Raw genomic sequence first — 144,179 nt, 5'->3', positions numbered from 1 at the left:
GCAGCTCAAAGGAAGGCTGCACCACTGCTCAGTCTGCAGGAAGAGTTTCACAACCCTCACTAAACTTGAGAAACACCAGCGAACACACTCAGTTAGGGTGAACGAAAAGGAGAAAAAGGAGAAGTCTCGGAAAAAAACACATAAATATTCTCATTGTGGAAAAGCATTCACAACACCCTCACTAGTCGACCACTGCATGCTTACACAGACAGGAGAGGAGCCTCATAAATGTTTCCAGTGTGGAAAAGGTTTTTCACACAGGTCAAGTCTTTCACGCCACATGCTTGTACACAAAGGAGAGGAGCCTAATAAAGGAATGAAGCCACCTAGTGGAGAGAAATCTCATGAATGTACCCAGTGTGGAAAAGGTTTTAGATTGGCTGGAAACCTTAAAATTCACATGCTAGTACACACTGGAGAAAGCCATCATAATTGTTCCCAGTGTGGAAAATCATTTAGAACATCCCAAGATCTTCAACGTCACAAGTTTACACATACTGGAGAAAAGCCTCATGAATGTGTCCAGTGTGGAAAACGTTTTTCATTCAGTTCAACTCTTAAAAAACACATGCTAATACACACTGGAGAGAAGCCTCACAAATGTACCCAGTGTGGAAAAGCTTTTTCACAAATTTCAAATCTTAATATACACATGCTAATACACACTGGAGAGAAGCCTCATAAATGTCTCCATTGTGAAAGAGGTTTTGGAAAACGTTCAAATCTTAAAACCCATATGCTAACTCACACTGGAGAGAAACCTCATAAATGTGTTCAGTGTGGAAAAGCATTTCCTCACCTTGCAAATCTTAAAATCCATATTTTAACTCACACTGGAGAGAAGCCTCATGAATGTGTCCAGTGTGGGAAAATGTATTCATTAATGTCTAGTCTTAAACGCCACATGCTAATACACACTGGAGAGAAGCCTCATAAATGTCTCCAGTGTGGGAAACCGTTTTCAACAATGTGTAGTCTTAAACGCCATATGCTAGTACACACTGGAGAGAAGCCTCATAAATGTAACCAGTGTGGGAAAGTATTTAGATACCTCCAATCTCTCCAACATCATTTTCCAATACATATGGGAGAGAAGCCTCAAATGTGTTTATTGCAGAAAAGTATTCAGAACATCCAAAAACCTTAGATGCCACATACTTACACATACTGACAAGAGTCTTCTTAAATGTGTCCAGTGCGGAAAAGATTTTTTAGCAATATCTAGTCTCAAATGCCATATGCTAGCACACACTTGAAGAGATGATTGTGGAGGTGGTGAATATGTTCAAAGTCACAATGGTGAAGTAAAAATGGCTTTGAATTGAAAAATACTGGAATGAATCAATTGATTTAATTAATTTCAATAGGGTTTGGTTAAAACAACATTGATATGGTGAGAAAATGACCATTCTGAATAAATTATAATCTATAGATGATGTACAATGAGTTTCATGTCAATCAGTGGCCACTGGCTAGTTTATTTTATATTGAAAATTATTAGAAAAGTTGACCATTTTGAAGCAGAATTTGTATTTTCTTTTTTCTATTTGTCTTTGTCATGAACATTAAGACTGCACATAGGCCTATGCCTATTGATACAATATTTGATTGATACAGCTTTTTCCTTTTCTTCTTTATTATTGACACATAGGCCTGTCAGTCATGATGATTGGCACCCTTGGGTGCCCTGCTTAGGCGGGTGCTGAATGAATGGTCATGTGATATGGGCCACACTCTTCCTGTTACCCACATGCCTGACGAAGATCCAGGGTGATCGAAACGTTGCTATGTTTTTAAAGTAATAAAGTTTATATTTTTGGAGCAATTGCAGTGTGCAGACCACACTTCTTCCACATTTTAAAGCAGAAGACCAATGAGACAAAATGCAACGCGACGCAACGGATCCACAATCCAGTTCGGCAACGGATGACGTAAGCCCATGTAAAGTGAACGGGATGCGTCTCCAGCACTGCAACGCACGCAACTGTGCGTATGAGCTGTAACAGTTCTGAAACTGATAGTTCCATTCCTTGATTGTGATTGGCTGAATCACGTTCAATGTCGTTGTAAAATTCAGCACAAACATACACCTTGACTGCATTTTGTTTGATGTTACTGCGCTACCATAACTTAATACAAAAGTTAAAGTAGCTGTGTCTCAACGAATTCTTGGAAATCATTCAGATAGAGGAAATATATTACTTGGCGGACGAATGATTATCTATGAATAAATATATGAATTTCTCGTCGCTTTGCCGTTACTCTATAAAACTTTGCCAGGTATTTATAGTAACAGTTTTAGAAAAGCAATAAGCCACTCGAGTCCGTAGGTTACATTCATTTTACAACAGCTAAGGGAGCTTTTAAGCCAGGGGTCTCAAACTCCGGCCTGTGACCTATGTCAAAATAGTAATGTAATTTGGCCCTTGAGGGTATTTTTAATTGTGTCAAACAACGATATTGATTAAAACAGATGATAAATCCAAGTATGGTGACAAATCTCATTTGAACTCTCCTCCACTATTTGCTAGACATCCAGAGCTTGATTCAAACCCAAAATCCCTGCACAAAGTTTTCAGGAAATACTATTACACGCGAGAAACACAAAGACGTCCATTTGTTCGTAATGACGCGGAAGCGATGCAGGCCATAGTTTTGCACAAATTGAAGCAGAAATAGGCCTACACCAAATGTTGAAAAACGTTCATGTGTGATGAAGTCTTAGGTAGGCTATGTTATTCACCTATTCTGATTCTGAAGGAGATATTATCTGACTTTTGGAGGTTATGATCGATCGTCTATTGACAGTGATCACGGTGCGTCTGTGAATGGAGGTGCGTCTTTGCGTGTATACGACGGTGTCCACTAAGCATATCATGCTTATTTAGACCCTCTGCCCAACATAGCTTGGAGGTTGCAGTGGTAATCGTGATGATAGTGTCCGTAATGGACGTGGTAGAGACAGCAGAGGTAGTAAAAATAGGGCTCTGAAGAACTACAAAGTCACCTATAGGAAGGATAGGATAGGAACGATAGGAATTGATTTGACCAGGAGGCATTTTATTGTAGGCCTTGTGGTTATAGGCTACTAATAGTTTACTATTGTTGGTATACATCTTAGGCCTACTGTTTTCTTGTTCATTTGTTATGTAATATGACAAAAAAGAATGTAAACCTGCTCAAATATGTTTAACATCCAGTATTTACTGAAAGGTGCATAATTTGAGGTGCTTGCCATCCAGTGACAAATTAGAAGGGTAAATTTACTCCCTTCATAAACTTTTGTTTATACTCAAAAAATGTTACATTTACAGTAGGTCTTTATCTCTGACCACTTTCAAGTCATGGCCTTTTGAAATTTTGATATAAAAATCCAATGGTGTTGCTTTCTTAACCCTGAAGCCTAGTTTGCCATGTTTAAAAAAGTTATGAGGAAAATATTTTTATTTGGTGTGAAACGCACACATAGGCTTACCTGTTTTTATGTTTTTTGTTTGTTTTTATAATTTGTATAATATTTATTTTCTCATTATTTTATTCATAAGCTAAGGTTGCTAGCACAGGTGTCTAAAAATAGACAAAAAGACTTGCACTTTCAGTTTGTAGTTTTGTGTTTGAAAATACAGTATTTGAGAAAAACATTGCATTTTAGGAAATAGCCGTTTTTTTTTTTATTTTTTTTATTATTATTCTTTAACACTGACATGGCCCTCCAATCAGATGACATTGTCCAAAGTGGCCCCCAGCTCATTTGAGTTTGAGACTCCTGTCTTAGGCACTCCAACAGTGTGTCGTCCCTAACAATGACTCTATTAGTTGCTGTAAAATCAGTGTAACCAATCATGAAATCCGGATGCGCTTCCTTCAGCCAGATCTGTACAATGCTGGAAGAAGTCGAACACACCAACTGATTTGACGCTATCGAAACACAAAGTTAGGCAATGCGCTTCCTTCAGAAGCAACCCTTGTTATGGCCTTTCTGTAAACTTTCAGGGTAAATAGTCCTACCGTATGTCTGTAGGGACCCCATCTATGCTACCATCGAAGTGTAAAGCTATTTTGAGACAGTTAAATAAATCATACGTGATAAAACTTAACTAATTTACAAACATCTATCGTCATTCTAAGTCCATGTGGTTACTCTTCCAGGTGTATCTGAACACCCACATGTAACACGACTGAAGATCCATGGACAGAGTGATGAACTCACCCTGCAACTGAAAGGAGGTCTGCACCACTGCTCAGTCTGCAGGAGGAGTTTCACGACCCTCACTAAACTTGAGAAACACCAGCGAACACACTCAGTTAGGGTGAACGAAAAGGAGAAGTCTCGGAAAATGCCACATAAATATTCTCATTGTGGAAAAGCATTCACAACACCCTCACTAGTCAACCACTGCATGCTTACACAGACAGGAGAGAAGCCTCATAAATGTTCCCAGTGTGGAAAAGGTTTTTCACACAGGTCAAGTCTTTCACGCCACATGCTTGTACACAAAGGAGAGGAGCCTAATAAAGGAATGAAGCCACCTAGTGGAGAGAAATCTCATGAATGTACCCAGTGTGGAAAAGGGTTTAGATTGGCTGGAAACCTTAAAATTCACATGGTAATACACACAGGAGAAAGCCATCATAATTGTTCCCAGTGTGGAAAATCATTTAGAACATCCCAAGATCTTCAACGTCACAAGTTTACACATACTGGAGAAAAGCCTCATGAATGTGTCCAGTGTGGAAAACGTTTTTCATTAAGTTCAACTCTTAAAAAACACATGCTAATACACACTGGAGAGAAGCCTCATAAATGTATCCAGTGTGGAAAAGCTTTTTCACAAATTTCAAATCTTAACATACACATGCAAATACACACTGGAGAGAAGCCTCATAAATGTCAACATTGTGAAAGAGGTTTTGGAAAACGTTCAAATCTTAAAACCCATATGCTAACTCACACTGGAGAGAAACCTCATAAATGTGTTCAGTGTGGAAAAGCATTTCCTCACCCTGCAAATCTTAAAACCCATATGCTAACTCACACTGGAGAGAAGCTTCATGAATGTGTCCAGTGTGGGAAAATGTATTCATTAATGTTTAGTCTTAAACGCCATATGCTAATACACACTGGAGAGAAGCCTCATAAATGTGTCCAGTGTGGGGAACCGTTTTCAACAATGTGTAGTCTTAAACGCCATATGCTAGTACACACTGGAGAGAAGCCTCATGAATGTAACCAGTGTGGGAAAGTATTTAGACACCTCCAATCTCTCCAAAATCATTTGCTAATACATACAGGAGAGAAGCCTCATAAATGTGTTTATTGCAGAAAAGTATTCAGAACATCCAAAAACCTTAGATGCCACATACTTACACATACTGACAAGAGTCTTCTTAAATGTGTCTAGTGTGAAAAAAAGATTTTTTAGCAATATCTAGTCTCAAATGCCATATGCTAGCACACACTTGAAGAGATGATTATGGAGGTGGTGAATATGTTCAAAGTCAAAATGGTGAAGTAAAAATGGCTTTGAATTGAAAAATACTGGAATGAATCAATTGATTTAATTAATTTCAATAGGGTTTGGTTAAAACAACATTGATATGGTGAGAAAATGACCATTCTGAATAAATTATAATCTATAGATGATGTACAATGAGTTTCATGTCAATCAGTGGCTACTGGCTAGTTTATTTTACTTATTAGAAAAGTTGACCATTTTGAAGCAGAATTTGTATTTTCTTTTTTCTATTTGTCTTTGTCATGAACATTAAGACTGCACATAGGCCTATGCCTATTGATACAATATTTGATTGATACAGCTTTTTCCTTTTCTTCTTTATTATTGACACATAGGCCTGTCAGTCATGATGATTGGCACCCTTGGGTGCCCTGCTTAGGCGGGTGCTGAATGAATGGTCATGTGATATGGGCCACACTCTTCCTGTTACCCACATGCCTGACAAAGATCCAGGGTGATCGAAACGTTGCTATGTTTTTAAAGTAATAAAGTTGATATTTTTGGAGCAATTGCAGTGTGCAGACCACACTTCTTCCACAATTTAAAGCAGAAGATCAATGAGACAAAATGCAACGTAACGCAACGGACCCACAATCCAGTTCGGCAATGGATGACGTAAGCCCATGTAAAGTGAACGGGATGCGTCTCAAGCACTGCAACGCACGCAACTGTGCGTATGAGCTGTAAAAGTTCTAAAACTGATAGTTCCATTCCTTGATTGTGATTGGCTGAATCACGTTCAATGCCGTTGTATAATGCAGCACAAACATACACCTTGACTGCATTTTGTTTGATGTTACTGCTCTACCATAACTTGATACAAAAGTTAAAGTAGCTGCGTCTCAATGAATTCTTGGAAACCATTCAGATAGAGGCAGGGCCGTTTCAAGGAATTTGGGGGCCCCAAGCAAAATGGACAGTGCAATACTGCAGTTGCATATATATACTGTGCATTAGTTTTGAACATTTGCAAAAACACCACCACTCCAACAGTGTGTCGCCCCTAACAATGACCCTCTTAGCTGTTGTAAAATCAGTGTAACCAATCATGAAATCCGGATGCGCTTCCTTCAGCCAGATCTGTACAATGCTGGAAGAAGTCGAACACGCCAACTGATTTGACGCCATCGAAACACAAAGTTAGGCAATGCGCTTCCTTCAGAAACAACCCTTGTTATGGCCTCTCTGTAAACTTTCAGAGTAAATAGTCCTACCGTATGTCTGTAGGGACCCCATCTATGCTACCATCGAAGTGTAAAGCTATTTTGAGACCGTTAAATAAATCATACGTGATAAAACTAGTGCTGTCAAACGATTACATTTTTTAATCACGATTAATCGCTAGTTAATCATGATTAATCACATATTAAAATTCTATTATTTTGCATTTCTGAACTTTCCAGGAGTCCATATTAACAATAAAGCAATTATTGTGTATCTTGATTGGGATTCAAATGAAAGCAAAGCAAGTTACTTTATTAACTGAACTTTAAGACGTAGGTCTATTTGATTATTTCAAATCAAATTTCAAAAGATGTGCAGCAGACCTGAGGGAACACAATATATTCTTTAGAAATATAGCTAATATAAACTGAAATAAATGCTACCGCAGAAGTGCATGCACAAAATGTAGGCCTACACACATTATAAAGGGCATAACAAACAGAAAATATGAAAATAAGGAACTTTTTAACATAAGTGCATTGCCATTTTATAGGCCTACAGTCTATGTCACTTGCCACCATGGGCGGACTGGCCATCTGGCATACCGGGCATTTTCCCGGTGGGCCGATGCACCTTTTCGGCCGATAGATTAGGCTATATATATAATTTAATTATCTTGACCAACGATCGGCCCAAAGGAAGGACAATCAGCGGCCCATTGGTTACATTTCAATATTGACACTGGACTGATCCAATAACAGCTCACGTCAGGCCCCACCCCTCCCATTTTGGCTCAGAGCCAGGATTATGTGAGCGCATCAAAAGTTAATCGAAGTTGCCTACACGAAATTGCGGCGGGTGCCGGTAGTGACAATTGTGCAAAATAACACCAATTTAGAAGCTTCAAAAATACAAAAAAAGTAGGCTAGCATATGTCAGCAACATGTTATAATAATAATAATAATAATAAGCTTTATTTGTATAGAACCTTTCATACACAGAATGCAGCTCAAAGTGCTTTACATTTGAAGCATGTAACACAATAATAGTCAGTCAGTCATTATCAATCACTTTTCTTCATTGCTGGGGCTGTTTATGATCCACTCAGCAACATATCAAAAATATAGAAAAAGACTGGCAGCCTTAACCCTCTTACCCCCCCCCAACTTGTTGAAGTTTGTTGAGTTTAAACGAGGATGTAAGCAAGCATACAGAGCAAGGGACAGTGAGCAAGTGGAGAGTGCGAGCCTAGTTGAGGCTACATGATAAGAACTCAGTGCTGGAACAGGTAGGCTGTGATATGCAAGCCATGCTGACTATGATGATTATGATGACTTATTAATTGCGATAATGTAATGATATGGTAGCCTAATGATAACATAGTAAGGCCGTGCTGTGATTATAATAACAAATAGCGGAACTTACATTTTCTAAATGAATGATTTGCAAACCCGGACAGCAAAATAGTGTCAAATCAACGTTAATTGTTGGTCATATTGATCAGTTTTCGTCAGACGCCCAAAATTCAACATCAATGGCATGAGTGGTGGTTGGTCTCTCAAAGTAGAGAAGGGTTCTATCTTGGAAGGGTTATCATGGTAAAGAAGGGCTAAAAGACTGTAGACTGACGGAAATGTAGGTTACAAAACATCACGTCATGCACAAGCCAACTAAGCTACAGTATATATAACCTATACGATAGGCTATTGGAAGACACTAAAAATAATTAGTTCATGTAGCTGTACTGTTCCAAAATGTACCAGCAATGTAGGTAGGTAGTATAGCCTACAGGAATAAAATATTTCCAGCAACAGCCCTGTTTGTGTTGTTTCAGTCCTACAGTGATAACTGGTATAAATTACATTAATGTCTTCAGCCATTTTTGGTGCTGCTGTCAATTGTAGCCTATTGAATAATTTGAATGATTAAATGATACTTTGAATTCAAGCAGAAACTCTTCTTTAATAATTGCTTGTTAGCCTACTTGAATATGGAGATCATATGCTCCATGCCTACCTCTGATCAGTCAGACAGATAACCAATGAGGCCTACATCACTTTCAGTGCTCCATGACAGTTGAAAATATATGCATATTTAAGTGTAATGCAAAGATTTTGTATTTAATTAGGTGTGCCCCACCGATTTGAGGGCCACTTGGGCCAAATATGCCAGGGCCAATTTTTGGTCCCAGTCCGCCCCTGCTTGCCACACACATCAATGCCAACGTTTTTAACAGGCAAACACTGGATGAACAATGGATTTTATGGAGCAGAGTCGACCAAATATAACTGAATCGTGATTTACACGGCGGCAAAGTGCGATGCTGGTGTGCGGAGTTGTATTGAAAAGAATGGAATCTAATGTAAATGAATGTCGAAAGCAGAGTGCATCGCAAATACACGGGTTTCCCGTTTACCAACAAAACTAGATGCGCGCGCAGCCGTGAGGCAGAAGACGCTTGGTGGCCGTCCACAACGTTATAAACTTAACCTAAATAGTCGGCTGCTGTAAGCTACAATCAGATTTTTTTGTATACCCCTGTTGTCTCAATGATAATAACATCTCATTTCAGACTATATTTCAAAGTTTGATGTTCATTTGGATTATTAATATAACATCGTATTTTGTCATTTTTGGCAAAGACATGCATTTCGTTAGGGATATTGAACATATTTAACATTCTCTAACCATCGTGATTTCGAATTGGTGCCGTTTTCAGCACAAAAACTCATTTTATTCTTTTGCTCTTTTGCATTGCTCTATGCTGTTCTATGGTGCTTTCTGCCTCTTGGTTGCGCACGCATGTTTTCGTGACGTTCCATAGAAATCCATGTATAGGGAGGGAAAGTAATCTCATCGCCATCTAGTGGTTGCGTTCCTAGAGTTTAGCGGAGGGGATGGGATTTTTTTTTTAGAAAAAATATATCTCGGCGCACATTGGGATCTTAATTTAATGCCTTCCATATGTTAGGCACTGGGGTCACCTCTATTGCTTCAAGTGGTCATACCTTATTTTTAGGATCAGTTGAATTGTTTTGAGTTTTTGTCTAACATGGTGATAACAAACTACAGTTGCATGTGACGTCACAGGTTTGGGCGCTTAATCTCTAACTGATCAATACAGCAATTTGCTTAACTGGCTTACATATTTTTGTAATAACGGAAGGTGATGTAAACCGCGTGGTGATAACCTTTATGTCTGGATAACTGGTGTTGTGCTTCTACTCACATGAAGAGCTGGCAGTAAGTGTTAAGTGGCAATGCTAACCAGGCTAATAAACAAACCATGCTACCGTGAGTAACGTCGAAGGGTAAAGTCACGTGGCTTTTTTGTAGTTCGTTTATGAAACAAAAGGAGCAATTTCGATTTTTTTAAATAAGGCAAAATATGGTCTGACATTTTCACAGTTAGAAGATTATTACTGTATAGACACTGAAAAATATTTTTGGTGGATAAGATCGCTGATTTGGCTTCACAGTATTTTTAAAAAAAATAGGTCTATGGGACTTAACATTGGAGCTGCTCTTCGATAGGAACGCAACCACTTGGGGCGCTGGTTTTCACTTTCCCTCCCTATAGTAGCAGCCAAAGAAGAATGTTGATAACAGAACAAGTGACGGTGAAAAAATCTTTAGCGACACACAACTAATGCGTCAGCCTAGGCTACTACTCTTTGGCCGGCTCGTAAGCCCAACCAAGTGTGTGCAGCATGCCTTTATGTAGCCTACTAACGGCGCATCATCATAAAGATACATTTAATCTGCATCACGCCCCATTTTAGCGGACAACATGTTAACATTATATCATTGATTCCAATGGGAAAGACAGCTAGTAATCACACGTTGACATTACATCTAGTTATTAATTCACAGGACATTCAATCATTTTACTAACACGGCAGTTATGAAGAATTATGTTTATGTAACTTACTCATGTCGAAACTATGTACATTACCAACTTAATTCGTTTGCAATACCCCATGTATTGTACGCATTTTGCATGTAGCTACACTTACCATATCGATAATATCCCATGCATGCAAAACGGTTAGCTTGCTAGCTAGATAACTGTGGAACTTCAGTATAACATAGCCAATTATCTCACCTAGTTGTAGGAAATAGGCTACATTCATATTACAAGTGATAGAATGAATGTGTGACTTATGTTTAGTTGATGTTATGACATGTAAAGTTAAGCTTGCTGAACTTAATTATAGTCAGCCACGGGCAGTTTGACTGTGCCTATCGATACATTCGTGACACACCTGTTAGTAAACTGGAAAGAGCAAAACATAGGAACATGGTCACATTAATCCCATAAACACACAGATAACTCTTACACCAACCTTATTTTGTGCCTTTTATTCACGTTTGTTTCCAGATTTAGTAAGTATACTATAAGCCCTTTTCCCTCCCCACTTTGATGCAGTATAAGGTTCCATTATATCAGTCATCTTTCCCCTAAAAGGGGGCGTGTACGTGCAGCACATACAACGTTCCATTCCATTAGTCAGTATTGTTTAGTTTCCGGTCTAGCTAGATCCAGTGTGGTGTTGTAGTTGTTCTAACGTTACTAGTTGTTGCAACAGCATGTGAAAAACTACAATGTTTATTACACCAAAAAGAATGTTAATCTTGTGATTTAAAAAATTGACGCCGTTAAAATAGGTTTACGTTAACGCCGTTAATAACGCTTTTAACTGAAAGCACTAGATTAAAACTTTTAACTGAAAGCACTAGATAAAACCAATTTACAAACATCTATCGTCATTCTAAGTGCATGTGGTTACTCTTCCAGATGTATCTGAACACCCACATGTAACACAGAAGATCCATGGACTGAATGATGAACTCAACCTGCAACTCAAAGGAAGGCTGCACCACTGCACAGTCTGCAGGAGGAGTTTCACGACCCTCACTAAACTTGAGAAACACCAGCGAACACACTCAGTTAGGGTGAACGAAAAGGAGAAAAAGGAGAAGTCTCGGAAAATGCCACATAAATATTGTCATTGTGGAAAAGCATTCACAACACCCTCACTAGTCAACCACTGCATGCTTACACATACGGGAGAGAAGCCTCATAAATGTTCCCACTGTGGAAAAGGTTTTTCACACAGGTCAAGTCTTTCACGCCACATGCTTGTACACAAAGGAGAGGAGCCTAATAAAGGAATGAAGCCACCTAGTGGAGAGAAATCTCATGAATGTACCCAGTGTGGAAAAGGTTTTAGATTGGCTGGAAACCTTAAAATTCACATGCTAGTACACACAGGAGAGAGGCATCATAATTGTTCCCAGTGTGGAAAATCATTTAGAACATCCCAAGATCTTCAACGTCACAAGTTTACACATACTGGAGAAAAGCCTCATGAATGTGTCCAGTGTGGAAAATGGTTTTCATACAGTTCAACTCTTAAAACCCACATGTTCATACACACTGGAGAGAAGCCTCATAAATGTACCCAGTGTGGAAAAGCTTTTTCACAAATTTCAAATCTTAAAATCCACATGCTAACACACACTGGAGAGAAGCCTCATAAATGTCTCCATTGTGGAAAAGGTTTTAGAAAACGTTCCAATCTTAAAAGCCACGTGCTAAGACACACTGGAGAGAAGCCTCATACATGTAACCAGTGTGGAAAAGTATTTACACAAATGGAAACCCTTAAAACCCATATGATAACACACACTAGAGAGAAGCCTCATAAATGTGTTCAGTGTGGAAAAGCATTTCCTCGCCCTTCAAAGCTTAAAACTCATATGCTAACTCACACTGGAGAGAAACCTCATACATGTGTTCAGTGTGGAAAAGCTTTTCCGCACTCTACAAATCTTAAAACCCATATGCTAACTCACACTGGAGAGAAGCCTCATAAATGTGTTCAGTGTGGAAAAGCTTTTCTGCACTCTACAAATCTTAAAACCCATATGCTAACTCACACTGGAGAGAAGCCTCATGAATGTGTCCAATGTGGGAAAACGTTTTCAACAATGTCTAGTCTTAAACGCCATATGCTAGTACACACTGGAGAGAAGTCTCATAAGTGTAACCAGTGTGGGAAAGTATTTACACACCTCCAAACTCTCCAAAATCATTTTTTAATACATACGGGAGAGAAGCCTCATAAATGTGTTTATTGCGGAAAAGTATTCAGAACATCCCCAAACCTTAGATGTCACATACGTACACATATTGACAAGAGTCTTCATAAATGTGTCCAGTGTGGAAAAGATTTTTTAGCAATATCTAGTCTTAAACGCCATATGCTAGCGCACACTTGAAGAGATGATTGTGGAGGTGGTGAATATGTTCAAAGTCAAAATGGTAAAGTAAAAATGGCTTTGAATTGAAAAATACTGGAATGAATCAATTGATTTAATTAATTTAAATGGGATTTGGTTAAAACAACATTTATATGGTGAGAAAATGACCATTCTGAATAAATTATAATCTATAGATGATGTACAATGAGTTTCATGTCAATCAGTGGCCACTGGCTAGTTTATTTTATATTGAAAATTATTAGAAAAGTTGACCATTTTGAAGCAGAATTTGTATTTTCTTTTTTCTATTTGTCTTTGTCATGAACATTAAGACTGCACATAGGCCTATGCCTATTGATACAATATTTGATTGATACAGCTTTTTCCTTTTCTTCTTTATTATTGACACATAGGCCTGTCAGTCATGATGATTGGCACCCTTGGGTGCTGAATGAATGGTCATGTGATATGGGCCACACTCTTCCTGTTACCCACATGCCTGACAAAGATCCAGGGTGATCGAAACGTTGCTATGTTTTTAAAGTAATAAAGTTTATATTTTGGAGCAATTGCAGTGTGCAGACCACACTTCTTCCACATTTTAAAGCAGAAGACCAATGAGACAAAATGCAAGACGACGCAACGGACCCACAATCCAGTTCGGCAACGGATGACGTAAGCCCATGTAAAGTGAACGGGATGCGTCTCCTGCATTGCAACGCACGCAACTGTGCGTATGAGCTGTAACAGTTCTGAAACTGATAGTTCCATTCCTTGATTGTGATTGGCTGAATCACGTTCAATGTCGTTGTAAAATTCAGCACAAACATACACCTTGACTGCATTTTGTTTGATGTTACTGCGCTACCATAACTTAATACAAAAGTTAAAGTAGCTGTGTCTCAACGAATTCTTGGAAATCATTCAGATAGAGGAAATATATTACTTGGCGGACGAATGATTATCTATGAATAAATATATGAATACTCTATAAAACTTTACCAGGTATTTATAGTAACAGTTTTTGAAAAGCAATAAGCCACTCGAGTCCGTAGGTTACATTCATTTTACAACAGCTAAGGGAGGTTTTAAGCCAGGGGTCTTCAAACTCCGGCCTGTGACCTATGTCAAAATAGTAATGTAATTCGGCCCTTGAGGGTATTTTTAATTGCGTCAAACAACAATATTGATTAAAACAGATGATGAATCCAAGTATGGTGACAAATCTCATTTGAACTCTCCTCCACTATTTGCAAGACATCCAGAGCTTGATTCAAACCCAAAATCCCTGCACAAAGTTTTCAGTAAATACTATTACACGCGAGAAACACAAAGACGTGCATTTGTTCGTAATGACGCGGAAGCGATGCAGGCCATAGTTTTGCACAAATTGAAGCAGAAATAGGCCTACACCTAATGTTGAAAAACGTTCATGTGTGATGAAGTCTTGGGTAGGCTATGTTTTTCACCTATTCTGATTCTGAAGGAGATATTATCTGACTTTTGGAGGTTATGATCGATCGTCTATTGACAGTGATCACGGTGCGTCTGTGCATGGAGGTGTGTCTTTGCGTGTATACGACGGTGTCCACTAAGCATACCATGCTTATTTAGACCCTCTGCCCAACATAGCTTGGAGGTTGCAGTGGTAATCGTGATGATAGTGTCCGTAATGGACGTGGTAGAGACAGCAGAGGTAGTAAAAATAGGGCTCTGAAGAACTACAAAGTCACCTATAGGAAGGATAGGATAGGAACGATAGGAATTGATTTGATCAGGAGGCATTTTATTGTAGGCCTTGTGGTTATAGGCTACTAATAGTTTACTATTGTTGGTATACATCTTAGGCCTACTGGTTTCTTGTTCATTTGTTATGTAATATGACAAAAAAGAATGTAAACCTGCTCAAATATGTTTAACATCCAGTATTTACTGAAAGGTGCATAATTTGAGGTGCTTGCCATCCAGTGACAAATTAGAAGGGTAAATTTACTCCCTTCATAAACTTTTGTTTATACTCAAAACATTTTACATTTACAGTAGGTCTTTATCTCTGACCACTTTCAAGTCATGGTCTTTTGAAATTTTGATATAAAAATCCAATGGTGTTGCTTTCTTAACCCTGAAGCCTAGTTTGCCATGTTTAAAAAAGTTATGAGGAAAATATTTTTATTTGGTGTGAAACGCACACATAGGCTTACCTGTTTTTATGCTTTTTTGTTTGTTTTTATAATTTGTATAATATTTATTTTATCATTATTTTGTTTATAAGCTAAGTTTGCTAGCACAGGTGTCTAAAAATAGACAAAAAGACTTGCACTTTCAGTTTGTAGTTTTGTGTTTGAAAATACAGTATTTGAGAAAAACATTGCATTTTAGGAAATAGCGGTTCTTTTTTTCTATTATTATTCTTTAACACTGACATGATCAGATCACATTGGCCAAAGTACCCCCGGCTCATTTCAGTTTGAGACCCCTGTCTTAGGCACTCCAACAGTGCGTCGTCCCTAACAATGACCCTCTTAGTTGCTGTAAAATCAGTGTAACCACTCATGAAATCCGGATGCGCTTCCTTCAGCCTGATCTGTACAATGCTGGAAGAAGTCGATCACACCAACTGATTTGACGCTATCGAAACACAAAGTTAGGCAATGCGCTTCCTTCAGAAACAACCCTTGTTATGGCCTTTTTGTAAACTTTCAGAGTTGATAGTCCTACAGTATGTCTGTAGGGACCCTATCTATACTACCATCGAAGTGTAAAGCTATTTTGAGACAGTTAAATAAATCATACGTGATAAAACTTAACCAATTTACAAACATCTATTGTCATTCTAAGTGCATGTGGTTACTCTTGCAGGTGTATCTGAACACCCACATGTAACACGACAGAGGATCCATGGACTGAATGATGAACTCAACCTGCAACTCAAAGAAAGGCTGCACCACTGCACCGTCTGCAGGAAGAGTTTCACGACCCTCACTAAACTTGAGAAACACCAGCGAACACACTCAGTTAGGGTGAACGAAAAGGAGAAGTCTCGGAAAAAGCCACATAAATATTTTCATTGTGGAAAAGCATTCGCAACACCCTCACTAGTCAACCACTGCATGCTTACACATACAGGAGAGAAGCCTCATAAATGTTCCCAGTGTGGAAAAGGTTTTTCACACAGGTCAAGTCTTTCACGCCACATGCTTGTACACAAAGGAGAGGATCCTAATAAAGGAATGAAGCCACCTAGTGGAGAGAAATCTCATGAATGTACCCAGTGTGGAAAAGGGTTTAGATTGGCTGGAAACCTTAAAATTCACATGCTAGTACACACTGGAGAGAGGCATCATAATTGTTCCCAGTGTGGAAAATCATTTAGAACATCCCAAGATCTTCAACGTCACAAGATTACACATACTGGAGAAAAGCCTCATGAATGTGTCCAGTGTGGAAAACGTTTTTCATACAGTTCAACTCTTAAAACCCACATGTTCATACACACTGGAGAGAAGCCTCATAAATGTACCCAGTGTGGAAAAGCTTTTTCACAAATTTCAAATCTTAAAATACACATGCTAATACACACTGGAGAGAAGCCTCATAAATGTCTCCATTGTGGAAAAGGTTTTAGAAAACGTTCAAATCTTAAAAGCCATGTGCTAAGACACACTGGAGAGAAGCCTCATAAATGTAAGCAATGTGGAAAAGTATTTACACAAATGGAAATCCTTAAAACCCATATGGTAACACACACTAGAGAGAAGCCTCATAAATGTGTTCAGTGTGGAAAAGCATTTCCTCACCCTTCAAAGCTTAAAACCCATATGTTAACGCACACTGGAGAGAAGCCTCATAAATGTGCTCAGTGTGGAAAAGCTTTTCCGCACTCTACAAATCTTAAAACCCATATGTTAACGCACACTGGAGAGAAGCCTCATAAATGTGTTCAGTGTGGAAAAGCATTTCCTCACCTTTCAAAACTTAAAACCCATATGCTAACTCACACTGGAGAGAAGCCTCATGAATGTGTCCAGTGTGGAAAAGCATTTCCACACCCTTCAAAGCTGGAAACCCATATGCTTATACACACAGGAGAGAAACCTCATAAATGTGTCCAGTGTGGGAAAACATTTCCAACAATGTCTAGTCTTAAACGCCATATGCTAATACACACTGGAGAGAAGCCTCATAAGTGTAACAAGTGTGGGAAAGTATTTACACACCTCCAAACTCTCCAAAATCATTTTCTAATACATACGGGAGAGAAGCCTCATAAATGTGTTTATTGCGGAAAAGTATTCAGAACATCCCCAAACCTTAGATGCCACATACTTACACATACTGACAAGAGTCTTCTTAAATGTGCCCAGTGTGGAAAAGATTTTTTAGCAATATCTAGTCTCAAACGCCATATGCTAGTACACACTTGAAGAGATGACTGTGGAGATGGTGAATATGTTCAAAGTCAAAATGGTGAGGTAAAAATGGCTTTGAATTGAAAAATACTGGAATGAATCAATTGATTGAATTAATTTCAATGGGATTTGGTTAAAACAACATTGATATGGTGAGAAAATGACTATTCTGAATAAATTATAATCTATAGATGATGTACAATGAGTTTCATGTCAATCAGTTTATTTTACTTTGAAAATTATTAGAAAAGTTGACTTTTTTCTATTTGTCTTTGTCATGAACATTAAGACTGCACATAGGCCTATGCCTATTGATACAATATTTGATTGATACAGCTTTTTCCTTTTCTTCTTTATTATTGACACATAGGCCTGTCAGTCATGATGATTGGCACCCTTGGGTGCCCTGCTTAGGCGGGTGCTGAATGAATGGTCATGTGATCTAGACCACACTCTTCCTGTTACCCACATGCCTGACGAAGATCCAGGGTGATCGAAACGTTGCTATGTTTTTAAAGTAATAAAGTTTATATTTTTGGAGCAATTGCAGTGTACAGACCACACACTTCTTCCACATTTCAAAGCAGAAGATCAATGAGACAAAATGCAGATACATGTAAGGATCAGAAAAGGCAGAGAAGCTAGCTCTCACTGTTTTTCAATGTTCCATAGTGCAATATTGATTATTTTAGCGGCATCTCAGGTTTTGGTAGTAGTGAAGTACTGAATTTTCAAGTTCCGGGGCTTTAGGCTTATTCTCAATTTCACAATCTGAATTTAAGAATAAGCCTAAAATGTAGGCCTATAGGCTACTAAAGCAAGAATACGTACTTTGGCTATGTTTTCAAGGAACAGGCTCAACTGTTTGAACGTTTTTAAACAACACGCATGAGCTATGCTGCATTTCAAATAAAGCACACGCTTAAAACGTCTGTTAAACAAAGAACGAATGAGTGAGACGGTTCAAACAGGTCCAGGCAGACTAGCCTTAAAAGGTTTTTTCAGAGTCCAGACGCGATGGATGATGGTAAATCGGTAACGCCTGAAGCCTCAGATGTGTTATTTCGGGTTAGTTTGCAACAATATACAAGTTTAACCAAAGTCCATAGCTGCTACCTAGCTAGCCAACATTACTAGCCGTTCCCATTCACTTTCTGTTTACTGTGCTAACGTTAGCTAGCTAGCTAACTAGCTTGGTTAACTATTTATTCCGTGTCCAAAAGAGCGTTTCATTGGCATCGCACACAAGCAATGGCAATAAAATAGTACACAAAATTATATTATTATTTTGTTATTGCTTATTCAGAGAAAAGTGTATGTTTTGACCAGTGTTGCCACAGTTACCTTGAAAAAGTAATCTGATTACTGATTACTCCTTTAAAAAGTAACTTAGTTACTTTACTGATTACTTGATTTTAAAAGTAACTAAGTTAGATTACAAGTTACTTTATTAGTTACTTTCAGCAGCTGCCGACAACACCCCCAACGCCTCAACATAAAAATGATAACCGGTTTTGCCAATACTCACTATACTGGAAGTGCATTTTAACAGCAATGTATAGCAGACATCCCAACCTAACCTACTTAGATACTGAAATTCAGATGTTTGTTCAATAATGTCTACGTACACCAAGTAAGGAAGGCCTATTGATAGAAATTGTTATAGTAAAATATGTAGATTTTTTTTCATGTAGCCTTGGCAACTAGCCATCTTGTAGCCTATAGGCCTGAGTATTGAGTGTTAACAGTGGACTGTTAACACTCAATATGTTCTGAAGAAGTCCAGACAACGACTCTACTTCCTTCGTCAGCTAAGGAAATTCAAAGTTTCTACATCCATCATGAAGGTCTTCTACACTTCAGCGGTTGAGAGTGTTCTAACTGGTAGCATCATCACCTGGTATGGGAACTCCACAGTTAGAGATTGTAGTACTCTGCAGAGAGTAATGCGCTCAGCTGAACGTACTATAAGAACTCAACTCCCTGCTCTACAAGATATCTATTCCAGAAGAGTACTCCTAAGAGCCCAAAAGATTCTGAAGGACTCTTCTCATCCTAACAATGGATTATTCCTACCGCTGAAATCAAGAAGACGCCTATGTAGTCACAAAGCCAGAACTGAGAGACTCAGGAGAAGTTTTTATCCCCAGGCCATCCGAACTCTGAACTCACACTATACTGACTTTGCACACATTCACTCCTCAGCACTCTCAAACATTTCCCAACTCTGAACTCACACTATACTGACTTTGCACTCATTCACTCCTCAGCACTCATGACCCCCCCCCCCCCCCCCACACACACACCTACAAGACTTTTAGCACTTTTACATCCCTCTCCCTATGCTACAGACCTTTTATTTATTTTCTTATTTCATCACACGTCAAAACACACACACACACACACACACACACACACATATCTGACTTTCTCCAACTTTTGCACACTTTTTATTTATTATTTTTGATTTCTCCTCCATCTACCCATGTCCTTGATTGCCTAGCCTTTCTGCCCACCCCCATCCCCAACACACACACTTACATCATCACTGTCATCACTTCACATACATACAGCACACTGCTTGCTACAGTAAGCCTCCTCTACATACTTGCTGCACACTGCCCCCCCCCCCACATACACAGCACATTGTCTTCAGGATCTTCTCCAACACACATCCTCTACATACTTACAGCACACTGCCCCCACCTACCCACACACACACACTACACACACACACACACAGTCACTGCTCCACTCCCCTCCCGCCCACACACACATCTTCACTGTCATCACTCACATACATTACATACAGTACTCTGCTTGCAATAGTAAGTCCCTGCCCCCCCCCCCCCCACATACACAGCACATTATTTCATCAGGAAGCTTCTCCAACACACATCCCCAACATACTTACAGCACACTGCCCCCCCCCCCCCAATACACAGCACATTGTCTCATGAGGAAGCTTCTCCAACACACATATTGCACACTGCCCTCTCCCCACATACACAGCACACTATCCCATCTCCCCTGTCATCCCCCCAACACACACACCAAGACCCCTGGCAGTTGGGTTAGCCCCTTGAGCCGTGGATCTGCCCAAGGTTTCTTCCTTGGTAAGGGAGTTTTTCCTTGCCCCTGTTGCTCTTGGGTGCTCCTTGTTGGTGCCCCCCACCCAATCCCAATCCTCCCCCACCTTTTTTATGCAGCCCTTGCCACTTAATCTACCCCCAATTTCACTGCATTTCTTACTTCCAGTAACTATATGCATGTGACAATAAACTTCCTTGTATCCTTGTATCCTTGTAATATGCAAATGAAATTACACTTGTTAAACTCACCTCAACAACTCTTTTGCAATCATTTAACCCGCGGTGAGCAATGCTAAAGTTGCTGTTACAAACAGTGCAGTGTGCAAGATTATCATTATGTTTTAATCTTTTGAGACAATTGGGTACACTTTTGTGTAGTCTGATGTGAAATGGGTCTTAAATCTTCCTTTTTGACGGGCGTCAGGAAGCCGCTATCAATATGTGGGAGACTCCCAAAACTTCGGGAGACTAGGGATGTCTAGCTAGACAGCACTTTGTCGCCAGCACAGAATGTACAATGTATCTTAATGTTGTCATGTTTAGCTGACGCAAACTCAAAGTAATGACTGATGAAATGTGCATCTCTCTCTCTCCCTCCATTGTTGTTTACGTTTGTGTCGCTGCACGTGAATTGTCCTCATGCTGAAAACGTGAGCATAGCCTACATGACATTAATCCCCAAGACAAGAAGAAAGCAAAGAATATATTTTTTTATTAAGGTAAATTACATTACATTACATTACATTACATTACATTTGGCTGACACTTTTTAACCAAAGCGACTAACAACATGGTAAACAGTACGTTTTAGAACAATTCTCACAAAAGTAACAAAATTACAAAAATAGTAACACAGTAACTTAGATAAGTAACTTTAATCTGATTACTGGTTGGTAAATAGTAGCGCGTTAGATTACTCGTTACTGAAAAAAGTGGTAAAAATAAAGTTACCTAAGTAACGCGTTACTGGCATCACTGTTTTGACACGCTTAGAAGTCTGGAACTAGTGCGTTTTTGATGAGGCAGCGCTTTAGAGGAGAGATTCTTACATGGGGGGCTTTAACAACATACTTCAACATGTCGGCTCTGGCAGTATTTCAAAATTCCGGAAACTGATAACAAAATCGCTATTGGCTATAATAACAGGTTAATTGTAGTACAGAAGAGACTTTTCAATAAATAAACATTTGAGGTGCATATCGGTATATAGCATTGGCAATCAGACAAAATGAGTTTGTAAAGTCATATACCTGCATCCCAAAAGACCCAGGTTCAATTCCCACCTGACAATATCAATGCCCAAACAACCAGTGTCTCCATGGTCTAAGACTGCTTGGACCCCTTTCATTGTTGATTAAGTTATAACTCATTATTCACAGTATAAGCAGAGAAAGGATCATTTAGGGAAAGCAGCCTCATGAAAGTAAGAGAAGTAACAGAAATGGTTGGTTCAGAACTCACCTGCACTAAAAAAACGTTAACATATCACCCCAGTTCTGGCTTCACTCCACTGGCTCCCCATCCGCTACCGCATCAATTTCAAACTCCTCTTGACTGTATACAAATCTCTCCATGGTCTGGCCCCCACCTACCTGTCTGATCTTCTACACCACCATTCCCCTTCCAGAGCACTACGGTCAGCAGACCAACTGCGGCTGGAAGAACCCAGGGCCAGGCTGAAAACTAGGGGGGACAGAGCCTTTTCAGTGGCAGCCCCTAGACTCTGGAACTGCCTCCCCCTCCACATCCGTTCAGCTCAGTCTCTAAATGTTTTTAAGTCCCTTTTGAAGACCCACCTCTTTTCACTTGCCTTTGGCTAGTGTCTCCCTTTATGCCCCAGTGTTTAGTTTTAAATGTTCTTTTTCTGCTTTTCTTAATTTATTTTAACTGTAGCCCTTTTTGTTTTGTTTTTGTGCCTTCCTGTTTTTATTTATTGCACTGTATTGTGAAGCACTTTGGTGCGGCTAAGCCGTCTGTAAATGCGCTTTATAAACTAGAATGTAATGCCAGAGGAATTACAATAGTGGATGGAAAGCTGCTGGCTTAATGTTGGTGGGGAAATTCCTGAAAAAAATCCCATTATTAAATCACTTAATCTTTGAGTTCATACAAACCCTCGTACCAAAAGACCTTGTGTGTCAAGGGGTTCTTGAGATATAACACTCAAGGTGTTTTTGACCTTGACATTTGACCTTTGACTTCCAACATCAATTCACTTCATCTTTGAATCCATACAAATACTCATACCAAATTTCAGGCATGTATGTCAAGGCATTCTTGAGATATCGCACTTAGAGTGTTCATTGACTTGACCTTTGACCTCCAACATCAACTCACTTCATCTTTGAGTCCATACAAACACTTGTACCAAATTTGAAGCATATGCGTCAAACCGTTCTGGAGATATAATGCGCAAAGCATGAGATATGGCTGTGACTTTTATTGACACAAGGGAAACACTTAAACAGGATGTGTAGTTTTAGAGAGCACCAGATTGTATGCATTAGAAGCTGAGACAGTTTGATTCACAGGTGACACCTGTGCCAGTGTTCTAATTAGCCCGGGAACTACTCTGGGAGCTTAACGAGCGCAGCTGGCTTTAGGCCATTATGACATCACAGCCATTCAAGTCTATGGGGGAAAAAAAGTATAAACTTTTAAGAAAATCTGAAAAAGTTACTCTGTTGTCCAACTCCAGACCTACAAAACGGTTATTTCAACATGTCTGTACGTTAAGCGGTTAGAGTCGCATTAATTCTTGAAAAGGTCAAAAGAAAAAATGGTTATAATAATAAGAAGAAGAAGAAGCCAGGAGATTTCAAGATAGTGGATTCCATCCACTATAATAATAATAAGAAGAAGAAGCCAGGAGATTTCAAGATAGTGGATTCCATCCACTATAATAAATTTGAAATTGACATTGACATTGACATTGAAATTGAAGGCGATGATGGGGGCAAAGTGGGTAAGTGTAATAATTGATGTATAAGACGCTTTGGACAAAAGCGTCAGCCAATTAATTAAATATACACTCCTCTCTTCTTTTCCAGACACTCACACTCCTCTCGTCTCTTCTCCTCTCTTGTACACATACCATGATATGCTGAAAAAAATAGCTCTATTTAATAAATTGAATTAATTATTCATTGTTCACACCAAAAAAACAAAACATTTATTCAGTCAGAACGACTTTGTCCAGTTTGTTAAATACTATTTGTAATGCATAATGTTTCATTTATTCAGTCAGAACCACTTTGTCCAGTTTGTTAAACTATTTGTAATGCATAATGTTTCATTTATTCAGTCAGAACCACTTTGTCCAGTTTGTTAAACTATTTGTAATGCATAATGTTTCATTTATTCAGTCAGAACCACTTGTCCAGTTTGTTAAACTATTTGTAATGCATAATGTTTAATTTATTCAGTCAGAACCACTTTGTCCAGTAAGTTTGTTAAATACTATTTGTAATGCATAATGTTTCATTTATTCAGTCAAAACCACTTTGTCCAGTTTGTTAAATACTATTTGTAATGCATAATGTTTCATCTATTCAGTCAGAACCACTTTGTCCAGTTTGTTAAATACTATTTGTAATGCATAATGTTTCATTTGGCGGTATAGCTCTGTTCTGGTTCCCCTTCCACGTGTAAACATGAAAAGCCTAAGACAGAGAGAGCAGCCAGATAAACCCCCCTTGGGGTACAGAACAGACCAGGCATCAATGCAGCAACTAGACATTGATAAGGCAGATGTATGAGGAGGAGATGGGGTGGAGGTGGGTTGCAAAAAGGCTTGCAGAGAAAGCGGCAAGAGTAGGCAGGCTACGGCAGCTTAAAGCAACACCAAAGAGATTTTTGTACCTTAAAATAATGTTTCCAAAATCGTTTCAGTGGTTCATCAACTTGTAACAGGGTGAACAGCACTTTCTGCATTCGCTTCGTGGCCCTCTATTGGCTATAACCGCACTATGTAAGTTTGCCGGATCGGGTAGCGGATCTGTAGTTCGATGGAATGAGACATGAGAAACTACAAATTTGACTTGCATCTGATGTCACAATATATTTTCATAAAATCATGCAATATATTCTAACTTGTCTGTGGACATTGTTATTTGCAAAGCTGGAGCTGGATAAACAAATAGTGTGTGCGACAGAGGAAAAGTTGTTTGGTGTTGCTTTAAAAAGGGCGCCCTGAATGATGTCCACCAATAGAAGAGGAAGTAATCATCTGATCAATCAGCTGGGTTTCTGGGAAACCTGTATTTATCCAACTATACACTGTACATTATTAATCTCTATTGTATACACAACCTCTACCTGCACTAGGTATTTAATGCTTCTCTGCACTTCTGGTTGGATGTCAACTGCATTTCATTGTCTCTGTACCTGTACTCTGCTAAATGACAATGAAGTTGAATCTAATGTAATCTAATCTAATGCAGCAGTTTTGTAGTACGAATTTTTGCTATCAGCAGAGGGATAGCAACAGAAAGATGAATGTTGAATTTTTTTCCGTATTTTGGGTGAGTAACCCGGGAAATCTCCCTTATTTTCAATGCTCAGTGTTGACAGCTATGGTTAAGGTATATAAATTAATATTCAGATATACTTTACTGTCGTATATATAAATGTCATTTTTTTTTGTCATTACATTAAAAATGGCCGATAAGAACAACACTTCATTATGTTTCATTCTATGCAGGAAACCAAACATTAACCTCAACCCCTCAGTAATGTGTTACTTTATTAATACTGCTGTTTTTTTTTTTTTTTTTCAGTTTTAAGACAAATGAACAAATGTGTAATGCATACTCATTTATGTCTCCTCAGGTCTTGCACTCTCAACGCATCAATGAGACGCCAAATCTCGTAACACTGTAACAATCCCACAAGTAAGAGGGCAAAAGAGCGCGGTGCGTGTGCCAAGGGCCTGAGGGACTAGAGAATACGCGGTGCAGAATACGCGGTGCAGAATACGCGGTGCGTGTGCCAAGGGCCTGAGGGACTAGAGAATACGCGGTGCGGAATACGCGGTGCAGAATACGCGGTGCAGAATACGCGGTGCAGAATACGGGACTAGAGAATACGCGGTGCAGAATACGGGACTAGAGAATACGCGGTGCAGAATACGGGACTAGAGAATACGCGGTGCAGAATACGGGACTAGAGAATACGCGGTGCAGAATACGGGACTAGAGAATACGCGGTGCAGAATACGGGACTAGAGAATACGCGGTGCAGAATACGGGACTAGAGAATACGCGGTGCAGAATACGGGACTAGAGAATACGCGGTGCAGAATACGCGGTGCGTGTACCAAGGGCCTGAGGGACTAGAGAATACGCGGTGCAGAATACGGGACTAGAGAATACGCGGTGCAGAATACGGGACTAGAGAATACGCGGTGCAGAATACGGGACTAGAGAATACGCGGTGCAGAATACGGGACTAGAGAATACGCGGTGCAGAATACGCGGTGCGTGTACCAAGGGCCTGAGGGACTAGAGAACACGCGGTGCAGAATACGCGGTGCAGAATACGGGACTAGAGAATACGCGGTGCAGAATACGCGGTGCAGAATACGCGGTGCAGAATACGCGGTGCAGAATACGCGGTGCGTGTGCCAAGGGCCTGAGGGACTAGAGAATACGCGGTGCAGAATACGCGGTGCAGAATACGCGGTGCAGAATACGCGGTGCGTGTGCCAAGGGCCTGAGGGACTAGAGAATACGCGGTGCAGAATACGCGGTGCAGAATACGCGGTGCAGAATACGCGGTGCGTGTGCCAAGGGCCTGAGGGACTAGAGAATACGCGGTGCAGAATACGCGGTGCAGAATACGCGGTGCAGAATACGCGGTGCGTGTGCCAAGGGCCTGAGGGACTAGAGAATACGCGGTGCAGAATACGCGGTGCAGAATACGCGGTGCAGAATACGCGGTGCAGAATACGCGGTGCGTGTGCCAAGGGCCTGAGGGACTAGAGAATACGCGGTGCAGAATACGCGGTGCAGAATACGCGGTGCAGAATACGCGGTGCAGAATACGCGGTGCGTGTGCCAAGGGCCTGAGGGACTAGAGAATACGCGGTGCAGAATACGCGGTGCAGAATACGCGGTGCAGAATACGCGGTGCGTGTGCCAAGGGCCTGAGGGACTAGAGAATACGCGGTGCAGAATACGCGGTGCAGAATACGCGGTGCAGAATACGCGGTGCGTGTGCCAAGGGCCTGAGGGACTAGAGAATACGCGGTGCAGAATACGCGGTGCAGAATACGCGGTGCAGAATACGCGGTGCCAAGGGCCTGAGGGACTAGAGAATACGCGGTGCAGAATACGCGGTGCAGAATACGCGGTGCAGAATACGCGGTGCGTGTGCCAAGGGCCTGAGGGACTAGAGAATACGCGGTGCAGAATACGCGGTGCAGAATACGCGGTGCAGAATACGCGGTGCGTGTGCCAAGGGCCTGAGGGACTAGAGAATACGCGGTGCAGAATACGCGGTGCGTGTGCCAAGGGCCTGAGGGACTAGAGAATACGCGGTGCGTGTGCCAAGGGCCTGAGGGACTAGAGAATACGCGGTGCAGAATACGCGGTGCGTGTGCCAAGGGCCTGAGGGACTAGAGAATACGCGGTGCAGAATACGCGGTGCAGAATACGCGGTGCAGAATACGCGGTGCAGAATACGCGGTGCGTGTGCCAAGGGCCTGAGGGACTAGAGAATACGCGGTGCAGAATACGCGGTGCGTGTGCCAAGGGCCTGAGGGACTAGAGAATACGCGGTGCGTGTGCCAAGGGCCTGAGGGACTAGAGAATACGCGGTGCGTGTGCCAAGGGCCTGAGGGACTAGAGAATACGCGGTGCAGAATACCAAGGGCCTGAGGGACTAGAGAATACGCGGTGCAGAATACCAAGGGCCTGAGGAACTAGAGAATACGCGGTGCAGAATACGCGGTGCAGAATACGCGGTGCAGAATACGCGGTGCGTGTGCCAAGGGCCTGAGGGACTAGAGAATACGCGGTGCGTGTGCCAAGGGCCTGAGGGACTAGAGAATACGCGGTGCGTGTGCCAAGGGCCTGAGGAACTAGAGAATACGCGGTGCAGAATACGCGGTGCAGAATACGCGGTGCGTGTGCCAAGGGCCTGAGGAACTAGAGAATACGCGGTGCAGAATACGCGGTGCGTGTGCCAAGGGCCTGAGGAACTAGAGAATACGCGGTGCAGAATACGCGGTGCGTGTGCCAAGGGCCTGAGGGACTAGAGAATACGCGGTGCAGAATACGCGGTGCAGAATACGCGGTGCAGAATACGCGGTGCGTGTACCAAGGGCCTGAGGGACTAGAGAATACGCGGTGCGTGTGCCAAGGGCCTGAGGGACTAGAGAATACGCGGTGCAGAATACGCGGTGCAGAATACGCGGTGCAGAATACGCGGTGCGTGTGCCAAGGGCCTGAGGGACTAGAGAATACGCGGTGCGTGTGCCAAGGGCCTGAGGGACTAGAGAATACGCGGTGCGTGTGCCAAGGGCCTGAGGAACTAGAGAATACGCGGTGCAGAATACGCGGTGCAGAATACGCGGTGCGTGTGCCAAGGGCCTGAGGAACTAGAGAATACGCGGTGCAGAATACGCGGTGCGTGTGCCAAGGGCCTGAGGAACTAGAGAATACGCGGTGCAGAATACGCGGTGCGTGTGCCAAGGGCCTGAGGAACTAGAGAATACGCGGTGCAGAATACGCGGTGCGTGTGCCAAGGGCCTGAGGGACTAGAGAATACGCGGTGCAGAATACGCGGTGCAGAATACGCGGTGCGTGTGCCAAGGGCCTGAGGAACTAGAGAATACGCGGTGCGTGTGCCAAGGGCCTGAGGGACTAGAGAATACGCGGTGCAGAATACGCGGTGCAGAATACGCGGTGCAGAATACGCGGTGCGTGTACCAAGGGCCTGAGGGACTAGAGAATACGCGGTGCGTGTGCCAAGGGCCTGAGGGACTAGAGAATACGCGGTGCGTGTGCCAAGGGCCTGAGGGACTAGAGAATACGCGGTGCGTGTGCCAAGGGCCTGAGGGACTAGAGAATACGCGGTGCGTGTGCCAAGGGCCTGAGGAACTAGAGAATACGCGGTGCGTGTACCAAGGGCCTGAGGAACTAGAGAATACGCGGTGCGTGTACCAAGGGCCTGAGGGACTAGAGAATACGCGGTGCGTGTGCCAAGGGCCTGAGGAACTAGAGAATACGTGGTGCAACTGGCTGGGGCACCTGCACCATACACCGGTGTCCCGGGTTCGATTCCCGCCCCGTGGTCCCTTCCGGGTCCCACCCCGACTCTCTCTCCCACTCACTTTCTGACATTCTCCACTATCCTGTCATTAAAGGCATAAAAGCCCCCCCCCCCAAAAAAGAACTGTTCGACGCAGTGGTTCCACCTTTCCTGTGTTGGACTTGATGCAGCCACTGCAGCAGGTGACTCCTGGTTTTGTCGTCACCCAGCTGTCCAGACATATATAGTATATTATATATTGTATAGATACCTTTTTATCTATAGCTTGGAAAGAAATGATAAGAAACTTATATTTATTATTATTATTATTACATAAATTGTACTACCTCCATTTTTATTTGTATCCATTATTGCATGCAATATATATATCATTTGCACTACCTCCATTTTCTATGTGTCCATAGTTGTTATTTTATAGATACCTATAGATAATATAGAAATATTTTATATTGAAGGAATTTATAAAAAAATGAGTATTTATTATTGTCATATAAAAAAAAAATTGCACTCCATTTTCTGTGTCCATAGTTGATATTTTATAGATACTTTTTTATTTATAGTATTGAAAGAATTAAAAAAATAGTATTTATTGTCATATAACAATTGCACTCCATTTTCTGTGTCCATTTTTTATTTGTAACCTTTGATCTTGAAGCATTCCAACTGCACCGTTCTGTGTTCTCAGGTTGCACTATTGCAAATAAACACTGAAAAACATCTGATTGTGTGACACTTCTTGCTTTTGCACATAATACTGTTACTGCTTCTTGTTTATAGACATTTAAGTATGTTTATTGTGAAGATTGGGTATGGCAGCAAGACACTTATGGCTGTATTTAATGCACTTAAAATGTATTTAAATTTAAAATATATTTCAGCATAACATAGGGCTCATGTTTGTCAGAGCACAACAAACAGACACAATCTTATCGAGGAATGTCATGTCTTCATCCTTGCATGGCAACACCATGTGAATCGGTACTTTATCTGACAAAATGGTGTACTTGTTGCGGACGGTTCCGATCACCCTTTCCACATGAATTCGGAGGTGGGCAATTTTTCTTGTGCTCTCCACGTCTCTTGCATCCAGCTGACAGCGTCCTTTTGTGAAAGCAGGGATCTTTACCTCGGCACACATAAGCCCCACACTGTCCTCCGTGTCAAAGCCGCGGTCGGCCAACACCAAATCCCCAGGTAACAGTTTGTCCAGAATCCCACAGTTATCAGTTACGTGCTCGTCACTGACGCGTCCCCCCCATCCCTTGGAAATGAAAGAAATTGAGCCCTGTGGTGTGATACCAACAAGGTACTTCATAGTTCTGTTGTGTTTGTAGTGGGAATACGACTGAGCTTGAGCTTTAAGATTTGACGGCCTCTGTATAAATATTTCGAAACAGTCCAGGATAAGGGCAACGCGCGTCCCGAAGGCCTCCACAAACTCGTGGGGCATAGCAGCACGCCACGCGTCTCTCCCCGGCCAGGTAATCAAAGGGCTGGTGCGCGCATGCAGAACATGTATGGTGTCGCTGAACGTTTTGGAAACAGTTTTTCTGTCCACACAAAAGAGGTGGGCAATGTGTTGTATTGGTAAGTTCAGTCTAAGGCGCATGAGGGTCAGAAAAAGCATCTGAAAAGGTGACAGTGCTTTACTACTCTGTGTCATGTGCGGCCCGACGCAGGCCAGAACACCCATGACAACCTCAAGGTGTGGAAGCCCAGTGTAGTACTTCACTTTGACGTTGTCATCCTTCAGGAAATGTTCGTCCATTTTTCTCCGGCCGAGCTCACATTTCAGGGCGCAGTTCTCTTCCAGCAGCCGGTCGATTTCAGCGCGCCGACACTGACAGAGGTCACATTCTATCAACAGTGTCTGGTCAGCTCCATCCTCTGCTGGTGCTGGTGTCTCCACTGTGAATCAGATAAGGAAATATTTAGGCTAAAGATAGATAGATAGATAGATAGATAGCACTGTGAGCAATTCACAACCACACAACCTGCCGAAAATGACCACGAGCCTGCGTCAGCCATAGGAAATTCAAGAGATAACAGCAAATGCATCAATATGTCTAAAAAGGTTGGTATTTATTCAATATCCTTTGTAATGGTTGGACTTGTGGAACATTTTAATGATGGTGTTTTACCAGTCAGTTTAGTTGAACTTAAAGGATCTTTGGTTGAACTTCAATAACGTTTAGAGAGGTTATGACTGGTTCACTGGTTAGATAGATAGATAGATAGATAGATAGATAGATAGACAGATAGATAAATACTTTTTTGATCCCCAAGGGGAATTTCAAGGTCTCAGTAGCATACAGTCATCACACACAACATGCACTTACAGCAGAAAAAGTAATATACAGTACATATAAGAAAACTCCAGTGCACAATAGAGACAATAGAAGATAAACATGATACTAAAATACTAAATACTAAATATACTATAAAAACTAAATCAAATGTCAAATATCAACATAGTGTGCTTAAGGATGCTTAAGGATGATCAAGCATGACAGGGCTCTGTAGAGGGCTTACCTGGTGGAACAAGGTCATCAATAACTGTCTCATCCATCGCAGGTGTGCTGTCAGTCCTTTGCCGTTTTCTGGTTTCCCGTCTCTCGTAGCGTGCAGTCTTTGTGGCCTTCATCTCAGTGTGGCCCAGGTGTAGTGATGGGGCCCAATCCGGATGAGAGTTGTACATTTCATTTGCTGGTTTTCCTGGTAACACAATCAAAAGTATTATCCCATAGCAGACGCGTTGAAAACATATAGACCCTTTCAACAATAAAAACAAAAACAATGCTTGAACGTTCTATTTGGGCACCAATCTACTTCCTCTGCATTAAGATAACATATGGAATGTTAAAACGGAAGCCTTGTGGGGCCAACTATGATGCTGATAATGGAACTCTCTTGAAAGGGTCTATAGTATTAACGTTTTTCATGTGACGTATTCTAGGTTCTATAGCTTTGTTTACATCCAGCTGGTAGGCAAGGGACAAGTTGAACCCATTGAACATCGTTGTCTGCAGCTGCCTCTCAGTAGGCTACATCTATGTATTTCAGCAATGTCAACATTTCAGGCATCAATAAAGGTGATGATGAAACGTTATCCCACTGTTCAATATTTGATAGCCTGTCACAGGAACGTTGTTTCGCTAAAATCGCCCTGATTTGGTGCATTGATCTGTATCGATAACGTTATGGGAGAACCTGCATGTAGCCTAATGGTAGCCTAACTTTTTTTCTCTGTTTAAAACTCGGTTTACACGAAGACAATAGCCTTTCTTAGAAGCTGTGAAATTTGACCAGAAAGGAACATGACTTCCTTCTGAAAGCTGACACAAAATCAAACAATATTTGATCATTTAACTTCAACTGAACAGCGACAGGTCTTGGTAGGCAATAGACTCAGCAGACGTTAAAACGGTAGCCTACTGTTATAGCCAGAGTCAGTCAGCATCATGTAACATTAATGGCGTTAGTCATGAATCCTGTAACATATTATATCATATAACAGCGATGGCTTATTCGAAGACGATCTGCATGGATATATAACAACCCAGAAAAACTCAGAATGTGAGTGATAAAGTTCATTAATTGTATGAAACGTTTTATTAGTTATCCATTGCAGCATCGCCTATATTAGGCTGTTATGCTAGCTCAGCCTTTAAATATGTTATTTTGGTCATGTGGACTTGATTAAACAGGTAAAGATAATTCATAAACTGCTTATTTCTTACATGACTGAAGCAGTAGCCTAGGTTCAACAGTGGTGTTTGAGGTTGCTGTGTTAAGTTGTTGTGTGTGATCGCTAAACAATTAGGATCAAATCAGTTTATTTTGACATACGGGAGTTAGCCTGACCTATAACGTTAGCCTATAGCACATAAGCCTATTCTGTTTTCATTTATTAGCATTTGTTGTGATTATATAATCAAATGACACTCATGATAACTTGAAATAGAAGGACAGAAGATAGGTGATTGATGTCCACAAGCACGAATTTCACGAGACAAATTAGAACAAACTGTTCCGGTAAAAATAATCTTGCCATGTTTGAAATGCTGCACTTTTTCCCTTCATAGCCTATCTCTGGCAATTCATTTTTGGATGACTGTAGATACTAGTATTTTAGCCTACGTCTTCGTAGACAGTAGGCTACACCATTAGGCTATCTTGAGAATAAAATACTTCACAGCTGCTAAGGATCATCCTCCACAACCACGAGGATAGGTAGGCTAAACGGTCGTTCATCGCCTTTTTGCTTCTTATTGTAAAACCAACTGTTAGGGCCTACACACGTGGTCGGCATCCCGGTCAATATTTGATATTAAAATTTCAATTTTGAAGCTATTTGTAACTATGTGTAGCCTATGCAACCCGACTGTTGTAGGCTTGCTTACCACTCTCTGCAGTGCCTTGCCTACCATTCTTGCCTACCACTCTAGCTGTAAACAAACGGTCACATGACATTATGACGTAGTTGCAAAACCTTAATAGAACCGTGTTTGTGTTGTGTTTGTGTGCGCGCACGCGCCTTCATGTACGTGGTGTCGCGGTTGAAGGAAAGAAACAATGTATAAAAAGAAAATCATACACCGTCTTGAACTACCGGTGTCTCGCTATCCGGAAAAATAATCTTTGGTCACCGCTGTTTACCGATTTCCGGCTCCCATTGACTTCCATTCAACACATGTAAACTAACGCCGCTGGCTTATGCCAGCAATCATTTCACTTTGATAATAAACTACATTTTGGTGCAGCATATACAGAGCAGGAATAACAGAATTTGGCTTAAACAGTGAGGAGACATTTTATACAAAGACTGTACCCATTGCCTAAATTTGTGCTCGTTTAATATCGAATGTCAGAGTAATTACATTCCAAAACGTACCTTAATGATATTCCACAATTTATAAAGGAATGAAGAAAAACACAATATGTCAGAGGGATTACACGAATAATTGACAAGAAAGTACAAGATTATTCGACGGTCGCTTCTTTTCTAATAAATGTAATGGGCTACATTACATATTTCAGGCCACTAGATGGCGGCATTTCACTGCACTTCGGGCCTTTTTTGGCTGGAAACGCAAGCAGTGAAATGGCGTCATCTGGTGGCCGTGCAGCGCAATAGCTTACTAATTATTCGTGTAATCACTCTGATATATTGTGTTTTTCTTTTTAAACTTCATTCATTTATAAATTGTGCTCTAAGGGTATGTTTTTGAATGTAATTACTCTGATAAGTGAGGGATAACGGCCACCAGAGTAACCTGTTATACGTGACTCATGGACAATGAGAAATGCAAAGCACCCAGTCACGCAGCGTCAATTTTCTTCATCCTGAGATTTCTCCACGTTGCTTGATCTAAATTCTGTTATTTTTGCTGTATATATGTTGTACGAAAATGTAGTTTCTTATCAAAGTGGAATAGTTGCTGGCATAAGTCAGCGGCGTTAGTTAACCACAAAACTGACGTTTTGTTTACATGTGTTGAATGGAAGTCAATGGGAGCCGGAAATCGGCAAATAGCGGTGACCAAAGATTATTTCTCCGGATAGCGAGACGGCGGTTCTTTAACTTACCAGAATGAAAATGCAAGGAACACACTCTCATCGACGTCGGGATACTGTGGAAGGTTATGTTTGGTCGTCTTACAGCCGCGATCCAAGCGAGCCGACGACTCTTTGTTATCTCGGATACTTGGTCTCCCTGGTGGCGCCTCCAAGCAGGAAAGCGGTGGTAAGTTAATCCATTTTCGATCTTTTCCCCATGGCGATTATGTGTTGCGCTTTTACACCCCACAATACAGCAACGGTTTACCATGGTTGAGATAGTAACGCCAAATTAATCAAATTAAGACACTACTGAGGAGGTTATGTCTATTAACAGTGCGCAGTATTCCGAGAAGCAGTAAAGGAAGCAATCAACATGGCGGTCACGCCAAGTGATGACGTCATGACGCCCAAGCCATTCCGACTTTTATTTTGACAATATTTCGAATGACGGCCATATTGGAATTTTCATACAGAGTCCCAGGATTTCTTTTACTGTTGATCCACGCAGGTATGAGAGTTTCGTCAACGTGTTGACAAATACTTGTTTCTTGACTTATCCAAGCAAAGGACTTATAGGAGATGCCTCATGCCAGTGTGGGGAGCAGCGAATTTGACTGAGGTAAGTCTCTGTTACGTTAGGTCTGACACAATAACAGAAACACTGTTGACTATTTGATTGCACACACAGTGTAGCCTTTAAGGTCAACGTTAGGGTTAAAACTACTCAATCCTAGTCAACAACCGAAACGAAAAAAGGTAAATAGTTTTTCTTACTGCCAGTCACGGAATAATAATAGTAAAAATGATCATTATGGACTCGGGGCTTGCTCCCAGATGCATGTCCGAGTAACTAGCCTGTTTGCAGTGAAATTAAGCAAAATTGGTGCATTAAACTACCAAATCGTTTCAGAAATGTAGCAATCATGTAAACAACGGTTACTCAATTCCAAGTAACTACACACCCATGACAGATTAGCAGTTGCAGGTCTGCAGATCTTCCTCATTAGCTAAGATCTGCAGATCTTCCTCATTAGCTGAAACCTCATTATGGACATTTGGGTCGGCTGAGCTACAGCAAACTCGTATATTCTTAAGGATGACGGCCTTAGTCATGCATTCTGTAATCACACAACAGTTCCTAACAAATGTGCACAAAGTTAACTAGATTATCCTATTTCTTGAGATGACCGCCGTCATGCTATCCGGGAAATTTTTCTTTGGTCACCGCTAGTCTCCGATTTACGGCTCCTATTGACTCCCATTCATCCCAAAAGCTAATAAATTAGATAAGCTTACAGCAAGAAATCCACCGTAGCGATGTTGAGAAATTTGATAAAAAGTGACTTTGACTGTCCATGACTTTGCCCATTGCACAGATTTGTGATCAGAAAATTTGTAATGTTAGAATTTTCACTTTCAGAAACATACCTTAATGATGCACTACAATTTATGAAGAAATTACATTTAAAAAGAGAAACACATCGACTGGATGGATCAGCCGAATAATTAGTAAGGAGTTACACAAGTTTCACCCTTGCGCTTCTAGACAGACAATACGTCTACACATTAATATTTGATGGCCACCTGATGCCAGCATGGCACTGTACTTCGGGCCTTTTTTGGATGTAAAAACAAGCAGTGTATAGCGCCATGAAATATTTTATACAACAGGAAATGACGGTAGAAATCTTGTTTTTTCTTACTAATTATTTGTGTAATCCATCTAAAACATTGTATTTTTCTTTTTAAACTTAGTTAATTAACAAATTGCAATAGTTTGAGCACATTTAGGAAATATCTAGCGGTGACCAAAGACCAAAGATTTTGCCGGGTAGCATGACTGCTGTGTTCAGATGGAAATAGAAATCCTCGTAAAGCCATGGGGATGCATGCCGCAGTGGTGAGCTTTACGGCTTCTACACACGTGCGTGCGTTGCAGTGCTGGAGATGCATCCCATTCACTTTACATGGGCTCATTCGTTGCCGAACTGAATTTTGGGTCCGTTGCGTCGCGTTTCTCCCGTGGCTCGCGTTGAGAAGTTCAGCTGTTGCTGCACCGACCAATCAAGCCAATCGACGGACGGCACCAACCAATCAAATTACGGTTATACTTCAAATCATTTGCATAGCTACCGTCGGGAACACCCACTGGCATGCGTTGACGGAACGCAACTGTGTGTAGAAGCCGTTAGTGGAGTCGTGTGTGTAAAATCTCCAAAAACTGTAACGACCCCAACACTGGTCATGTAAAGTAGCCCAATCTTTTTTTCCTGAATGCTTTATATAATTTTCTAGAACATGAGAAAACAATTTGAAAACCATTCTGTTGTTTTGTGTAGCTCTGATTAGAGGCTGTTTTGGATCTTGGCATCTTTGGTCCAATAGGAACATGGATCTCGCACCACCATTGAGCTCTGGCTGTAACGTGATGGAAGCACTCCGGGTTGATCTGGGACTGCAGGTGAAAGAAGAAGACATGAAAGAGGAGGAATATGGTCACATGGTTGCATGTCCAGATGAAGAAGAAAAGCCCTTTGCAGAGCTTCACTGCAAAACGGAAACAGATGAAACACCGACAGTGGCGGAGATTGAAGTGAAGATTGAAGAAGATGATAATCAAGAGCACGATAATCTGCTGGAAAGTAAGTCCTTTCAGATCCCCCTTTTAAACACAAATACATAATCAAGTAAAAACTTTGAGACTTAACAATAAAGAATTAGATGCACTTTTGTACAGTGAGAATATTCTCAAACTTTTCAAGCTTCATTTTATTTATCCGTCGCACCCCTAAGTTAAATTTGTCCTTCAGCATCATGCATATATGCCACCTTATTCTACAATATATATTTTTTAAGGAGTCATTCTGTGTCAAATCAGACAAAATCCAGGAAAATGGTTGCAGCACCGACTCCGATTTTCCTCAGTTTAATTACACAATGTTTAGGTTCCATAACTAAAACCTGTATTCAATTTGTTCAATTCCATTGTTTTCATAGTCTTTTTGCCCTTGATTGTTTACACTCTCTGAAAGGCCTTATCTTGGAGGCCATGCTTGGACATTCATATCTTAAAAACTATTATTCTTTGCCTGACCAAACTTTGTAGAATGGAAGACAAACATGTTCTTAGTGCGATTCAAGCATTAAATGTTTGTACCACAGTCTCATTGATTTTTTAGAAGTCCCTAGTTTAAGAAAAGCAACATGCAAAAACAGTGATATTGAGTCTCAAAACGACTTTCTTTATTGTGACACACCTGATATCAATCAGTATTTTCTCTGGAAATATTTGTTTGTTAATGTTGTCCCAAAATGTGAAGTCTCCAAAACAAAAGGCCATGACAATAATAAGGATAAAACAAGGCATGTTTGTATGTTTGTGTCATTTTGCATCCAATAGCATATACTTTCTACAGATTTTTATGGTCCTACTAGCTACCCCACACACCATTTCAGTTGCTTGAAAATTACACAAAAAACAAACATGCCTTATTTTATCCTTATTATTGTCATGGTCATTTGATGATTCAAATTGTGGGAAAACATGAATATACTGATATAATTGAACAGTAAATAGTGACTGATCCCAAATAAAAAAATAAATACCCTCAATATCACACTTAATGCACATTTTTCTGATGTGCATTTTCCCTTTTGAAAGTCAGGAGACATTTAGTACAGACTTTAAAAAGAAAATTTGAGGAGACTACATATTCGTCAAGATATTTATGGCCTAACATGGCACGTATTTTTCAAGCTGTAAAAATGAATGAATTTCAAGGTCTGAAAAAGATATGAAGATGGAATATTCGCACAGAAATATTTCACAGGCCTTGGTTTTAGGACCCATTGATGATATAGACAAGGTTTGAACAAAATCTGAGACGGTCCAGCAACAACCCTATCTGATTTGACACGGAATGACTCATTTGTGAGTCAATCTAAACTTTTATATAAGGCTACATAAACTACATGGACTTGTCATACTCCTCTTACACCCATAAAAGTTGAAAGTTGAAATGTGAAATCAGCTGTGTAAGTATGGTAGAAGGTAGTAACGTTAGGATATGTATTAGTTTTGTTTAGCGTCTGTAAGATATTCCTACATAGACATACAATCGACAAAAAACGGCTGAATAAACACAAAAAGCTAGCCCAAATGCTATGCTATTGGTATCACATATTTTCTGATTATATAGGTGGAGCCTTGTCTAAAATCACTGAGACTTTTTTTTCTCTCTATTATTGTGTTAACGCTGTGCGCCGAAACATTACATCTAGACGTGAGTGACAAAATGGCCACGACAGAGGAGGATTTTGACAGCGAGGGCAGTGACATTGAGTTGGAAGACAGTGAGGAGTTTATGTTTGAGAGGGAGGAGGTGGTAGAGGATGGTTATGATGAAAACATGCTGGATGATCCTTTGGAAAGAGCACAGGAGTGGGATTTGTGGGAAACCGAAGGAGAGGAGGAGGGACTCAAGGTAGACGGGAGAACCGAGGGTTACCAGCCGCGCAAGGCGAAGCAGTTCACCCGCAAACCGGGGGTGAAACAGCCGATCCCCGCGGACGCTAGCCCCCTGGATGTCTTCTCGTGTATTTTTACCGATGAGCTTTGGGACATGTTGGTGACGGAAACTAATCGGTACGCCGAACAGATGCGCGGTCAGACCCCCGCCAACTCGAAATGGAGCCCTGTCTCCAAAACAGAGATGAAGACATTTGTCGGACTGTGTCTCGCCTTCGGTATTTTGAAGCTGCCAACACGCAAGGATTTCTGGAGGCAGACAAAATGGCTGTACCAGACCAACGTCCCCAAGGCCATGGCAAGGGACCGCTTCAACATGATCTGGAGGTAAAGATTTTTTATTTTGTTTTTTTATAGTATATATTTTGTGGCTTTGTGCCTTTTTCCAATAGGACAGTGAAGATAGATAGGAAGTGAGTGGGAGAGAGAAATGGGGTGGGATCGGGACATGACCGCAGGTCGGATTCGAACCTGGGTCCCTGTGGGCACTGGAGGTAAAGATTTGTGTTTGGTTTTCTTGCGCTCTCTTCTGAGTTTCGTTCTCTTCTCTTAAGGTGATATACATGGGGCAACTTCTTGAGCAATGTTGCTGGGCAACCACATAAACAGTTCCATTTAACTCATTGAGTGCCAAAAACGTAATATTATGTTTTTCCTTCCCATGCGTTGAGTGCCAAAAACGTAATATTACGTTTTTGGCTTTTTTTTTTTTTTTTTTTTTTTATTACGAAACTAGACACTCTAACACACCTTATATGTGATTTTGGGAACTCTGTGATGAATGGAAATGAAATATATGACGATCGAAAACGCAAGATCTGGACATTTTATCTGGACGTTTGATCTTAACTCGGCTTTTGATGGTTGCCGCTTTGTTTTTGAATCAGTCACTGATTAGCCTATCAGTGACATGGACGCCAGGGCAAAATCAGGTCATTTATTTTCGTGGGTTTATCACTAGGTGGCAGGTCTCATTAGATCTCTTCCCAGAAACTTTGCAGGCAACACTTCTCAGGTGCTGAAGGGAGAAATGAAAAAGTCTAAGAAAAAGATATTGCAGCAGGTGCGTTTTCGCCAGATAACGCTGGATGAGTCCACCTTTCTACTAAGACAAGATGACTCTGACCACGACAGGTCAAAAACATTACAAGGAGTGACTGAACACCGTGCTGAGGAGGGACTTCCATCTCCACCAAGAGCCGGGCCTAGCGGAGTGGGTGGTAGGCCGAGTCGCGCTTGCAAGAGGGCACGCCTTTGCCAGAGTGCCGAATATGTCGGTGATAGTGGCACAGACGTTACCGACCAAGAGGAGGAGGAATTAAGGAGCCCAACTCGATCATCAGCAGCAGGTAAGATTTTTCACCGATTAGCCGTAAATTAGCCTAGCCGGCTACGACAGGAACCTCCGCTGATGATTGTGCCGAACTTTTGTTTCTTTGTGATTCAAGCCTCAGACAGCGAGTCCGACTTCGGAGAAGTGCCAGGAGAGTACACATTTAGAGCCATCACCCCTTCGAACTTGGGTGAGAACAACCATTTACTATGTCATATCCATTCCCAAATCCATACATAAATGTATATGCACAATATTCATGTGTAGGCTATGTGTTTACTATTGGTATGTGTAAATCTGGTATGTAAAAATGGACTTGAATGTGAGGTGTGTGTGTGTGTGTGTGTGTGTGTGTGTGGATGGGGTTGTGTTGCAAATGCAAAGGACAATACATTGAATGTGATGTTATCTATCTTTTCTAGAACTGGATGTGACGGGAGAAATGGAAGAGCCAGAGATGGAAATGACAGAACCAGAGAACCAGCCTTCGAAACCGAGGGGTGAGTTGACCGCCCCAGCCCCAGCCACAGACAGACAGACAGACAGACAGACAGACAGACAGACAGACAGACAGACAGACAGACAGACAGACAGACAGACAGACACTGAGTTGTATTTGTATGGTAATTGCATATTTTTTTTAAATATAATTTAAAGGTCGACAAATGAAAAGGGGTAGAAGTGCTGGTGCCAGACAGGGACACGCAGCAAGCCAGTCAGAGCGTGGTGGCATCCAGGAGGAGTGGAAACGAGAGGACTGGAGGCCGCGAGACGTACCCTTCACAGCCACCCCAGGACCACGAGGTGCAGCCAGACTGACGTCTGACCAGCCTATTGATTTTGTTGACTTGATTATAACCGATGAACTACTGCAGACAATTGCTGCGCAAACCAACCTCTATGCTGAGCAAACCATCGCGGCGGAAACCAGGGCTAACTTGCAGGGAAGGAGAGTGCATTCTTGGAGAAAGGTGACTGTGCAGGAGCTCAGACAGTTTTTTGGTCTTTTCTTTCTTACTGGCATTGTCAAAAAGCCTTCATTAGCCAGTTATTGGTCTACTGATGAAGTGGTCAGCACGCCTCACTTCAACAAAACAATGGCGCGAAATCGATTTCAACAAATTTGGAGTTTTTTGCACTTCAGTGACAACCAGGCGAACAATGGTACTGACAGGCTGTATAAGGTCCGGCCTGTGTTAGATTATGTCTTATCAAAGTTTGATGAGCTCTACCAGCCTAACTCCAACATATGCATTGACGAGGGCACGATGGCTTGGTGTGGACGCCTCACTTTCAAGGTTTACAACCCGCAGAAACCGATCAAATATGGAATCAAATCATACATAATATGTGACTCAGAGACTGGTTACTGTTTCGGGATGAAACCATATTGTGGGGAAGCAGGGAACCTGGAGGACACTGTGGTCACCCTCCTCGGCAGGCTGGCTGGGCAGGGATACAAGTTGTACATGGATAATTTTTATAACTCCGTTGCGCTTGCTGACAGACTCTTACAGATGGACACCCACATTTGTGGCACACTGAGAAAGAACAGGGGGGAACCACAGACAATCACCAACATTTCGAACTCTGATCTTGGGCCAGGGGAAGTTATTGCACTACATAACAACACAGTTATGGTCTTAGCATGGAGGGATAAAACAATTGTAAAAATGATTACCAGCCTCCACCAGGATGAGATGCAAACTGCAGAGGTGTGGCAGAGGGGCCACAATGAGAGGGTACCTGTACAGAAGCCGGCATGTATAGTAGCATTTAACCACTCAATGAATGGAGTTGACAGGCTTGATCAGAACATTACTTACTACCCATGTGTTCGAAAGTCTGCAAAATGGACAAATAAATTTGTTTTGTATTTGTTCCAGATATGCCTTTTCAATTCATTCATTCTGTACAAAGCCAGGAACCCCCAAGGAGAGCACAGGAAGTTCCTCCCATTCATCCTCAGTGTGGTGAGGTCATTGACTACCAGGGCCGATGAGGATGCAGGGGGTGAGGATGCGGGGGGTGAGGAGGAGGTGGACATTGGTAGACCGAACAAAGACCCAAGGGCCCCAAGCAGAGACCCTCAGAGCAGGTTGACTGGTGGTGTTGGAGTTCATGTGATGGCAAAGTATAGGGCCACTCGTAAGAAAAAACATCCTGCTCGTGTGTGCAGGGTGTGTAAGAAGCGTGGGTACAGAAGTGAAACGACCTACTACTGTACATCATGCGTTGTCCCATTACACCTCAAAGAGTGTTACACTCTGTACCACACACAGACAGACTTTGCTACTCACACGTAGATTCACAATTATTTGGGATGGATTCGAGGATGTCTTGAAGGCCTTCATATTTACTGTATATATTTATTGTAATTTGTTTATTTATATTTATATGTACAGTATTAAAATATGTATATATATTAGGGGTGTAAAGATTAACCGATACGTATCGGTATCCGTTTTTAACGTGTAAGATACGGCTACATCGATACTTGAAGCCCCGTATCGGAAACTGAAATGAACCGGTCGTTATATCGATTTACTTGTTACGAATCGCTCAGACTCTCATTTACGTTCCAAGCAGCGCGTTCATCCCACGTCCGGTTTTGAAACTATACGTGGCACGGAATTGTGGGTAATGCAGTTCGTTTTTTGGCTACATTCATTGCCCAAAGTTGTCAAATGACCTCATTACCCATACATCTACTGCAGTGTTTCTCAAACTTTTTCAGACCAAGGACCACTTAACCAATAAAAACAAAAACTCCTGGACCACCTAGCTAAAAAAAAAAGTAGATCTACTTCAGCAGTATATTACACAATAGGCCTCCTCACTGAACCACCTTGCTTATTGTCTTTGCACCTTGCTCAGAGGCGTAACAAACCAATGGTGGGCACAGGTGTGAGAGCGCTACGCGGGCCCCATACCGACATACTTTGGCCCAGGATGAATTAGCTCTGATACATGCAATACACATTAAGGGTGACTTCAATTGTTTATGCAAAGGGCCTGAGGCACTGAAGTAGTTTAGTAGTTACAGATTACAATTTCAAATAAAAAACACACGACTACATAGGACCCATTACATGTGAAAACATAAAAAAATATTTTATTAACAGCCTGCAGGCCAGGGTAATCTAATATTACTGCATGGAATTATGGGAACACTCAATGCGCTCAATGCACTTCTTCAACCCTCTGCTGAAACTGCAAGCGTTGCTTGCTTATAAACTCGCACTGCGCAGAAACAAAACTTAATGTAGCCTAACTTATTTAACCGTGCAGAAACCAAATAAAATCATTCATATGCATACAATCCCCAATATGCGTGAATTAGGCCATTAGAAGGCGGCCATCTTACGAGCCTTTCGTTGTGCAAAATCGTCAACGATGTTCCCAATATTTAATGCTGGCTCTCGTATTTTCAATGGACAGGATAGCTAACCCACTGAGCCTCTCCTGCCCCATGCTGCTCCTTAGGTAGGTCTTAATAAGTTTGAGTTTGGAAAAAGATCGCTCAGCTGTTGCCACAGTCACAGGCAATGTCAGAAACAACATGAGAGCAGTACACACTTCCCCGAATGTGGATGTTACACTGTCATAATCTACCACCAGCATTTTGGCAAGTTGAAATTTCTGTGAAATCTCCGCTTTAAAGCAGGACCTGAATGAGAGGAGTTGTGTTGGGAATGTCGGTGCAATGTCCCTGCTATAATGGTCTGACAAACGTCTTGCCTTTTCAAGCAGTTCATCATCACCTGCGAGTTGAAGGGTCAGGACGTAAAGACTCAAACACATGACAAGTTTCCCGCATACTTGCAAATCTTTGGGAGAGCTGACTGATTATGATGTCCAGAGTTGCATTAAAGTATCTCTCTGCATCGGTTAAGCGCTCATCTTCCGATAGTTCGTCAAAGTGACGCTTCACTCTCCGTGCTCTAACATTTTCAAAAAAAGGGAGGCAGGGCGGGGGTAGCGACGGGCCCCGGGAGGTCACGGCCCTGGTGCGACTGCACTTGCTGCACCTACTATAGTTACGCCACTTACCTTGCTTATTGTGTCAGTGGATTCATATGATTTAAACTGGCGTAGCTTACATAGACATGTTGCAAAACTGTTGGGATTTACATACAAGTTGCTTCAATATTGCAAACAACTCATCTATATTATATTTTACCACGTCTGCTGACGGATCACTTGGGACAGCTGGCGGACCACACTTTGAGAAACACTGATCTACTGCAACTTAAGCACGTGACAACTCGGTCGTTTGTTTTACAGTTTTTACTCTTTTGTTTTTCAAAATCCAGCGCGAAATTAAACACTAAACAGCAACGATAGTCTGTAGAGTATAGCCTTACGTTTGATGAAGGGATGTCCTTAATGTTAAATAATAATTTGGCCTTTGCTAAAACGATGCACAAATTATTAGCCAATTATTTTGTTCATATTCACTCAGACTTGTGGCATTATAGGTTTCTGCATTAGGTCTACCGTTGGAACAAAATAAACCCAGAGAGTTCATTGATATGTAGGCCTATTTTATTCTTGTAGGCTATATGAGAAAAGGCCAAGAGTGTCTTAAGCACTGTTTTATTTTATTTTGGTATTGTCTTACCTCAACAAGGCTACAGCTCCATGAAAACAACTTTTGTAACAGTTATAACTCTATAAAATCTATAAAGTCTATAAAAAATATGTTGTATTTGGCTGCTGTGTTTGACTGAAATGACTTATTTTTTTATTTCAATACAGTATATGAAACAAACCTCAGTTTAGATAATCATATTCATTTTTTTGCCTAATTGACAACCACGACCATGATAACTGATAATATGAATCGCATCGCATCGAATCGTACTGAATCGTTTTTTATGAACATGTATCTTTTCTTGTATTTAATCGTGCCCATGTATCTAGATGCGAATCGTATCGTCTTCTACATGAGAGATTCACACCCCTAATATATATGTATATATGTGTTTATATGTAAATATACTGCCCTCTAATATGTGTGTATATATGTGTTTATATGTAAATATACTGCCCTCTTATGTGGTATGATTTTGTATGGTATACTGTCTTGTAATAAATCTTATGGATTGAATTTCATCTCAGGTGTGTTCATTCTACAGCAGTAGAAATGTGGTATTATTGTTTTGTAGCCCCCCCCCCCCCCCCCCATGGTGGTTTTGTGAACAGAAGAACTATATTTATCTTACACAAGTCCTTTGACCCAGAAATGTAAGTGTCAGAAGAGTGGCAGGCTCAACCAGCACATATTTCATAAAAGACGCAATATCTTCATTTCTAGAAAAAAAACAGGGATTTTGATGAAAACTAGCCACTGTTTAGCTTGGGATTTCTGAGGAACAGAGGCGTGTAGAAATAGACGGTTTGCGCCCACTGAGAGCTTAAAGTCTCACCTTTCAAATGAGCCATTGTATGTGTTCATAGCTATAGCACGGAATATGCTGTTGCTGTACAAAAATCATCAACAATGGTCTAAATTGCTGGCACTCTAGAACAAAGCTTCCGAAAACAGCTTGGCATTCAATTAGTTAATCTGATTGGATAATCATGACAACTTGCCTACTGATGATAAAGTTCTCCAGAAAAGAAACTGTTGCCCAATATCAATGAGAAAATGCCAGAACCACAATAATGAGGAACATTGCCCAGCAACATTGCTCAAAAAGTTGCCCCATGTATCATTAGCCTTAGAGAACGGAATGGCCACTAATGGCGATGATGGTGGATAATGACAATAAATACAATAATGTTAATATATACAATATTGGCATAATGAATAAATAACAATAAATACAACGAGTAGTTCAGGAGCAATGTAACCGGGAACATTTCCCAAATTTCCCTCACGGGATCAAAAGAGTATATATACTTATACAGAGAAGAAAGGGTGTGTTTTTGACGCACTTTGCGTGAATCGGGTTCTAAGGGTTAATATACAATACTGGCATAATGAATAAATAGCATAATAAATAGTAATATAATTATGGCATAATAAATAGATAACAATAAACATAAATACTATAAATATACTCAAATAACATAATGATGGCAACAAATGTTAGGCTTAAATTCATTAATTTTATCATATGAATTTTCAGAAATCTCCATCTCCAAGATAACATGGACCCTGCAGTGGACAAAACGGACAAGCTGTGGAAGATCCGGCGGTGGATGGACCTCCTCCTGGCTAGATTCCAGGCGCTCTACGAGGTCAACGGCTCCGTGACCGTGGACGAGTCCATGGCGAAGTACAAGGGGCGCGTGGGCTTCCGGCAGCACCTGCCCGTGGTGAAGTGTGGAATCAAGGTGTGGGTGATGGCGGAGAGCAGCACGGGGTACGTTGCCCGTTTCCAAGTGTACGCGGGCGCCTTTCAGGGCATGGCGGAGGAAGGCCTGGCGCGTCGGATAGTCTCGGACCTGGTGACCCCTTATCACGGGTGCAACCTGTCCGTGTACATGGGCGACTTTTACACCAGTGCGAAGTTGATGGTGGACCTCAAGGTCAGGGGGGTGCAAGCCTGTGGAATGGTACGTGCCAACAGGAAGGACCTCCCCACGAACACGCAGCTTGCGAAGAAGGCCGAGTTGAACAAGCACGAGTTCAACAGGAAGGACCTCTCCACGAACACGCAGCTCGCAAAGAAGGTCGAGTGGAACAAGCACGAGTTCAACAGGAAGGACCTCCCCACGAACACGCAGTTCGCAAAGAAGGTCGAGTGGAACAAGCACGAGTTCAACAGGAAGGACCTCCCCACGAACACGCAGCTCGCAAAGAAGGCGCACGAGTTCAACAGGAAGGACCTCCCCACGAACACGCAGCTCGCAAAGAAGGCCGAGTTGAACAAGCACGAGTTCAACGTGGCGCAGCGGGGCGACTTGACCTTCTGCTTCTGGCAAGACGCCAAGGAAGTGACGGTCCTTCTCTCCAACTACCACGACCCAACGGCTCACGGGTTCGTGAGGAGGAAGGCCTACGGTCAACGCCTGAAAGACGTTCGGGCGCCAGCGTGCCTAGCCGACTATCAGCAGCACGCGAAGGGAGTCGACCTTCTGGACCAGACGGTGGGATGCTACCAGGTCCACCACCAGTCCACGAAGTGGTGGAGGAGGCTGTTCTTCTACTTCGTCACGGTGGCGTGCCACAACGCCTTCGTGGCCGCCAGGTCTGCTGCGGGAGGAGGAAGAAGAGGAGGAGGAGAGGGAGGAGAGGGAGGAGGAGGGGGAGGGGGAAGAGGAGGAGGAAGAGGAGAGGGAGGAAGGGGAGGAGGAGGAGGAGGAAGAGCCAGGTCTGCGGGAGGAAGAGGAGAGGGAGGAGGAGGGGGAGGACGAGCGGAGTGGAAGTACAGGAGGGGCGGCTACAAGGACTGGCTGGAGGACCTGACGCTGGAGCTGATCGTCCCCGTCACCACGCGGAGCGCTCCGACCGTCGCCGCGCCGACCGCGCTCCTGCCCAGCCCAGCTGGAGCGTCCGCCGAGCACCACGACCTGGTGCAGATCAACAGGAAGAGGAAGACCTGCAGGGAGTGCTCGCTGAAGCACTGCGGCACCAACGTGCGGCCGGGGTCGACTCTGATGGGGTGCGGGCAGTGCAACGTTCCGCTGCACCGCGAGTGCTTCATGCACCACGTCCTTCGTCACAAATGACTTGATATGACTCTGTCTCTCAATGTGTGTGTGTGGGTGTGTGTGTGTGTGTGCGCTCCCTGTCTGTGTGTGACTGTGAACAGGCAGACAGAGACGTGCTAATGATGCTACAATAGCTTTTGGCCACGTTATTTACAAATTTGACTATGCTATAATCAGTGCTAGACAGTGTATGTCTGCTCTGTTTTTGTGGAGGTTGTCTTTCTATTAAATGTTGTTAGTTACATAATTAAATACCCATGTTAATTATGCTACAATAGCTTTTGGCCACGTTATTTTCAGATTTGACTGTACAGTGTATGTCTCTACTCTGTTTTTGTGGAGGTTGCAAGAATCCACGTCTTTCTATTAAATGTCGTCCGTTACATAATTATCTTCCAACAGGTGAAAGCGGAGCATTGCTACCAATGTTATCGAGTGGTTTCAGTCTCTCTCTCGCAGACGCACACACGCATGCATTGCTACCAATGTTATCGAGTGGTTTCAGTCTCTCTCTCGCAGACGCACACACGCATGCATTGCTACCAATGTTATCGAGTGGTTTCAGTCTCTCTCTCGCAGACGCACACACGCATGCATTGCTACCAATGTTATCGAGTGGTTTCAGTCTCTCTCTCGCAGACGCACACACGCGTGCATTGCTACCAATGTTATCGAGTGGTTTCAGTCTCTCTCTCGCAGACGCACACACGCGTGCATTGCTACCAATGTTATCGAGTGGTTTCAGTCTCTCTCTCGCAGACGCACACACGCGTGCATTGCTACCAATGTTATCGAGTGGTTTCAGTCTCTCTCTCGCAGACGCACACACGCGTGCATTGCTACCAATGTTATCGAGTGGTTTCAGTCTCTCTCTCGCAGACGCACACACGCGTGCATTGCTACCAATGTTATCGAGTGGTTTCAGTCTCTCTCTCGCAGACGCACACACGCGTGCATTGCTACCAATGTTATTTAGTGGTTTCAGTCTCTCTCTCGCAGACGCACACACGCATGCATTGCTACCAATGTTATCGAGTGGTTTCAGTCTCTCTCTCGCAGACGCACACACGCATGCATTGCTACCAATGTTATCGAGTGGTTTCAGTCTCTCTCTCGCAGACGCACACACGCATGCATTGCTACCAATGTTATCGAGTGGTTTCAGTCTCTCTCTCGCAGACGCACACACGCATGCATTGCTACCAATGTTATCGAGTGGTTTCAGTCTCTCTCTCGCAGACGCACACACGCATGCATTGCTACCAATGTTATCGAGTGGTTTCAGTCTCTCTCTCGCAGACCCACACACGCATGCATTGAATGAACGCTCATACCACCACTTCATTGTATGCCTAAATGTTTGACGAACCCAAATTAGCAAGTATTTCCTTCGCTACGCTAGAACAAAACTAAAGGTAACTTTAGCTATAGGGCTGTATCAATTTGTCCAAATGAATAGGTCATTGTAGACGTTGTTGTTGTATTATTGCATGTGAATATTGTTATGCTATGTAGGCTACTTTTTTTGCAATGCACCGACCTAAAACCGGGAAATGGACAAATATTGTACACGCGTGAATTTGTTTTTGCGGGGGTGGGTGGGTGTGCGTTGCGTACCATAGCTCTCACTCTCTCTCTCTCTCTCTCACACTCACTCACACACACACACACACACACACACACACACAGTACCTTTCTTAGCCACAGTTAATTTTAGTGGTGAGTACAAACAAGTGTTATGGACATTGTTATGCACATTATTGACTGCAGTTTATTCTCATCAATCTCAGTCCATGAATGAATATTGATTAGTTGTTTACTAATAGGCCTAGAAGTTGCATTTGAAAATGTTACTGTAGTAGGCTGTTTGCTTTTTTATTTCAGCCACACTGTTTTAAAGTGGTTAGGACCATTATTTCACACCAATTTTGAATAAACCATACTGCAATACAGATTTCATGGTTGCACCATGTTCGGCGATTATAAATTCAATGATGTGGCCCTCTATGAAAATGAGTTTGACACCCCTGCTTTAGATCCTTTCACTTTTTTTGGCCCCACTCGGATGCTTTCTTTGACCGGACATTTTTGCTAGTTATTTCTGTGCTAACTCTGATGTTTGACGGACCTCTGACGGACCTATGAGGCCCCCTAGAGGCAATGCCTGGGGCTGCAGCCCACATGGCCCTGTTTGTTAAGCCGGCCCTGGGTCTGAGGACCATGTACGCCAAGTTTCGCGAAGCTCCGGCAAAATTTGTGACCAGTGAAAATGTAGTTTCGCTTTTGATAAAATCCAATATGGCAGAAAGTTTCGTGAAGCTCCGACAAAATTTGTGACCTGTGAAAATTTAGTTTTGCTTTCGATAAAATCCAATATGACAGGAAAATGACAACAAGGATCAGAGACACCATTTTCCACCTTACACTGGTTCCGGCCAGACGTTTTAGAGTTGGAGTGGTGTCGATATTTCAAAAGCTCTAGGAGCAGTTTCTGGCCCCAAAAAACAGGTGAACAGGTATAATAATAAAAAGTTGGAAATTATGGTAGAGAGGATGCATATAGTTTTGAAAATAAAATCTACAGTAACCTACTAACATGACTTCCCTGTCCCAATTGAGTCTCATACCACCTGTGAGTTTCATTGTTGCTGTCATTTTACTTCATGTGCGATGTCACGCTCATCAAATTAATCCCAACCCTGATCACATACTGAACCTTTTTTAATTAAATCAGATCTGATCGAAAACAAAAAGATATTTAATACAAAAAAATGTCATGTGTTCACTGACCTTCTCTGTCTTGTAATGTGTAAGTCATGATTGTACTTCTGCATTTGAATTCTATTTGAAGTTAGATATTTCCTCATCTGCATTTAATTGCTGAATGTGGAACATCTATTGTCATTCTAAGTCTCTATGGTAACTCTTCCAGGTCTATCAGAACACCCACATGTAACGCAACAGAAGATCCATGGACAGAACGATGAACTCAACCTGCAACTCAAAGGAAGGCTGCACCACTGCACGGTCTGCAGGAAGAGTTTTACGACCCTGAGAGAACTCAAGAAACACCAGCAAACACACACTGTTAGGGTGAATGAAAAGGAGAAGTCTCATTGTGAAAAAGCATTTACAACATCCTCACTAGTTAACCAGCACATGCTTACACACACTGCAGAGAAGCCTCATCAATGTGCCCAGTGTGGAAAAGGTTTTTCACATAGTTCAACTCTTAAAAACCACATGCTGATACACACTGTAGAGAAGCCTCATCAATGTTCCCAGTGTGGAAAAGGTTTTTCACACGGCTCAAGTCTTTCACGCCACATGCTTGTACACAAAGGAGTCAGGCCTAGTAAAAGAGACACTGGAGAGAGGCCTCATAATTGTGTCCAGTGCGGGAAATCATTTAGAACATCCCAACATCTTCAACGCCACATTATTACACACACTGGAGAGAAGCCTCATAAATGTGCTCTGTGTAGAAAAGCTTTTTCACAAATTTCACATCTTAAAAACCACATGCTAATACACACTGGAGAGAAGCCTCATAAATGTGTCGACTGCGGGAAAGCATTTTCATGCAGTTCAAATTTTAAAAGCCACTTGCTAATACACACTGGAGAGAAGCTTCACAAATGTGTGCACTGTGGAAAAGCTTTTTTAAAACGTTCAAATCTTAAATGTCACATACTAATACACACTGGAGAGAAGCCTCATACATGTGTCCAGTGTGGAAAAGGTTTTTCACAGATTTCAAGTCTTAAAAGCCATATGGCAATACACACTGGAGATAATTCTTATAAATGGGCCTGTTCTGGAAAAGGATCTCGACAAATTTCAGATCTTAAATTCCATATTTACACCAGAGAGACGCCTCATGAATGTGTCCAGTGTGGAAAAGCATTTGCACACCCTTCACAGCTTAAAACCCATATGCTAACTCACACTGGAGAGAAGCCTCATCAATGTGTCCAGTGTGGAAAAGCTTTTTCAGTAATGTCCAGACTTAAACGTCATATGTTAGTACACACTGGAGAGAAGCCTCATAAATGTAACCAGTGTGGAAAACTATTTACACACCTCCAAACTCTCCGACAACATATGCTAATCCATACGGGAGAGAAGCCTCATAAATGTGTGCATTGTGGAAAAGCATTCAGAACATCCACAAACCTTAGATACCACATGGTTACACATAATGAGCTCTCATAAATATGTCCAGTGTGGAAAAGCTTTCACAGAAATGGCAAGTCTGACATTCCATATACTAACACACAGGAGAGAAGCCCATAAATGTGAATAGACTAATGGAAGATATTTAAGCAAATTATTACACTTAACTTTATGTCGCTTTGGATATAAGCGTCAGCTAAATACATAAATAAACAAATAAATAATGTGTTTATGTATGAAATGTGCACTAAATTCCACGCAAAACTCATCAATAATGCACAAAACAATAAATGGCATGGTATTTGCATGATGCAAATGATTATGTGAAAAAGATTTCATGTAAGTTCTACAACCAAGAAGAGTGAATGCTCAAATTTCAAGTAATCATCATTCACATCATACCATACCATGGCATTGTGTTAGCGTTTCGGATGTGACAGTTTTGCGTGGAATTGCCCATTAGAGATGTTGGAAGACTTGCCCATTAGAGATGTTGGAAGACTTGCCCATTAGAGATGTTGGAAGACTTGGCCATTAGAGATGTTGGAAGACTGGTTTTCCTCTCCTCTTATTGGTGCTCCTGGCTTGCAGCTCATTTGACTTCTACTACTCCACTCCTCTCTTCTCCTCCACTCCTCTCTTCTACTCCACCCCTCTCTTCTCCTCCACTCCTCTCTTCTACTCCACCCCTCTATTCTTCTCCACCCCTCTCTTCTTCTCCTCCACTCCTCTCTTCTACTCCACCCCTCTCTTCTCCTCCACTCCTCTCTTCTACTCCACCCCTCTATTCTTCTCCACCCCTCTCTTCTACTCCTCCACTCCTCTCTTCTACTACTCCACCCCTCTCTTCTTCTACTCCACTCTTCTCTTCTACTCCACTCTCTTCTTCTACTCCACCTCTCTCTTCTACTCTTCTACTACTCCACCCCCTCTACTACTCCACCCCTCTCTTCTTCTCCTCCACTCCTCTCTTCTACTCCACCCCTCTCTTCTTCTCCTCCACTCCTCTCTTCTTCTCCACCCCTCTCTTCTACTCCTCCACTCCTCTCTTCTACTACTCCACCCCTCTCTTCTTCTACTCCACTCTCTTCTTCTACTCCACCTCTCTCTTCTACTCTTCTACTACTCCACCCCCTCTACTACTCCACCCCTCTCTTCTTCTCCTCCACTCCTCTCTTCTACTCCACCCCTCTCTTCTTCTCCTCCACTCCTCTCTTCTTCTCCACTCCTCTCTTCTACTCCACCCCTCTCTTCTTCTACTCGACCCCTCTCTACTATTACTCCACCCCTCTTTTCTACTCCAGTTTGGGCTTGTTTTTATGTCTGTACATGTGCATTCTTGTTTCATGTGGTTTATCTTTCATCTAACTAAATCTTTGTTACTGGTTATCTCATAAGTTATCTTTTTTATTTGGTTATTTAAGCCAAAGTCCTTTTAGGCAAGGCCCTCCACTCGGCGGCCATATAGCAATGCTTTTTGGGCACTCATCGGGCATCCTATTTAGCAGAAATGCTTGTGCGCAAGGCTTCACGACACCAATCTTGCTCTAGCTGCGAGTTCACAACACATGATTGGCACAAAGTCTTCACAACACACCATATGATTGGCTCAATGTATTCACATCACACCACATGATTGGCTCAATGTATTCACATGTCGACGCTTGGCCGAGGGTAGGGGTGTGATATGTGTAGAAAACTGCCATATTGGCGTTACAAACTAACCCCATGCATTTCTATGAAGAACTTTTGGTGTGCTGTGTCTCCTCATTAGAAAGTCTCTGTTTAGGTTGACTGTGTTCAACTGGTATTTAACTGACTCTAGTGTATGGCAAGTATTTGGTTTTACTTTCCGTTTGATTAAATTGATTACATTGAATTATTTACTGTTTAATAAATGTACAATTCATCCACCGTATATCCTTCCTTCCAGTCTCTCTCATGCACACTATTTATTCGTATTGTTTTCATCTTTATATCTGTTGTATCTTTATAAATAGTTGGTGATCCCTAGAACACCACTGCACAGGAAGAAGTTTATTTATTTGTTTACAAGATTGACACATGATGTAAACATTATGTAAACATGCAGAGATAGTGGAGGACATGGAAAACCAAGGTTCAGTGAGAATTCATACAACTGTATATGTATATATTAGTGCTGTCAAACGAATACAATTTTTTTAAAGCTATTTATTTTTATGCAGATCCGAATGAAACCTTCCGTGTGTTACGGCAAGCGCATAAGTGCGCAACCTCACGTCAGAGCTCCCCCAGAGGACAGTGAGGATAGTTGTCTCAGCGATAGTGCAAGCAGCGATGAGGAGTATGTTCCCAAGCCAGGTGATGAAGAGAGCAGCAGTGATGAGGAAAATGTTGTCAAGCCAGGTGAATCAGGATTCAAAATTAGCACCAGCACCTCGCTCTAGGGTCTACTGGTCTAATGCATGTCGTGTAGAGCAGGTGGCTGATGTGATGCCCCGCAACAGGTGGGAAGAAATTAAACATTTCCTTCATTTGAGTGACAACACGACACCCAACAACAGTGACAGGCTGTTCAAAATTAGGCCACTAATTGATTCCCTGCTCCCCAAATTCCAAGCTCTGCCTCAAGATCAGATGTCATTTGATGTCCATTTACGAACAAATTGTGCCATTTAAAGGCAGATCAGTTCTAAAACAATACATCCCCAAAAAGCTGTACAAATGGGGATACAAAATCTTTGTTTTGTGTGACACAAAAGGCCTGGTGCACTCATTTGATGTTTATGCAGGGAAGTCTGATCCTCCACCAGGTTCACAAGACATCGGGGCAAGCGGGAACGTCGTGCTAAAACTTGCACAAGCGGGAACGTCGTGCTAAAACTTGCACAAGCGGGAACGTCGTGCTAAAACTTGCACAAGTTATTGAAGGCTCTGTCAACCACCTGCTGTACTTTGATAACTGGTTTTCCTCGCTCGATTTGTTTGTAGCTCTCGCAAACAGGGGGATACCAGCCCTTGGCACTGCACGGCCAAATCGCCTGCAAGGCTGCAGATTCAGTGAAGACAAAAAACTCAAAAAGAAGGGAAGGGGGACATTTGAGGAGCAACAGGCTGTTGTTGGCCATGTGGAGGTTAGGGCTGTCAAATGGTTTGACAACAGAGGGGTGGTTGTTGCCAGCACTTTTGCAAGTGCCCAGCCTGTTTCCATCACAGAGAGGTGGGACAGAAAGCAAAGGAGGAAAGTGTCTGTGGAATGTCCTAGCATCATCACCCTCTATAAGAAGTTCATGGGTGGTGTTGATGCACTTGATGCCCTAATCGCCTACTACCGCATCCACATTAGGTCTAAGAAGTACTACCACCGATTCTTCTTTCACTTCGTGGACATGGTGGTGGTCAACGGCTGGTTGCTCTATCGGCGTGATTGTGACAATATGAATGTTCCACGGAAGAAGCAGAAGGACTTGCTGGCTTTCAGGCTTTCCATTGCACAGGCCCTCTGCATGCAAGGCAAAGATCTGTCGGCCAAAAAGAGGGGGCGGCCTTCGTCTGACGTGGAGCGAGAGTTCAAGAAGAAGCAGCGCAGGGGACCAACCAAGGCTATTCCCACACAAGATATCCGTGCTGATGCTGTGGGTCACTGGCCGCAAATCGACAGTGTGCGGCAACGCTGCATATTCCCTAAGTGCACGGGCCACACTAGCATCAAGTGTACAAAATGTGATGTTCACCTGTGCCTAAACAAGAACAAAAACTGCTTCTGTGCATTCCACGAGTGAGAAAAATAAAAAAACATCTTTTTTTTACATTTTTGTGCGTGTGTGCATACGTGAGTGTGTGTATGAGTGTATTTCTATGTATGCATGTGTGTCCACGTGTGCGTGCGTGAGTGTGTGCATGTATGTATGCATGTGTGTCCACGTGTGCGTGAATGCGTGCGTGTGTGTGTTTGTATGTATTTATGTGTGTGTCTGTGTGCATACGTGCGTGGGTGAGTGTGTGTGTGTGTGTGTGTGTGGTGAGGTTAACCCTGGGGCTACCCAAGAGGTGTTTCACGGCCCCTGCTCCTTAAATAATTAAAGAGTTTTCTTTAATTATTTAAGGAGCATTGTTTTGTTACATTGTTATATTACAAAGAACAAGACAGTTTTTTCACTGTTACATTACTGTGTTATTGTTATCTTATTAGGCCATCCTTAAAAATATTTTTGTTTCCAGTAACAGCCAAAAAAAAAAAAAAATGGGTCGGTAGGTAGGTCAATATTTTTTTTTTTTCAAGATTCAAAGTAAAAAAAAAAGTTCAATTTTGGTCATGGTGATTACGTAGGAATGAATTTACACAAATGTGCATATCGTGACGTAACTGACTGGGTCTTCAACCCGTGCCTTCATTGCAAACCTCATTCTGATGCAGGTTATATAGACCAGCCTTTCTCAAACTTCTTTGACCTGAGGCAGACTTTTGGGTCATAGGGCTCATCTACATGTAGGCCTACCCAGAAAGAAGGCTACAATAGCTCTTGGCCACGTTATATTGAAATTTGACTATACAATACTCAATGCTATACAGTCTCTGCTCTGTTTCTAAGGAAGTTCCAAAAAACAACGTCGTTCTATTAAGTTTCGTTAAATAAATAAATAGCCTTCCAACAGGTTGAAGCGGAGCTTTGATACCAACGTTATCGATTAGTTTCAGTTTCTCTCGCGCAGACGCGCATTGAATGAATGCTCATACCACCACTTAATTGTAGGGCTCCATGTTCAATGACATCGATAGCAGAAACGTTTGTTTTCTTTTTTCGTCGATCCGCGGTTTCTTGATCAACTGCGCAGCAAATTATCAGATGAAGCACCGGGCCTAATTTCACTTCACGACTCCGCGGACCAGCAGTCTCCATGTTGCGGACCCATATTTTGAGAAATGCTGAATAGACCACAATCAATTTCAATACTCCGACACGGTCACCGCTAAACTAGGGGGAGAAGGGATGAGAAAAGATCTGCCCACAGTTCTTCCAGAACTTCGTGCCAAGTAAAAGCGTTATCAGTTTGTGTGAATGAAACGAAGCGTAGGCCATAGTGTGACATGCGTAAAACCAATGGTGTAGAGATGACGTTTTTTTTTTTTTAAGTGAGCCACGTTTGCATGTAGGCAATTTATATTCACAATACTTGGGCCTACTAAAATAAATATTATTTTATTGCATTTGTATTGGTTGTTTAGAGTAAAAAAAAACAATCGGTCGGTATTAACGCAAGTTTACAACCGGCAAGTCGGTCGGACTAAAAGGGGGAAAAAATAAATATTTGGGTCGGTTCTAAATTGACAGGGTCGGTCGGGTTACGGCAAACGAAAATATTTTTAAGGATGGCCTTATTGACCATTATGCCTGTTGTCGCAAATTTGCAGCATACCAAAATGTCTTTTTATTTTTTGTGCAAAAGTAAAATTAATAATCTCAACGTTATTTACCATCTACTTAAAGGCAAAAACACACATAAAACTACTCTCTTCTACTCCACCCCTCTCTTCTTCTACTCCACCCTTCTCTTCTACTCCACCCCTCTCTTCTACTCCACCCCTCTCTTCTACTCCTCCACCCCTCTCTTCTACTCCACCCCTCTCTTCTACTGCCAGGAGGGATATCAACATTGAAAAATCAAAATTGATAAGGGTTTTCCTAAAGATTTCTTTTGTTTCTCACCCCATACGTGAACAATTCAACATTCTTCTTCTTGATGCTGCCTCTGTTGTCCCAGATTACAAAACTGCTGCACTGACTAAACGAGTTGTGAAAGCTAGATCTAACATGACTGTGTTTAGGCTCCAGATTGGTATCAAATGATCTGCACTTAAAAAAAATCCTCTACAGAAATGCATGGGGCTAGTTTGTAACTGTCTACGCATATCACACTCCTTCCATGGCAAAATGTCGACATGTAAATACATTGAGCCAATCATGTGGTGTGATGTGAATACATTGAGCCAATCATATGGTGTGTTGTGATGACATCGTGCCAATCATGTGTTGTGAACTCGCTGCTGGTGCAAGATTGTTGTCGTGAAGCCTTGCGCACGCGCATTTCTGCCGAATAGGATGCCCGATGAGTGCCCAAAAAGCGTTGCAATATGGCCGCAGAGTGGAGGTACTTGACTAAAAGGACTTTGCTGGAAGGGCAAGGGGTAGCAAAAGGACAACAGTAGAGAGACTGACAGGTCCGATGGTAGGGCTAATGTTATGAGCCTATTAAAGTACGGGATATTTTACTATTTTACTTTTAAAAAAAGTTCAAATGTGTAAGAAACCTGGAAAAAACAGATCTGGCGTTGCAAGGAAGGGCAGGAAGAGGCTTTCCTGATTTTTGGTCTCTCTCCTTCCTCGCATTCATGATTTTTTTCTCTTTCATTCTTATTTTGGGTGTGTTTTCATGTCTGTACATGTGATGCATTCTTGTTTCATCACGTGTGGTCTATCTACCATCTAACTCAATCTTTGTTGTTCTGATGGACATTAACTAGATCTTGAGGTCAATTAAAAGCTGTGGCCGCTGAGGGACAATCGGTCAGAATGTGCACACCAAAATGTTCTTTCAACGGGTTTATTGCAGAAATCCACAGATGGCTGAATCCCAATAAACAGGTCTATGTGTATGGGTGGGTGTGTGTGTGTGTGTGTGTGTGTGGTTCTGCAGGAGATAATAGAAAGAGAGACAATAATCAGCTATGTGCTAGATACAAATAAACATAAGCTACAACATGAGCTATAGCCTATACATGTCTGCTACATGTTATAATAGCAACCTAGCTTAGCTGAACATAGCATGACCTCACCACATTAACATTAACACTACTGATGAATGTGTAACAGGTAAGTATAGCATAATATGGTAAACAAGTCACATAGGCATACATAATAATAAACATGGTACTATTCGACATTCATATGGAATGTGTCCTAACATTATGTGTGGCTAAGTCCACACTTACAGCATAAGCATTTCACTCGCGCTAAACACGCACTCGCGGTAAATGCATGTGTGAATCGCGTGCCTCACGCTTATACGATATTTCTTCAATAACTTGACACATAACATACACCAAACATAATACAGATACTCACTTGGTACTGAACGCACACAAGTAGAAAATACACCTTAAAACACTATAACAAACAATCATTTAAACAGCACACTCAGTCACTTAACGCCAGCTCTCTCTCGCCAGAACTTTCTTCTTCCTCTGTATTAACAACGTTCTGAAGTCCCGGAGGGCAGCGTGCTCTCTGATTGGCTGGTTGGAGGCAAGCAATACGACTGATCTAGAGTCGGCCCTTTGTTACATTTGTTGTTACTGGTTATCTCATGAGTTAACTGTTTTATTTGGTTATCCAAGTTCACTGTGTTCAACTGCCATCTAACCGACTATAGTGTACGGCAAGTATTTGGTTTTACTTTGCGTTTGATTAAATTCATTACATTTAATTATTTACTGTTAAATGTACAATTTAGCCACCATATATTCTCCCTTCCAGTCTCTCTCACACACACACTATTTATTTTGATTTTTATTGTTTTCATCTTTATATCTGTTGTATCTTTAGAAATAGTTGGTGATCCCCAGAACACTACTGCACAGAAAGAAGCGTGTCTAATTGTTTACAAGATTGACACATGATGTAAACATATGTTACATGCCGAGACAGTGGAGGATGGAAATGTGGAGAATTAAGGAACAGCTCAGTGAGAATTCGTACAACCGGCGTATCGTCACAAAGATAAATTTCTCTGCATCATGTCCGGTTTTAGGGAAAAACAAGCTAGCATTATGTCATTGATTTCAATGAGAAAGACAGCTAGTCACATGTTAAAATAACTCCTCACTTCTTGTGTGACAGGCACAAGTAAGATAGCCTAGCTAAATTCCCAGTTTGTTTAGGACACCCTGAATGCTATAGGATACACTGTAGCTTATCAGTGATATGTGGGATTTATGCACCAGGGTAACTCAAGTATATAAATTATGTCTTGTAAATGTTTATTAAATAAATAAATTATGTCTGAAATAAATGTTTTAGAATTTAAATGTGGTGTAAGAGTTATCATCTTGTCTTAGTGAAAATGAGTTGATAAGTAGCCTAGGCTAGTTGAGTTGGTTATTAAACATAAATAATAGCTAAATAAATGTGCTGTTTGTATATGTTATAAAGATACATTTTGCATTCTTTTAAATATGTAGGCCTACAACTTCTTTTCACAGCCACACAATTTAGATTCACCACTATAAAAATCAAAAGAAAAAAAACATTTAAAAGAATGATTCCATTTAAATGTCTAATTTCATATTGTTAAAGTTTACTTTAGCTTTGATAAAATAGTAACGTTTTAAATAAGTAGGCTATTTTTCTTCATTATGAATTGGAAAAGGAATGAATACACTCAGACTTGTATTTTGAAGAATTACGAATGGCCGCCATATTGGAATTTTGATTGTTGTCGCTGGCTCCAACGAGAAACATTTCACGTGCAGTCAGAGTCTACACAGAGAACACGAACGTTTGTAGATGTTGGTTCAAGACATCGGGGTTTCGAACGCGGTTCCACGTCTTATTAGACACAAACACCAAACCCAAGCTGATGGAGCACTAAACTTGCCGGTACGTGTTTTCACAAACAATATGCCAGAGCTAGTTACCCAAACATCGAAAGGGACCGCTGATCTTAACAGCACTAGATTCAAACTTTCTTGAGAGATCAGCAGTTTCTCCCGAAAGTTATGGCTGCCGAGCGCATGAATAATGAAAACGAGCGCCGATTCAGGAATCGAGAGCTGTTATCACAACTGTAGGCTAAGCGCTCTTACAGAAGCCGTGTTCGAATTGTTTACTTACTCACTCATTCACTGTGTTTGCTATATAGGGGCTACGCGAGCGACGTGCTCCCTTTCATAGTCCACGTCGGACGCAAGCAACGCGGGCGATACGTGAAATGCATCGCTCACGCAATAACAGGGGGTAGCAGCAGAGACTTTCTAATAAGGAGACACAGCACTCAAAAAATCCTCCATAGAAATGCATGGGCTTAGTTTGTAACGCCAATATAGCAGTTGTCTACGCATATGTGAATACATTGAGCAAATAATGTGGTGTGTTGTGAAGACATCGTGCCAATCATGTGTTGTGATCTCGCCGCTGGAGCAAGATAGCAGTAGATTGGTGTCGTGAAGCCTTGCGCACGCGCAAATCTGCTGAAACGGATGCCCGATGAGTGCGCAAAAAGCGTTGCCATATGGCTGCAGAGTGGAGGGACTTGCCTAAAAGGACTTTGGTAGCAGTCACTGGTAACTTTGCGGGTGACATTCCGAGTGATATTCAGGCTGTCTGTTAAAGTTACATCCCAAGAGGCTCTTTTGGAGAGCCACGGATCAGTTTTCATTCAGAATCTGTCAAAAGACTCCAAGGACACATGTTGTGTTTAGGAACATGGTAGGCCTACACAATTTATAAATTGTGAATGAATGTGAACTACTGTGCACAGCCCCATGCTTTTCTGACGTGATGAGCATGTTATTAGCAGCGGTTATCTAATAGTTATCTACAAGTCTGAAGTCTCCTCCAAGTGACAATCATATTATACATGAATAGCATGTAGCCTACGATGCGGAGAAAGATAAGCTATAAGAATATTTTTTACTCTTAGCTGGCCATTGTATCCAAACCTTCTGTAAATATAACACTTGACGTAATGTACAATACTTGCAGTGTCGCCCCCATCTACAGCGCATAGTATTGCATGCATCGGCGCGTCGCGTATCAAAAAACTGCTACGCATTGATGCATAATGGCGGCTGAAGCGTAGCGATGCGTAGCCTTGCGGACGCGTATGCGTACTAATGAGTTGACTCTGTAAGAACCCTAACAGCGAGCACAGAGATGACGTTTGCTTCAGGCCGCACACCGGCATTGTCTTCTGCTCTGGGCCATACAGAGACCTTTTGAGTCTCTCATCAGAGTGAGATTGAAGAAGAGTTTTGAAAGAGGAAGACACCTGTGTGTGTATACATCACTGAGGAAATGGTTCGTGTTTGTGCATTTCCCAATTGTGAAAACCGAATGAGAAAATACAACGGGTTGAGCTTTCACCGGCTACCATTCAAGGAATTGGATACATTGCAGTTGTGGCTGACCGTACTTCACCTTGATGTGCAAACTCCGTTAGATGTGCTGCGTGAGAAAGATTACCGTGTATGCGGCGATCATTTTGACAAAGGGGACTTCTACGACCAATCAAATAAAAAACGGCACAGTTATCTGAAGAAAAATTGTATTCCATGACCGAAGACTTCAGCTGCAGACACCATTGAGGTAATGTATTATCTTCCCAAGTTCATGTTTCTATTGTCCTTCGAAGTCTAGCATAGCCTACAAGGCTACATGATTGTGTTGTTTTGCAGACATTTAATGTGATGTTGAGGTTATGGGGTTTTGTCAATTGCAAAAACACAAAGTTTATAATGTTTTGCCACACCATTTGAGTTAAACTAGCACGGTGGTGTCTCGTAGGGAACCAACTCTTGTTCCATTGGTCTTGGAATGGTTTTCTGAGTGTGTTCTAACCCCAAATGTGGTTTAATACTATATTGGGGTTAGAACGTGGTTTAATACTATATTGGGGTTAGAACGTGGTTTAAGCTTAATACTATATTGGGGTTAAAAATGGCCAGATTGCCCCTTTAAGTCCCATAGACTTAGTAGGGATGTCCCGGTAAAACGGTTTTACAATTAACCACGGTGTAAAACGTCACGGTTAATAAATCGTGACGGCTCACTTACACCGCCTGTGGTCAAAATTAATCCAAGACAACTGGTGTGAGACTGCAGCTTTATTCACGACGCCGGGAGAATGTTACCCACATGAAATGTCAAAGTAACAAGCCCACACATCTGTGGGTGAAGCCAACTCTTATACCTTATCCCACACCCATGGAAAATCACAAGTTGTCGCCCTCCATTAATCACTTAACCTTCTAGTATTTTAACAGAGATACGAAATGTTTACAACCCCACTTAACCATCTGGTGTATTGACAAAGATAAGAAATGTTCATGACCCCGCATCCTGGGGTTACCCAAATACGCTGACACAAGGGTTAAGTTAACCAAACATTCTAACCTAGGAGTTGCAAAAGACACATGGGTCAGAGTAGGGTGATGGCAATTAGATTTCACTACATGTATGTAAGGTATACTAAACATTCAATGAGAGACATATAAAATTTATCCCACATATTCCCCCCTGTGGAGCTGTAAAGCTACATGTTTAATACAGTACTCTACATGTGTATATACTAACACAACTAGTCTAATCAACCTTATATTTAAACCTACCAAACAATGATTAAAATTCACTTCTAACACTTAATCAGATTATTGCAGTTCTAAATCTAAATTACAAAGGGAAAACAGAAAATGAAAAACACAGTTACATCATCATCATTTAAACCAGGTACATCGGGTCAGACTACTTTGTACACTTCTTTTACTAACATGTTTCCTCTATCTCAGTATCTGGTGTTTCCCTAAATGGGAAGATGTCTTCATACATTCCAGTCGCAGTAACCGATACATAATTTGTCACTGTGGTCTGTCTGTTTAGAGCTCTACATATACAAGCTAATGTGAACTTTCCTATAAGAAGTACTATAAGGACAACCACCACAGGGACAAGGAATGGTAATCCAATTCGTAACATTCCCATCAGGATGTTTGAGGCAGTTGTACCAAATCTTTTCTCAAAGTCCTCCAGAAACATATCAAAAGCAATAAGTGGAGGTGGATCTGGCACAGCTTTTCGGATGTCTTCAATATATTGGGTGATATTGTTGTACTCATCTGGCACTAAGAAGCAACATGAGGTCTCAACAACCTGACACAAACCCCCTTGCTCTGCTAACAACATATCTAGGGCCATTCTATGGGCTACTAGCTCAGTTCGCATATATTTTACTTCCTCATTCAGCATCGAAAGAGCTGCTGCTGTTTCATTCGCTACACTTTGCAGGTGATAAGCTAGTCCGTTAATTTTTTGTAAAGCTGCTACTACACCACCCCAGAGAGAAAAAGTCCAACCCACAGTAGCTCCTTGTCCTGTCCATGGGTCTGCTATAACATATCCTTTCCAGTTACTCATACCTCCTGATGTATAAGTCATCTCTCTTTTCTCTCTATGGGTAAATCTAGTAGATTGTTTTTGATTAGAATATTTTCCATGTAAAATCCACATTGTAGGAGCAATAGCAGCTATGTAACAGGTTCCTACAGCATTAGAGGCCAGTATGAATATGCCATTTTACCACACACCCAATACATGCCCATGGGAAGCGCAAAATTGAAGTTTGGACTTGGAACACTGCTATACCTTATGAGTGGAAAATAGTTCCCTCCCAGCCAAATCTCATGTTCACTTTGGCTATCAGCCGAATTAAGTTGATCATAATTTGCTTTGAGATAATATTGGCATTTACTATGTCCTAATTGTTTCCTTATCATTTTATCTTTGCCAGAGGACCTAACAGACAAACACACAAAACCTTTAGTAGCAGGCACCTGCATAGTTTCTAAGTTCCATCCAGATACTCTCAAAGGAAATCCACTATTATTACAAATGGTATAAGGTTTTGCTGCTTGAGGTATTGCTTGTCCTTTTGTGATTGACACAGGCCAATAGTCTTTATACTTTGCATTTGCCTCAGAGTTAATCCACCCTAATTTTCTTTTTGACCACTCTCCTGTTTCATTTAACCACACTGAATCCATTAAGGTCAACATAACATTCAAGGATGAGCCATGCAAGAATTTCTCTATGTTTTCTAACCCTACTTCTGAAAGACATTTAGGGCTAGTACATAGTCTGGCGGCTGCACATACAGAGTCCTGTAAAGTGCGATATGGAAATACTCGCACCTGAAAAGATTTGTCTTGGCATACCCAACATGTGTCATTATTTCCTGTTAATGTTGTTTTGGCACAAAAGGCTAACTCACATACTTTATTGTTACCACACACTTCATCCTTAAGGGAGGAAGTTATAACCCTTAGATGAAGAATAAGCACAACAATCACCAACATCTCGTCTTCTCAGTTATTCAAAACCAAAATAAAACCTAATCCTAGTCTTCAACAGCAGAGCTGACTTGGGTGGTTTAGTCCCTCCTCAGGTTACTGTCCAAATAAAATTAAATCAAAACAACTAACTTGTAACGTTTATCTAGCTAAACTGAGAAAGAATATTCTTATATGATGCTAGTGATATTTTATTAATCCTCTTCAAAGTATGTATTCTTCAGCCTATTGCAAAAAATGTGTTTGTCAATCCTCTCGTGCAACCACGTGTTGGTTATGATACTCAGTTCAGTCCATGTATTGTTCCGGATTCTTCACCACTCTACAGTGTTCAGATGGTGGGTGATGTCCTTCCTTGACTCTCATTGTAGGTGCAACATCAATTTTTAGACACATAATGCACCTTGCACAATACATGGCTGCTACTGAAGTGAATCCTAGTGTAAAATATATTTTCTCTTCTGTCTATGTCATAGTATTTGCATGGTCTAAGCCACTGATAGTTTAGCAATAATATGGAAACAAGATCTTGGAAAAACCGGTCTGTCTGTCGGTGTATGTACTGTACCCACAGACCATGTGTTCTGTCCTTACAATTCTTCCATTTCCATCTTTCCTTATTATCTGATGCTTTTATGCTTCCTTTAAAGCCTCTTCAGATGTAACTACATCTGGTATTTGTAAATTCAGAAATGTGGTTTCAAAAAGTTTGGTGATATTCTCTGCACTCCCCCCTGCGCGGCTCTCTTTCTGTAGCTGCCGCGTCAGCCTTCCTATTGCTCCAGCTGATAACATCTGTATTTGCAGAGTGGGCTGCACATTTTAAGACAGCCACAGATGTAGGGAGTTGAATGGCATTTAACAATATTGCTATCCAATTTTTATGTTGTACGGGTTTGTCTGTAGATGTGATCATGCAAAATTCCCCAGTTATAATGACTATATATATAAATACAAATTTATTCCCATTTGCTTAAATACATGCCCTGAATAGGGCTACCAATTCATCTGCTTGGACAGAAATAATATCTAGGAGAGAGTGAGAGTAAACCACATCAAATTGATTCACTACAGAGTAGCCAGTCCCTACCTCTCCGGACTCCAAACGCATAGATTAGCCTAATAAACAATGTTAGGATTTGACAAAGGTGTTAGAAATGTCAGAGCTAAGTTTAGTGTACATAGAGACACCTTCACCACAATCATGCAAGAGCCACAGGGTTAATACCACATGCTGATATATAGATACAGGATTTTAAGTTTTTTCTTTTAGAAGCAGTGAGTGTACTTCATGTGGGACATGTACAGTTAGTGAATGTAACAACACAACGTCAGCACAGCTACCACTTGACTTGCAGCTGCTGCCACATCTATCCTCTCACTACTGCATCTAATTGCTTAGATAAATAAGCCACTGGTCTGTGCTGACCCCCATGCTGTTGACATAACACCTCTGACATGTACCCTGCTTTTTCACACACCAATAAATCATAGTCAACAAGTCAAGTAAGTCATAGTAGGCAAGAGCTGAAGCTGAGGCTAATGCCTATTTCAAATATGTAAAGGTCTTATCATAATTGTCAGTCCAAGTTTTTTTTACATGTATTTGCACATGCTTGGAGAGGCTGTGCCTCTCTGTTTAATTTAGAATCCAAGCACGGTAGTAGCCAATCATTCCTAGGAAGCAAAACTTTTGCTGCTTTGTCTCGGGTCTGGGACAACAAGCAGTTATTGCTGAGATGCGAGATGCATCTAGGGCCCGACAGCCAGGAGTGAGTATATGACCCAAGTACTTCACTCTCTCTTGACAGAGTTGCAACTTTTGTTTGGAGACTTTCAGTCTCACACTGGCCAGGAATGTTAATTTTGCCACAGTGTCAATTTGGCACACCTCACTCGACGGACTTCTTAGTAAAACATTATCGACATAGGTGATAATAGGCTTGATATAAGCAGAATTAATTTTTTTTAGAGGCAAGATACCAGAGCTTCGTTTGAAACGGCCCCTGACTCTGTGTATCTTTGTGGCAAATGTGGCAAAATACCTTATCCTTTGAAAATAAACGCAAATCAAAACTAAAATATGGATCCGCTCGAATTGTAACTTATGCATTTTTCTATCAATTACAGAGAAACACGTTGCATTCTGAGTCAACCTTGAGTCACAACCACCTCCTGTTGTGCAGAGAGGGAAAGCTGCTCAAAGATCTGTCTCTGCACAGGGGTGACTTTAACAAAAACACTAAACACAAAAAATGATGTATTTTGTGATGATAATACATGACCCAAAGTGTGTTGGACATGCGTCCAATCTTTGGCATTTACCACACCTCAACTAAATAAAAATCAACATGGGGATAATAATATTGAGTTTGCAAACAAATATGTCAGACCAGGTGACAGGTCTACTACATCTGCAGAGTAGCTTTACTTGTAATTACGCCGGCTTTTTCAACAGTCTTAACTGTATGTCCTACTTGGTACCATGTTCTAAGTATTCCGGATCCGGGACATCATGAAAAGAAGTCATCACACATTGCAAGTACTCTGGTGTTTCTTTATCTTCCTGGACTGAGACTGGAGATGTTAATACTATACTAAGCTGTTTGCTAATGGTCCCTTTAAACCAACCCCATTATGTTTGAGTGAAATTATAAGATATAATTTACACATTAAGTCCCAGTCCAGTAAATTTTCGGAGCAAACACTGCTGAGGAGGAATGCTGTTTTACTACATGTTCTTTACATTTAACTACCCATGGGTAAGGAACTCTCTCAAATATGAACTGATCTAATACTCCTGTACCATGCACTTTTCATTGTCATAAACTTACACTATCCTTCTTTTCTTTCATACTAATATCTGCTCCTGTCTCGTTCAAAAAGAAAAATATCCCCATTAACAGAAAGAGAGTTGGCTGAGTAGGCTGTGCTGATGCATTCAGAGTGAGTTGAGGAAAACAGTTCAAGTTGTAAATCAGAAGTGTCACCACAGGGTCTCCTGTTCAGACCTCTCTGTCCTCTTCAGCTTTGTCATGCTGAGACCAGACAGGAGTTTGAGAGAGCTGCTGTGGAGGGTGATCTCCGTACTGTTTCTGATGTTCCTTGTGACAGTGACGTGCTAAGTGTCCTTCTCCTCTGGTTAGCCCCACAGCCACATCCATGTTCTTCCTTCAAGCCTTTCATAGTTTTCAATTGTTCAGTTCCTTTAGAGCTGCTGTACTCCAAGTAACAAGCTGGCTCATAACATAGTCCATGATGTCCTCCGTATAGCCTTTGCCTCTCTCTCTTCTGCACAGGTCTATCTTTCCTACTGTTCTTTACCCTACATTCATTTACCTTCTCTACCATAGCCCTACTTTCTTTTACCTTCTCTACCATAGCCCTACTTTCTTTTACCCTCTCTACCATAGCCCTACATTAATTTTGCTTTTCTATGCTCAACACTCCAGATGAATGAAGTTGCCCTTCAGTTCACCTATTCCATACTTGCTAATTTCCGTCTATATATTCAGATCCACACTTTCTCTACATGTCCCTCAAACACCCTGGATTCTATACTCCTCTAGGAAAGTTAATAGCTTTACTCTTACTGCTCCCCATCGCAGTGTCCCCTTGATATTTTTATTTCCAATTACCTCACGCCTAAAATCAGAGCAAAACCCAACAAAATGTGATGACAGTCTTATCAGATACCCAATGTTCTCAGGCCTATTTTACCAATGCGCATAACCAAAAAAAAACAGAGCACTCAGTTTACTACCTACGCATAGGCAGTAAGGCCACTACCACTATCACTGGCAGGAAATATAATGCGCATAACCAAAAACAGTGCACTCACAATTTACCACCTACGCATAGGCAGTAAGGCCACTACCACTATCACTGGCAGGAAAATGTGCACCAAATGCTACCTACGCATAGGCAGCAAGGCCACTACCACTATCCCTGGCAGGAAATGTGCACTCAACCACTACCCCTCTCTCGGGTAGGGACAGGCCTTCCTTCCCTATTTTACCACCTCAAAGTGTAAAATCAGGGACTCACCACCACGTTGTCTGTGACCACCGAATATGGTCGTTACCGTATCCGAGACACAGGAGGATTCCCTCTGGCCAGGCTGGGTGCCGCGAAGCAGTGTTTGGTGCTGGTGACGGCCTTCTCCCAAGATCACAAAGAGATCTCCCTCAGTTGCAACTTTGTTGGGTCCTGCGCCGTTGGTCCTCCTCGCTATGCCTCAGGAATAGGTAATCCCATCCTCGTCGCCATTAATGTGGTCAAAATTAATCCAAGACAACTGGTGTGAGACTGCAGCTTTATTCACGACGCCGGGAGAATGTTACCCACATGAAATGTCAAAGTAACAAGCCCACACATCTGTGGGTGAAGCCAACTCTTATACCTTATCCCACACCCATGGAAAATCACAAGTTGTCGCCCTCCATTAATCACTTAACCTTCTAGTATTTTAACAGAGATACGAAATGTTTACAACCCCACTTAACCATCTGGTGTATTGACAAAGATAAGAAATGTTCATGACCCCGCATCCTGGGGTTACCCAAATACGCTGACACAAGGGTTAAGTTAACCAAACATTCTAACCTAGGAGTTGCAAAAGACACATGGGTCAGAGTAGGGTGATGGCAATTAGATTTCACTACATGTATGTAAGGTATACTAAACATTCAATGAGAGACATATAAAATTTATCCCACACGCCTTTCCATTGACACTCATAAAAACGTACATCCGGTACCATAGACAGATTAGCGCAACTCGAACGGAACCAAAACAAAGTTACATCAATGGTGAACTCAACAGAAAGTGCTGCTTGTCTCGGCAGAAGAACAAGAACAAAACACTGTCAACAATACTTTATATCAGCCCCGCCGCCCCCCAAAAAATGCACAGTAATACCCTGAAATTACACATATCACAATTCCTAATTTTAGTATTGATACTTTTAAGAATGTCAGTGTTGTTTTGCAGTAAGATGCATACATGTACAAACCAGGCGTTTCTAGAGCCTCGCCTCCCCTAGCTTGAGCCTTTCTTCACTCTCTTTTCTCCTCACACACACACAAAAGCGCAGCTTTCAAAGCTGCAGCTGTCGTGCCAAAAACAGCGATACACGGCTGCTCGTTTAAGTGATGCTAAGGCTGCCCAGAAACAAATAATAAAAGGCCAATGTTAAGTTGATTTGCTCACTTGCATCTGTCAAGTTTGTATAGCTAACCTACCTAGGCTATGAGATTTAGTTCATTTAGGCCTACTGTTGGGTTTAACATTTCAGAAATAGGCTACGCGACCTATTGGCAAACTTTTACATCTGGAGTTACTTGCTAACTATCTCGCTAGCTCACGTCATGTCACTTGAGCAGTGCTCGCAAAAATCATAAAGGAACATTTCGAGACACTTTATGATCCCAGAAAGACTAATTACTTTCATGTATTTCTTAAAGTGACAGGCACTCAATTAGACCTAGACACCACAAATGTGCACTCAATTAGACCTACACATCACATTATTGACTGCGTTTACATGCACTTCAGTATTCCGGTTATTATGCTTATCCCGGGTTGGATCTTATGCCCCAATTTGTCTTTTAGCGAACTCGTAGCTCGTCAGTGACATCATGTCATACGAGCTGTTTGTGTTCTGTTTGTCAACCGGCTGCTCTACCGTGTGCTAGCATTTGGGTATTGTTAGCAGTCGTTGCTAGCCAGTTTGTAACGAAGCATTACACAGTGTTTTACCCAAACGTCATAACATCATAGCGACAAATAGAGGTTGGACACTCTTGTTTCTACAACTGATTTAATGTGACACAAATCCAACAGAACTGCTAATAAACAGTAGCCTGGCGAGCCAGACCCACATTAAAATGTAGGGTCTGGGCACTCACCGTTCGCAGTGCTCAGTCCGAGGGGCGGGATAATCAGTTGTCTTTCAAATTCCCTCTGCACGCAATAGGACGCAGTAGGATTTTGTTTTTCAAGTAGCAGGGAATTCAAGCCAAACCGTTGCAACTCTGCCATCAATCATTATGTTAAGCCCACCTAACGACTCTATACACGATTTCAGTGCCCTAATTAAGTTTCGATTTCTGGAGCTCACAAGCCAACGGAGAGTTGCTAGACTAGCCCTGCTAGGGGCGCGTCTAGATTTCTAGGCTAAATAAACAGAGCATATAAGGCTTAAATTTACTGTTAATGGGCACAGCCCAAATCGTAGTACTCTGGGCTAGACCGAGTTGTGGAGTCGTGTTTGGACTTCAGAGGGCGTTCCCTGGGCGTTCTCATGATGGCAGTGCTCATGATGCCAAAGTCCTGTGGCAGTCAGAGCTGTTCAAGAAAGAAGACCAGTTGCCCAAAGACCGTAGTGTGATGGAACACAATCATGAAACTATGCCTTATGTTGGTGAACTTGTTTCTATAAGTTGTCTGTAAGCGCCCTAGATCGTGGCATGACAATTGAATTGATTGTTAGCTTCTTGCCGGGCAAGGATGTCTATGGGGTGATGGTAGTGTAGTGGTTAAGGAGCTGGGCTGGCATGCAGTAGCCTGAAAGTTGTCGGTTCAATTCCTGGCTTCCACCGTTGTGCCCTTGAGCAAGGCACTTAACTCCAAGTTGCTCCGGGGACAATGTAATCCCTTGTAATATAGCTGACATATGTAAGTCACTTTGGTCCAAAAGGGTCTGCTAAATGTAATGTAATGTAATATATGTGAGGATGTTAGCCAGGCTATGATAGAACACAATCATGAAACTATGCCTTATGTTGGTAAACTTGTTTCTATATGTAAGGATAAGAACAATCTGAACCCATTCCTCATTCATTTTCATGTTTCCCTTGTTTTGCAGAGAGTTTTGGAAGTTGACGGTCAAGCCATTCATTTTTTTGTCATAGGTGATCCTGCTTATCCGCTTCTCCAGTGGCTCATTAAAGGCTACACAAGGTCTCCTAGACTGACCCCTTAGTAGGAATCTTTCAATGTGTACCTTAGTGCTGCCCGTACCTGCGTTGAAATTGCATTTGGGAGACTGAAGTCAAGGTGGAGAATTCTTTTGAAACGCAGTGACCTACACTTTTTCCCCATTTGTTATTGCAACTTGCTGTGCCCTACGATTTTTGTGAACGACAAAAAGAACGAGTGTGCCCTACGATTTTTGTGAACGAGTACACCCAAGATGGAGGCAGGAGGCAGCAACTAAGGAGCAATGTTTCCCAGAGAGGCTACAAATGCCACCGATGCAGGTGGCCAGGCAGTCAGTGGGGGCACTTACCAATTATATGGCAGCAAAATTTCCACTATGCCATGGTTTACATCCTTGAGCTGTTCACACCACTTAATGTCATAACAATGAACACAACTTTAATAAATTGATTAATTTATTAAATATCTCAAAAAACAAAACATTTTTTTAGTAAATAAACACATTTTATAGATCAAAAAAAGAGGTTTCTGTGTCATCCTCCATTGCTCTACTCTGTTGTGGTGTGGTGCTTGAGATAGGTTGGAGGGAGATCATAGGGGAAAGGGAACCTTTTGGGCACTGCGGGTGGGACATGAGAGGATATAACGTCCGCAACACTGCGTTTGACTCCCATATATTTAATGCACAAAAGGCAACGTTTCGACCCTGCTGGGTCTTCTTCAGGCAAAAAAAAAAGAAAGGAAACCTGACTTAGCATTTTTATTTTTCTTTATTCTGTTTCTCTGACTACAGGAAATTGAAAACTTTGGACGGAATCATCTTTGTACTACTAGCAACATGGACCTCGGACTTCCATTTAGTCCTGACTGTGCTGAAACGCACCAGGTTGACCTGAGAGTGATCGTGAAAGAGGAAGATATAAAAGAGGAGGAGTATGGTCTTATGACATCATGTGCAGATGAAGATGAAGAAAAGCCCTTTGCAGAGCTGCATTGTAAATCTGAAACAGACGTCACAGAGTCACCAGAGTCTACGTACAATGAAATGCTACAGACAACAGTGAAGACTGAAGTGAAGAAAGAGGAGGAGGAAGAGGAGGAACAACATGAACATCTGCTGGAAAGTAAGTCCTCTCACTAGTGATAATCAAATGAAGCTTTGGTGAACCACTGAACCACAGCAGTGTGAACCTAGCGACACTAGCTGAAAAGCAAAAAGATGGCCGCCACACATACATTTTTCAACATAAAAGTCCTTAGCAAACCAATATTCTTGGTTACATAACTGGTTTGGGTAAGGACTTTTATGTTGAAAAATCTACATGTGGCAGCAATATTGGATTTTTTCATTAGTGTTGCTAGCTTCACACTGCTGTGGTTTAGTGGTTCACCAAAGCTTAATTTGCCCATCACTAGCTCTCACACAGAGCTAAATAGAACGTTCAAGCATTGTTTTTGTTTTTATTGATGAAAGGGTCTATAGATTGGTGTGTTGCACTGAAATGTTGTGTCTCTAGAGGGCGCTGTTGCAATCAGGTCAGTGGCAGCACTGTGTTGTATTACATTGTGTTTTTACTGCTCTGAATCACTCACATGCACAGCAAGGTACTTACCCAATTAACAAAAGCCCATACATAGTCAACAGAGAGACACATTTTAGATTAGAGACTTTTTTGTTTAGTTTTAGAGTAGACTGTTCATGTAGCTGTTTAAAACGCAGCAAAACAAAAAAAGTATGTTTTAGACAAAAGCAAATACCACAAAACTAAAACAATGTTAAAGGATGGGTAATGCAACCGTATTGAGGCCCAGAACTAGGTTCCAACAAACCTTTATATTGTTTGACTACAAATGGGCCCTTAAACTGTGCTGAACATTCGCTTGATGGTGAGTCTCTGAATGTCATCAAACAAATAAATGATACAATAAGGTAAAATAGTTACATAGTTATGTGTGCGAAATTATGGCAACTAAACAGATTGAATTCAGATTCTGAAAAACAGAGCTGTCATTTAACGGCAGTTCAACACTAATGCATAAGATCATATCAAACGCAAGCACCCTGGAGCAGTGATAACGTTAGCTTACTCCAGATGGGTAAATTTTAGTAGCCTAACGTTGACTTTTTCAATGACCGATGTCTTTGTGGCAGCTGGCTATAATTGTATATCGTAGTGTTCATGTCCGTTTACCTGTCTGAAAAGATTATTAGTAGCCTATCATAATAGCTGTTTTTAATTGCAATAGAACAGTGAATTATAGGACTAGCCTTTGTTTGTGTTGGTAACGCATGCAGTTACTATGGTGGCCTATAGTGGCCAACTATAATAAACTATGGTGGCCTATGATGACCTTCAATTTGTGTTATCACCCTGAGAGAATAAATACTCTTTTCTCATTGGCTGGTGGGTGGCTATTAATGGTGAATAACGGGATACCTATGAAGTATATCTGGTAAAAAAAAGTTGAATCACTGTTCCATCTCAATGCTTATGAATGGTAACTGTAACAGAAGGACGATGGTTGAGCCTGGAAGTAGGCTTCGCAACAATGGAATCAACTGTAAACAAGCTAACTATCCACGTCTATCAATGTTAGGGCCAAAGAAAGTTGTACAACAAACTTAACAAGTCGGCTTCTTAGTAAATGGAACAGTTTACAGTTTTTAGTAGAAGGGGGTCACTTGCGCTTCAGTCTGGTTGGTGCTCACGGAACAGGACACAGAAGTCAAAAAGGGAGATCCAAGGTCTAAGAAGAGCCAAGGAGCAGGACCCGGAGCACACCTAAAGTGTTTTTATTCGTGCAAACTGACTAACGTTTCGACGCCCATGCATCGTCTTCAGAGTTTTTTGAATAAAAACACTTTAAGCATTGAGTGCTCCGGTCCTGCTCCTTGGCTTTTGTTAGACCTTGGATCTCCCTAGTTTACATTTTTTGTTTGACAGACTAGGTTACTTGGACTTTAATTTGTACTGTAGGGCCTATTATTATTTTAAATTTTACAAATACATTTGATTATGCTATCACGTATCATCTCTGTCCCTGAGCAACTGTGAGGGATGAGATGGTGTCTAATTTCATAAATTTTCGCGCATGGGAACCATAGATTTCAGTCTAGCTGGCATACTGTGTATGTAGTTCCAGTCCTTGATTGTGATTGGCTGAATCGCGTTTGATGCCATTGTAAAATGCAGCATAAACATACACCTTGACCGCATTTCGTTCTATATTACTGCTATATCTTAACTTGATACAAAAGTAGTAGTAGCTGCGTCTGGACGTTGCTTGGCAACCATTCAGATAGAGGAAATATATTTCTTGGCGGAAGAATGATTATCTAGGAATTACTCGTTTTAGTTCTAATTGCTGTGCCTTTACTTTTGAAACTTTACCAGGTATTTATAACAGTTTTAGAAAAGCAATAAGGCACTCGAGTCCGTAGGTTACACTGATTCTACAGCAGCTAAGGGGGGTTTACTCCGCTAGCACGTCGTGCCTAACAACGCCCCTTGTAGAATCAGTGTAACCTTTGGCCTCTCGGGGCTTATTGCTTAAGCCTAGGTCCACTTTCAGACTCATTGTTCAGGCATGCAAACATGGTGCTTTTTGGCGCCTCCCGCTTTTTTCACGTCAGTTTGGGTGACTTGTGTGAATCGTGTAAATCCGAAGAGTTTTTTGTTTTTTTGTGGGGGGGCTCTAGCTTTTTTCACATCATCTATCGCAGGCTAGATATGGACTTGCTGGTTAATGTCGATTCTTGCAATGAAAATTTGATTTCAACAACTGGGCCCTGAAGCAGTCCCAAAAGATATCTACTAAAGCATGTCCTATCTGTTCACTGACCCTCTCTGTCTTGTAATGTAGTGTATTAAACAACACCATGAAGCTGCAGTGATTACCAGCATTACGTTAGCAGAGCTGCTTTGAGTTCACACAGTGTAGTGTATTGAACAACGCCATGAAGCTGCAGTGATTACCAGCGTTACGTTAGCAGAGCTGCTTTGAGTAAGATATCTACTAAAACATGTCCTTGAATTTCCCCTGGGGATCTATCTATCTATCTATGTCCTATCTGTTCACTGACCCTCTCTGTCTTGTAATGTGTAAGTCATAACTAGTGATTATATTTCTGCACTTTAATTCTATTTGAAGTTAGATATTTCCTCATCAGTATCTAATTGCCAAATGTGGAACATCTATTGTCATTCTAAGTCTCTATGGTAACTCTTCCAGGCATATCAGAACATCCACATGTAATGGCACAGAAGATCCATGGACAGAGTGATGAACTCAACCTGCAACTGAAAGGAGGTCTGCACCACTGCTCGGTCTGCAAGAAGACTTTCATGACCCTGAGAGAACTTGAGAAACACCAGCAAACACACTCAGTTTGGGTGAATGAAAGCAAGTCTCACATAAAAAAAAAAAAAAGTTCTCATTGTGAAAAAGCATTTACAACATCCTCACTAGTTAACCACCACATGCTTACACACACTGGAGAGAAGCCTCGTAAATGTTTGAAGTGTGGAAAAGGGTTTTCACACAACTCAAGTCTTTCTCGCCACATGCTTGTACACAAAGGAGAGAAGTCTCATAAAAGGTATCATAAATGTTCCCAGTGTGGAATATCATTTACAACATCCCAAGATCTTCAAAGCCACATGCTTACACACTCTGAGGAGAAGCCTCATAAATGTACCCAGTGTGGAAAAACTTTTTCACAAATTTCAAATCTTAACACCCACATGCGAATACACACTGGAGAGAAGCCTCATAAATGTACCCAGTGTGGAAAAGCTTTTATAACCTCCACAGATGTCAAACGCCACATGCTTATACATACGGGAGAAAAGCCTTATGAATGTGTCCAGTGTGGAAATGCTTTTTCACAACTGTCAACTCTTAGGAGCCATATGCTAAGACACCGTACAGGGAAGCCTCATGAATGTGCCCAGTGTGGAAAAGTATTTATAACCTCTACAGATCTCAAATTCCACATGTTTACACATACTGGAGAAAAGCCTTATGAATGTGTCCAGTGTGGAAAAGCTTTTTTACAAAAGTCATCTCTTAAGAGCCATATGCTAAGACACCGTACAGCGAAGCCTCACAAATGTGCCCAGTGTGGAAGAGCATTTGACAGATCTACAGATCTTAAACGCCACATGCTTAGACATACTGGAGAGAAGGCTCATATATGTGTCCAGTGTGGGAACGCCTTTGTATACATGTTCACACTTAAAAGACACATGCGAATTCATAGTAATGAGAAGCCTCATAAATGTGTCCAGTGTGGAAACGGTTTTTCACTAATTTCACATCTTAAAAGCCATATGCTAATGCACACTGGAGGTAAGCCTCATAAATGTGTCCAGTGTGGAAAGAGTTTTTCACAAATTTCATGTCTTAAAAAACACATGCTGATACACACTGGAGAGAAGCCTCATAAATGTGCCCAGTGCGGAAAAGCTTTTTCACAGATTTCAAATCTGAAGACCCACATGCGAATTCACACTGGAGAGAAGCCTCATAAATGTGCCCAGTGTGGAAAAGCATTTATAACCTCCACAGATCTCAATCGTCACATGCTTACACATACTGGAGAAAAGCCTTACAAATGTGTTCAGTGTGGAAAAGCTTTTTCACAAATGTCAACTCTTAAATGCCATATGCTAAGACACCCTACAGAGAAGCCTCACAAATGTGCCCCGTGTGGAAAAGCTTTTACACGCTTCTCAACTCTTAAAAAACACATGCTCAGACACTCTATAGAGAAGCCTCACAAATGTGCCCAATGTGGAAAAGTCTTTTCTAATGGTTCAGCTCTTAAAACCCACGAGCTTACGCACACCGGAGAGAAGCCTCATCAATGTGCCCAGTGTGGAAAAGCTTTTTCACAAATTTCAAATCTTAAAACCCACATGAGAGTACACATTAGAGAGAAGCCTCATGAATGTACCCAGTGTGGAAAAGCTTTTACACGAAATTCAACTCTTAAAAGCCATTATGCTAATACACACTGGAGAGAAGCCTCATGAGTGTGGAAAAGCATTTGACAGGTCCACAGATATTCTACTCTAGCAGGAGCATAACTCGTTATGGTTATAGTTATCGTTATCATTCTTGGTGTGAATGGGCCTTAATTTTTACCTTGTGCATTTTGTTTTCTTTTTTTATTATGATCTTTATTTTTTAAACTATTCTTTGACTATTGCCCTTCTATGCTTTTATTTGTTATTACTGTTTGCATTTGTTCATGTAAAGCACATTGAATGATCTCTGTGTATGAAATGCGGTATACCAAATAAAACTGTGGTATACCAATTATGAAAGAACAAATAAACTGTGGTATACCAATTGTAACCCACATAGCCAGCTTGCCCATTGTGATGTACCAATAATTCTTTGGTGACCCCTAGAGGGCGCACGAGACAGGTTCAAACAATCAAATAATAATAAACAACTGCTACTACAAATTAGAGACAGACGTCGGAACGGATAACTAACGATACAGAAAGAAAGAAGAAGAATATTAATCAAAACAAGAATAATATTGACCAAACAGAAATCAAACACATTTCTTTTGATCGAAAAGCTTCAATCCTGGTGAGTCGCTAACCCCAAATAATTATTTATTATGTAGGTTGCCAAGTCACTTAACAAAGACAACGTTATTATCCTGATAACTGTTACAGATAAACCATTTCCTGAACAAAGACCTCGTTGGACCATCGTAACAGATCGAAACATATTAATCACTTGAATCCTGGTGAGCTAGTAATTTTTTTAATGTTTATCTTGTAATCGTATTTTTTCTATGTTGTGCTAACCTAAGCTAAGCCACCTACACTGGAGACTAATGACCCTAAATACACCCTAATGTATTTTTCGTGAGTGATATACTTTTTAAAAACCAGTCAGGACAACCTCTTAATGAGATCGATTTTATAATGTATGACGTTACAAACAATTTAGGATTTAAAACAAAAAAAAAGGTATCCTGTGTTTGTTATTCTGGGAAGCCAAAGTGCTGGTTAGCTGTCTTAGATAGCCTTCAAGCTAACCGCTCTGCGGTTACCATGTGAACCCATAGCAACCAAACAAACTGGTAACGTAAATGGATTCATGGAAATAATATTCTGAACTTTAGCATTTTATGAACTTGGTTGACCTCAGTACTATGGTTATGATATGCCTATGATAGTTTTATTATAGAAATGATTAAGAAGGAGATCCATTGCATTAATTAGTATTCTGTACAATTTTGTACAGACTGGTTTTTTGATTACCCTTTCAACCACTCCTTGACCTACGCCTTGGATACCTCGAATTCCCTGCTGTGATACCCTTCCCTGGACCATCCTCATCGCCATTCTTCCTTGCAATATTCCCAGAAATTGAACCCCCGCCTTCATCCACTTTCCACCCAGTGACTGTGGTAGGATCTGGGCAAATACACCCACACCCACGGACTGTGACATTAAGGAATTACATCCACCACTATTTTTTATTTAATTATTCATTTTGAGTGCACTCTCTTTTATTTTTGGGGTTTATGTTTATTTTGTTATTTTAAGTTCAGAGATCTCAAGGGAATTATTTAATGAAAAGTTACCTAAGTGCCGGCACTTCTGATAAACTGATATTATAGTTATATGTTAAGAATTGTATTTTTATTGTATAAGAAAAAGTGATTTAACGCCATAAGTATATAAATAAAATAAGTAGCAATAGTAATAAATTGAATATAGAGTCAAATAAAATAGTATAACAAATAACGATTAAAATAGATCAATAAATAAAGGGTATATCAAATAGGGTTTAAATAGACTATAAATAGATTTTAAATAGAATATCAATAATACAGTCAAATGAAATAGTAAATATATATATATATATATCACAATAGTTTTTTATATTTCCACTGATACCTTAGAATAGAATAATATATGATTGCATAGAGTGAATTGAATGATATTTGAATGTTAAAATAAATATATTTTGTATTTAAAGAAGAATCTTTGAGAGTGGTGTGTTGTCTTGGGGTGAGTCATTGAACTGTGGTCTAGTAATAACCTAAGCCAGTCTCCTCTTGAACCTAGAGTTTAGAACTAGACTGTTCCCGCACAAGCACAGGCCTTCCCTCGTCGTGCGGGTTACACAATTATGAAAGAAAAGAACCAAAGCCTCAATAGCTACATTAACCATATACATCTAACTACACTGGCAGATGTTGACATGTCAAAAAACAAAGGAGGTCTGAGAAAAAGCACTGGGCAAGTCTTCTGCAACGCAATGACAGTGCTTTCACGCATCATTAAGGCTAGTTTTGAAGTCGTGGGTGTGTTTAGCTCTTTAGGGATCTCCAAGGCCTTAAGCTGGATGACGGCTCTGGTAATCGACATTCCGTCATTACGTTTTTCAGTCACATCATATCCACATACTCTGTCATCGATCTGTTGGAATCAGCCGCTTTTAGCACCGTGGATTTTGATGATGACTGCATTTTTAAGACGGTCTCTCTGGGCTCGCCATCACGTTATTTACCATATAGATTTTAAAATATCTATCATAGCTCTTTCTCAGTTGTTGGTTAACTTGACCAACTTTTGAACCACTTTGTTTGAGACAATCTCTTGGTCTCTCTATCATCCAGGATGAAGGATTGCTCACTTAATTTAAAACACTTGTTACAAAATATCGATATGGCGCCATCTATGGGGTTTCCCTTTTTTTTGTCTAGGCCCCGAATATAAGATGATCCCACTTTTTCAGACATATTTTGAGGGAAAAAAAACCCTGTCTTATAGTCGGCCAATACCGTAATTAAATTGGGGCAGGTGGCAGTTGAATCAATCAAATGAAAAAAAATAGGGTTGTCAATCGATTAAAAAAAAATGTATCTACACTGTGTTCCAAATTATGATGCAAATTGGATTTAAGTGCCACAAACATTTTTGTTGTTGTTTTTCAATTAAACTCATGGATGATTTTGTGTCTTAGGTCTCTTTGGATCATTGAAATCGAAATCGAATTAGTTTGCCAGGTGAGCCCAATCAAAGGATGTTCCACATTATTAATCATGCCACAGGCTATATGGGAAAGAGAAAGGATCTCTCTGCTGCTGGAAAAGCGTGACATTGAGCACTACATTGGACAAGGTGTGCAAACATTGGATATTTCACGAAAACTTATGCGTGATCATCGTACACTCTTAGAAGTAGAGGAGCCTCGATGAACCTTTTCTCACCATTGCTACTGTGGGGGAACCTTTTCAGCTCAGAAAGGTTCCTTGGGGAACTTCTCAGCAAGGTTCTTTAAGGAACCCCTTAATAGGTTTAGGATTCCTTTTAATTAGTAGGCTATTGTTATTATCAGAATAGTATTATTAGGTTATTATTATTATTGTTATTATTATAATATCAATATTTATTCATATTAGTATTTATGCTATTGATCATACAAAATAGAATATTAGAGATTTACAAGATAATTACAAGATTTTATTTGATCATTGTTACATAAACAAGTTGAACAAAAACAGAAATACACACATATGTTATTTAATTCCTCAGGGCAGAAAATAAATATTTACATAAATATTTGCTTGATAAGATTTAATAAGATACAATAAACAGTTCCTTAAGAAAATAAATAGTTGGCCATTTTGATGACCGCTAGGGTATTTGACTTTTGGTATTTGACTTTAAGTACTTTTCTTGAATATCTCAGAAAGCACAAGGGGGATTCACGGGGACTTTTAGTATGTTATTCCTAAAAATTCTGAACATATCCTGAAAAATTCAGCTTGTTACTAATTTGTTCCGGGTTTGACTCCATTTTGAGCTAATGCTCTTGGACTACACGGTCTCTGACCCTATAGGTAGCCACTGCTATGCTCTGTAATTACAGATGATAAAGATGTAAAATTCTTGCCATTTTGTCGGATAAACACTTCTACCTCGCATTCACTGGAGATAAACTTTTTTTATTAATTTGATGATTTCAATTATTAAACTTTGGAGCAGGTTTGAGTATGAATGGATCCACAAATGAGTTTTCATTGTTATTATAATTGCGGGATAGGCCATTTGTCTTCACGGAGGTCTGCGCTCTCGAGTGGCCTTCTAGTTAGCATATTAAAATGATGGTGATTGAGGGAGGAGAGAGGGTGGAGTGTAATGCTTGTGCATGTACGCTTAATTTCACGTTAATTGGGATGTACAAAGAAAAGCTGCGTGGAATGCTGCGTACGCACAATTTCATACATCAGGATTTTTTTTATTTTTTATGTTTTAGTATGAAATCCACGCAAGTCTTTGTACATGAGGCCCCAGGACTGGTGTTTGTACCTCTGGATCCTGGCAAGCAAAAAAAAATGTTTTAAAAATTGCTGAGAAGTATCCAGGCAGCATATTGACTAACTAACAATAAACCTACCTTTTCGTCGATCATAAAGTGCGTTGGGGTCCTCTGTGATCAGATGTGGGAGGAGCAATGTTGCAAGGATCACTTGCAGACCTTTTGTTAAAGGTCAAAGTCAAAGTCAAAGTCTGCTTTATTGTCGATTTCTTCACATGTCAAGACATACAAAGAGATCGAAATTGCATTTCCTACTATCCCACGGTGGAGACAACATATATAGATAAGGTAAATAGAACTGTTAAAGATGATAAAAAAATAAAAAAGATGCACATAAAAATGACTGAATTCATGTAAGGCTCTAATCTGTTTCTGCATTAGTTAACACAAATATAATAATAAGGACTTTATATTGAATAATAATTATTATAACCGCCGCGCAGCGAAGCGGCGGTCATATAGGTTTAGTCAGATTTTTTTCCTTTTTTTTTTTTTTTTCTTTTTCGCATGCCCATATTTCCGTCAATGATTCCCGGGACACTGAAAGACCGGGGTACACGAAACTTGGTGGGCATGTAACCCCACATGGATAACATGGAACCATTGTTTTTCGTTTTTCCGTCCCGAAAGGAGGGTAGGGCAGACACAGTTTTCTGTGAATATCTCGAAAACCTTAGGGTTTAGGAGGACCATTTTTTTTGTATGTTGATCTCAAGGGGCCATGTCAACCCATTCCATAACCACTCATTTCACGAAATTGGAAGTGTAGGATCATTATGACACCCTCTGTATGCACGCCAAGTTTTGTGGAATTCCGTTCATGGGGGGCCACACAATAAATGAATTTATGTTACTATACACCAACTGGCCTGTAGGTGGCCGGAGACAGTTTTCTGTGAATATCTCGAGAACCGTAGGGCCTAGGAGGTCCACCTTTTTTATGTATGTTGGTCTTAAGGGGGCATGTCAACCCATCCCATTACCACTTATTTCATGTATAGCGCCACCTAGTTAAAAATTAAAAAGCAAAAAATTAGGTGTTTTCATCACAATATCTCTGGCTGACAAGGTCAAAACTGCACGAAATTAAAAGTGTAGCATCATTATGACACCCTGCGAATGCATGCCAAGTTTTGTGTACTTTCGTTCATGGGGGGCCTTACAATAAAATAATTTATGTGTACATTTAGTGACGTACACCAACAAGGATTCCCGGGACACTGAAAGACCGGGGTACACAAAACTTGGTGGGCATGTACCTCCACATGGATAGCATGGAACCGTCATTTTTCGTTTTGATCTGTAGCCCCCCCGCTGGACTGGACCCCCTGAAAGGAGGGTAGGGCAGACACAGTTCTCTGTGAATATCTTGAGAACTGTAGGGCCTAGGATGACCATTTTTTTCCGTATGTTTGCCTCCAGGGGTCATGTTAACCCATTTCATGTGCACACACGTGCACAAACAGATACACACACACACACACACATACATTCACAGTAATCATACGTATGACACATACTCACACAGTAGACATATGTACGCTTGCATGCACAGGCACAAACGCAGGCACACACACACACCCACACACATATCATAAACATAACACAAACAATCAAGAATTTCTCAGAATTATGAACAGGCAAGATGGAGGTGGGGTTGTATAAAATGAATTTTACATGTGAAATCTATGAACTAATCATGTTTTGGTACTTGTTGTCTAGCAGATACCAGTGAGAATTGAGTGTGGATAATGCAATTTAGTGAGATAGAATCATATAGGCCTTTCAGCGTGATTTCTTTTTGTGGAAAAAATGTGCTGGACTGGGCGGCGGTCATATTTTGTACCGCTCTGCGGTACATCTAGTTGGTAGTCAACACTGTACCTCTGTGTGACTCCTCTGTGCATAGAGTCTTGGCCTCATCATACATTGTGAAAAGATCCTGCCCAGTAGCTCAGTAGTAGTAAGGGATAATGCCCGATGAGGTGTCCATTATCAGAAATAAATGGACGACGCTGAGGCGTGAACCTTCCGCGAAGTCCATTTAAATATTACTTATTATTACTGGAAATCAGAGTGCAGGATAGTCCTCAAGGGCCTCCATAGTTGAATGGTTTTCTAAGTATGCTGTCCTCTCTACCCTTGTTCGGGTAGACAAAACATGTTAGAAAATAAAGAATGCATGCACAAGGATCCGAAGATCAGACATTGTCAAAATTTGGGTGGGTTTCTCATTTAAGTACATTACCATGGCAATGGATGTCCTTCTCTATGACATACTTTCCTGTCACATGATCCTCTGACATAATACATACAAAATTCCTCCTTAAATGGTGGTTACACCACTTGACATTTCAAGTGGTTGACGTGATAGACAGGATTCCCCTAATTAAAACATTCAGAACAATGGGGTTTCAGTACTTGTATTAAATATAGAAAAGTTCTTGTTCAAGATCATGCCAGATTATTTTAGAAGGGATTTTAGTGAGAACAATTTTACCCAAATTCAGTTAATACTCTTTCAAAATTAAATAAATCCAAACTTTTAAGATTAGGGTTTGATCAGAATGATGTTTGAAAATAATTTGTCAAATTATTTTAAAATGTTAACTATTTTAAATGTATCTACACAAAAAAATGAGCGTCACGTCATTGACCCAGTAACAGAACAATACAAGCAGGTTCTTTGATTTGATGTTAGGAATTACCTTTTAAATGTCTAATGCAGAAATCTCATTTGAAAACGTGTATGTGTTGCCGAATGTAAAGTACACTTCGTAAAGAAATAATGATTAATACATGGAATTAAATTCCGACTTTTATTTTGACAATATTCCAAATGACGGCCATATTGGAATTTTCATTCCGTCCCAGGATCCACGCAGGTATGGGAGTCTCGTCAACGTGTTGACAAATACTTGTTTCTTGTCTTATCCAAAACAAATCCTAAACAAAGGGCAGTGTGATGAGCAGCGAATTTGACTGAGGTAAGTCTCTGTTACGTTAGGTTTGACATAACAACAGAAACACTATAGACTTCTTGATTGCACACTGTAGCTCGAAGGCGAGGAGTCACGTGCCGATTTGGGTTGATTTGAAATTGAACCCTAGTCAAGTTTGTCAAGTTAAGAAAGACTACTCTTGCTCCAATCCGGATGCATGTGGTCCGTGTAACTAGCCTGTTCAGCACGCAGACCTTACTAGGGGTATTTCATACCTCCGTCTCGCTATCTGGAGAAATAATCTTTGGTCACCGCTATTTAGGCTAGGCCTACCAATTTCCGGCTCCCATTGATTTCCATTCAACACATGTAAACAAAACGTCAATTATGTGCTTAAACCAACGCCGCTGACTTATGCCAGCAACCATTTCTCGTTGATAATAAACTACATTTTGGTACAGCATATAGAGGAAGGAATAACAGAATTTGGCTGAAGCAGTAAGAAGAAATTTTATGCTTAGTGTCCGCCCCTAAGACTGTGCCCATTGCCTACATTTGTGCTCCTTTAATGTCGAATGTCAGAGTATCTACATTCCAAAACGTACCTTAATGATAGGCCTACTCCACAATTTATAAAGGAACGAAGTTTAAAAAGAAAAACAGAATATATCAGATGAATTACACAAATAATTGACAAGGAAGTACTGTAAGATTATTCGACGGTCGCTTCTTTTCTAATGGGTTACATTACATATTTCAGGCAATTGTGCTTTTCTTTCGTTCCTTTATAAATTGTGATGTAATTTGAAGGTATGTTGAATGTAATAACTCTGACAAGTAAGGGACCAAGGTAACCTGTTATAAGTGACCACAGAATGTCTAATAAGGGGAGAACTTCCACTCTCGGAAAACTTCCGGTTTCTGGTTGGTTCTAATGGAAATGGAGGTCTATGGAGCTGTACCCCTCAAAATCCACTTTTCTCGGGATCTAACACATACTGATGACTTGAGAACTCTGCAACTAGAGGGACTAGAGGAAACATGTTGAAAACGGTCTCCACTGATAAATATCACACTTGCTAACCTGGAAATAAGGTCCTATGTCCTAAATCCTGAACCACCCCTTTGCTTTACTTTGTCATGTGGAGTCGGATGCGTGAAATCAGACCCCAAAAACTGTAACGACCCCAACACTGGTCATGTAAAGTAGCCTACTCTTTTTCTGAATGCTTTATATAATTTTCTAGAACATGAGAAAATAATTAAAAAAATATTCTGTTGTTTTGTGTAGCTCTGATTACAGGCTGTGTTTTTTTTTCGGATCTTGGCATCTTTGGTCCGTTAGGAACATGGATCTCGCACCACCGTTGAGCTCTGGCTGTAACGTGACGGAAGCACTCTGGGGCGATCTGGGACTGCTGGTGAAAGAAGAAGACATGAAAGAGGAGGAATATGGTCATATGGTTGCATGTCCAGATGAAGAAGAAAAGCCCTTTGCAGAGCTTCACTGTAAAACTGAAACAGACCTCACAGACTTTAACTATGAATCACTACAGACAACAGTGAAGATTGAAGTGAAGAAAGAAGAGGATGAGCACGATTATCTGCTGGAAAGTAAGTCTTTTCAGATCCCCCTTTCAAACACAAATCCATAATCAAGTAAAAATTTTACGAGACTTAACAATAAAGAATAAGGTGTACTCTCAGTGTTCCCATACATTGACTAATCTGTGGCGGGGCGCCATAGAATAACAACTGGCTGCCACAATGAAAATCATTTCATTGAGCTGCGCTTTTTACGCACGCAGCCTTTCCTTGCCCCGCTCCGCTTTCTCTCGTAACGAACCTGCCACCCTCCTCTGCATGCACATTTAACAAAACATTAACAATTGTTGAAGGATTGTTGTTGGTACGTACAGTGTAGAAGCATAGAAGACGTCTGGCTAAATTGCTATTAAATCCGCTTAGCATCGTGACCATGCTGCGGAAAATGTTTCAAAACTGCTGCATTCAAGTTAACTCTGCTAAGGTCTTATCACAACATAGTACATTGAGAAGACTAAACTAAGCCAAAGTCCTTTTAGGCAAGTCCCTCCACTTGGCGGCCATATAGCAACGCTTTTTGGGCACTCATCGGGCATCCTATTCAGCAGAAATGCGCGTGCGCATGGCTTCACGACACCAATCTTGCTCCAGCGGCGAGTTCACAACACATGATTGGAAAGATGTCTTCACAACACACCATATGATTGGCTCAATGTATTCACATCAAACCACATGATTGGCTCAATGTATTCACATGTCGACGTTTTGCCGAGGAAGGGGTGGGATATGTGTAGACAACGTTACAAACTAACCCCATGCATTTCTATGGAGGATTTTTTGAGTGCTGTGTCTCCTCATTAGAAAGTCTCTGACTAAGTTAAGTTATGCAATCAAGCCATATCTCTAAGCTAAGGTTAGAATCTTTACTGTGTATGGTTAGAATACTGTTTGGATGTCGAGTTTAACAGCATGCTTTTACAGCTACTTGTCAATTGCGACTAGGTTACTTGTGCAGGGCACTGAATGTTTGCAAAATCCCGATGTAAATCAAAAAGTGTTTTCCAAGACTCTAAAGTGCTTATCCCAAGGAGAAGAATTACAAATCTTTATTTTAACTAACTACATCCAAAACATTATGAATTGCACCACACATATCAGCAGCCTTTTAAAAACTTCACGGATTCCTCCCTCACGAAAGTCTTAAAGTAACAGGCACTCAATTAGACCTACACACTACCAAGACAATCTTAAAGTGACAGTAACTCAACTTAAACCTACAATGTAACCCATTCCATGATGGACAACACCAGTTGAAATCAATTACATTGTTTTTTGACTGATGGCATTTCAAACTTACACTTATTCCATAACAGCGTTGTGTTTTGCAACATAAGCAGCAAGAAATGTGAAAGTAAATAAATGTGTACTCACAATATTGAGTAGGCTATGACTTTGATTACATCAACATGTTTGTTGGAATGCATAGATAAGTAGCCTATTTGTTATTGTAGGTTAACTCCTGCGGCATGTTTATCCATTCTGTAGATAAACTATCAAACAGCATAACGTGCTACAGGGTTCCCACGGTTCAAGGAATTTCTGGAATATCATGGAATTTTGGAAAGTCTATTCCAGATATGGAAAGTCAGGGAATTTTTTTATCATTTTGGGGCAAAGTCATAGCCTAGAAATCTAGACGCACCCTAGCGGCAGCAAATTAATTTGCTCAGCCTGTACGTCTAGTATCAAACCATAGTGATTTCTATTGGCTGACGCCGTGGACCTCATCCAATCACAGCGCTCTATTTTGTTAGAGTCTTAAGGCGGGCTTAACAGGATAACGACAGTCCTGCGACGGTGAACAACAAGGAAGGTGGCTATGACTAACGAAGAGCGGTTGTTTGTATCGGCGTTGGCGTCAACTTTGGAGAAGTTGGACTTGTGCTTTTCTTTGAAAGTTGAGCAACACAATGCACTTAAGTCATTCCTTTCGAAGAAGGATGTATTTGCCGTTTTGCCGACCGGATACGGATATGGTCGTAGCACTGGCCTATTGCATGCCTAGGCAGTTTGAAAGACAATTCTCTGCCCGCCCCTTGGATTAAGCGAGGTGAATGGTTCGATGCCAGACTATACATTTCAATGATATAGGATGGCCCGCCAGGCTAGCAAAGTCATGGAATATCAGGGAATTTTGTTGCAGCAGTTTAAAACCTACTTGCCAAACATTAATACAAATATATTTCCACGCAAAGTTGGTGTATATATGGTTATTAGCTTTACTGCTTGCTTGAGTTGCCCAACTTTGTTTATTTTATGCCCATTCATTCATCTCCCGCCCTAAAAAAAAGTACGCTACGCGTCTGCTCAGAAATCATTGGTTGGTATTTTGCACCATTCATTATATAGTAAGTCATGGCAGCCGTAATTCATGGATTGAGATCAGACCCGGCGGCAGACACAAATTCACGGACGGGCATTACACCTTTCCAGGGGGGGCACGGGAACTTAAATTGATCATGGTAGTTTAAGCTTAGCTTACACTTGACAAAACATTCTAATATGAAAATGTAGATGCAATTGTTGTAAAATGGTGCAGCTCCTTTAAGAGAGCCCCGTGCGCAGGGATGGAGAGAGAGAAAGCGAGAGGGGATATGTGTGTTAGAACTGAGATGCGTGTGGAAAAAGTAGACATGCTGTTGGGACTGGAGCTAGTCATATTCAAAATAATGCAAAAATAAATCCGCAGATAAAACCAAAATCCTCGTTCATTTGCTAACCAGTTTCAGATAGAGTGTTGGGGAGTTAGCCCCGAAGTTACGGATAACTTCGGCCCTGGAGTGGTAACAAGCTCCCTGTTCTCCGACTAGGTCAGAAGAAAAAAACAGTAAAGGTTAACGCTATCAAACAAACCCAGAAACTACTAGGCCTACTTCTACGAACTACGATATGAGATATAGCCTACCTGCGAGCCGATAAGCATAGCCTATTTGTCATCGGATGACAGGGGTTAGTGCAGAAGTGAAGTAGACTGCGCCACGTAACCTCCTCTCCATTTAGGTGGGCTTACCTAATGTTCCTGATTGATTACGGAATAATACAGATTTTACAAGTTTTATTTGCTACTTGCTTTGACAAACGTATAATATAGGCCTACATTTAATAAGTGTTCAAAATCAATTTATGGGATTGGGGTTGGTTGGAGCAGCCAAGCTCGTCCAGGGTGGGCACAGATGACCTCCAGGACGGGCCTGGCCCCCCAAAGCCCGCCCATGCCGCCGGGACTGATTGAGATAAATGCAGAGACCAAATTTCCCTCACGGGATCAAAAGAGTATATACTTATACTGTACTTCAGGTTTTTTTTGTCAGGGAAAAGTCATGGAATTTTACATGTGATCTAGAGAGTGGGAACCCTGAGGCTATCTGTACTGTAGACTACTTTGACTATTAATTAATTTATTACTTTATTAACTCATTGGCTCCCAATTTAAATACAACCGTTGACTGCCAATGACGTTTTTAAGGCTGGGGAACGATCTGGCGGAGCTTGTCACTGAAAATCAGGCTTGTAAACAGAGAACGTACTAGTGAACTGACCCGCTAGGTGCTTTCCGGCGACTCTAGCTTTTTTCACATCATCTATTCGCAGGCTAGATATGAACCTGCTGGTTAATGTCGATTCTTGCAATGAAAATTTGATCAAATCAGATGTGATCCAACCCCCAAAACTTGATTACTTTTCAACAACTGGGCCCTGATGCAGTCTCAAAAGATATCTACTAAAACATGTCCTATCTGTTCACTGACCCTCTCTGTCTTGTAATGTGTAAGTCATAACTAGTGATTATATTTCTATCTGAAGTTAGATATTTCCTCGTCAGTATCTAATTGCTGAATGTGGAACATCTATCGTCATTCTAAGTCTCTATGGTAACTCTTCCAGGCGTATCAGAACATCCACATGTAATGGCACAGAAGATCCATGGACAGAGTGATGAACTCAACCTGCAACTGAAAGGAGGTCTGCACCACTGCTCGGTCTGCAAGAAGACTTTCATGACCCTGAGAGAACTTGAGAAACACCAGCAAACACACTCAGTTTGGGTGAATGAAAACAAGTATCACAAAAAAACACATACATATTCTCATTGTGAAAAAGCATTTACAACAGCCTCACTAGTTAACCACCACATGCTTACACACACTGGAGAGAAGCCTCGTAAATGTTTGAAGTGTGGAAAAGGGTTTTCACACAGCTCAAGTCTTTCTCGCCACATGCTTGTACACAAAGGAGAGAAGTCTCATAAAAGGTATCATAAATGTTCCCAGTGTGGAATATCATTTACAACATCCCAAGATCTTCAAAACCACATGCTTACACACTCTGAGGAGAAGCCTCATAAATGTACCCAGTGTGGAAAAACTTTTTCACAAATTTCAAATCTTTACACCCACATGCGAATACACACTGGAGAGAAGCCTCATAAATGTACCCAGTGTGGAAAAGCTTTTATAACCTCCACAGATGTCAAACGCCACATGCTTAGACATACGGGAGAGAAGGCTCATATATGTGTCCAGTGTGGGAAAGCCTTTGTATACATGTTCACACTTAAAAGACACATGCGAATTCATAGTAATGAGAAGCCTCACAAATGTGCCCAGTGTGGAAAAGCTTTTACACGCTTCTCAACTCTCAAAAAACACATGCTCAGACACACTAGAGAGAAGCCTCACAAATGTGCCCAATGTGGAAAAGTCTTTTCTAATGGTTCAGCTCTTAAAACCCACGTGCTTACGCACACCGGAGAGAAGCCTCATAAATGTGTCCAGTGCGGAAAAGCTTTTTCACAAATTTCAAATCTTAAAACCCACATGAGAATACACACTAGAGAGAAGCCTCATGAATGTGCCCAGTGTGGAAGAGGTTTTTCACACTTCTCAACTCTTAAAAAGCACATGCTCATACATACTGGAGAGAAGCCTCATAAATGTGCCCAGTGTGGAAAAGCATTTATAACCATCACAGATCTCAATCGCCACATGCTTACACATACTGGAGAAAAGCCTTATAAATGTCTCCGGTGCGGAAAAGCTTTTTCACAAATGTCAACTCTTAGAAGCCACATGCTCATACACACTGGAGAGAAGCCTCATATATGTGCCCAGTGTGGAAAAGGTTTTACACACTTCTCAACTCTTAAAACTCACATGCTAACTCACACTGGAGAGAAGCCTCATAAATGTGTCCAGTGTGATAAAGCTTTTACAACAACCCGTGATCTTCAACGCCACATGCTTACACACACTAGAGAGAAGCCTCATAAATGTGTCCAATGTGGAAAAACTTTTACACGAAATTCAACCCTTAAAAGCCATTATGCTAATACACACTAGAGAGAAGCCTCATGAATGTACCCAGTGTGGAAAAACTTTTACACGAAATTCAACCCTTAAAAGCCATTAAGCATTTGACAGGTCCACAGATATTCTACGCTAGCAGGAGCATAGCTCGTTATGGTTATAGTTATCGTTATCGTTATCATTTGGTGTGAATGGGCCTTAACTCAACCAACCTCACGATTCGGGGGGGGGGGTGTTAACAACACCAGAGGATTACAATATAATATATAATGAATATTGAATGTCTGATATTTATGACGGCACACTTTATGCAGATTAGACTATAGCCTAGGCCTAATATTACAACTCTACCTCTTTAATTCAGCTGTCTGGTTGAAGCCTGGACATATTACAAACAAAGTAGCATAGTTGGCTAGCTTATCATAGTCTACTGATTGGACTGTTCTGTTTCCCCATGTGTGTTTAAGTTTCAGGGTAATTCTTGTTCTCCTTGGGACAGGCCCTTTTGAGAAACACGGTATTGAGATGACCAGTCAACTTGAATGCAAGAGTTTTAAACAAATGTGCAGCATGCTAATGATGCTAAGTGGATTTAATAGTAATTTAGCTAGTTGTCTATGCGTCCTTGCTTTCACAATTATGAATGTATTTGGATTGTGCATGCCGAGTCACGCGTGTCCATTGAGCGAGAGTGGGGCAAGGAGAGGGGGTTTACTTCTATACTGTTTGGTAAAGTTGAATACATAGTCTACAATGAAAGCAGCGAGAGGTTTGACATTTTTTTTTTTTTTTTTTTTTTTTGACAACGTAGGCTACTGGTAAATAAAGCGGGAGGTGTGTGTCCACTGCAAATCACTGCATGAAACACTACAAAGTGTGTGTCGTGGTTCTGCTTTTTCACACCGCGACGTAGGTTTGTGGATATGAGTGTTGCGATTTCGGTTTCGAATCGCACGTCATTAAAGCCCTAATGCAAACTTTCCTCAAATCTTCAAAGGCACATGGTTGTACACACTGGTCAGAAATGAAGTAGCCACATAATTGTGAGGCATGCAGTTTAACAGGGTTTCCATGAAGTCATGGAATTTCTGGGATAACATGGAATTTTAATTTAAGCCTATTCCAAACATGAACCCCGAGTTCGGCTGCGATATAGGTAGATATGACAAATGTGACTCTTCAAAAGCACATGATGGGACACACTGGTCAGAAATGATGAAGCCACATAATTGTGAGGCGTACAGTTGAACAGGGTGCTCATGGTTCATGGAATGTCTGGAAGTTCCAGACATGGGGTCCGAGCTCGGCCGTGCTATAGGTAACGGAAAGCTATGTTCCAAGTTGGGGACTTTTATTTTGTCTTTTTAATTGGGCAATTCCACGCAAAATTGTCACGTCCATAATGCCAACTAAATACCATGTGTGTTGGCGTTAAGGATGTGACAGTTTTGTGTGGAATTGCCCAATTATTATTTATTTAAATGATTTTACCTTGTGCATTTTCTTTTTCTTTTTTTATTATGATCTTTATCTTTTAAACTATTCTTTGACTATTGCCCTTCTATGCTTTTATTTGTTATTACTGTTTGCATTTGTTCATTTAAAGCACATTGAATGATCTCTGTGTATGAAATGCGCTATATAAATAAACTTGACTTGACAATGCCATAAAAGTGCAAAAGATAAACTGTGGTATACCAATTATGAAAGAAAAGAACCAAAGCCTCAATAGCTGCATTAACCATATACATCTAACTACACTGGCAGATGTTGACATGTCAAAAAACAAAGGAAGTCTGAGGAAAAGTGCTGGGCAAGACTTCTGCAACGCAATGACGGTGCATTCACGAATCATTAAGGCTAGTTCTGAAGTGAATTTCCTGAATTTCCCCTTGGGGATCAATAAAGTATCTATCTCTATCTATCTATCTATCTAAGTATCTAAGTCGTGCGTGTGTTTAGCCTTAAGCTGTATGACGGCTCTGGTAATCGACATTCCGTCATATACGTCACATCAAATCCACATACTCTGCCATCAATCTGTTGGAATCAGCCATTTTTAGCACCGTGGATTTTGATGATGACTGCATTTTTAAGACGGTCTTTTTGGGCTTGCCATCACGTTATTTATCATATGATTTTAAAATATCCATCACGTTATTTACCATATAGATTTTAAAATATCCATCACGTTATTTATCATATGATTTTAAAATATCCATCACGTTATTTACCATATAGATTTTAAAATATCCATCACGTTATTTACCGTATAGATTTTAAAATATCCATCACGTTATTTACCGTATGATTTTAAAATATCTATCTTAGCTCTTTATCAGTTGTTGGTTAACTTGACCAACTTTTGAACCACTTTGTTTGAGACAATCTCTTGGTCCCCATCATCCAGGCTCGTGCCCCTGTTGTGAAGGATAGCTCACTTAATTCAAAACACTCGTTACAAAATATCAATATGGCGCCATCTACGAGGTTTTCCTTTCCTTTAAGATGACTTTTCAGACTTATTTTGAGAAGAAAAAAAACCCTGTCTTATATTCAGCCAATATGGTAATTAAATTGGGGCAGGTGGCAGTTGAACCAATCAAATGAAAAAAAAAATAGATGTACCGCAGAGCGGTACAAAATATGACCGCCGCCCAGTCCAGCACATTTTTTCCACAAAAATAAATCACGCTGAAAGGCCTATATGATTCTAACTGTCTCACTAAATTGCATTATCCACACTCAATTATCACTGATATCTGCTAGACAACAAGTACCAAAACATGATTAGTTCATAGATTTCACATGTAAAATTCATTTTATACAACCCCACCTCCATCTTGCCTGTTCATAATTCTGAGAAATTCTTGATTGTTTGTGTTATGTTTATGTTATGTGTGTGGGTGTGTGTGTGTGTGAGCGTGTGTGTGTGTGTGTGTGTATGCGTGCTTGTGTGTGTGCCTGCGTTTGTGCCTGTGCATGCAAGCGTACATATGTCTACTGTGTGAGTATGTGTCATACGTATGATTACTGTGAATGTATGTGTGTGTGTGTTTGTGTGTGTGTGTGTATCTGTTTGTGCACATGTGTGCACATGAAATGGGTTAACATGACCCCTTGAGGCAAACATACAGAAAAAAATGGTCATCTTAGTCCCTACAGTTCTCAAGATATTCACAGAGAACTGTGTCTGCCCTACCCTCCTTTCGGGGGGTCCAGTCCAGCGGGGGGGCAACAGATCAAAACGAAAAACGACGGTTCCATGCTATCCATGTGGGGTTACATGCCCACCAAGTCTTGTGTACCCTGGTCTTTCAGTGTCCCGGGAATCCTTGTTGGTGTACGTCACTAAATGTACACATACATTATTTTATTGTAAGGCCCCCCATGAACGAAAGTACACAAAACTTGGCATGCATTCGGAGGGTGTCATAATGATTATACACTTTTGTATAGTTTTGACCTTGTCAGCCAGAGATATTGTGATGAAAACACCAAATTTTTTGCTTTTTAATTTTTAACTAGGTGGCGCTATACATGAAATAAGTGGTAATGGGATGGGTTGACATGCCCCCTTAAGACCAACATATATAAAAAAGGTGGACCTCCTAGGCCCTACGGTTCTCGAGATATTCACAGAAAACTGTCTCCGACCACCTACAGGCCAGTTGGTGTATAGTAACATAAATTAATTTATTGTGTGGCCCCCCATTAACGGAATTCCACGAAACTTGGCGTGCATGCTCAGGGTGTCATAATGATCCTACACTTCCAATTTCGTGCAGTTTTGACTATGTTAGGTCACAGATACCTGTGATTACAACACCTCATTTTTACTTTTTTGTGTTTAACTAGGTGGCGCTATACATGAAATGAGTGGTTATGGAATGGGTTGACATGGCCCTTTGAGATCAACATACAAAAAAAATGGTCCTCCTAAACCCTACGGTTCTCGAGATATACACAGAAAACTGTGTCTGCCCTACCCTCCTTTCGGGGTGTCCAGTCCAGCGGGGGGGCTACAGATCAAAACGAAAAACGATGGTTCCATGCTATCCATGTGGGGTTACATGCCTACCAAGTTTCATGTACCCCGGTCTTTCAGTGTCCCGGGAATCATTGACGAAAATTTGGGCATGCGAAAAAGAAAAAAAAAAAAAAGGAAAAAAAAATCTGACTAAACCTATAGTGCTGCGCGGCGGTCATAATTAGGGCTGTCAATCGAGGAGGAGCCTCGATTAACCTTTTCTCGCCATATCCACTGTGGGGGAACCTTTTCATCTCAGAAAGGTTCCTTGGTGAACTTCTCAGCAAGGTTCTTTAAGGAACCCCTTAATAGGTTTAGGGTTCCTTTTAATTAGTAGGCTATTATTATTATCAGAATAGTATTATTAGGTTATTAATATTGTTATTATTATATCAATATTTATTAATGTTAATATTCATGCTATTGATCATACAAAATAGAACATTACAGATTTACAAGATAATTACAAGATTTTATTTTATCATTGTTACATAAACAAGTTGAACAAAAACAGAAATAAACAGAAATACACACATATGTTATTTAATGCCTTTAGGGCAGAATTTACATAAATATTTGCTTAAGATAAGATACAATAAGCAGTTCCTTAAGAAAATAAATAGATCTTGCTCTGGGGTGTTTGACATTAAGTACTTCAACAAAACTAAGAGTGTTCTTTACTTTTTTGTGGCATTCAATGTTAAAAACTAAATAAATTGACGTTGCCAATGCCTGGGTGACGTCATCAACATTTTGAGTAAGGATGTCTGTATAGTCAAGCTTTATACCGAAACTGGCCTCCAAGAAGGGGTTTCCTGTGATCACCAGGACTGGTGTTGGTACCTCTGGATCCTGGCAAGCAAAAAAAAAATGTTTTAAAAATTGCTGAGAAGTATCCAGGCAGCATATTGACTAACTGACAATAAACCTACCTTTTCGTCGATCATAAAGTGCGTTGGGGTCCTCTGTGATCAGATGTGGGAGGAGCAATGTTGCAAGGATCACTTGCAGACCTTTTGTTAAAGGTAAATAGAAATGTGAAAGATGATTAAAAAATAAATAAAAAAGATGCACATAAAAATGACACACCAAATCACACCGTCATGATGGTCCGATCAATATCGACATCAAGCTGATTTTGAGATTCTGAAGCTTACAGGTGGGTTTTGGGTGGGTTTCTCATTTAAGTACATTACCATGGCAATGGATGTCCTTCTCTATGACATCATTTCCTGTCACATGATCCTCTGACATAATACATACCAAATTTCTCCTTAAATGGTGGTTACACCACTTGCACCACTTCAAGTGGTTGATGTGATAGACAGGATTCCCCATATTAATTAAAACATTCAGAACAATGGGGTTTCATTACTTGTATTAAATATAGAAAAGTTCTTGTTGAAAATCATGCCAGATTATTTTAGAAGGGATTTTGGAGAGAATTTCACTTTTTTTCAGCAAGTGTAATTATTTGGTTCAAGTTGTTGTGGTTAGGTCCCGATCCCACCCCATCTCTCTCTCCCACTCACTTCCTGTCTATCTTCACTGTCCTGTTGGAATAAAGGCAAAAAGCCCCAAAAAATATACTTAAAAAAAAAAAAAAGTTGTTGTGGTTACACCGTGTTGACAATTTTACCCAAATGCAGTTAATACTCTTTCAAAATTAAATAAATACAACATTTTAAGATCAGGGTTTGATAAGAATGATGTTTGAAAATAATTTGTCGAATTATTTTTAAATGTTAACTATTTTAAATGTATCTAACCCATATGTAGGCCTACACAAAAAAATGAGCGTCACATCATTGACCCAGTAACAGAACAATACAAGCAGGTTCTTTGATTTGATGTTAGGAATTACCTTTTAAATGTATAATGCAGAAATCTCATTTGCCACATGTCACATGCCACATGTAAAGTACACTTTGTAAAGAAATAATGTTTAATACATTGAATTAAATTCCGACTCTTATTTTGACAATATTCCGAATGACGGCCATATTGGAATTTTCATACAGTCCCAGGATCCACGCAGGTATGGGAGTTTCGTCAACATGTTGACAAAATACTTGTTTCTTGTCTTATCCAATCTAAACAAAGGGCCAGCTGAGGAGCAGCGAATTTGACTGAGGTAAGTCTCTGTTACGTTAGGTTTGACATAACAACAGAAACACTATAACACTATCGACTTCTTGATTGCACACTGTAGCCCAAGTTAACGTTAGGGTTAAAACTACTCGAAGGCTATTGAGAGTGAGGAGGAGTCACGTGCCGATTTTGGTTGATTTGAACCCTAGTCAAGTTTGTCAAGTTAAAAAAGACTCTACTCTTGCTCCAATCCGGATACATGTGGTCCGTGTAACTAGCCTGTTCAGCACGCAGACCTTACTAGGGGTAGGCTATTTCATACCGCCGTCTCGCTATCTGGAGAAATAATCTTTGGTCACCGCTATTTAGGCTAGGCCTACCAATTAACGGCTCCCATTGATTTCCATTCAACACATGTAAACAAAACGTCAATTATGTGCTTAAACCAACGCCGCTGACTTATACCAACCAGCAACCATTTCACGTTGATAATAAACTACATTTTGGTACAGCATATAGAGGAAGGAATAACAGAATTTGGCTGAAGCAGTAAGGAGAAATTGTATGTGTCAGCCCCTAAGACTGCCCATTGCCTAAATTTGTGCTCGTTTAATATCGAATGTCAGAGTAGGCCCTAATTACATTCCAAAACGTACCTTAATGATATTCAATTGATAAAGGAACGAAGTATAAAAAGAAAAACAGAATATAGCAGATGGATTACACGAATAATTGACAAGGAAGTACTGTAAGATTATTCAACGGTCGCATATTTCAGGCCACTAGATGGCGGCATTTCATTGCATTTCGGGCCTTTTTTGCCTCCAAAGTGAAATAGTGATGACTTAGGAACTCTGCAACTAGAAGGACTAGAGGAAACATTTTAAAAACGGTCTTCACTAATAAATATCACACTTGCTAACCTGGAAATGAGGTCCTATGTCCAACATCCTGAACCACCCAGACCCCAAAAAAACTGTAACAACCCCAACAAGGGTCATGTAAAGTAGCCTACTCTTTTTCTGAATGTTTTATATAATTTTCTAGAAAATGAGAAAATAATTTTAAAAACATTCTGTTGTTTTGTGCAGCTCTGATTACAGGCTGTTTCGGATCTTGGCATCTTTGGTCCGTTAGGAACATGGATCTCGCACCACCGTTGAGCTCTGGCTGTAACGTGACGGAAGCACTCTGGGGCGATCTGGGACTGCTGGTGAAAGAAGAAGACATGAAAGAGGAGGAATATGGTCATATGGTTGCATGTCCAGATGTAGAAGAAGAAAAGCCCTTTGCAGAGCTTCACTGTAAAACTAAAATGGACGTCACAGACTCTAACTATGAATCACTACAGACAACAGTGAAGATTGAAGTGAAGAAAGAAGAGGATGAGCACAATTATCTGCTGGAAAGTAAGTATTTTCAGATCCCCCTTTCAAACACAAATCCATAATCAAGTAAAAACTTTGAGTCTTAACAATAAAGAATAAGGTGTACTCTCAGTGTTCCCATACATTGACTAATCTGTGGCGGGGCGCCATAGAATAACAACTGGCCGCCACAATGAAAATCCTTTTATTGAGGTGCGCTTTTTACGCACACAGCCTTTCCTTGCCCTGCCCCGCTTTCTCTCGTAACGAACCTGCCACCCCTCCTCTGCATGCACATTTAACAAAACATTAACAATTGTTGAAGGATTGTTGTTGGCACGTACAGTGTAGAAGCATAGAAGACAACGGGCTAAATTGCTATTAAATCCGCTTAGCATCGTGACCAGGCTTGGAATTTCAACATTGTAGGGGCAAGGCCACTTGGCCTTCAGTTGGGCATATTTGGTGGGGGGCACAAAGGCCACATGTCAGGGCACCAAGGCCAAAGTTAACTATACAGTAGTATGCTATAAAAATGATCAAAGTTGTATTCACTGCAGTAGACCTGCATCACTGTATGAAACATTACAAAAACATGACATATTACATATAACTGTAAATCATTTGATCATCTAATATTTTCAGATATCTAGGCTATATTTAACATTTATTTTGTATTTGGCCTGTTATGAAATCATGTATTGAACAATTTAAGCTCAGCTTTAAGAAACTCAAATAGCCTAGATACATGCTTAGCATTTTGTGATCATTAAGGCTACTTTCACACACTTATTGTCAGCTGTCCTCTGATTTACCGATATCTAGGCGACATTTGTAATATTTATTTTGTATTTGGCCCGTTATGAAATGATGTGGAACAATTTAAACACAGTGTAAAACTTAAATCCCAAATTTGGAGACATCCATGTATGTTGAAATTTACTGCAAATTCAAAACGGGATTAGTCTGGAACGGCTAACTGTACAGGGGACTGTTTTCTGTTTCTGGGACCTTTCTGTTTGGTAAGGTCTGCTGTTTATTCTGATATATGGTTTGTCATATGTTAAACGAAGGGTTCGTGAAGTATTCCACCGAGATGAATGGGTAGGGAGATGGACGCAAAACCTTCAGTAGAATTTATGATTAAATTGAATGATATTTACTTTTCTCGCGAACCGTTCACCACAGCAATTAGCGGCTAACATCGTTTAAAAGCTGAGAAAAAGCTCGTTCATGTGATACTTGTGATGTCTGTGTGATGTAGGCTACTTCGCGAGTAGTTCAACTGAGAAGAATGGGTTAATTTGGACGCACTTTCTTTCTTGCGCTGTCACTTTCTTCACTGCGTAATTTGCGCTGTGAATGCTAAGATTATTGACAGGCCATAGGCTAAATATATATCGCTATTAGTAGGACGCAAAGCAGAATATTTAAAGAAGGGGGCACCAAGGCCACCGTGGCCTGTAAACCTCTGATTTTCAAAGGGGCGTCACGGCCAACGCAAGGGGCTACGACGGCCATGGCCGTCGTGGCCGCCGTGAAATACCTACCCTGATTGTGACCATGCTGCGCAAAATGTTTCAAAACTGCTGCATTCAAGTTAACTCTGCTAAGGTCTTATCACAACATAGTACATTGAGAAGACTAAACTAAGCCAAAGTCCTTTTAGGCAAGTCCCTCCACTTGGCGGCCATATAGCAACGCTTTTTGGGCACTCATCGGGCATCCTATTCAGCAGAAATGCGCGTGTGCAAGGCTTCACGACACCAATCTTGCTCCAGCGGCGAGTTCACAACACATGATTGGGAAGATGTCTTCACAACACACCATATGATTGGCTCAATGTATTCACATGTCGACGTTTTGCCAAGGAAGGGGTGGGATATGTGTAGACAACGTTACAAACTAACCCCATGCATTTCTATGGAGGATTTTTTGAGTGCTGTGTCTCCTCATTAGAAAGTCTCTGACTAAGTTAAGTTATGCAATCAAGCCATATCTCTATGCTAAGGTTAGAATCTTTACTGTCTATGGTTAGAATACTGTTTGGATGTCGAGTTTAGCAGCATGCTTTTACAGCTACTTGTCAATTGCGACTAGGTTACTTGTGCAGGGCACTGAATGTTTGCAAAATCCCGATGTAAATCAAAAAGTGTTTTCCAAGACTCAAAAGTGCTTATCCCAAGGAGAAGAATTACAAACCTTTATTTTAACTAACTACATCCAAAACATTATGAATTGCATCCACACATATCAGCAGCCTTTTAAAAACGTCACAGATTCCTCCCTCACGAAAGTCTTAAAGTAACAGGCACTCAATTAGACCTACACACTACCAAGACAATCTTAAAGTGACAGTAACTCAACTTAAACCTACAATGTAACCCATTCCATTATAGACAACACCAGTTGAGATCAATTGCATTGTTTTTTGACTGCTGGCATTTTAAACTTACACTTATTCCATATCAGCATTGTGTTTTGCAACATAAGCAGCAAGAAATGTGAAGGTAAATAAATGTGTACTCACCATATTGAGTAGGCTATGGCTTTGAATACATCAACATGTTTGTTGGAATGCATAGATAAGTAGCCTATTTGTTATTGTAGGTTAACTCCTGCGGGATGTTTATCCATTCTGTAGATAAACTATCAAACAGCATAACGTGCTACAGGGTTCCCACGGTTCAAGGAATTTCTGGAATATCATGGAATTTTGGAAAGTCTATTATAGATATGGAAAGTCAGGGAATTTTTTTATAATTTTGGGGCAAAGTCATGGAATATCAGGGAATTTTGTTGCAGCAGTTTAAAACCTACTTGCCAAACATTAATACAAATATATTTCCACGGAAAATTGGTGTATATATAGTTATTAGCTTTACTGCTTGCTTGAGTTGCCCAACTTTGTTTATTTTATGCCCATTCATTCATCTCCTGCTCTAAAAAAAAGTAAAAGATTCTTGAACGCTACGCGCCTGCTCAGAAATCATTGGTTGGTATATTGCACCATTCATTATATAGTAAGTCATGGCAGCTGTAATTCATGGATTGAGATAAATGTAGAGACCAAATTTCCCTCACGGGATCAAAAGAGTATATATACTTATACTATACTTCAGGTTTTTTTTTGTCAGGAAAAAGTCATGGAATTTTACATGTGATCTAGAGAGTGGGAACCCTGAGGCTATCTGTACTGTAGACTAATTAATTACTTTATTAACTCATTGGCTCCCAATTTAAATACAACCGTTGACTGCCAATGACGTTTTTAAGGCTGGGGAACGATCTGGCGGAGCTTGTCACTGAAAATCAGGCTTGTAAACAGAGAACGTACTAGTGAACTGACCCGCTAGGTGCTTTCTGGCGACTTTAGCTTTTTTCACATCATCTATCGCAGGCTAGATATGAACCTGCTGGTTAATGTCGATTCTTGCAATGAAAATTTGATCAAATCAGATGTGATCCAACCCCCAAAACTTGATTACTTTTCAACAACTGGGCCCTGATGCAGTCTCAAAAGATATCTACTAAAACATGTCCTATCTGTTCACTGACCCTCTCTGTCTTGTAATGTGTAAGTCATAACTAGTGATTATATTTCTATCTGAAGTTAGATATTTCCTCGTCAGTATCTAATTGCTGAATGTGGAACATCTATTGTCATTCTAAGTCTCTATGGTAACTCTTCCAGGCGTATCAGAACATCCACATGTAATGGCACAGAAGATCCATGGACAGAGTGATGAACTCAACCTGCAACTGAAAGGAGGTCTGCACCACTGCTCGGTCTGCAAGAAGACTTTCATGACCCTGAGAGAACTTGAGAAACACCAGCAAACACACTCAGTTTGGGTGAATGAAAACAGGTCTCACAAAAAAACACATACATATTCTCATTGTGAAAAAGCATTTACAACACCCTCACTAGTTAACTACCACTTGCTTACACACACTGGAGAGAAGTCTCATAAATGTGCCCAGTGTGGAAATGCTTTTATAACCTCCACAGATCTCAAACACCACATGCTTGCACACACTGGAGAGAAGCCTCGTAAATGTTTGAAGTGTGGAAAAGGGTTTTCACACAGGTCAAGTCTTTCTCGCCACATGCTTGTACACAAAGGAGAGAAGTCTCATAAAAGGTATCATAAATGTTCCCAGTGTGGAATATCATTTACAACATCCCAAGATCTTCAAAACCACATGCTTACACACTCTGAGGAGAAGCCTCATAAATGTACCCAGTGTGGAAAAACTTTTTCACAAATTTCAAATCTTTACACCCACATGCGAATACACACTGGAGAGAAGCCTCATAAATGTACCCAGTGTGGAAAAGCTTTTATAACCTCCACAGATGTCAAACGCCACATGCTTATACATACGGGAGAAAAGCCTTATGAATGTGTCCAGTGTGGAAATGCTTTTTCACAACTGTCAACTCTTAGGAGCCATATGCTAAGACACCGTACAGGGAAGCCTCATGAATGTGCCCAGTGTGGAAAAGTATTTATAACCTCTACAGATCTCAAATTCCACATGTTTACACATACTGGAGAAAAGCCTTATGAATGTGTCCAGTGTGGAAAAGCTTTTTTACAAATGTCATCTCTTAAGAGCCATATGCTAAGACACCGTACAGGGAAGCCTCACAAATGTGCCCAGTGTGGAAGAGCATTTGACAGATCTACAGATCTTAAACGCCACATGCTTAGACATACTGGAGAGAAGGCTCATATATGTGCCCAATGTGGAAAAGTCTTTTCTAACGGTTCAGCTCTTAAAACCCACGTGCTTACGCACACCGGAGAGAAGCCTCATAAATGTGCCCAATGCGGAAAAGCTTTTTCACAAATTTCAAATCTTAAAACCCACATGAGAGTACACACTAGAGAGAAGCCTCATGAATGTGCCCAGTGTGGAAAAGGTTTTTCACACTTCTCAACTCTTAAAAAACACATGCTCATACATACTGGAGAGAAGCCTCATAAATGTGCCCAGTGTGGAAAAGCATTTATAACCATCACAGATCTCAATCGCCACATGCTTACACATACTGGAGAAAAGCCTTACAAATGTGTTCAGTGTGGAAAAGCTTTTTCACAAATGTCAACTCTTAAATGCCATATGCTAAGACACCCTACAGAGAAGCCTCACAAATGTGCCCAGTGTGGAAAAGCTTTTACACGCTTCTCAACTCTTAAAAAACACATGCTCAGACACACTAGAGAGAAGCCTCACAAATGTGCCCAATGTGGAAAAATCTTTTCTAATGGTTCAGCTCTTAAAACCCACGTGCTTACGCACACCGGAGAGAAGCCTCATAAATGTGTCCAGTGTGGAAAAGCTTTTTCACAAATTTCAAATCTTAAAACCCACATGAGAGTACACACTAGAGAGAAGCCTCATGAATGTGCCCAGTGTGGGAGAGGTTTTTCACACTTCTCAACTCTTAAAAAACACATGCTCATACATACTGGAGAGAAGCCTCATAAATGTGCCCAGTGTGAAAAAGCATTTATAACCATCACAGATCTGAATCGCCACATGCTTACACATACTGGAGAAAAGCCTTATAAATGTGTCCGGTGCGGAAAAGCTTTTTCACAAATGTCAACTCTTAGAAGCCACATGCTCATGCACACTGGAGAGAAGCCTCATGAATGTGCCCAGTGTGGAAAAGGTTTTTCACGCTTCTCAACTCTTAAAAATCACATGCTAACTCACACTGGAGAGAAGGCTCATAAATGTGTCCAGTGTGATAAAACTTTTACAACAACCCGTGATCTTCAACGCCACATGCTTACACACACTAGAGAGAAGCCTCATAAATGTGTCCAATGTGGAAAAGCTTTTACACGAAATTCAACCCTTAAAACCCATTATGCTAATACACACTGGAGAGAAGCCTCATGAGTGTAGAAAAGCATTTGACAGGTCCACAGATATTCTACTCTAGCAGGAGCATAACTCGTTATGATTATCGTTATCGTTATCATTTGGTGTGAATGGGCCTTAACTCGGTAGGGCTGTAACGTACACCAACCTCACGATTCGGGGGGGGGCTAACAACACCAGAGGATTACAATATATAATATAATATATCTGTATTATTTTATATCCTGATATAAAAAGAGAGAATATTGAATGTCTGATATTTCTGACGGCACACTTTATGCAGATTAGACTATAGCCTAGGCCTACTATTACAACTCTACCTCTTTAATTCAGCTGTCTGGTTGAAGCCTGGACATATTGCAAACAAAGTAGCATAGTTGGCTAGCTTATCATAGTCTACTGATTGGACTGTCCGGTTTCCCCATGTGTGTTTAAGTTTCAGGGTAATACTTGTTCTCCTTGGGACAGGCCCTTTTGGGAAACATGGTATTGAGATGACCAGTCAACTTGAACGCAAGAGTTTTAAACAAATGTGCAGCATGCTAATGATGCTAAGTGGATTTAATAGTAATTTAGCTAGTTGTCTATGCGTCCTTGCTTTCACGATTATGAATGTATTTGGATTGTGCATGCCGAGTCACGCGTGTCCATTGAGCGAGAGTGGGGCAAGGAGAGGGGGTTTACTTCTATACTGTTTGGTAAAATTGAATACATAGTCTACAATGAAAGCAACGAGAGGTTTGACGTAGGCTACTGGTAAATAAAGCGGGAGGTGTGTGTTGCTTATGCGGCCACTGCAAATCACTGTATGAAACGCTAAAAAGTGTGTGTCGCGGTTCTGCTTTTTCACACCGCGACGCAGGTTCGTGGATATGAGTGTTGCGATTTCGGTTTCGAATCGCACGTCATTACAGCCCTAAAGCAAACTTTCCTCAAATCTTCAAAGGCACATGGTTGTACACACTGGTCAGAAATGAAGTAGCCACATAATTGCGAGGCGTACAGTTTAACAGGGTTTCCATGAAGTCATGGAATTTCTGGGATAACATGGAATTTTAATTTAAGCCTATTCCAAACATGAACCCCGAGTTCGGCTGCGATATAGGTAGATATGACAAATGTGACTCTTCAAAAGCACATGATGGTACACACTGGTCAGAAATGATGAAGCCACATAATTGTGAGGCGTACAGTTGAACAGGGTGCTCATGGTTCATGGAATGTCTGGAAGTTCCAGACATGGGGTCCGAGCTCGGCCGTGCTATAGGTAACGGAAAGCTATGTTCCAAGTCGGGGACTTTTATTTTGTCTTTTTAATTGGGCAATTCCACGCAAAATTGTCACGTCCAAAACGGCAACTAAATACCATGGCATTGTGTTGGCGTTATGGATGTGACAGTTTTGTGTGGAATTGCCCAATTATTCTTTATTTAAATCATTTTACCTTGTGCATTTTATTTTTATTTTTTTATTATGATCTTTATCTTTTAAACTATTCTTTGACTATTGCCCTTCTATGTTTTTATTTGTTATTACTGTTTGCATTTGTTCATGTAAAGCACATTGAATGATCTCTATGAAATGCGCTATATAAATAAACTTGACTTGACAATGCCATAAAAGTGCAAAAGATAAACTGTGAGCGAGTGTAAGAAGTACCTTACTTCAATTATCAATTAATTAAAAAGTGACAGGTGGGCGGGACTTCCGGTTAATTAAGGCGAGACTTCCGGCAAGGTATTTGATTTCCGGTGAGGGCGGGACATCCGGTCTTTGAACTTGTCATCAATTGAGTCTGACAGGTTGTTTGAATGTGGCGGGTTGCTTTTGGTAGGAGTCATGTGTCTGGGGGAGGGGGTTGTGTGTGTGTGTGTGTGTGTGTGTGTGTCTGCATGGAGATAGTGAATTTGACAGTTTTGTAGGTTTTAGTGTCATTTTTATACTTTTTATGATCATTTTGTATGTTTTTTTAGTCATTTTGTGTTTTTATGGCCGGGGGCGGAGGCTTGTGTGTGTGTGTGTGTGTGTGTGTGTGTGTGTGTGTGTGTGTGTGTGTGTGTGTGTGTGTGTGTGTGTGTCCAGGGGTGGGGGTGGTACATGGATGTGATGGTCATGGGTGCGTGTGTGTCCAGGGGTGGGGGGTGTACACGGATGTGTTGGTCGTGGTTGGTGTCCTGTTGGGGGATGTCATGGGAGTGTCATGCGCGAGCAATTATGAGCGCCGTTGTTGGGGAGAATAAAAGTGGTGTAAAAGTATGGGTAAAGATAGCAAAGTAAGCATGGCTATGCGGGTCCTAGTAGCGAGCGGCCAAGTGGGGCCCCTAAGAGAAAACATTAAGAGAAATCATTAAGAAAAGACACAAGAGAAAGCTATAGGCATCAGTATAGGCATCTGTTGAGTATGGATGCCTTTGAATTTGGCGGGGGTGCTTTTGTATGAGTCATGTGTTTAGGGGGTGTCTGTGTGTGTGTGTACAGGGGGTGTGGGGGTGTCTCATGTGCAGGGGTTGCGTGGTGTGTGTCATGAGGTGACCATGGGAGTGTTGGACAATTATCAAAAATTAAAAATGATCCAAAAAATATGTCTGTATAAAAAAGGTTGGCATCAACAGAGTTTTAAATTCAAATTCATCAAGATTTTCATCAAGTCATTGAAAAGAATAAAATATATCAGACAGCAGAGTGGTGGAGAGAGGGTAGGGGCTGGGCCAAAGGTCTGTGCGTGTGTGTGTGTGTGTGTATATGTGTGTGTGTGTGTGTGTATGTGTATGTGTGTGTGGAGAGAGAGGAGGGGGTTTGTATGACTGTATGTATGCTTCAAGTTTTAGTGATATGAACCTGAATAAAAGAATCAAGGATGTGATGATGCCAAGAGCCTAAAAAGGTTTCAGCCATGTGTGTGTGAACTAAAATAAAAAATAAATCCTACATTTAAGCTGAACTTTAAGGTTCAGGGTCATGCATGTCTAATGTCATGGCTCCAGGGCCCTGAGGGAGTAGGTTGTGTGTGTGTGTGTGTGTGTGTGTGTGTGTGTGTGTGCTTGCATGCTTGAGAGTGAGAAAGAAAAAGGTTTGAATGTTTAGTTATGTTTATGTTTTTAGGATTATTAAACTGAATGTGAATGATCTGAGCGAGGCTTTATGAAACACTGAAACGTTCGAAGCAATTGTGCCGAATTGTTCCGAAGCTTTGAAACAATTCCGACACCTCAGAGCTGTTTAGGGTGAAACAAATCTGTCAAATGCTTTGTATTAGAGATGCAGTCTTTAAAGTGTGTGGCTCGCTGTGTTACCTGTGTTCAGTCTTTGTCAAAAGCTAAGCAGCATGCCCTTGGTCAATTACTGGATGGGAGACCACATGAAGTCACAATAAAGGGAGTCTTATTGCTGCCACTATGTGTTCTCTAAATCACTTTCTTCTTATAAAAACTCTCGATTTTTGACCATTCTGAGAGTTTAGTTGAAACTGTGTGGTTAATGGTGAAGTAAGAAAACATAAACAGATACGATCTGAAACAATACCTTACAAATCAAACGGGGATCGAACCACATTTGAGCAGCCTGGGCTACCGTGCAAAAAACACCCTCACTAACCACTACACCATCATGGTTAAGCTACACTGTTAATTGAACACGCGGGCACGCCTGCCGACACTGGTGAAATGCACCGAAGGTTCACTTAATTTTGGTCACATGACATGGGGATTTTGAACGATGTTTCGAAGCAGTGGTCACATGACATGGCTGTTTTGAACCACGTTTCGAAGCAGTGTTTCGAAACACTTGTGCTTCGAAGCCTCGACACTGATTCGAGACGTCGGTTTCGAAAGTCACACCCCTATTTTTTGGATCAAACACTCCCATGGTCACCTCATGACACACACCACGCAACCCCTGCACATGAGACACCCCCACACCCCCTGTACACACACACACACACACACACAAAGACACCCCCTAAACACGACTCAAACAAAAGCACCCCCGCCAAATTCAAAGGCATCCATACTCAACAGATGCCTATACTGATGCCTATAGCTTTCTCTTGTGTCTTTTCTTAATGATTTCTCTTAATGTTTTCTCTTAGGGGCCCCACTTAGCCGCTCGCTACTAGGACCCGCATAGCCATGCTTACTTTGCTATCTTTACCCATACTTTTACACCACTTTTATTCTCCCCAACAACGCCGCTCATAATTGCTCGCGCATGACACTCCCATGACATCCCCCAACAGGACACCAACCACGACCAACACATCCGTGTACACCCCCCACCCCTGGACACACGCACACCCATGACCATCACATCCATGTACCACCCCCAGGAGAGGTCGTCGCTGATGTGCACCCCCAGAAATGTTGTGCTGCTCACTCTCTCCACAGCATCTCCGTCGATGGACAGTGGTGGCAGTTGTTTGTGGCCTCTCTGAAAGTTGACAACAATCTCCTTGGTCTTGCTGACATTTAGCAGGAGGTTGTTGTCTTTGCACCATTTAGCCAGCAGGTCTACTTCTTCTCTGTAGTGAGCCTCATCGCCCTTAGTGATGAGGCCCACCAGTGTTGTGTCGTCCGCAAACTTCACCAGATGGTTGGAGCTGTGAGTGGTTGTACAGTCATGTGTTAGCAGTGTGAAGAGCAGGGGGCTGAGCACACACCCTTGAGGGGCCCCCGTGCTCAGGGTCAGAGTGCTTGAGGTGTTGTCCCCGACACGTACTGCTTGTGGTCTCTGCAACAGGAAGTCCAGCAGCCAGTTGCAGAGGGAGGTACTGAATCCTACCTTGTCCAGTTTGCTGATGAGTTGTTGTGGTATTATGGTATTGAATGCTGAACTGAATTCAAATCACTCGTTACAAAATATCAATATGGCGCCATCTACGAGGTTTTCCTTTCCTTTAAGATAACTTTTTCAGACTTATTTTGAGAAAAAAAAAACCTATCTTATATTCAGCCAATACGGTTATTATATTGGGGCAGGTGGCAGTTGAACCAATCAAATGAAAAAAAAAAATAGGGCTGTCAATCGAGGAGGAGCCTCGATGAACCTTTTCTCGCCATTTCCACTGTGGAGGAACCTTTTCAGCTCAGAGATGTTCCTTGGGGAACTTCTCAGCAAGGTTCTTTAAGGAACCCCTTAATAGGTTTAGGGTTCCTTTTAATTAGTAGGCTATTATTATTATCAGAATAGTATTATTAGGTTATTAATATTGTTATTATTATATCAACATTTATTCATGTTAATATTCATGCTATTGATCATACAAAATAGAACATTAGAGATTTACAAGATAATTACAAGATTTTATTTTATAATTGTTACATAAACAAGTTGAACAAAAATAGAAATAAACAGAAATACACACATATGTTATTTAATGCCTTTAGGGCAGAATTTACATAAATATTTGCTTAAGCAGTTCCTTAAGAAAATAAATAGTTGGCCATTTTGATGACCGCTGGGGAGATCTTGCCCTCTGGGGTGTTTGACATTAAGTACTTCAACAAAACTAAGAGTGTTCTTCACTTTTTTGTGGCATTCAATGTTAAAAACAAAATAAATTGACGTTGCCAATGCCTGGGTGACGTCATCAACATTTTGAGTAAGGATGTCTGTATAGTCAAGCTTTATACCGAAACTGGCATCCAAGAAGGGGTTTCCTGTGATCACCAGGACTGGTGTTGGTACCTCTGGATCCTGGCAAGCAAAACATTTTTTTTAAAAAGTGCTGAGAAGTATCCAGGCAGCATATTGACTAACTGACAATAAACCTACCTTTTCGTTGATCATAAAGTGCGTTGGGGTCCTCTGATCAGATGTGGGAGGAGCAATGTTGCAAGGATCACTTGCGGACCTTTTGTTAAAGGTAAATAGAAATGTGAAAGATGATTAAAAAATAAATAAAAAAGATGCACATAAAAATGACACACCAAATCACACCGTCATGATGGTCCGATCAATATCGACATCAAGCTGATTTTGAGATTCTGAAGCTTACAGGTGGGTTTTGGGTGGGTTTCTCATTTAAGTACATTACCATGGCAATGGATGTCCTTCTCTATGACATAATTTCCTGTCACATGATCCTCTGACATAATACATACCAAATTGCTCCTTAAATGGTGGTTACACCACTTGACATTTCAAGTGGTTGACGTGATAGACAGGATTCCCCATATTAATTAAAACATTCAGAACAATGGGGTTTCATTACTTGTATTAAATATAGAAAAGTTCTTGTTGAAGATCATGCCAAATTATTTTAGAACGGATTTTGGAGAGAATTTCACTTTTTTTTCAGCAAGTGTAATTATTTGGTTCAAGTTGTGGTGGTTAGGGGGCGATGTGGCGCAACAGGCTACAATGCCCGTACCATGAACGGGTCCAAGTGCCCACGGGAATCCAGGTTCGACTCCGACCTGCAGTCATGTCCCGATCCCACCCCATCTCTCTCTCCCACTCACTTCCTGTCTATCTTCACTGTCCTGTTGGAATAAAGGCAAAAAGCCCCAAAAAATATACTTAAAAAAAAAAAAAAAGTTGTTGTGGTTACACCGTGTTGACAATTTTACCCAAATTCAGTTAATACTCTTTCAAAATTAAATAAATGCAAAATTTTAAGATCAGGGTTTGATAAGAATGATGTTTGAAAATAATTTGTCGAATTATTTTTAAATGTTAACTATTTTAAATGTATCTAACCCATATGTAGCCTACACAAACAAATGAGCGTCACGTCATTGACCCAGTAACAGAACCTAATAGCCTACAAGCAGGTTCTTTGATTTGATGTTAGTAATTACCTTTTAAATGTATAATGCAGAAATCTCATTTGAAAACGTGTATGTGTTGCCATATGTAAAGTACACTTTGTAAAGAAATAATGTTTAATACATTGAATTAAATTCCGACTCTTATTTTGACAATATTCTGAATGACGGCCATATTGGAATTTTCATACAGTCCCAGGATCCACGCAGGTATGGGAGTCTCGTCAACATGTTGACAAAATACTTGTTTCTTGTCTTATCAAATCTAAACAAAGGGCCAGTGAGGAGCAGCGAATTTGACTGAGGTAACTCTCTGTTACGTTAGGTTTGACATAACAACAGAAACACTATAACACTATCGACTTCTTGATTGCACACTGTAGCCCAAGTTAACGTTAGGGTTAAAACTACTCGAAGGCTATTGAGAGTGAGGAGTCACGTGCCGATTTTGGTTGATTTGAACCCTAGTCAAGTTTGTCAAGTTAAAAAAGACTCTACTCTTGCTCCAATCCGGATGCATGTGGTCCGTGTAACTACCTTGTTCAGCACGCAGACCTTACTAGGGGTAGGCTATTTCATACCGCCGTCTCGCTATCTGGAGAAATCATCTTTGGCCACCGCTATTTAGGCTAGGCCTACCAATTTCCGGCTCCCATTGATTTCCATTCAACACATGTAAACAAAACGTCAATTATGTGCTTAAACCAACGCCACTGACTTATACCAACCAACAACCATTTCACGTTGATAATAAACTACATTTTGGTACAGCATATAGAGGAAGGAATAACAGAATTTGGCTGAAGCAGTAAGGAGACATTTTATGTGTCAGCCACTAAGACTGTGCCCATTGCCTAAATGTGTGCTCGTTTAATATCGAATGTCAGTAATTACATTCCAAAACGTACCTTAATGATACTCCACAATTGATAAAGGAACGAAAGGAATGAATTTTGAAAGGCAACTGCGACTATTGTACATCTGCCCCATTTCTGATACCGTGGGGGAAGAAAATTAAACCGTGGGGGGCCGCCACTACCAAATCAACATAGAGGAAACACTGGATTACACGAATAATTGACAAGGAAGTACTGTAAGATTATTCAACGGTCGCATATTTCAGGCCACTAGATGGAGGCATTTCATTGCATTTCGGGCCTTTTTTGCCTCCAAAGTGAAATAGCGCCATGAAATATTTAATTTAACAGGAAATTGCAGTAGAACTCTTGTTTTTTCTTACTAATTTTTCGTGTAATTCCTCTGATGTATTGTGTTTTTCTTTTAAAACTTCGTTCCTTTATAAATTGTGATGTAATATGAAGGTATGTTTTTGAATGTAATAACTCTGACAAGTAAGGGATAACAGCCACGTGACCAGAGAATGTCTAATAAGGGGAGAACTTCCACTCTTGGAAAACTTCCGGTTTCTGAGCTGGTTGGTTCTAATGGAAATGGAGGTCTATGGAGCTGTAGGCCTACCCCTCAAAATCCACTTTTCTCGGGATATAACACATACTGATGACTTAAGAACTCTGCAACTAGAGGGACTAGAGGAAACATTTTAAAAACGGTCTCCACTTATAAATATCACACTTGCTAACCTGGAAATGAGGTCCTATGTCCTAAATCCTGAACCACCCCTTTGCTTTACTTTGTCATGTTGAGTCGGGTGCGTGAAATCAGACCCCAAAATAACTGTAACAACCCCAACAAGGGTCATGTAAAGTAGCCTACTCTTTTTCTGAATGCTTTATATAATTTTCTAGAACATGAGAAAATCATTTTAAAAACATTCTGTTGTTTTGTGCAGCTCTGATTACAGGCTGTTTCGGATCTTGGCATCTTTGGTCCGTTAGGAACATGGATCTCGCACCACCGTTGAGCTCTGGCTGTAACGTGACGGAAGCACTCTGGGGCGATCTGGGACTGCTGGTGAAAGAAGAAGACATGAAAGAGGAGGAATATGGTCATATGGTTGCATGTCCAGATGTAGAAGAAGAAAAGCCCTTTGCAGAGCTTCACTGTAAAACTGAAACAGACGTCACAGACTCTAACTATGAATCACTACAGACAACAGTGAAGATTGAAGTGAAGATAGAAGAGGATGAGCACGATTATCTGCTGAAAAGTAAGTCTTTTCAGATCCCCCTTTCAAACACAAATCCATAATCAAGTAAAAACTTTATGAGACTTAACAATAAAGAATAAGGTGTACTCTCAGTGTTCCCCATACATTGACTAATCTGTGGCGGGGCACCACGGAATCACAACTAACCGCAAAACAATACTGTTCTATGTACTATTTAAATGAGATAAAATCCTTTCATTGAGCTGCGCTTTTTACGCACACAGCCTTTCCTTGCCTCGCCCCGCTCTTTCGTAACGAACCCGCCACCCCTCCTCTGCATGCACATTTAATAAAACAATTGTTGAAGGATTGTTGTTGGCACGTACAGTGTAGAAGCATAGAAGACGACGGGCTAAATTGCTATTAAATTGTGACCATGCTGCGCAAAATGTTTCAAAACTGCTGCATTCAAGTTAACTCTGCTAAGGTCTTATCACAACATAGTAAATTGGGAAGACTAAACTAAGTTAAGTTATGCAATCAAGCCATATCTCTAAGCTAAGGTTAGAATCTTTACTGTCTATGGTTAGAATACTGTTTGGATGTCGAGCTTAGCAGCATGCTTTTACAGCTGCTTGTCAATTACGACTAGGTTACTCGTGCAGGGCACTGCATGTTTGCAAAATCCTGATCTAAATGAAAAAGTGTTTTCCAAGACTCCAAAGTGCTTATCCCAAGGAGAAGAATTACACACCTTTATTTTAACTAACTACATCCAAAACATTGCATCCACACATATCAGCAGCCTTTTAAAAACTTCACAGATTCCTCCCTCACGAAAGTCTTAAAGTAACAGGCACTCAATTAGACCTACACACTACCAAGACAATCTTAAAGTGACAATAACTCAATTTAAACCTATAATGTAACCCATTCCATTATGGACAACATCAGTGGTTAGCGCTTCGGACTTGTAACCGGAGGGTTGCCAGTTCGAACCCCGACCAGTAGGCACGGCTGAAGTGCCCTTGAGCAAGGCACCTAACCCCTCACTGCTCCTTGAGCGCCGCTGTTGTTGCAGGCAGCTCACTGTGCTGGGATTAGTGTGTGCTTCACCTCACTGTGTGTTCACTGTGTGCTAAGTGTGTTTCACTAATTCACGGATTGGGATAAATGCAGAGACCAAATTTCCGTCACGGGATCATAAGAGTATATACTTATACTTAGTTGAGATCAGTTGCATTGTTTTTTGACTGATGGCATTTCAAACTTACACTTATTCCATATCAGCGTTGTGTTTTGCAACATAAACAGCAAGACACGTGAAGGTAAATAAATGTGTATTCACCATATTGAGTAGGCTATGGCTTTGATTACATCAACATGTTTGTTGGAATGCATAGAAAGGTAGCCTATTTGTTGTTGTAGGTTAACTCCTGCGGCATGTTTATCCATTCTGTAGATAAACTATCAAACAGCATAACAGCATTCTGTGGATAAACTATCAAACAGCATAACAGCATTCTGCAGCATAACAGCATTCTGTAGATAAACTATCAAACAGCATAACAGCATTCTGCAGCAATGGTGGGTGGGTATAAATTGGGTACAAATTTTAACCCAAATTATTAATTGCACAAAACGATTGTTTTTTTTTTTGTTAAAAAAAAAATAGATTAGATTCCCCATGCAAACTTTGAATGAACAAACTGAACAAAAATGTTGGTAGTGTTGCATAGGCCTACACAATATTGATCATTTAAAAGTACAAATCTCATAGGCCTATTATTTAGGAGGACTACCCTCGCAAAAAAGGGGTGACTGTATGTTTGTTTCAAATGAGTAGCCCTCCATATGATTTCGGGTCTTCAGGTAGCCCTCATTCCCAAAAAGGTTGGAGACCCCTGGTCTACAGGGTTCCCACAGTTCAAGGAATTTCTGGAATATCATGGAATTTTGGAAAGTCTATTCTAGACATGGAAAGTCAGGGAATTTTTATAATTTTGGGGCAAAGTCATGGAATATCAGGGATTAATACAAATATATTTCCACGCCAAATTGGTGTATATATGGTTATTAGCTTTACTGCTTGCTTGAGTTGCCCAACTTTGTTTATTTTATGCCCATTCATTCATCTCCCGCTCTAAAAAAAAGTAAAAGATTCTTGAACGCTACGCGCCTGCTCAGAAATCATTGGTTGGTATATTGCACCATTCATTATATAGTAAGTCATGGCAGCCGTAATTCATGGATTGGGATAAATGCAGAGACCAAATTTCCCTCACGGGATCAAAAGAGTATATATACTTCTACTATACTTCAGGTTTTTTTTGTCAGGAAAAAGTCATGGAATTTTACATGTGATTTAGAGTGGGAACCCTGAGCTATCTGTACTGTATCTGTATCTGTACTTTGACAGGAGTAATTAATTAATTACTTTATTAACTCATTGGCTCCCAATGACGTCTATAGACGTCAATTTAAATACAACTGTTGACTGCCAATGACGTCTATAGACGTCAATTACGTTTTTCAACGGGGCGGGCTAAGGAACAATCTGGAGGAGCTTGTCACTAAAAATCAGGCTTGTAAACAGAGAACGTACTAGTGAACTGACCCGCTAGGTGGCAGCAGTGCCACTCTGGATGGGAGATGAGTAAAGACCATAGACAGGAGAAGACGGAAGCTGCTGAAGCCCTATAGCGAGTCCCTTTACACACTCCTGTACAGTAGGTGGCGGTATACACACAGCCTGCTGTAATCTGTAATTGGGGCAGCCGTGGCCTACTTGTTAGCGCTTCGGACTTGTAACCGGACGGTTGCCGGTTCGAACTCCGACCAGTAGGAACGGCTGAAGTGCCCCTGAGCAAGGCACCTAACCCCTTACTGCGCCAGGATTAGTGTTTGCTTCACCTCACTGTGTGCTGAGTGTGTTTCACTAATGTATACACGATCAGCTGCAACGTACACCGGTTGCGCCGGTCTTTATTCTGGGTGATTTTAATCACTGTAAATTGGAACCACTATTACCGGGCTATGAACAATATGTGAAATGTGCTACACGCGATAAGAGCATACTAGATAAATGCTATGGTAATGTGAAAAATGCCTACACTGCCACTCTGAAGCCTCCCATAGCCAACTCGGACCACAATACTGTTCATTTACTGTCTTCTTACAAAACTGTTTTAAAAAGCTCCAAACCAAAGACAAAACGAGTGTCTGTGTGGTCTAACGACAGTATTGAGACTCTAAAAGTCTGTTTTCTCAGTATAGACTGGAGCATATTTCACAGCCAGGACCTTGACTCTGCAACAGAGGCAATAACAGATTATATTAATTTCTGTACCGAAAATGTTGTCACCAAAAAGGATGTTGTCATATACCCGAATAACAAACCTTACATTAATTAAAGACTGTATCAACAGAAAGAAAATTGCTTTTAAAACTCATGATAAGGCATGCACTTAGACTAGCACAGAAAGAACTTAACCAGTAACTGCATGTAGCTAGGAGTAAACAGAAAGAACTTTTAGAACTCAATTTTAATACTTCAGACACTAAGAGAGTCTGGGATTCTATGAAGGCTATTACAAACATGAACCCTTCTAAAAAGCACTTTATATCACTTGATGACTCCAAAGTGGCCAATGATTTATATCATTTTTATTTAAGATTTGAGATGTGTAACAAGGAGCTGGACTCCCTACCTCCCATTGATAGCGTGACACATAGATTGTGGATTGATCCACAACACTATGGATCAAACGCCTATTTCCTCCATCATGCATCTTGTTTTAAAACACCTTGAAGACAAGTCATCCTATGCCCGATTACTTTTTATTGATTTCAGTTCCGCTTTCAATACTCTCCAGCCCTACCTATTAATCCAGAAATTGAAAGCGTTGGACGTTAATCCATCACTTATACGGTGGTTTCATTCTTTCCTGACTAGCAGGACACAGCAGGTCAGGGTAAACTCCAGTCTATCCCAAATTAAAGTTATTAGTACTGGGGCACCACAAGGATGTGTGAGTTCACCAGTCCTTTTTACTCTGTACACTAATGAGTGTTCATCTAAGCACCCGGGGAACTATTATCTTTAAATACTCAGACGACTCAACAACCTGGACATCTATCATTCAGAAGTAAGGCAGTTTGTTGATTGGTGTGATTCCAACCACCTTATTTTAAATGTTAAAAAGACTGAGGAAATCATTTTTGACCCAAAGTCAGTCGGCAATCACAACCCAGTAACTATACACCAGCAACCAATCAAACAGGTACAATCATACAAATATCTTGGTGTTTATATAGATAGCTCCCTAACATGGAACACTCACGTTGACTTGTTATGTTCCCGCCTGCATCAAAGAGTCCACTTCCTGCGGCGGTTGCGTTTGTATGGAGTTGACCAAAAAATTATGATATTGTTCTATCAGGCAGTTTTGGAAAGTATTATTAGATATGGCATAACCACTTGGTTTGGGAACCTTTCTGTTGCATTAAAATCAAAGCTAAACTATCTAGTCCACACAGCCATGAAAGTCATTGGTCTGAAACAGTATAACAACCCTCAGTTTATTTTCGATCAATGTGTGTTAAAGCAAGCAGACAGAATTCTTTCTGATCCCTCTCATGTCCTGCATGCACAATATGAGGTGCTGCCATCAGGCAGGCGTTTCAGAGTCCCCCACTGTAGACTGAATAGATTCAGAAACTCCTTTATCCCCATATCAATAACACTCCTAACAAACACCGCAAATAAGCGCCATCAGGTTCAGCAAGAGTTTTTTTTTTTTTTTTTAAATCTATTTATTCAATCACTTATTTAAATATAGCTGCAAGCAGCAATGAGGGGGCCAAGCAGATAGGCCGGAGTAACCATGGCAACGAAATGCTGTTAGCTCAATGCTGCAATCAGACGTATGGCCATAAGCTGTCAAAGCAAGTTTCACGTCTAGCACGTCAAAAGTTACAAGGCAAAATGCATTTTTGCTAATTGCAGTGACCCTAGAGGTCAAAGGTCACAAAATTTCTTCGGCATTCACCTGATGGAGTCATGAGTCCATGTACTAAGTTTGGTTTTGATACATGCAACGATTGCTGAGATATGAGCTCACTTCCTGTTTGGCGGCCACAAATTTCGATTGGATGTGACGGGCGAACACTTCTATCAATTGTTACAGAAATAAATGAAGTGACAAGGCATGGTCTGAAGATGGTCTGGGCCAATTTTGGTGAAGATCAGATGAAATTTGTGATCTGTGCGAAATTGTTGGTGTTTTTGATCAAATCAAATATGGCGGCCGAATAAATATATTGATGTGACAAGTTGCCCTCAGTTGACCTAAGGACCTTTCACAGTATTACCAGACACCACTAGTACAATTTAATTCTAAGCACAGCAGCAGCTACAGGCCAAAAGGCATGTTTGTAAATTACAGCGCCCCCTAGAGGTCAAAGGTCACCAAATTTCTTGAGGGTCCTCCTGATGAGGTCATGAGTCAATGTACCAAGTTTGGTTTTGATACATGCAAGGGTTGCTGAGATATGAGCTCACTTCCTGTTTGGTGGCTTCGCCGCAAATTTTGATTGGCTGTTACGGGCGAACGGTAATACTTCCTAAGACGAAAAGTGATAACTTTTGTGAGGCTTGGTCTGAAGATGATCTGTGTAAAATTTGGTGGGAATCAGAGAAAGTATGTGACCCCTGATACATTTTAAGTGTTTTTGATGAAATCCAAAATGGAGGAAAATCCATCATGGCGGAAAATGACGTCATAGGGTGCGTTGAACTCGGCTTGGTCCAAGGATTCCAACGATACTTCATTTTCGGCCATACGGGTCAAAAGTTACGTGTGTGAACGCACGTCCAATTTTGGCCTGTTGGTGGCGCTAGAGTGCTTGAGGTGCCATCATGAAACTTGGTGACATTAATCATGGGACTGTCCCAAATTTCACAACTTTTCACCAGACGGTTCTATGGGCTGCCATTGACTTCCATTGGCGGAAGCGTAATAAGAAAAGGTAGAAACACAATGGGTGCCTTCGCTGCTTCGCTGCTTGGCCCCCAATTTCCCTAAGGGGATAATAAAGTATATATCTATCTAGTATCAATCTATCTATTCACGGGTTGGGATAAATGCCGAGACCAAATTTCCCTCACAGGATCAAAAGAGTATATATACTTATACTTAATCTGCCAATAATTCAAGCTATGTGGTGCGGTGAGACATAGGCCTAAGAAAAAGTTCATGAACTGTAGGCCGCTAACACTAGAGCAGAGTATGGCTCTGTTCGAAACGGAAGACTGTTGCCTGCTGCCCCCCTCCCTAGATAGAGTGCTGTCTCACTAGACATGACTTTTGGATTTAATGCATCTTTTAAAAAATCCATCTTTGTTTACTCTTCACAGCTGTTTCAGACGTTGCCGCAAAGGATTATGGGTAGTAGCAGGGAGCATGAAGGGAGCATCTATGCTGCCTTCAAAAACGACTGTTGTTCAGGAAATCTAAGATATCTTAGAAGGCAGCAAAAATTGTTCTTGGTTTTGAACCTCACTTGCTGCCTCGCTCCCCAGCTGGATAGATAGATAGATAGATAGATAGATAGATAGATAGATACTTTATTGATCCCCAAGGGGAAATTCAAGAATTAAATTCAATTTAAATATCTTAAAAGGCAACAATTTGTCCCATTTCGTACAGAGCCTATGTGTCGCCGTCACAGTAGTGTTGCAAACGGCCGAGACCTGGGAGAGGCGCCCGGGCCAAGCGGAGCAAGTAGCACGCGGTGCTCCGCAGACAGCTCCGACTCCGATAACGAATTCAGCGAACCTGACCCGGATTCTTCAGATGAGTGGTTGCCGTCTGGATCAGCTGAGTACAGCAGAGCCTCATCCCCATACGTGGCTCCAGAAACACACGAGGGAGGTAAGAGCTAACTTTTCCCCTTCTCTCCTCCTTCAGTCCATGTCACATTAACGCTGCAGTAGGCAAGATTTTTTTGATCATATTCACTGAACCGCTGTTGTAGCAGGCAGCTCACTGCGCCGGGATTAGTGTGTGCTTCACCTCACTCTGTGTTCACTGTGTGCTGAGTGTGTTTCACTAATTCACAGATTGGGATAAATGCAGAGACTAAATTTCCTTCATGGGATCAAAAGAGTATATAAAACCAACACTATGCTCTGACAGAGCAACATAAATCAGCCGGTTTTAGAAAAAAACCTCCACTTCTACCTCCACCTAGAGCCTGTTATTTGTTTTGTAAAAATCCACAGCTCCCGGTTCTTCTGGTCCAATCAGAGCAGGGCTGTGTGAGATCTGACTGTCAATCACAGTCTGGTGCAGTCTGGTGCGCTCTGACGAGCAAAAAAATCGATGAGAGGGTGCTCAGTGGTATTGGGGGAGGGGCATGAGTGTAAACATTCGACATTTTGGCTGAGTCCCCTCAATCTGTCAGACTTGCCAACTGCAGCTTTAATGCCACTCCCACTGTTAGCTTTATATATTTCTATAATTTGCAGGTCGTGCATCAAGCGGGGATGACTGGCATCAAGCCGGCTGGCAACCAAACAATTTCCCCTTCACCGCCACCCCTGGACCCCGCAAGGCTGCTGCGGAGCTGGATAGCGACCTGCCAGCTGACTTCCTGGAGCTCTTCCTGACTGACGAGCTGCTCAGGCACATTGTGGATCAGACCAACCTGTATGCAAGTCAGTATTTTGAAGCACGACGCCCTGGCAATCTCCCGTATAGCCGAGTTAACGCATGGAAACCAGTGTCAGTCCCAGAACTGAAAACTTTCTTTGGACTCAGTTTTCTCACCGGTTATATCAAAAAGCCAAGCCTTGAACTGTACTGGAGTGTGGATGAGGTAGATGCCACACCCCATTTCAGCAAGACCATGTCAAGGAACAGATTTCAGATTATATGGAGTTTCCTTCATTACAACAATAACGCATTACAGGATGAGACTGACAAAATGTACAAAGTCCGCCCAGTGTTAGATTACATTGTGGAAAAGTTCAAGGAGATGTATCAATCAGGGCAAAACATTTGCATTGATGAGGGTATGATGCAGTGGCGGGGGCGCCTATCTTTCAAGGTGTACAACCCTCAAAAGGTGAAATATGGAATCAAGTCCTACATACTGTGTGACTCTGCCACAGGGTACTGCTTCAATATGCGTCCTTACATCGGGGAAGATAGCACTGTGTCAGAGATCGTGTTCTCTCTCCTTGATCGTCTCCCAGGTCATGGTTATACATTGTTTATGGATCATTTCTACAATTCTGTAGCACTGTGTGAACGTTTGCTGGGAGCGCAAACCAACGTCTGTGGAACACTGAGGAAAGACAGAGGGGAGCCTCAGCTCATCGGCGAGCTGACAAAGACTGACTTGCGGATGAGGGAAAAAGTTGTGCGGCACAACGAGAGGGTGATGGTGGTGGCGTGGCAGGATAAACGGTTGGTGAAGATGGTGACTACGTGCCACCAAGACAGGATGCAGAAGGTCAACGTGTGGCAGAGGGGACGCAAAGTTTCTCAGTACAAACCAGAGTGTATCGTTGCGTATAACTCCTCCATGAACGGGGTGGACAAGCTGGACCAAAATATCGCATACTATCCCTTCGTCCGACGGTCGCTGAACTGGGCCAATAAGTTCGTAGCCTATCTCTTCCAACTGTGCATGTTTAACGCCTACGTCCTCTACCAAGCCAGAAACCCAGGGGAGTGTAAAACCCTTTTGGAGTTCATTCGGAGGGTCGTGAAGTCTTGGACAGTGAAGAGACACGTGGTGGCGCATGAGGAGGAGGAGGAGGAGGAGGAGGAAGGGGCGGGTGTGGGGGTTGAGAGGTGTGGGGACTTGGAGGAAGGACGACGTACTCCGAGAGCGCCGTACAACACTGACCCGGACAGCAGGCTAGACGGAGAGCTAAGCAGACACAAACTCGAGCGCCTGATGCCCACCAGCAAGAAGGGGAGGCCGTCGAGGAGGTGCAGGGTCTGTGCACGCAAGGGCCGCCGCAGCGAGACCAAGATGTGCTGCAAGTCCTGTGGTGTCCCCTTGCACGCAGGAGAGTGTTTCACAGCTTACCACACTAAGCTGAACTATTCTGTGTAGTGGTGGTAACACACACACACACACACATATACATACACACACACACACATATACACACACACCACACATATACACACACATACACACACACACACACACACAAATATACACAGGATATATTGGTTATATATTTGTAAATAAATTATTATTTTGCTATCAAAAGACCTTTCTCAATGTTGTTTTTGTTGTTTTTATGGAAGGAAACCACTTTTCAGATGTTGGAGTTGTCACTAAAGCAAAAAAAGTTTATTTTCACAAAAAGCTTATTTTCTCATTTTTTTTTGGTGAAAAACAGGTGTTTTTGGTGAAACCAAGCTATGTTCTACTGCCAATTACTAAAGAATGGAAAACGGTGATGAAAGAAGAGTCTACTCTTTCTTTTGGTAGTTTTGGTGCTTACATAGACAAAGAACTCACTGTTCTGTGGGTCTTGAAAAATCAGTCAAAATGCTGTAAAACGCTTGGTAGCATGGGGCTCTCTGCACTGAAAATGGCTGGCAGCCAATGAGATAAGAGTGCAGTGCAAAGGATTCAGAAATAACTATGGTGGCGGATCCTGATATCCACAATATGAGCGCTCGCAGGGGGTCGGAGTATTTGTTAGCTTTCATTTGCAGTTTTTTATCGCTCATTTGCACGTCAAATCAATCATGTTAGTGTGTGGAGAGTGGGGGCTGTGGACCTATATTCTGTGCAGGAGCGTGTGCTTGCTGCTGAGAAGGTCTCACGCACAGAGGTTAGAAGGAGGAGGAGGCAGGGGATAGCTGCACACCTCCCTAGTGAAGAGGGGGGGCGGGGAACAACTAACGCGATGAATTAATGGGCTAAAGTCAATCACACCACGGACTGCCTCCAAAAGTATAAGTAAGTATATATATAAGTAAGTATACGTAGGGAAATTTGGTCTCTGCATTTATCCTAATCTGTGAATTAGTGACACAATTAATGGGCTAAAGTCAATCACACCACGGACTGCCTCCAAAAGTATAAGTAAGTATATATATATGTAAGTATACGTAGGGAAATTTGGTCTCTGCATTTATCCTAATCTGTGAATTAGTGACACAATTAATGGGCTAAAGTCAATCACACCACGGACTGCCTCCAAACGTATAAGTAAGTATTTGTAGGGAAATTTGGCCTGCATTTATCCCAATCTGTGAATTAGTGACACAATTAATGGGCTAAAGTCAATCACACCACGGACTGCCTCCAAAAGTATAAGTAAGTACATATATAAGTAAGTATACGTAGGAAAATTTGGTCTCTGCATTTATCCTAATCTGTGAATTAGTGACACAATTAATGGGCTAAAGTCAATCACACCACGGACTGCCTCCAAAAGTATAAGTAAGTATTTGTAGGGAAATTTGGTCTCTGCATTTATCCCAATCTGTGAATTAGTGAAACACACAGTGAGGTGAAGTACAAACTAACCCGGAGCAGTGAGCTGCCTGCTACAGCGGCAGTTGGGGAGCAGTGAGGGGTTAGGTGCCTCCAGGCGCACACTTAGGTGTGAGAAAACACTGCAGGTTTATTCACAACGCCGGGAGCAAGTTCCCAGCAACAGCACGTTCCCGTAACAATACCCAAAGTTCTCTAGGGCAAGGCCCCATCTTATGTTAGCTTCATCGTAGTAATACAAATCACAACATACAATGGTATTTTCTCCTCATACATGCAGAAATATGTATGTGGCTACTCCAAGGAAGTAAAATAATAGGTCAATACAATACATATATACATCCTTCAGCATTTTCTTGTCATAGCATGCTCTCTCACAGGGTACTCCTAATATTACAGCCTCATAATTCTAACTTGACATAGTGTTGCATGACCTTCATTAGAAAGTTATGACATGGAAAGAGCAAATGACAAACAAAGCAAAGTTGATACATAGAATAGAATGTAAAGAAAGAATTCACATAATATATGAAAATGGAATGATGATCATCTCTATGTAATACATGTAGATCAGTATTCACTTCTAGATCATAAGATTGTATTAGTGATCCAAAATTTCTACTACATTTGCTTCCATAAATAGACTCGGGTCGTTTTAACCAAGTTAAAAGTTATAACCAAGTTTTAGGCAAGTCCCTCCACTCGGCGGCCATATTGCAACACTTTTTGAGCACTCATCGGACATCCTATTCGGCAGAAATGCGCGTGCGCATTTCATGACACCAACCTTGTTCCAGCGGCGAGTTCACAACACATGATTGCCACAATGTCTTCACAACACACCATATGATTGGCTCAATATATTCACATGTCAACGTTTTGCCGAGTATGGGGTGGGATATGTGTAGACAGCGGTGTTACAAATTAACTCAATGCATTTCTATAAAGGGTTTTTTGAGTGCTGTGTCTCCTAATTAGAAAGTCTCTGTTTTAACCACTGATCTTTTCTTTTTAACATATGTGTCATTTGAAATGTAAACCATTACGTAATTAGTTGCTCCAATAGATATTAGACCTAGATACCACACTGTCTCTAAACATCTGTTGGGGGAGTAGAAACAACTGTCAAACTAGAAATGCAATTCCAAGGAATTACCAGTGCATGGAAAATGCAAAACATATGATGTAAAATATAGATATAAAAATATATAAATATATATCTATATCTACTATCTAATATCTAAAAAAGATATCTGTCCTATCTGTCCTATAACTACTGGTTATACTTCTGCATTTAAATTCTATTGAAGATATTTTCTCATCAATATTGAATTGCTAGTCTATTTGTCATTTTAAGTTTCTATGATAACTCTTTCAGGTGTATCAGAACACCCTATAATGCAACAGAAGATCCATGGACAGAATGATGAAATCAACCTGCAACTCAAAGGAAGGCTGCACCACTGCATAGTCTACAAGAAGAGTTTCACAGCCCCGAGAGAACTTGAGAAACACCAGCAAACACACTCAGTTAGTGTGAATGAAAAGAAGAAGTTGCGCAAAAAGTCACATAAATACTCTCATTGTGAAAAAGCATTTACAACATCCTCACAAGCTAACCAGCACATGCTTACACAAACTGGAGAGAAGCCTCATAAATGTGTCCACTGTGGAAATGCTTTTTCACAATTATCAAATCTTAAAAATCACATGCGAATACATACGGGAGAGAAGCCTTATAAATGTACCCAGTGTGGAAAAACTTTTAGAGCATCCCAACATGTTCAACGCCACATGCTTACACATACCGGAGAGAAACCTCATAAATGTGCTCAGTGTGAAAAAGCTTTTAGACATATTACCAGTCTTAAACTGCACATGCTTACCCATACTGGAGAGAAACCTCATAAATGTGTTCGGTGTGAAAAAGCTTTTAGACATATTACCAGTCTTAAACTGCACATCCTTACCCATACTGGAGAGAAACCTCATAAATGTGCTCGGTGTGAAAAAGCTTTTAGACATATTACCAGTCTTAAACTGCACATCCTTACCCATACTGGAGAGAAGCCACATAACTGTATTCAGTGTGGAAAAGTTTTTTCAGTTATTTCAAATCTTAAAACCCACATGCTAACACACACTGGAGAGAAACCTCATATATGTGTACAGTGTGGAAAAGCTTTTTCACAATTTTCAACTCTTAAAAGCCACATGCTAATACACACCGGAGAGAAGCCTTATAAATGTGTCCACTGTGGAAAAGCTTTTTCAAAAATTTCAAATCTTAACAGTCACATGCTAATACACACTGGAGAGAAGCCTTATAAATGTGTCCACTGTGGAAAAGCTTTTTCACGAAGTTCAGGTCTTAAACCCCATTTACTGATACACACGGTAGAGAAACCTCATAAATGTAACCAGTGTGGGTAAGCTTTTTCACACTTTTTCTGCATCCTTCAAGGCTTAAAACCGACATGCTAACTCACACTGGAGAGAAGCCTCATGAATGTGTCCAGTGTTGGAAAACGTATTCAATAATGCAGAGGTTCCCAAACTAATAATTTGAGGGGAGGCGCGGAAGGTTGATTCAAAAAAGAAGGAAAAACGTTTATTTCATGTTAGAACTATCTATGTTTTTTTTTCAATGATTATGTAATTGTCAACATTATAAAATCGAAATAAATCATAGAAGAGATGTATACTAAATCTTTGGGATAGTGGAAAGTATTATTGATCCCTATCCTGAGTAAGAATGTATTGTGCCAAACTTCATAACGTAATTTAGCAACAGTGCAACAGCGCCAGCCGAGCTAAGCTGCAAGTTACCAGTGAACGGTAACTTGCAGCTTGGAGCTTGAGCTCCAAGCGGATTTGTACGCAGCCTTACAACACTGTTTAAAGCTCTTCGAGTCACGGTAAAATGTATTTTTTGGTACATAGCTAATTTAGATACACTTATGGTGTGGGTGCTTGCGTTTCTTTAGGAATCCGACAGCTTGGTTTGTATAGAAATGAATAAGTGACAGATACACGTAAGAGGTTGGACATAGGCTACATGGCGGTAATATGTGACGTTCCGATAGCTAACATATTTGTCACATTTTATCGCTGCACGAGCTAAACGCTAAACGTCGAAAATATGATGAAAACTCATTGCATTGCATAGCATAGTATAGCACCGATTTAAGTGGCTTAACTAAAGTGAATATCATTAATTTTCAAATAATTGTTGGGGGGGGGGGGCCACGGAGGTGTCACTGTTTTCAGAGGGGAGGCCCACATTGATGGAGTTTGGGAACCCATGCAATAATGTCTAGTCTTAAACGCCATATGGTAATACACACTGGAGAGAAGCCTCATAAATGTAACCAGTGTGGAAAAATAGAAACAGAACAGACAACTATTGTACCTCCTGAATGTTCATGTCTGCACTTACAGTGGCAGTTGATTTTTTTGTTTCTGTGAAGTTCTGTGGCTTACAATGGCAGTTGATTTTTTGTTTTGTTTTTGTGAAGTTCTGTGGCAAATACATTTATTTTGTAAAATATAAAATCAGTTCTAAAACAGATTACTTTTTTAAAATATATATTTTTGGGGCGTTTTATGCCTTTAATGATAGAACAGTGGAGAGTGACAGGAAGCGAATGGGAGTGAGAGCAGGGGTGGGATCCAGAAAGGACCACAGGGCAGGAATCGAACCCAGGTCGCCGGCGTATGGTGCAGGTGCCCCAGCCAGTTGTGCCACAGCTGGAGCCTACTCTTGTAGCTTCTGAAAGTAAATATACCTGCTCAAGTTTGAACAGTAAAAAAAACAGCTCAAAGTGTCATTGGCAGGGTTCCCACGGGGCATGGAATTTCTGGAATATCATGAAATTTTGGAAAGTCTATTCCAGACATGGAAAGTCAGGGAATTTTATAATTCTTGGGGCAAAGTCATGGAATATCAGGGAATTTTGTTGTAGCAGTTTAGAATTTACTTGCCAAAATACATGAATACAAATATGTCCACGCATAATTGGTGTATATCTTTTTGCTTTACTGCTGGCCCAACATGTTGATTGTTTACAATTGTTTGGTCACTATAAGCATACGCCCTTTAGCCTGGAAAATCCAGACCCTGATAATCTAGAAAGATTAAGGGTCTGGCAATGTAATGGCCCAACTTGAGGGGCGTCAATAAGCATGCATTTAAAAATGTCTGTGGGGGCTGCCGTGGCCTACTGGTTAGGGCTTTGGGCTTATAACTGAAGGGTTGTCAGTTCGATCCCCGAACAGTAGGAAAAATGAGGGCGGGGGAAGTAGTTGACACAATAAGCAAAGACAATAAGCAAGGTGGTTCAGTGAGTAGGCCTATTATGTAGGCTAATATAAAATATATATATATTTTTAGCTAGGGTTAGTTACAGTAAGTGGTCCTTTGTCTGAAAAACTTTGAGAAACACTGTCGTAGATCAGGTCTTACGTAGATCAGGTCTTCAATGTTCTTGAGTACCACGACACCCTGAACAATGATACCCACATCCTCTGGTGGATCAGCGGCAGTAGAACCCTCGTGTCTGATTACATAGATCCCAATGGTGGTCTTTTCCATCTGGCTCTGGGCACCTTCAAGGTCCACATCCTTTACCACATGTACTGTTCATGATATACTGTAGAGGGAGGCGGGACATGTGCCAATGCATGTTTAATCACATCTAGAGGACAATAACTAAAATTGGATCAGAGGTTGTCAAAGTGGGAGGCACAAAACAACTTCTCACTTACCTGGTCAATGGCAGCCATGATCTCCCTGATCCTACGTCCTGTTTCTCCTCTCTTTCCACGACAAACAGGAGACAGCTGGGAGCCAATGACGTAATGTTCTGACATAAACTCAGGGAGAATTCTAAGCATTTGATGAGCAGAATCTTCTTGTGCACTTGAAAGAGCTACTTCAGTAGTTGTTCCAACCAATTTATCCGCTTGAGGTCAGATTAAGAAACTTGTTCAATTCAATATCCATGTATTGCAATCTGAAGTCCTCTGCAACTGCAAATTGTCTTATGATCTCAAGTTTAAGATCATCTACCGCCTCTGGTATTCCAGAAGGCAGAATCAATTTTTCAGAGTTGTTTTCTCCAAGGATGATCCGAAACCTCACTGGACTTGTCATTTCTGGCCCATTTTATCGTGTTGAGTCAAAGTCACCAAGCAAAGTGCTCCAATTTTGTAGTCACATAAGGGGTAATGGTCAGACAGTTCACTTAACTTGATCAGAGCAACGTTTGTTGGAGATGGATCCAGTTCAAAGGCCCAGTAGTGTTCCCTATACCATAGCCACCTTTCAAAACACACATTTGCACGATTTCGACAAACTCTGGCAAGCCACCAACTGACCCATGTGTTATCACCATGCCCTTCCTGTGATTAATGCCATCAAGAGACACACTCTCCGCAAGATTAACCAGAGTAGCTTTAGGGTGCTTCTGAGTGAAACTAAGTGCAACATCATCTCTAAGGATTGAGACTCGTGACACTTCGAGTTTTTCACGGTTTGATGAATGCATGTAATGGCCAATCACAAGCAGATGTTTTTCTAGCCAAAGAGAGGGTTATGTTTTAAAGCAGTTTGTGTGTCTAACAACTTGTTTTTAAAAAAGGCATGTTTGGCTTCGAATCTCATTGTCCAAGTGGACCAAAAAGGCGGATCATATCTGGATAATGTTCCAGACAGTGATGTTTTTGTAGCAAAGTTCTTTCAGGGAAAAGTTCTTGGTACCTATATCGGTGCTCTGATATTTTACATTCCAAGTATGTAATTGATTCATCAGTATGGACAGGACAAACTACCGAATCAACAATGTCCTTTAAAACTAGAAGAAGTCGCCAGGCAGGTTCATCCATTAGTGGTATCAGCCTCAACAGACACCAATTCTCGTGTGCGTTCAAACCGACTGTTTTCCCCTTTTGAAAAGTATGTGGCAACACATGAGGACGATTAGTTTTATCTTCCCACTTGTATGGAAAAGTCTGAATCATATGATTTAGAGTATCAAAGGAGGAATACTTCTTAGCTCTGAGAACTCTAGAGCATCCAGCTAGCTCAACGGGCACTATAGACCCTTTCAAGAGAGTTCCATTATCAGCATCATAGTAGGCCCCACAAGACTTCCTTTTTAACATTCCATATGTTATCTTAATGCAGAGGAAGTAGATTGGGACCCAAATACAATGTTCAAGCATTGTTTTTGTTTTTATTGTTGAAAGGGTCTATACCTTCAAAGAGGTCATGGGCAAGATTAGGGGGAAAGCCTGAAGTTACCTTAAAATGGGACAGGCTCTCAGCTAAAACACATATAGACCCTTTCAACAATAACAACAAAAACAATGCTTGAACGTTCTATTTGGGCCCCAATCTACTTCCTCTGCATTAAGATAACATATGGAATGTTAAAAAGGAAGTCTTGTGGGGCCAACTATGATGCTGATAATGGAACTCTCTTGAAAGGGTCCATAGTTTTCACACCAAAACAGTGTACTCCTTTTTCAAATGCCCTTGCTACATGTGGATTGTGGTTCTCCTCAGTTCTGAGTTGAAATACTCCCCGGTTTTCACTTCTTTTGACTGAATCACTGAGCGTGTGGCAGTATAAAACAGGCATACTCTCCACTAATGTTTCCACAAAACCAGCCAATCTGTGAGCGCCCAGACTATCTGCCACTACACACTGGACAGTGCCTTTGACAAAGGTTCCTAGATGATCAATGAACACTGATTTCTGCTCTAAAGTGACACGGTCACGCAACAGAGGTTTAAATATTTCCTGATATTCGAATGTCTTAACGTCATCACTTTTGCATAACAATGCAAGATAAATTGAGGAGAGAGAGGAATGAGAACCTGGTGGCTACATTTCCCAGAACCCAGTTTACTGAACAGAGTTTATGCTTTTTGCAAGATGTCCCCAAAGGGTTGCAGACTTCGAAATCATCTATATAGAGGCACAAAGAGATTCTGATTTCATCACCAGAACACCATTGTACAGAAAGTGATGACCATCTCCATAAGACCCACATTGCTCCTGATTGGCTAAATATGGGTCTGCATGACTCAACAACTTGTATACTGTGTAGATCCTTCTGTTTGAGTAACTGCTGTATCTGTAGCCTGACGAGCCAGACCCACATTAAAATGTAGGGTCTGAACACTCGCCATTTGCAGTGCTCAGTCCAAGGGGCGGGATAATCGGTTATCTTTCAAATTCCCTCTTACGCATGAGTCCCATGCACTTCCCACCAGTGGAGCTAGTTGGCTAGTTCAAACTTTTGCCAAAAAAAGCTTAACTCGTGTCACACTGTTCGCCAACAGCAACATTATCTTATTTGTTTTCAAGTAGCAGGGAATTCAAGCCATACCGTTGCAACTCTGCCATCAATCATTATGTTAAGCCTGCCGAACGACTCTACACGATTTGATTGGCCTGATAGAAGTTTAATTTTTCGAGCTCACAAGCCAGTGGAGAGTTGCTAGACTAATGTAATTTGCTGCCGCTAGGGTGCGTCTAGATTTCTAGGCTACTGTATCTGAGTAACTGAGTAAATCACTGTAAGGATTTCAATATGGGAACATACTGGAAGGTCTTAAGCCTAGTTGTTTGGGACTCCAGTATACTCAACTGGATCAACAATGTCAAAATGTTCCCTGTAATACTGTAACGTCTGTGCCTTCCGGACTGAGTGCTAGCCTCCCAGAATGCAATGTATGTGTGTGCTGGATTGTGTAATGTCAATTTTAGTGAGTGTAATTGCATTTACCTTGTCATGTGTAGCTTGTGTAGTCTTTCTTTAGGTTGTACCTTATGTGTTTACCCCATGTATTGTATGTGACTACCCTGTTCGTGTATCATGCTTGTTTTATTGACTTTCCTTGTGTTTCCTTTGTAATGGTATACTGGTGTATGTGTGATTCCTGCTTCCGCTAATAAACCTTTGATTGGACAGCTGCGTGTCGCATCAATCGTTACAATACTTTCCCCATTTAAAAGCAGTACCACAGATTGTGGTTCTCCAAGGTATCTTGAATGACTTGCTTTGATAGTGGTACTGATGCTAAGCTAATCAAATAATGCAATTCTGTTAGCAGTTCATCAATCAATGAAGTTCATCCTCCCCCAGAATTTTTTTAATTTGTTTGATGTGATTTCCTGTATTCTGGTGCATTTTGGGGATGGCCATTACTAAATTCAATCAGATTCTTAGCCTACATCCTGATTTGTTGATATTGAGGCAATGATTCCATGCAAAGGCTTGGGCTTCAGGGCCCCCTGACCCCTTGGGCCCGGGCGGCCCATGCAGTAATCCATCCCTGGATGACACTGCTGTCTTGCGGTCCTTGCACTGTCACATACATGCCTGTGGGGAGAAAGATAAAGTATATCAAACTCAACACATTTACACTAAAACATTTAGTTAGATTGGCTTGTTTGTGATTAAATTAGTTACTTGTTTGTGATTAACAAGTCAGTCAAACATTGAAGAGTAGGCAGCCTCCACACCTTTATTAAGGTTTTGCACCTACGTCATAATGTCATGTGACCGTTTGTTTACAACTAGAGTGGGAGGCAAGAATGGTAGGCAAGGCACTGCAGAGAGTGGTAGGCAAGCCTACAACAGTCGGGTTGCATATGCTACACATAGTTACAAATAGCTTCAAAATTGAAATTTTAATATCAAATATTGACTGGGATGCCGACCACTTGTGTAGGCCCTAACAGTTGGTTTTACAATAAGAAGCAAAAAGGCGACGAACGACCGTTTAGCCTACCTATCCTCGTGGTTGTGGAGGATGATCGTTAGCAGCTGTGAAGTCTTTTATTCTCAAGATGGCCTAATGGTGTAGCCTACTGTCTACGAAGACGTAAGCTAAAATACAACTATGCAGTCATCCAAAAATGAATTGCCAGAGATAGGCTATGAAGGGAAAAAGTGCAGCATTTTAAACATGGCAAGATTGTTTTTACCGAACAGTTTGTTCTAATTTGTCTTGTGAAATTCGTGCTTGTGGACATCAATCACCTATCTTCTGTCTTTCTATTTCAAGTCATCATGAGTGTCATTTGATTATATAATCACAACAAATTCTAATAAATGAAAACAGAATGGCTTATGTGCTATAGCCTAGGCTAACGTTACAGGTCACATAGGCTAACCCCCCTATGTCAAAATAAACTGATTTGATCCTAATTGTTTAGCGATCACACACAACAACTTAACACAGCAACCTCAAACACCACTGTTGAACCTAGGCTACTGCTTCAGTCATGTAAGAAATAAGCAGTTTATGAATGATCTTTACCCGTTTAATCAAGTCCACATGACCAAAATAACAACATATTTAAAGGCTGAGCTAGCATAACAGCCGCAACAGATGCTGCAACGGATAACTAATAAAACGTTTCATACAATTAATGAACTTTATCACTCACATTCTGAGTTTTTCTGGGTGGTTATATATCCATGCAGATCGTCTTCGAATAAGCCATCACTGTTATAGGCCTATATAATATGTTACAGGATTCATGACTTTAACGACATAATGTTACATGATGCTGACTGACGCTGGCTATAACAGTAGGCTACCGTTTTAACGTCTGCTGAGGGCCCGTCCACACGGAGACGCTTTTTAGGTTAAACGCAGAGGTTTTGCTTCGTCTTGGCCGAGCGTCCAAACGAATCCTGTAAACCCATTTGAATTCGTTTAGACAGCGAAACCGCACATCCTGCTTGTATCGATGATGTCATCGCCACACCTCAGCTGCCCTGGACTTGCACTTATAGTATTGCCTAACAATACTAGTTTTCATACATGACATTACCTACGATTACACTCCGTGAGATAAATATCACAACTGGTGCTGCGCAGCGCCGATAGCTTATGACTTGGTGGACTGAACACTGTTTTTTCCCGGTGTTTTTTTTTTTTTTTTTAATGCATTCTAGCTACTGTCAGTGACGCGCGAGAACTTAAGTTATTAGGAAAGTGCAGTGTAAGTTTAGGCTACAATAATTTGTGCGTAGTGCCAATGTCATTCATTTATTTTACATGTCTTACAACATATATACATGCATTCACATTCGAGTGAAATCAGATATAAGCATACAAAGACGCTTAGAACTCACGTTAAGCCGATGGTAGCACACTGAATGCAAATGCGCGATTTGATTTGATGCAAGCAAACGTATTGACTGTTACTAATGAAGGTTTTATAGCAATATTATAAATGTGGCGACAGAATAGCCTAGAACTTGGGTAAGCCTTGCGTTTAGTAGCCTAATTGCGGTGATAGCCAAAACTAATGTGAATCACGGACTGTCCTACAACCAAAGAAAGTAAAGGTGATTAGTAGGCCTACCTGCGTTAGCCAAATAAAGGACGGGACTGCATCCTTCACAAACCGTAAAATAAAGTTTATTAGTTTTACAGTTGACTACAGTTGAAAGTTCACCATCAGTCCACACAAACAATTCTGGTTTCCTTGCACTAGCCATTTTGTCATAGCCTATTCTGTCTGTTTGAAAAGCACAAACTTTGGTCAATTTCTGTAAAGAAACAGTGCCACCTATAGGCCTAGGGTATGAAGTAACGTGTTGAGATGGATCCGTTTGGACGCAAATATTCTTGATGCGGTTTCAGGGAAGACGGAGGAAAAAAAGATCGGTTTCGTATGTGTGGACTAGCCCTGAGTCTACTGCCTACCAAAACCTGTCGCTGTTCAGGTGAAGTTAAATGATCAAATATTGTTTGGAAGACATGTTCCTTTCTGGTCAAATTTCACAGCTTCTAAGAAAGTCTATCGTCTTTGTGTAAACCGAGTTTTGAACAGAGAAAAAAAGTTAGGCTACCATTAGGCTACATGCAGGTTCTCCCATAACGTTATCGATACAGATCAATGCACCAAATCAGGGCGATTTTAGTGAAACAACGTTCCTGTGACAGGCTATCAAATATTGAACAATGGGATAACGTTTCATCATCACCTTTATTGATGCCTGAAATGTTGACATTGCTGAAATACAAAGATGTAGCCTACTGAGAAGCAGCTGCAGACAACGATGTTCAATGGGTTCAACTTGTCCCTTGCCTACCAGCTGGATGTAAACAAAGCTATAGAACCTAGAATACGTCACATGAAAAATGTTAATAGGTGTAGGTTTTTGAACATTCTAACTTCCGCAACAATTGAAGGTTCTAAAATTCTACGTTGAATTCAATGAACCCAGATATTCTTTAGAACGTTCATTTCCCAACATTCCCGTCACACTGGTGTGACCGTACTCCTTTGAGGGTTAATTCATCCTCAATACCAATTTCAAGTTTTTGCCAGAAATTGCGCAGCACCTGCTTCAGAGGCCACTGTTCCCACTTAACCTGTTGAGGAGTGAATTATTTTCCTGTTTCCTTCTAGAATTCTATGCAAACGTAGTTTCAGTGTTCTCAATACAGTCTATGGGGAAAATCTCTGAGAGTAATTGTCACATCATAGTGTGGAACTCTCGGTTCGCAAACATTCTAATCACATATTTGTGACCGTACTCCTCAACAGGTTAATTAATCAAATGCTTAACCTGGGAGTGAGCTGAGACACTGTAGTTAGTTGGAGAAAAGAACTGTGTGATGTACTGACACAGTTACAGAGACTAGAATATTGTTTTTTTCCCTTTCTGCTGGTTAACAAGCATCTCTGAACTGACCACATTTCAGCCCTCTAGGTCACTTGATATGACTTAGAAACACAACTGAGACCTAGCACCAGGTAAAGCTTATGATAATGAACCCCTTTGTGTAGAAGCATAATCTTGGTCTCAAAGGAAAGGTAACACTTTCAAGTTTCATGCTTGCATGTACTTCAGGGGTTTTGATATGGAATGACTACACTAAATGTGGAATAATTACACAAAAATATACATAGATGCAGGGTAGGAATTTCACGGCGGCCACGACGCCCATGGCCGTCTTTGCCCCTTGCGTTGGCCGTGATGCCCCTTTGAAGATCAGAGGTTTACAGGCCACTGTAGCCTTGGTGCCCCCTTCTTTCAATATTCTGCTTTGCGTCCGACTAATAGCGTATTTTATTAGCCTATGGCCTGTCAAAATAATCTTAGCATTCACAGCGCAAATTAATTTAAGCAATAAGCCCAGAGAGGCCGTAGGTTACACTGATTCTACAATAGCTAAGGGGCGTTGTTAGGCACGACGCGCTAGTAGAGTGCCTAAAACCAGTTTCACAATCTGTTAACATTTTTCTACATGATTTCATAACAGGCCAAATACAAACTAGAAAATGTAATTCCAGGGAATTACGAGTGCATGAAAATGCAAAAATGGCTGCTGAATGAAATATTGTTGAATATTGTCTAAAATATAATCTAAGTAAAAAGATGGAGGTCTGATAGAGAAAAAAGCTGGCGGGGAGCCATAATTGATGACAGCTTACAGTTGGAATGGCCGAACAGTTAAATAGTTAAATAGTTTAAATAGTTTTTTATAGCAAATTATTGTATTGAGGACTTTTTTTGAAGTTGAAGTTGTGGGCAGAGGAAACAGTTGGCGGGAGTCATAGTTGATGACAACTGACAGTTTGAAAGGCTGAACAGTTAAATAGTTGGTTAAATAGTTAAAATGGTTAAATTATAGTTAAATAGTTAAAATGGTGAAATTATTTAAAATGGAATTATTGTAGTGAGGAGTTTTACTTTGAAACAGTTGTGGGCAGAGGAAACAGTTGACGGGAGTCAAAGTTGATGACAACTGACTGTTGCTAGAGTAGTTATGGTGGTTGCTATGCTGGTTGCTAAGTTAATGTTGGTTGCTAGGTTTTAACTGTGAATGTGGTTGCTAGGCTGTTGCTAGGGTACTAGAAGTCGTTTCTAGGTTGTTGCTAGGGTGTCCATGGTAGCTACTATCAGAAATAAAGGAGTTACTACAGTGGTTTGCTAGTATAATCATGTTGGTTGCTATGGAAACTGACATAGATGCTTAATTTCAATGGTTGCTAAATTGGTTGCTAGGTAGTTGGTGATTTAATATAGTAGGCTAGAGGCATAGTTGATGATAACTGACAGTTGGAATAGTTGAAAAGTTAAATAGTTGGATAGTTTAAATGGTCAAATTATTTAATAGGGAATTATTGTAGTGGAGACTTTTATTTTGAAACAGTTGTGGGCAGAGGAAGCAGTTAAACAGGATCTGTAGTCTTAATAGAGCCAGATTGTATGCTTAAAGGTACGATTTGTAGGATTGTTACCGAACGTTCTGCAGGCCAAAATCAAAACATTACGGAAACAGTGAAAACAAAAAATACCTCTCTAACCAACGTAACATATTTAGCTGAAGTTAGCGATGCAGATGAAGTTTAGCCTAGGCTACCTGTTGTGGAGAAATATGGCCAGCTCTACGTCAGACTTGATATTCTTCGTTTGACGAAGACGTCACCATCTCAGGAAGCTCCTCCGATGTCCACTTAATTTGTTTCTTGTTTAAATTTTGGAAATTTGCCTGCCTCTCGTAGGCGTTCATGACTACAACTGACAGCTGTTGACAGTTGGCCTTTGCTAATTTGGCAACCCAAATAGGAGGACGCGCTAGCCCATTATTAATACGCTATTCTAGAATGAATCGTTCAAAACATAAACGAAAATTCCAAGACATTCCGCCCCGTAACTCATTTTTTTTCATGGGTTTTACGGGGTTTTACGGGTTAGAGTAATGTTGTCAAATAAGCCATTACTTCAATTCATCGTGTTTCCTTACTCTCTGACAACATATGGTGATCATTTTTGGAATGGTTACAGTTTATTTTCCATTATTTCCTACATACTGGACCTTTAAAGCCTGAGACAGACAGTTGCTGGAGGTGGCCAGAACACTTGGCATAGGATTCTAAGTGCTCTACTGTGATGTCATAATCGCCAATGTTAAGTCTATGGGGAAATTTTTAGTAGTTTTTAATTAATAGTTCAAAAAGTATAAATGTTACAAAGTTGAAGTACATAGCTGAAGTCACCTAGATAAGACCTACGCAACACAGTTTGAACGAAGTTTCTACGTCTAACGGTTGAAGCTGAATTAAACGCACAAATACATAGAAGAAAAATAAGAAGAAATCGGATAACAGTAGAGCGCATTTTCATGCCCTCTAAATAAATGTAACAAATATTGCCTAGATATTGGTAAATATTAAAGGGACACCAGGCAAGCCTGATGCTTTTTCTCTACGAAACTCCCCCTCGCTCGGTCTGAAGCTCTTTTCGTTTTCTTTACATCTTCCGTCAAGGGTTTTTGCTGCTTCTTCGCCGGCTCTGCCATTATACACACGTTTGCAACAACACGTTTTGTTAGCCTGACTCTGTGCTGTGGATGCAGGATGTAAACTGATCCTGCTTCGGTCGGCGGGTACGATACACTGAACTTGCAAGCGCGATATTCTTCCTACAGGCAGTAGGGGCGGGCGAGAGAGTCTTCATTCACCCTTTAATGAGTCATTTAACCATAAACCGACTTACGAAGATGAGTAATTAACACGAAAACGTTGCCTGGTATCCCTTTAAAATCAGAGGATATACAGCTGACTAAGAGTTTGTGAAAGCAGACTCAATGATAATGACAAAATGCTAAGCATGCATCTAGGCTATTTGAGCTGTAAATTGTTCAATACATGATTTCATGCAGACATTTTGTTTTTGGTTTTCCAAGTAATTTCAGTACTGTAATAGGGTACTGTACTTGATTTGTCTTTACTCCAAAACAACACAACTGCAATTTTTATTGATATTGATTGATATTGTGATATTGTTTGATTGTGGGTTTCTCAATGATACAGTATACATAGCTAAGTTTGAATGGAGTAGGCTGGGCACTGAACTGGGCAGAATGGATTGGAAGAATATATTTTGGGCAGCCATGGCCTACTGGTTAGCACTTCGGACTTGTAACCGGAGGGTTGCCTGTTCGAACCCCGACCAGCAGGCACGGCTGAAGTGCCCTTGAGCAAGGCACTTAGCAAGGCAACCATATATATATATATATATATATATATATGTATATATATGTTTATTATTATTATTTTATCAATAAAGGCTGTACTATTGGTCTGGAGAAAACATTTAACCAATCATTTTCTAATAAATAATTTATTTCACATAGGTTTATGTTATAGGGTTAGGGGGACTTTTATTTTGAAAACAATACTAGCATGCTTTTAACTGCCTTTGCTAACACGGATATCCGGTATGAATATTCTATTTTCGCTAGAATCACGGGGCTCAAGTCGCGAGCACGAAGTTTACAGGAACGCGAACGTTCATAGATGTTGGTTCAAGACATGTTGCGGAGTCGAAGACAAGCACGGTTCCACGTCTAATCAGACAAACACCAAATCAGCAGATCAAGTTGATGGAGCAGCGAACTTGCCGGAGGAAGGTATGTGTTTTTGTCACAAACAGTAGACGAGAGCTAGTTAGCCAAACATCCCAGGTAACTAAGGACCGGTGATCTCAACACAGCAATAACTTGCATGCATTCAAACTTTCAGCAGTTTCTCTTGGAAGTTATGGTTGAGCCAATAACCTCGCTTCAGTGTTTCCCGTAGAATGTTTTTCCATCAGCGGTGCTGTAGCTATGTGCCGGTGTGCAATGGCGCAAAACGCCGTATAGGCTATGCAGCATGCGAGCTGTTCTGTGTACCCAGATATGGGCGATACGCCAGGAGGAATAACATATTTTCTGTAATTAGCTGATTTTGTGTCTTTAAAACAGGGGTGGGTAAACTTTTTGGCTCAAGGGCCACATTGGGTTTTGAAAATTGGCCGGAGGGCCGCATCCCCCCCAACCCCCACAACACACAAACACACAAACATTTTTTATAGCCTATCATTTAGTATCAAAAGTAATTTTGTTTTCAATAAAGCCACGTCAATTCAACCAGGGCCCACGCACTTAGGTCTCAAATAGTAAAATTACTTTTATGTGAGAGAAATACTTTCCAAGATACAGCCAGTTATTACGGGGGGAGGGGGTTGTCGGTTTTGTTCGGCCTCTTTTTTTGTCAAAGTTCACAAGCCCATAGCGCAAGAACTAAACCATGAAGGAGGCTCAAATTTTGCTTGCTGGTACATAAATAAAGAAGATCCTGCATGGTCACAGTTGTCCCTCAAAGTTGATCAAAACTTTATTGGAGTTTTTGGCTGGGCTCTGTTTAGGCCTTCAGAAGACATATTTGTACTCAACATAGGCTCTTGGTTTATGTTCCCTATTGAGATAAGTAGAAACACTCTCACAAAAAGCAATGAACAGAACATAAATTCCTTCAGGGTCTGAACAGCAGACCTTAGAAGTCTGAAAAATCTGTCTGGTTCTCAAGTCTGGTTCTCATTTTTAGAGCACCCAAACACTTTGTGGGAATATACAAATATTTTTTAAAAATATTTTTTTCTTTATTCTCCATGATGCCTTCTTTTTAAAAACACCAATTTGACTTGACTCATGCAAATCTTTCTTTTTTATTTTCCACCCTGAACATGGGCAAAATGCACTATTGAGATAAATATGTTTTATATAGAGTTACCACAGTGCCACCTGTGGTTGTATAGACTAAGCAATTTAGCCTGCCGTCTTCTATGCAATGCTTCTGTGGCAACAACAATCCTTCAACAATCGTTAATGTTTTGTTAAATGCACATGCAGAGGAGGGGCAGCGGGTTCGTTACGAAAGAGCGGGGCGGGGCAAGGAAAGGCTGTGTGTGTAAAAAGCACAGCCCAATGAAAGGATTTTATCTTATCTTTAATTTAACATAGAACATTAATGTGTGGCAGGACTGTTTTGATTTCATGGCGTCCCGCCACAGATTAGTCAATGTATAGGAAACACTGTACAGTTAGCCAGACAGACCTGCAGAGTGAATCCCAAGTTTACCAAAGGTTCATATGGGTATTCCCTGGCTAGCAGCACACATCATTTGTTAACCATTCATTTATTGAAAGTTGCTTTCTATTAATTAAAAAAGAAAGAAAACCCAACTTAGCCTTTCTATTTTGTCTTTATTCTGTTTCTCTGACTACAGGAAATTGAAAACTGTGTACGGGCTCATCTTTGTATTACTAGCAACATGGATCTCGGACTTCCATTTAGTTCTAGCTGTGCTGAAACGCACCAGGTTGACCTGAGAGTGATCGTGAAAGAGGAAGATATAAAAGAGGAGGAGTATGGTCTTATGATATCATGTGCAGATGAAGAAGAAAAGCCCTTTGCAGAGTTTGACTGTAAATCTGAAACAGACGTCACAGAGTCACCAGAGTCTACGTACAATGAAATGCTACAGACAACAGTGAAGACTGAAGTGAAGAAAGAGGAGGAGGAAGAGGAGGAACAACATGAACATCTGCTGGAAAGTAAGTCCTCTCACACACGGCTAAATAGAGCATCACAGTCCCGCCCACAGGAGTTTCCGGAAGTAAGAATTCAATGCAATTTCTCCATTAACAATTCGGGTATAAGCCATAAAAACGTAACTGCACATGGTAGACTCAAAACCAGCTACGGCTGTACAAAGCGATTGTATATGGTCATATAGAGGGCGAAAATTCAAGGGGCACTAACCTTGTTTTGAAGTAAATGTCTTTTAACCGCGATGTAAAATATATCGGTGTGTTGCACGGAGTTTTGTGACTCTAGAGCAGGGGTCTCAGACTCAAATGAGCTGGGGGCCACTGCTGCCAACGTCATCTGATTGGAGGGCCACGTCAGTGTTGGATGGATATTCTCCTTCAGAATCAGAATAGGTGAATAACATGGCCTACCCAAGACTTCAACACGTGAACGTTTTTTCAACATTTGGTGTAGGCCTATTTCTGCTTCAATTTGTGCAAAACTATGGCCTCCATAGCTTCCGCGTCATTACAAACAAATGCACGTCTTGGTGTTTCTCGCGTTTAATACAAGTATTTCCTGAAAACTTTGTGCAGTGAATTTGGGCTTGAATCGAAGTTCTAGATGTCCAGCAACTAGTGAAGGAGAGTACACATGAGTTGTCACCATACATGGATCTATCTTCTATTTTAGTCAGTGTTGTTTGTCGCAATTAAAAAATACTCTCAAGGGCCGATTTACATTATTATTTTGACATTAGATCGCGGGCCGGGATTGGGAATTATCACACTTGCTAAACTCTCGCGGGCATGAAGAAATCGGAAATGCAAACGTTTTGCTCTACACACATTTGTCCTCTGCCTTCGAGTGGATACTGTGATTAAGTTAGTTAGCAAGTTAGCTCTGGGGTAGCAAAAATGTAAGTGTGCCGCCTTCAGGTACCGGAGATCACATTATCCACTCGAGGGCAGAGGACAAAAGTGTGTTCAGGAAAACGTATGCATTTCAGACTTTAGACATCCCCACGAGAGTTTAACAGGTGCGATAATTCAAAATCCACATGGTATTTTACCATAGGAAAAATCGCCAGATACCGGATACCGATCTCAGTTTATAACTGATCAGTAATGGGAACCGGATAAATCCACAATCTACTCTAACCTCCTCTTTGTTGTCCTCATGATTTTCTTTTATAAGTTAAGCTATTAAGCTTAAGTGTCATTTTCATCGAAGCTTTTTCCGTATTTAAAAACAAACTCCAAATGACATTCTAAATAGAAAATAAATGACTAATTACGTTTTTGACTTAATTTTGTTTTGATTTTCTCTGGGATTGTATAGAAATTTGTGTTTGTTTTGGGTTAAAAGTGCAACAAGGAAATATAGCCGCAAGCGGCACATGACAATTCGGAATCCAATAATGCACTCACTCAATGTGGTGCGTTTGTCAAGCGCTTAATGTGTGTGCTGTTTGTTTCTGCTAGTTTTATACATCTGTCCCTGAGCGACTGTGAGGGATGTGTAATGTCATGAGTTTTCGTGTATGGGATGTAGATTTCACATTACATTTCCATACACCCCATCCCATCATAATATAAATTCAGGACAACAGCAAGTTCATACACCAACTGTGAAATGAGTTTGAGGAAACTTTTAGAAATGGTAGCGGTAAGATCAGTGAAATAGTCAATCCAGCTGTTGCGAGATGGTGGCACTATACCAGACATGCATTTTAGGCATACAGTTCTTGTTCAGAGAAGAAAGTTAATTCT

The 144,179-nt window shown here is 41.0% G+C and overlaps 8 protein-coding genes and 3 long non-coding RNA genes across 16 annotated transcripts in view; 7 read left to right on the top strand and 4 right to left on the bottom strand.

Annotated features, from left to right (window-relative positions):
* LOC121719105 overlaps positions 1-807 on the bottom strand; it is a 4,112-nt gene extending 3,305 nt beyond the window's left edge. Inside the window, exons 1-2 of the long non-coding RNA XR_006034167.1 lie at positions 762-807; positions 653-677 (exon numbers count right to left, since the gene is read on the bottom strand). This is a non-coding gene — a long non-coding RNA (uncharacterized LOC121719105). The remainder of the gene's footprint in view (positions 1-652; positions 678-761) is intronic.
* The window catches only part of LOC121718803 (gastrula zinc finger protein XlCGF57.1-like), a 29,851-nt gene extending 28,026 nt beyond the window's left edge, over positions 1-1,825 (top strand). For all 4 annotated transcript variants that reach the window (XM_042104031.1, XM_042104030.1, XM_042104029.1 and 1 more), the window contains one exon: positions 262-1,825. In XM_042104031.1, the coding sequence (XP_041959965.1) occupies positions 262-1,147 (886 nt within the window). In that variant the 3' untranslated portion in view covers positions 1,148-1,825. The remainder of the gene's footprint in view (positions 1-261) is intronic.
* LOC121718880 (gastrula zinc finger protein XlCGF57.1-like) overlaps positions 1-13,505 on the top strand; it is a 168,201-nt gene extending 154,696 nt beyond the window's left edge. Inside the window, exon 3 of the mRNA XM_042104262.1 lies at positions 11,479-13,505. Coding sequence (XP_041960196.1) covers positions 11,479-12,965 — 1,487 coding nt within the window. The 3' untranslated portion in view covers positions 12,966-13,505. The remainder of the gene's footprint in view (positions 1-11,478) is intronic.
* A 16,052-nt stretch (positions 13,506-29,557) lies between these two features.
* Positions 29,558-34,680, bottom strand: LOC121718915. Its single transcript, XM_042104351.1, has 3 exons — positions 34,312-34,680; positions 31,255-31,437; positions 29,558-30,630 (listed from the first exon to the last, which is right to left on the bottom strand). The coding sequence occupies exons 1-3, from the start codon at positions 34,550-34,552 to the stop codon at positions 29,597-29,599; spliced, it is 1,458 nt and encodes a 485-aa protein (XP_041960285.1). The 5' UTR covers positions 34,553-34,680; the 3' UTR covers positions 29,558-29,596.
* A 77-nt stretch (positions 34,681-34,757) lies between these two features.
* On the top strand, positions 34,758-80,816 carry LOC121718814 (zinc finger protein 493-like). Its single transcript, XM_042104085.1, is given in 12 exon segments — positions 34,758-34,903; positions 36,624-36,926; positions 38,566-39,139; positions 39,947-40,161; positions 40,261-40,335; positions 40,568-40,645; positions 40,803-40,949; positions 50,743-51,248; positions 76,596-78,035; positions 78,037-78,636; positions 78,726-78,799; positions 79,303-80,816. Coding segments are annotated over 9 exon segments (3,363 nt in total). The 5' UTR covers positions 34,758-34,903; positions 36,624-36,673; the 3' UTR covers positions 78,112-78,636; positions 78,726-78,799; positions 79,303-80,816.
* Positions 36,505-105,789, top strand: LOC121718825 (zinc finger protein 493-like). Its single transcript, XM_042104134.1, is given in 5 exon segments — positions 36,505-36,530; positions 86,680-86,948; positions 99,458-99,775; positions 103,428-105,625; positions 105,627-105,789. Coding segments are annotated over 5 exon segments (2,856 nt in total). The 5' UTR covers positions 36,505-36,528; the 3' UTR covers positions 105,696-105,789.
* LOC121718949 (piggyBac transposable element-derived protein 3-like) lies at positions 54,418-55,800 on the top strand. The gene is made up of 2 exons (XM_042104407.1): positions 54,418-54,822; positions 54,881-55,800. The coding sequence occupies exons 1-2, from the start codon at positions 54,616-54,618 to the stop codon at positions 55,748-55,750; spliced, it is 1,077 nt and encodes a 358-aa protein (XP_041960341.1). The 5' UTR covers positions 54,418-54,615; the 3' UTR covers positions 55,751-55,800.
* On the bottom strand, positions 85,646-98,945 carry LOC121719110. Its single transcript, XR_006034172.1, has 3 exons — positions 98,755-98,945; positions 93,797-93,803; positions 85,646-85,657 (listed from the first exon to the last, which is right to left on the bottom strand). It is a non-coding gene; the product is annotated as an uncharacterized LOC121719110 (long non-coding RNA).
* A 5,263-nt stretch (positions 105,790-111,052) lies between the features above and the next one.
* Positions 111,053-113,628, bottom strand: LOC121719084. Of its 2 annotated transcripts, none has more exons than XR_006034146.1 (3): positions 113,307-113,628; positions 111,404-111,482; positions 111,053-111,325 (listed from the first exon to the last, which is right to left on the bottom strand). It is a non-coding gene; the product is annotated as an uncharacterized LOC121719084 (long non-coding RNA). The 2 variants fall into 2 exon arrangements; XR_006034147.1 differs by lacking the exon at positions 113,307-113,628 and adding an exon at positions 112,002-112,108.
* Positions 112,321-123,706, top strand: LOC121718858 (piggyBac transposable element-derived protein 4-like). 2 transcript variants are annotated; one of them, XM_042104207.1, is made up of 5 exons: positions 112,321-112,608; positions 114,209-114,526; positions 121,177-121,401; positions 121,998-123,249; positions 123,343-123,706. In XM_042104207.1, exons 1-5 carry the CDS (start codon positions 112,563-112,565, stop codon positions 123,596-123,598), a joined length of 2,097 nt encoding a protein of 698 aa, XP_041960141.1. In that variant the 5' UTR covers positions 112,321-112,562; the 3' UTR covers positions 123,599-123,706. The 2 variants fall into 2 exon arrangements, with proteins under 2 accessions (XP_041960141.1, XP_041960142.1); XM_042104208.1 differs by having other exon boundaries at positions 112,594-112,703.
* A 16,588-nt stretch (positions 123,707-140,294) lies between these two features.
* Positions 140,295-144,179, top strand: part of LOC121718891 (gastrula zinc finger protein XlCGF57.1-like) — an 18,447-nt gene continuing 14,562 nt past the window's right edge. Inside the window, exons 1-2 of the mRNA XM_042104305.1 lie at positions 140,295-140,462; positions 142,103-142,430. Coding sequence (XP_041960239.1) covers positions 140,436-140,462; positions 142,103-142,430 — 355 coding nt within the window. The 5' untranslated portion in view covers positions 140,295-140,435. The remainder of the gene's footprint in view (positions 140,463-142,102; positions 142,431-144,179) is intronic.

The sequence above is a fragment of the Alosa sapidissima genome, chromosome 9, assembly GCF_018492685.1.
Source record: "Alosa sapidissima isolate fAloSap1 chromosome 9, fAloSap1.pri, whole genome shotgun sequence".
In the NCBI taxonomy this organism is placed as follows: Eukaryota; Metazoa; Chordata; class Actinopteri; order Clupeiformes; family Clupeidae; genus Alosa; species Alosa sapidissima.
Note: the sequence above shows the minus strand (reverse complement) of the source record. Positions and strands in the feature narration are given on the sequence as shown.

What these genes read in the sequence shown, in the direction of transcription:
- LOC121718915 (XM_042104351.1), bottom strand. Translation starts at nt 34,552, where the DNA reads ATGGTAAACCGTTGCTGTATTGTGGGGTGTAAAAGCGCAACACATAAT. An exon ending in TTCCTTGCATTTTCATTCTG is followed by an intron (nt 31,438 to 34,311) that starts GTAAGTTAAAGA and finishes TTGTGTTACCAG; the next exon opens with GAAAACCAGCAAATGAAATG. An exon ending in TGATGACCTTGTTCCACCAG is followed by an intron (nt 30,631 to 31,254) that starts GTAAGCCCTCTA and finishes TCTGATTCACAG; the next exon opens with TGGAGACACCAGCACCAGCA.
- LOC121718949 (XM_042104407.1), top strand. Translation starts at nt 54,616, where the DNA reads ATGTCCATTTACGAACAAATTGTGCCATTTAAAGGCAGATCAGTTCTA. An exon ending in GCGGGAACGTCGTGCTAAAA is followed by an intron (nt 54,823 to 54,880) that starts CTTGCACAAGCG and finishes GTCGTGCTAAAA; the next exon opens with CTTGCACAAGTTATTGAAGG.
- LOC121718858 (XM_042104207.1), top strand. Translation starts at nt 112,563, where the DNA reads ATGACGGCCATATTGGAATTTTCATACAGTCCCAGGATCCACGCAG. An exon ending in TCCAGAAACACACGAGGGAG is followed by an intron (nt 121,402 to 121,997) that starts GTAAGAGCTAAC and finishes TATAATTTGCAG; the next exon opens with GTCGTGCATCAAGCGGGGAT. An exon ending in ATTCGGAGGGTCGTGAAGTC is followed by an intron (nt 123,250 to 123,342) that starts TTGGACAGTGAA and finishes GTGTGGGGACTT; the next exon opens with GGAGGAAGGACGACGTACTC.